Genomic DNA, 138,811 nt, shown 5'->3' on the forward strand with positions numbered 1-138,811 from the left:
TCGTCTGTTGATAAGATAGATAAAAGGAGCATCAGGTACAAGGTTTTCACAATCACACAGTCACATTGTGAAAGCTATATCATTATACAATCATCATCAAGAAACATGGCAACTGGAACACAGTTCTACATTTTCAGGCAGTTCCCTCCAGCCTCTCCATTACATCTTGGATAACAAGGTGATATCTACTTAATGCGTAAGAATAACCTCCAGGATAACCTCTCTACTCTGTTTGGAATCTCTCAGCCATTGACACTTTGTCTCATTTCACTCTTCCCCCTTTTGGTGGAGAAGGTTTTCTCAACTCCTTGAGTCTCAGCTCATTCCAGGATTTCTGACCCACGTTGCCAGGAAGGTCCACACCCCTGGGAGTCATGTGCCACGTAGACAGGGGGAGGGTGGTGAGTTTGCTTGTTGTGTTGTCTGGAGAGAGAGGGATGGCAGGATTTTTTATAAGCCCGAAACTGTGGGTCAACTATGTAGAATTTGAATAGGTTACCTGTGAATTACTGAGGTTGACCCACAGAAATCATTCTGCAACAGACAGGAAGAAGAAACAACACTGAGAAAGTAATTTCATCATTGGCCAACTTGTCCCCTCCATGTCCCACAAGAATAGTTAAGAGCCTGGAATCTGGAGTCAAGAAGACCTGGTTTGAGTCCCAACTCTATCAATACCAGCTCTGTGATCCTGGGAAAGTTATTTAACTTCTCTGAACCTAAAGATAATACTTCTAATTTTATCAGGTCAGCATAGATTAAGAGAATATTTTTTTGCACAGTAATCAAGAAAGGACCCAGCATTTAATCAAAACCAGCTGTTATCAGATGCCCTGGGCTCTGCGGACTTGACTCTGCTTCATTGCAGTGTGCTCTAAGGAGGCCATCTCACCTCACACTCAGCCGGCCTCAGCTTCTGGACCAATCACACTTTGACACCCTCCCCGCTGGCTTCATGGTACCTAAAAATATTGTTTCTTGGCCTTTCTGAGTGGAGTGTGTTGGTTTCTTTTCCTGGACTCCATAGGGAGCGAGACTGTAGTAAACACTCCAGGCATCTACTCAATAGCCATTCCCCCTTCTTCCTTACTGAAAAAGAAACTTGAACATTGTTTGTGGCAGCAAATATCCTGTGAGGCTGCAGCTCTCCAGGCCTCCCTTGCAGCTAGGGGTGGCCATGTGACACGGTCCTAAACAATAGAACATAGAGGAAGTTGCTGTGGAGGACATCTACTTCCAAATAAACAGACAAACACTGAAATGAAGAAAGCGTTGGACTCTTCCTCCTCCTTTCTACCTAGAACCCAGGGACATGATACCTAGAGGAGCGGCAGCCACTTTGCATGCTTGAGGCGGCAGGTAAGAGAGCAAAAGCCTACACGAGTTAGAAAGCTGGGAAGCCCCCACTGCATCAGTGAGATGTATACAGGACCTGAAGTACCTGCCCCAGGCTTTATTTATTCTATAAGACAGTTAGGTGCCTCATTTATTTAACCCACACTTAGGCTTTCTACCGTCACTGCCAAACACTTCACTAACTCATACAGAGACCAAGGACACTGTGCCCCCATTTTACAGATGAGTAAACTGAACCCAGAGCAATGAAGTGCCTTGCTCACATAACTAATAAGTTGGCAGGGCCAGGGCTTCACTCCACAGAGACTGGCCTGCATTTTTTGTTTGTTTGTTTGTTGTTGTTGTTGTTTTTTGGTGGGGTGGGTGCATGGCTGGGGAATCGAACCAGGATCTCCTGCCCATGAGACGAGCGTTCCACCATCGAACCATGGAGGCCGGCGTTTCTCATCACTACACATTCCATCCCTAATAAACATTTGCTGAATGAGTCGATGAATCAATGTAGGATGGATCAATGTGTTACTCAACATCTCTGCCTAGATATTTTGCAGGTACCCCAGACTCCACACTGGCAAAACTGAATTCATCATCCTTCCCCCAAAGACTTACTCCTCCTCCACTGCTGAGGCCAGAAAGCTGACTGTCAACCTCGAGTGTCCCTTTTCCTCACCCCCCGCGAGCAATCCATCAGCAAAGCCTCCTGGTTTTACCTCCTTACCATCTCCTCTCTTGGTCAGGGCCACTACCCTCTCCCATTTGGAAAGGCCCTGCCCTCTCACTCCATCCGTCAGCCAGAGAGATCCTTCTAAGTTGACCAGCAACTTCCTTGGCTCCTCCAATGAAGCCGCAAACCCTTAGCTTGTCAGCAAAGCTCATCACGTGCGGTCCCTGCCTCCCGCGCCCAGTGCCTCGTATTTCCACAGATATTCCTCGTCGTCCTGGAACCATTTTTTCTGCTACTCAGAATGTTCTTCCCCTCCCACCTTCTAGGTAACTCCTTCTCCTCCATTGGGTTTCAGCTGAAAGCCCACTTCCTCCGGGAAGCCCTCCTGGCCCCGCACTGACACCTCCACACTTAGCAGAGTCCCCGCAGCACCCTGCCCTTCCCCTTCACCAGCAGCCGTCATGCTCCATATTAATTACTTGCTCAGCTGCAGCCTTTCCTGCTGGAAAGTGAACTCCGCGGCAACAGAGATGTGTCTGTTCTGTTGACCACAGGTACTCAATAAATATTTCATATCAGTTGTTGATTTATAACTTATAAACTCACTTTTTTATCAAGAAAAAGGAGGGGGGTCTTTAAAAAGCAAGTACCAAAAGAGCTAAGTTTTGGGTGTTGCAGGGGAGAGGAATTTGGACCCTTTAGAGTCAGAGGGTGCACTTCCCCTTGCTGCCACCGGGCGGCGGCAGTGTCTCCCTTAGAGAGTGGTTCCTAAGGCTGAAAGAAAGGTGTGTGGTCCCAGAGAGAAGCAACATTGCTCGCCCTTTTAAGAGGTCAGAGGGTCAAATAAAGGGCAGGGTGGGATGGATAGATCTCCAGGGAGTGAGGGAGGGGGTCACCCTGGAAGGTTCTGGAAAGTGGCATACGAAAAAATGCTATTTGTTGATTTCTTTAGAGCTGTGGGCAACATTGAAACAGCAGTCAGGAGCCAAGGAAACGAAAGATCTGTGTGCTTTTAGACCAGTTGTTTTGGTCTCTGGTTTTCAAAGCATCTCAGCACCATAATCAATGTAGACTTCAAAAATACCCAAGCCTGTGACTCTCTTTATGTATTTTTTTAATTTAAGAAAATAAGCAATACACATAGAAGCACCAAAAATGGATATCTTAGTTAGCTTACTGTATTAGTTTGCTAGCTGCCGGAATGCAGTATACCAGAAACGGAACGGCTTTTAAATGGGGGAATTTATTAAGTGGCAAGTTTACAGTTCTAAGACCATAAAAATGTCCCAATTAAGGCACCAGCAAGAGGTTACCTTCACTTAAGAAAGGCCGATGAAGTTCGAGGTTTCTCTCTCAGCTGGGAGGGCACATGACAAAGTCTGCTAGCTTTTTCTTCTGGCTTCTTGTTTCATGAAGCTCCCCCAGGGGCGTTTTCCCTCTTCGCCTCCAAAGGTCTCTGGCCGCATGGACTCAAAAGCCTCTTGCAAAATGGTTTCCTTTTAAAGGGCTCCAGTAAGCAACCGCACCTTGAATGGGTGGAGATACGTCTCCATGGAAACCATCTAATCAACAGTTACCACCCACAACTGAGTGGGCCATATCTCCATGGAAACAATAAAAAAGATCCCATCCAGTAATAGTGAAGGAGGATTAAAGGACGTGGCTTTTCTGGGGTACATAATAGCTTCAAACCAGCACACTTATCCATAGGCATACTTAAATAATGTATCCAAATAATCATTATAAAGCCTGTGACTGTACAGTAAGTTTCACAAACCAATTTAAAATTATGGCAAAGGAAAAAATCTACAAATATAGATATCAGAATTTATTAAATTCTAAGTATTAAATGCTAACTTAAATGCCATTTGATTAGCTGTCAAAAATGTGAATGTTCTACAAATATCAAGTAGAAAGTTATTACAAATATCAACGTTGTAATAATGACCTATGTTACTGAACATTTTCAAGTTCTCGATTTCAGAAGTATTTAAAAATAGAAATATTTTTACAAGTAACATGAAAATCTTAACCATCAAAAATGGATATCTTAGCTAGTTTATCCATAGGAATATTTATATAAAATATCTAAATAATCATTAGAAAGTCTATTTGTTCAATATGTTTCATAAACCAGTTTAAATTAAAGCAAACAAGGGGGGGGGTGCAAGGGTAGTTCAGTGGTAGCATTCCCGCCTGCCATGAGGGAGACCCGGGTTCAATTCCCAGCTATGCACCTCCCAAACGAGCAAGAAAACAAACAAAAATCCAAAACAAATAAAAATTCAACAAATAGTGCAGAAATAAGGGAATAATAACATGGAAAAGAAATGAAATGTGACCCCGACATACAGCATACAAAAAAATTTTAAGCAAACAAGGAAAAAAATCTATAGTATAGATATCAGAGTTTCTTAAATTCTAAATATTAAACACTATCTTAAACACCAGAATTAGCTACCAAAACTGTGCACATTTTCAAAATATCAAGTAGAAAGTTATTACAAATATCAACTTTCCTATAGTAATGACCTATGTTACTAAACATTTTCAAGTTTTTAATTTCAGTAATCTATTTTACCTAATATTAGTATAGCTGCCAATAGTTTTTGTCAGATCTATATATTCTTTTCCCTCTCTTACTTCTTATCCGTTCAGTTATCCTTGCTAATACTCGTCAATTCTGTCAAGCCTGTGACTTTCTTAGGGTAGCTACCATCATCCTTATTTTATTTATTTATTGCTCTGAACAGCTGAGGCTCAGAGAGGTGAAGCAACTTGCCCAACATCACACAGTAACATCTGAGCTATTGAAGCCAAACTCTTTGTAGCACCGAGCTCTTTTCCATTACACTCTTATAACCTTATTAAATACTACTATTTTTATTTATAGTATTTCTATTATTGTCCTTGTCAGAGCTGCCAGTCATTGAGTTGTTACTCTGGCGGGCACTTGTACAAAGCCCTTTACAGAGATCGTATCATTTAATCCTCACTGGAATGCCATGACGCTGGGCTGAGAAAGAGAACAGCAGCCCCTGACTTGGGGAGCGGAGCTGGCACTCTCCCTTGGAACGTGGACAATTCCATAGAACATAAGCACTGGGCAAGTCCCCTCTGTGTGCATGACAGAGCGAGACAAAAAACATGACCACTCTGTAATCGTGTTTGAACACAGACAAAACATGAAAGTTGTCCAAGCCACAAAAATGAGCAAGCATTCTCCTAGGCCGGCTGACATGAGTGACTGCTGTGGCTTTGCCAACCGCAGTTCTAACCCCTACTTCATGTTTCCTTCTTATTTCAGATTTATCAAGATAGTCAGTAATAGAACTGCTGACAGGATCCAATCCAGAGCAAAATTCTGCCTCATTCAACCTTCCTCCAAATCGCCTAACGCAAGCCGAAATCCAGTAAGTCCTTTCTCACCTTCTCTTACTGAGACTTCAGTTCTCCCAAGAAGCCGTGTTCTGCTTTGCACCGTGAGTAACAAACCTGTCTTATTCAACGAGGAGTTGTCCTCGTTGTCCTCCCCCTTCGAAGGGGGACACTGCTGGTATTATCACTGTCCTTACTTTATAAATAAGGAAACCGAAGCTCAGAGAAGTTGAGAAATTTGCCCAAGGTCACAAGGCTGTGAGGGGCAGAACCGGCTTTATCTAACGCCGATGCTCTTGTTTGTTGGACAACTCCTGCAACTTGAGTACTTTGTGCCTCAGTTTCCCCATCTGTTGCGGGGCATTTAAACTCTCTGCTCTCCCAAGGTCCTTTCAGCCCCCATCTCTCCAGAGGCAGGGGCATGGACACACTGTCAAAGGAGCCCACGTGGGACAGCTGGAGAGGACCTCCCTTTGGCTGGGGTCCTACTGGGTTCTCAACAAGTCACTCCCACAAGGCTTTGCAGCTGGAAGGCCCGCAGTGGATTGAAAGGATGCATCTTAGCACACAGCACGGCAAGCTGGGCGTTCCTGCCCCCTACCCCAGCCAGCCTCTCCCAGCTGTTCCTATTTTTGCATTGTCTGATTGACCCCCTAGGGGAGGCAATGGGGAAGGTGACCTGGAGCTCTTCTCCTACTAACCATCCTTCTATGACCTGCCCCTCTCCTTCTGCCCCAGTAAGGGGCACCTTGGAAGGTGGCTACCAGCTCTGCAGCCTCAGAGGAACTTGTAGGAGCTGAAAAAGAGGGACTCCCCACCTCTGAGGCTGGACAATCTGCAAGTCGGTGGAGGGGACTTAGCAAAATGTTGCAAAAGCAGCCGAAGTACACTTTCAGGCGGGAGGTGGGGGGCCTGCTTGACTGCCATCTCCCACCCTCTAAGAAATGTCAGAGGACACAGGGAGCAGACCTGGTTTCTTGGAGCCCAGTGGGACCAAGGTGGGAAGGCAGGGCCAGGGCTGAGAGGGGCGTGCACTGGTTCAAAGGAGAAAGTTCTAGCGATGCGTTCACCAGCTTGTCCTGCTGCCAAAGGCAGGGAGCGAGGAACGTGCAAGCTTCAGGAAATTCCAGGCTTTAATTTTTCAGACTCAATTTTCCTTCCTCTGATGGATGAGCCTCTCAGAGGGAAGAGAGGCAGCCGGCTCCCTCCTCTTGGGAGCCGGGATTAGCAGGAAGGAGCAGGAAAGGGGGGCGGCAGGTGGAAGTGGGTGGCCTCTGGCACAGGGAGCTGACTCCTGGGGACCTGCCATCTCTGCTGTCCGCGTTCAGAGCTTTGAGGTGGGCTCTGGGGACCAGCTCGGGATCTCCTGGCGATGCTGAACCTGGGAGCCAATACAGGCCTTACCTTGTGGGAAGGTGGGAAATGGATGGAATTTGAATCTTCTTTCTCATCCCCACAGATTTTCAGATGCTCAGAGCTCCTGTTTTCCCTTTCCTTGTCCTGGCCCTGTAGCCTCCTAAGAGGAGTGCGCTGGGGTGCAGGTAGAAAATATTAGAAACTCTGTATGTTTCTAGCTCGCCCTTTATTAAAATTTCTGTTGCATGTGTAGGTATGTGCGTACAGGCCAGAGTGTCCAAGCCCCTGGGCCACATGGTCAGTAAGGCTGTGTGACCTTAGGCAAAATAATTAACCTCTCTGAGCCACAGCAGCCCCATTGGTAAATAAGATTAATAATAATTAATAATAATTCCAACCTCATGGACTTGGTAAAAGAATTAGAGATGTTGTCTGTAAAGTCACTGGCAATTAATCTGTGCTCAACAAATGGCAATTATTAGAGTAGTTACTAGATAACCTCATTAAATTATAACTTAATTTAGAAATGTAAATTAAAAATTAAAATAAATTAAATTAAATTCTGCTTTAATAAGGACATCGGATTCCAGGTCAGTATCCAAGCTGTAAATCGCCTGTGGACAAAATCGCCCATGAAATGCCCTTTAACCCCCAAAGCACAATAAGCAGGGCCCCTCTGCCCCTCAGCCTGAGATCAACTAGCATCTCTCGGCAGCTCTAACTTCAGCACAGCCAGATTTTCCAACATTAGGACTAACGGGTGGTATTGAGGGCACCAGATCAAGTACAGGGCTTGCTTTTTTCTTTTTTGGCACGCGCAGGTACCGGGAATCGAACCCAGGTCTCCGGCACGGCCTGTGAGAACTCTGCCACTGAGCCACCATTGCCCGCCTGAGGGCCTGCTTTTAACAGCTGTAGTACACCAAAACATGTCCCTTATTCTGCCTAAAGTTTTAAAATGTGTATTGCCCAGTAATCAGAAAAATAATCATATACTTTAGCTATAAGTTGTCAAACTGTAAAATATCTTGACTATTTTAAGAACTTTTAAGTTTCTGCAATTATTCAATGTGCTTATTCAGCCACCTGCCTCTTAGCCTTGTCAATAAACCACTAAGTACATGGGAAAAAAAACAGCCACAGGCTAAAAATATCATCTAACTACATAGAAAGCAGGGTTAAGCTTCTCATTTATGAGAAAACCTTTGCATCGATTTGTAAATTGCTTTCTCACACAGAAGGAATTATAATTCCCTGTTTTAAAGAAAGGTTTTCCTTTGTGGAATGAGAGATCACATTCTGATGGGCAATATTGTAAACTGAATTCGAAATCTGGGACAACTTGAATTCGGAGCTGAGCCACAACTAGGTTAGGGAGAAGGAGGGCCCTGCAAATGCAGGTCGGACGCCGTCTTCATTTAAAATTTTGATATTTTGTCCGTCCTGGACTTTATGCATCCAATTTGAATTTTTAAGCTATGGCCTTGGTTAGAAAGTGCTTTGGCACCCCTGACTCGGGGCCCCTGCGGCCAGTGCCTCACACGCCTCGCCCTGGCCCAGCCCTGCTGGAGGGGCCGCACCTGCCTCACCCCTGGCCGGGCGAGCTGGATCTTTCCTTGGGAACAGATTGTTGGGGACCCAGCCGGAGGAGGCCCCTGGGTCTGGTATCCTCATTTCAGCCCCGGGACCAGGAAGCCAGAAGGGGTCTCCTAAACTCAGCACACCTGGGAGGGGCTCTGTGTGCTCAACCAACCTGAAACGGTCCCAAGAGGATAATCAGAGTCAAGACAGCAACGGACGGGCCTGGGGCTCTTACTAACACTCAGTGGCCTGGGTGCAGCGGGGCTTCAGCCTCGAGCGGACCCCCAGCCAACTCTGGACGCGCTGAGCTCCCCACTCTCGGCCTGCCCTTGCCTCCCGGAGCAGAAGCTCTGCTCCATTGTTCCAGGCCTTTGTTATAAACTTCTATAATGGGGAAATAAAATTATTATTTGACACCTGAATATTTTGCTCTCGGGAGGGCGGAGCTAGGTGGACAGAGCCTCTCTGAATAAGACGTCTTAGGGGGAAATGAGCCTGGGGGGCCACAAATATGATAAAACTCATATTCATTATCTGAGATCCTCCCAACAATGTGTGCGGCAGGTCCCCCCCACCCCTTCACAGACGGGGAAAACTGAGGACAAGCGGCTTGTCCGAGGTCAGGCAGCTTGTAAGCCGCACAGGCGCGACCCACCTCCACTAGCCACAGCCCAATCCGTAAGCATCTGGCTCCGCGGGGAACTTTAAATACAGGTAACCGGGAAGCATCTCTGCAGCCCCGGCCCCCACTCGCTTCTCCCCTGCCCCTGAGCCTCAGCCCAGCCGCCAGAGTTCGGGGATGGATGAAGGTGGGGGTGGGGGTGGGGGTGGGGGCAGGGGCTGGCCAAGACCAGGAGCAGAGAGAACCTCAGGAGTGGGGGTGCGGGGGCAAGGTCTGGCAGAGCTGGCCCATCAGCACTGGACATGACAACCTGTTTTTAAAGCTGAAAGCATAATGATTTGCTTTTTTAGAGTCATGCAATGTGTCTGGAATTAAAACTTGCTAACATCCTGCAAAAAACACAGAGAAATAGGTTTAGCTCCACCAGCCCCCCGGCTGGCCCTGCAGCCCCATCTGCAGACGCTGCCCTCAGGCTCTACCCCTATCAGAGAGGACATGGGAGCCAGGACTCAGCTCGGCTCCAGGAGGGCTGCTGGTCCTCTGCCACTGGGTGCTGGCCACCAGGGTCCCCAGGGGGATGAAAAGAGTGGCAGGAATAAGTGCACCCATGCGCTGGGGGGAATGTAAACTGGTGCTGCTGCTGTGTAAGGCAGCTGGGCAGTTCCTCAGAAAGCTTAGTCTAGATCTGCCATATGACCCAGAAATCCTATTTCTAGGTACATACCCCAAAGAATTGAAAGCAGGGACTCAGACACTTGCACACATAGCAGCATTATTCACAACTGCTGAAAGATGGAAACAATCCGAGTATTCATCAACTGGTGAATGGATAAATAAGCTGGCTGGAATTTTACTAGAATTGCATCAAATACAGCTTATTGGAGGGGAGGGATTGAAATTTCGTGAATCTTTACTCTTCCAATCTATGGACATAGTGCAGATCCCCAATTTGAGTTTCTTTTTATTTTAGCAAAGTTATGTCGTTTTCAGCGTAGATATTTTGAACATATAATTTTAAGTTTATTGCCAAACATTTTATATGTTTATCTCATCTTAAGTGGAATTGTTTTATTTTCCAATTTGCTGCCTGTATTTAAAAATAAAATTGTCTTTTATGTAGTTATCATGCTAAATTTACAAAAAAGATCGGCGGAAAGGCAGAGCGGAGGCACCTGGGGGCACCACGGGGCCGAGGGAGCTTTCGCAGGGACTGGGGTGACCGGCGGGAGACGCCCGGCTGGCCCGCCAGTGACCCTCTCACCTCCCCTGGCCTCCCCGGAGTCCTGTGTCCTGCGAATCACCTGGGCAGCTTGAGGAGAGGCAGGTCCCGATTCTGCAGGTGTGGGGTGAGGGGAGCTGTCCGCCGGCCAATGGGCTGGCCCAGGTTCTCTCCCAGAACCAGTTTCCTCCCGCGGGAAGTGACCCCAAGAACCACACTTTAAGGAGTAAAGCTTCAGCTGGGCAGGACAAAGGACAAGGCGGGGAAGTGTGGACTCTGGAGGAGCAGAGGGAGAGAAAGCCACGCAGGAGACAAGAAGAGGAAGAGGCGGGTCCCAGAGGACCCCGGACGCCTACTCCCACCAGTCTGCCACGCGGCCTGAACCGCTGCCATCGAGCCCCTTTTGGGAACCATCGCAGTGGCCGGTCCGCGCTCAGCGGGGTCGCGTGGCTTCTCCGAGGACGTCTGTAGTTTGCAGGAATGCGGAGCGCCTCTCCCCGCCTCCTCGCGGCTAAGTGGGAGGGGACTTCACGGTGGGTAGCCCCGGGGCTGAGCGCACCCGCTCCCGAGGATGGTCGTGGCGGCGCCCCGCTCCCCCCACCCCCCATTCCTACCGCAGAGAGCCCCTTTGCGTCTGACACGCTCGAACCGCCAGCACCCTAACAAGTTGCAAATGCCCTTGGGAGGGGAGACCCCTTAACTGCCGTCTCGCTCTGGGCTCGGGGGCGTTCAGGCGTCAGACAAACCCCCGGTGTCCCTGGGCCTGCTTCCCTCTCCGTGCAACGGGGCGGATAAAGCCAATCCCCTTTCCAGGCTTGCTGTAGGGGGCATTTGAGATTAATGAATGTGGAGTGCTCATCTCAGTGCAATGGGAGTAGAAATTCCGCTCAAAGGGTCACGCCTCCTACTGTCCCCTCCTGGTACTGCCAGGACCAGGACAGGCCCCTGGGGGTCGGTCCCCGGCTCGTCCCCGGAGCGCGTCCCCGGAGCGCGCGCCCGGCGTCAGAGGTTGCCATTCTCGGCCCGGCCACGCGGGGGCGGCAGAGGACGCCGAGAGCACGGCCGGCGGCAAAATGCCCCTGCGCTCGAGTGAGCCCCTGATGCACGCTTGGCCGCCGGGCGGGGGGCAGGGGACGCGCTGAAAGCACGTTTCTCAGGGGCCAGGATGGTGACACCAGAAGAGGTGCAGGGGAAGGGGGAAATAAAACAAGCTACAAGCATGCAGTTACCACAGCTGCCTACCTAGCCCGACCGTGAATTTAGTGGCATAAAATAAGAACCACTTTACTGAGCTCGTGGGTTGTGCAGGTCAGGAAATCAGGTGGGGCCGGGCAATGGCCTTGGCCCTCGCGGCATTGCCCGGGGGCCCTCAGTGGTACTTCGCTGGTGGCTGGGCTGGGTTGGGGCGCCCCAGATGGCCTCACTCACATGTCCAGTGCCGCAGTGGGTGGGCAAGGCCTGGGCAGCTGCTCCTGTTGGCTGCAACATCTAATGCGGGTGTGCTGGCCTGCCTCTTGGTTCCAGGGTGGTTGACCTGTCACCTGGAAGCCAGGCCCCACCGCCCCCGCCCCCACCCCCCACCCCGTGAGCATCCCAAGGGATCAAGAAGGAAGCTGCATGGCCTTTTTTTTTTTTTTTTTTTAATTTTTTATTGTGAAAAATAACATATATACAAAAAGCAATAAATTTCAAAGCACACCACAACAATTAGTTATAGAACAGATTTTAGAGTTTAATATGGAATACAGTTCCACAGTTTTAGGTTTTTCTTTTTAGCTCTCTGAGACACTGGAGACTTAAAGACATATCGATCTAATATTTCAGCAGTCATACTCATTTGTTAAGTTCTATTTTCTGTGTTATACTTCCACCTTCTCCTTTGATCTTTTTCCCAATCATTAGGGGTATTTGGGCTATGCCTATTCTAACTTGTTCATTTGTTGGAAAGGGCTGTCCATACTATGGGATGGGGGATGGAACTATTGATTTTCCTGGAGAGGCTGGCTCCTCTGGATTTGAGGAATTTCTGGTCTAGGAACCATCTGGAGGTTGCAGGTTTCTGGAAAGTAACCCTAGTGCATGGAGCCTTTGTAGAATCTCAGCTAAAGCCCTAGGTGTTCTTCAGGGTTGCCAGGAAGAGTTTCGCTTGGGTTTTGGTAAATCATGATAAATAGCAATATCCACCTAAAGCTTGCACAAGAGCAGCCTCCAAAATAGCCTCTCAACTCTATTTTGAACTCTTTTAGCCACAGATACTTTATTTTGTTACATTGCTTTTCCCCCTTTAGGTCAGGATGGCATTGTCGATCCCATGGTGCCAGGGCCAGGCTCATCCCTAGCAGTCATATCCCACGCAGCCAGGGAGACTTTCACCTGGATGTCATGTCCCACGTACTGGGGAAGGGCAGTGATTTTACTTGCAGAGCTGAGCTTAGAGAGAGGCCACATCTGAGCAACAAAAGCCTATCTATAGGTAGGCTTAGCTTCTCTGCTGTATAAATAAGCTTCACAAGAGCAAGACATAAGATCAAGGGCTTGGCCTTTTGACTTGGGAGTTCCTAATGTTTACGACAGTATCAGGGGTTTCCCTGGTGGTAAAGTTTAATAGTTCCATATTTTTTCTCCCATCCCTCGAGGTACTTTGTCAAGGTAGTTTTAAATTATCTGCTCAACATACTCTGGGCTGTATCTGGGCTTTACATTAAGCTATACAGAATTACAAGCCCTCATTCTCATTCTGGGCTCTCACAGCGTTTTTGACCTCGTATCATAAGTCACGTAGTGGGACATGACTCCCAGGGGTATAAATCTCCCCGGCAAAGTGGGACATGACTCCGGGATGAGCCAGGACCTGACATCATGGGACTGAGAAAGCCTTCTTGACCAAAAGGGAGAAGAGAGGAATCAGACATAATAAGGTTTCAGTGGCTAAGAGATTTCAAACAGTCAAGAGGTTATCCTAGAGGTTATTTGTATGCATTATATAAGAGCCCTTCTTAGTTTATGGTGTATTAGAAGAGCCAGAGGGAAGTACCTGAAACTGTTGAACTGTGTTCCAATAGACTTGAGTCTTGAAGAAGATTGTGCAATTACATAGCATTTATAATGTAACTGTGTGATTGTGAAAACTTGGCTGACGCTCCCTTTACCCAGGGTATGGACAGATGAGTAAAAAATAAATAAGGACAAAAATAAATAAATAAATAATAGGCAGGGTATTTAAGGGGTAAAAAAAAAATTAGGTGGATTGCAATTCTAGTGGTAAATGAAAGGGGGAGTAAGGGGTATGGGATATATGGGTTTTTTCTTTTTATTTTTTTTTCTGGAGTAATGCAATGTTCTAAAAATGATCATGATGATGAACATACAACTATGTGATGATATTGTGAGCTACTGATTATACTTTGGATGGACTGTGTGGTGCATGAAGATATCCTAATAAAAATATTTTTTTAAAAAGAACTAGTTGAAACTGTGCTACTTACCAAACTTCAAATAGTATGTTAAACCACTGGGATAGTGCATTTTTTGGAATTTCCCAGGAAAATAAATTCTTGCCATGAAAAAAAAAAGCAGTCACATAGCACCCTTCCATTGTGTTCCACTGATAATGATGCAGTCAGCAAGCCCCGCCCAGATTCAAGGGAGGGGACAGAGACCCCGATCCTCAGTGGAATGAGTGTCAAAGGATTTGCAAACATGTTTTTAAACTGCTACTATGAGTCAAAATTTTCCTACATGCGCTTACAGTCATGTCCTTCCACGCCCTCCCCCCAGTCCCATCCTACTGTGGCATAGACTCTGGCTCCAGGTCCAGGATTTCCTCATGTAAATCAGGTCTGTGTGTAGATGGCTCCTTGGGTTCTGTTCCGTGGCAAACTTCCTCTTGATGTGGGGACCTGTAAGCTAAAGGGATGTGCCGTCCACCTCCCACACACCCAACCTGCGATGGAGGGACAGCACAGGAGACCAGTGACCCTCTGTTTAAAAGAGGAGACGGGATGCCGGGAGCCCCTGTCACCACCTTCTGAGTCAGCCTTCCTTTCCCATAAAAAATACCTGAGTTTTAACTGAGCAGCCTTCTTTTCCTGCTTTCTGCCCCTTTTTGATTGGGAGTCCAGTCTTTTTATTTTATTTTGTGCTGTCCCTGTTCCATTTGGCCCATGCTTCAGTTTGCTAAAGCTGCTGGAGTGCAATATACCAGAAATGGTTGGCTTTTCCCATGGGGATTTATTAGCTTACAAATGTACAGTTTTAAGGCCATGAACAGATCCACATAAAAGGATACCTCCTCTGAAGAAAGGCTGCTGGCATCGGGACACCTCTGTCACATGGGAAGGCACATGGCTGGCGTCTGCGGGGTTTTTTCTCCCAGGTGTTGGTGTTTTCAGCTTCTGGCTCCGGTGGCTTCCTCTCTGAGCATCTGTGGGTCCTCTCTGAGCTTCTCCAGGGCTTTTCTCTAATTTCATCTCTTTTCAAGGAATTCCAGTCAAAGGATTTTCATAGATCCCTAATACATCTCAATTGAAATAACCTAATCAAAAGGTCCCACCCACAATAGGTCTGTACCCACAGGAGTGGATGAAAATAATACGGGCTATTCTGGGGTAGATAAAAGCTTCAAAGTAACACAGTCCAAGCTGGTAGTACTTCCATGGATACAATTCTTTACAAAAACTTTGTGGGTTTTTTATGAACCTTATTGGGGCTTATCCCATTAGACAAAAGCCACAAATCTCTCTGAGACAGGCCCTTCTCTATCTTGGGCCCTCTGTGAGTGCCAAGGGACTCTTAGGGTTCTTCCTGCCCTCTTGTTTAACAGTCAGAGTCTACAAAACATGCCCTGGAGAGTCTTAGAAGGCGCTTTCTTTGCCCAGAGCTTCTGCAGTCTCCGAGCCTCAGGGAAGTCAGGCTTCCTTCAGGTCAGCCAGCCTGGGGCTCCAAGCACAACTGCTGAAACAGTGCAATGCCTCAGCCTGAACGCTCCTAAGCCAGAGAGACATATGGATCCACTATATGCATGCAGAAAGGCAAGGCAAAGCTCTGGAAAATTCCAGCCCTAGTTGCCACCCAAGCTCTCAGACGCTCAGCAAAGATAGAAAGACCATAGAGGCTTGCCATTACCCAAGACTCAATGTTCAAAAAATGTTTATGGTGGTGACATATATATAGAGCACCAAAGCTCACATTGTAACATCTCTTCAGTAGATAATTCAGGGCTGTTAATGACAGTCACCATGCTGTGCCACCATCCCCAGCATCCGTCACCCAAACAGAAACTCTGAACCCATCAACCAAGGCTCAAAACTCGAATTGATGAGCTGATCCAAAGCTCCAGGGAAACTCCCATGAAAACAGGACAACCAACAGCTAGTGACATGAACTGTGGTGTTAGGAATTTATGGAAATCTCCAGAGGGCAGAGCCCAGGCGGCCCATCACGGTCAACTCCAGCGAGTCCCCTCCTCCTTCTACCCCACACTGCAGGCTGCAGGAGAGAGCAAGGAAGCAAACTTCAGATCCCAGTTTGGGGCTGGGAGTAACAACAGATCTCAAATATGATGAGAAGAAAATCAAAGAGGATGTCCTGACTTGACATCATTGTGAGTAAAAGGACAAGCCAGGGCTGCCACACTGAGCATGTGCAGGATGGGAGAACCCAGAGTAGCTTTGCAGCACACTACAATTAGAAGTGTGGGGAGAGGAAAGAAAGGGGGGAGGAAAGTGGGAGGGAGGGAGGGAGGAAGGGAGGGGGGATAGCGGAAGGAAGGGAGAGAAAATAAAGCAAGAGAGAGATGCTTTAAGTGCAAAATACATACCAGATTTCCAAGATTTTGTGCGTAAAAGGAATGTAAAATAGCACACTAATTTTTATTATATGTTGATTACATGTTGAAACGACGATATTTTGGATAATTGAGTTGAATCAGCCATTTTATTAAAATTAGGTTTGCCTGCTTCTTTTTACTTTTTTAGTGTGGCTACTAGAAAATTTTAAATTATATTTGTAGCTTGCGTTATGTGTTCATTGCACAGCACCGCAATAGAACCTGAGGAGAGATTTTTCTTCTTGTTTGTATTCAGTATAGCTTAATCTTTTTAAATGAGTATGATTGTTTATGTAAAACAATAAACTCATTATTCCAAAATTAAACAAATATGCCGATGAACAAAGAGGTCTCTTTTCTTTCCTGGGATGTTGAGACAACTACATAGGAGGCTCTGGAGGGGAACCAGTAATAGTAGAATGGAGAGCAGCTGTGCTGGGCCCTCAGCGACCATCTGATCCAGGCCACTCATTTTACATTCAGGGAAACAGAAGCCCCCAGGGGTCGCTTATGGCCCAAGGTCACAGGGACGCAAGTCTGCAGCGACGCGACTGGGTCTGGCATTCTAGAGGTGACAGAAGCTCTGACTTAGGGGATTTACTCGGTAGCTCCCGTGAGTCCCTCGAAGGCAAGTGCTACTGCCTCCAGGGAAGAAGGCCAGCTGCTCTGTGCCCATGCCCTGTGTCCAGGGTGCTTCCTCTTCTAGGACCCTTTTCCCAGCCCACGGGAACAATCTCCATCTCCTTGAGCTGCAGGTATAAAGTGCCAGCCACAGTCACGGCCTGGACCTCTCAGATGTGGCACCACAAGGCGCTGCAGCCTCCTTGCCCTCTACCTGTTGGGCTTGGCCAGCTTGGGGAAGACCTCAGGTGAGCTGAGGGGCTGGGGAGGGGGAATCCCTGATACCCAATAGGAGAGAGGCTGTTCCAACAGGCTACCTGGCGTCATCTCCTCAAGAGGAAGGTCTGGTGTGGCAAGAGGCTCACCTGTAGTCACCCTCCAACCTGTGGCAGGTCTGCAGCCAGGACCACTGGTGTCTATTTGGTTTAATTAAATCTTCACCAAATTTTGATTCTAATGACAACAGCAATACCTGGCTTTTGTTTTAAAAAGGCGCACAATGCCTAACAGTGTGTTAACTTAAGAAGTGGGTGCCCTGAATAAAAAAGTATTTGCAAAGTCCCCTTCGGGAAATGGTGAGAAAGGGGGAAAATTCAACTTCCCCAAGTTGAATTCTTGATATTCTCAGAAGCAGTGGGGACAACCAAAGCTATAGGCTGAACCCCCAGTCTTGGGATTTGTTCATATGAAACTTAACCCCACAAAGGATAGGTCAAGCCTACTTAAAATTAGGCCTAAGAGTCACCCCCAAGAGAACCTCTTTTGTTGCTCAGATGTGGCCTCTCTCTCCAGCCAACACAACAAGCAAACTCACCACCCTCCCCCTGTCTATGTGGGACATGACTCCCAGGGGTGTGGACCTTCCTGGCAATGTGGGACAGAAATCCTAGAATGAGCTGAGACTCAGCATCAAGGGATTGAGAAAACCTTCTCCACCAAAAGGGGGAAGAGTGAAATGAGACAAAGTGTCAACGGCTGAGAGATTCCAAACAGAGTCAAGAGGTTATCCTGGAGGTTATTCTTACGCATTAAATAGATATCACCTTTTTAGTTAAGGCGTAACAGAGAGGCTGGAGGGAACTGCCTGAAAATGTAGAGCTGTGTTCCAGTAGCCATGTTTCTTGAAGATGATTGTATAATGATATAGCTTTCACAGTGTGACTGTGTGATTGTGAAAACCTTGTGTCTGATGCTCCTTTTATCTACCTTGTCAACAGATGAGTAGAACATATGGAATAAAAACAATAGGGGGAACAAATGTTAAAATAAATTTAGTTTGAAATGCTAGTGATCAATGAAAGGGAGGGGTAAGGGGTATAGTATGTATAAATCTTTTTTCTGTTTTCATTTTATTTCTTTTTCTGAATAGATGCAAATGTTCCAAGAAATGATCATGATGATGAATATGCAACTATGTGATGCTACTGTAAATTACTGATTCTATATGTAGAACGGAATGATCAAAATAGGAATGTTTGCATTTCTTTGGTGTTTTTTGGTATTTAAAAAAAATAAAAATAATAAACAACAAAAAAAGAAGTGGGTGCCCTGTTTTACACACCTCCCACAGTCCAACTCCCCAGATGCAGCCATGTCAGCAAAATTCTCATGAGAGAAAATAAATCGTCATAATGCTTTAAAAAAATGAGACCAAGTTCTCAAACTCGGGTGCCCACTGGAGTTACCTGGGAACTCTCAGTCCCGCCCTTGGAGATTCTGATTTAATCGGTCTGGGGTGAAGCCTGGGCATCAGGGTTTTTTTCTTTTCAAGTTCCCCAGGAGATTCTAACGTGCCACCAAGGTTGAGAACTGCTGCTCAAACAGAAGGGCTTGAATTCCCTTCCTGAGATGACCTCTTATTTCTTCTAGAATCGGGGTGTCCCAGTAGATCCAGCATGGCGAAGGACGTGTGCACTGGGGGTTCCCAGAAGGGGGAGAGGAGCTGTGTGACCCCCTGTCTTTGTGTACCTGAGAGATGCTGTCCTCGCGGAACGCGGATGTGTCAAAACGGTGAGTGCTGCGACCCACGAAGGAACGCACCGGGCCCCCGCGTGTCCGCGGCTGGAGGTGGAAGCGCGCGCACCCACACACCGTCAGCAGCCACCTCCGGCGATGAGCAGGTCCCAGCATGAGGAATTACAGTAATTCAGTGAAAGAGTTCGGTTTCCTTGTAAACCGATAGTAAAGATTTTTAAAAATGTAAAGACCTTATTACCCAGCTGTAAAAACCATACTTGATCATGGTCGTTCAAACAATACTAAAAAGAATTTTTAGAAAATTGAAATCACCTGCAATTCTACTACCCAGAGATGACTACTCTAAACACTTACCTTCAAGCCATCTCTCTACGGAGTCATACGCTTGATTCCACATCTATGGGACCACAGTATAGCTCCTATGCTGTACTTCACTTATTGTTTTTTAATTTTTTAATTTTATTTTTTTAATACCAAAAAACATGTAACAAACACAAACATTCCTATTTTGATCATTCCGTTCTACATATATAATCAGTAATTCACAATATCATCACATAGTTCCATATTCATCCTCATGATCGTTTCTTGGAATATTTGCATCTATTCAGAAAAAGAAATAAAATGAAAACAGAAAAAAAATTCATATGTACCATACTCCTTTCATTGATCACTAGCATTTCAAACTAATTTTTTTTTTTTTTTTTTTTTTACATGGGCAGGCACCAGGAACCGAACCCGGGTCCTCTGGCATGGCAGGCAAGCATTCTTGCCTGATGAGCCACCATGGCCCACCCTCAAACTAAATTTATTTTAATATTTGTTCCCCTATTATTTTTTTATTCCATATGTTCTACTCATCTGTTGATAAGGTAGATAAAAGGAGCATCAGACACAAGGTTTTCACAATCACAGTCACATTGTGAAAGCTGTATCATTATACAATCATCCTCAAGAAACATGGCTACTGGAACACAGCTCTACATTTTCAGGCAGTTCCCTCCAGCCTCTCCATGTAATTCACTTTTGTAATAAACTGAACGTATGGACGTCTCTGCACATTGATGTGTCCAGAACAACACTGTGCTCCTTAGGGACAGCCTGCAAGCCCAGGGATCCCTGTTGGCAAACATGTATGTTTTTCCAATGTTTTTTGGAATTGTAAACAAGCCAACCACAAACATCTTGATGTTAGGTTATGAGAGAAAGTGAGATGCAGAGCTTGAGTTTTGAGGTCTGATCTGGGTTTAAACCCCATCTTGAGGGTTTTATGACTCCTGAAGAATTAGAGAGCCTCTCTGAGCTTCAGTTTCCTCGTATGTGGAATGGGGATGGTCATTCTCTCTTCATGGAGTCATTTAATACAGGAAAGGACAGCAAAAACCCAGCACGGTGCCTGGTGAAGAATAGGTGCCCAGAAAAAAATAATCATGAGTTAATAAAAATAACACACATGGAAGTGGTTAAAATGGGAAATGTTATGTTGTATGAGTGCATATATATATATATATACTACAAGAAAAATGAAAAACAAACAAAAACCCTGTGGTTTGAAAAAACAAAACAAAATTTCTTGGGAAAAGAATGGACACATAAATTATAGCCCTTGTCCTTTCTGGACTCTGCAGCTGAATCCAAGCTGACCCCGGAGATGTCTCAAAGTAGCCTTGCCCTGTGCCCACTCTCCAGCAGGCCTGCAGGGGCTAGGGCGGCCAGCACTTCTGCCACTCACCAGCCAGTGGGTGTGACACTGCACCTGTGTGGGTGGAGGGGCAGTGCTGAGACCTGCTTGAGGGTCTGCACACACCCCTCCCACGAGCCCCTCATGGACGCCACCTCCCTCCCATCTGCTCACTCCACACCCTGTCCAGTCACCTCCTGCCACTGACGGGAAACCGTGCCCAAGACCAAACACAAAAACTAAATGCAGAACTCAGCACCTGGGGCCCGGACTGGTGCCATTTGCACTGCAGCCCTGTCCTTAGCATGCTTTCCTGCACCCCAGGAGAACACTTCTGTTTTTCCACTCTATCCGTGGGGCAGGGGGCTGTTCTCAGGCAGGGGGTGACTCATTTTCACAGTCACAGATAGTGCATCTTACATCAACACTGGGGCTTTTTCCCAGTCAAACCCAGGGAGTTTGGGGAATTACAGTCAGATGAGGATGCTGGGGGTGCAGGGGATAAGAAGGAATTTCTGGCAGGTGAGGAGGAGGTAAGGCTTTTTTGGGGGTGTATGTAGGTGAGAAGGGGGAGAGATACTTCTGGCACCCAGAAAAGAAGCCTGAGTTCCCAGACTTCCCAGGCCCCAGGGACAAGAAGCAAGGAGACAAGGAAGCAGCCACTTTATTCCACAACCAGTAAGCGCCACCTATCACACACACCCCACTCTCGAGACTAGTGCTGGCCAACAGAACCTCCAGTGGCAGAAATGCTTTTCTGTGCTGTCCCATACAACAGCCACTGACCACGTGTGGCTTGAAACACAGCTACCGTGGCTTGAGGAACTGACCTTTCACATTAAGTGAACTGAAATCCAAACGGCCACGCGTGGCGCCAGGACTGGCCCCTGGCCTGGTCCACGGATAGTTCGGCTCAAAAGCCAGCTCCAGGTTCTGTTGGGGAGGGCAAGCAGGGGAAGCCGCCCCTGGGGACGTGCCTACCTCCCACCCCCGCCCCCAGGCCAGGCGAACCGGCAGCAAGAGCTGCTAGAGGGGGGCCGCTCTCAGAGCGGGGGGACGCCGCGGACTCGCCGGACGAGGTTGGCCAGGCGCCGGGCCAGGCCGCTGGGGCGGGGCTCCTCGACGTGGAAGGCGCGTGTGAGCAGGTTGTAGAAGGAGCCGTAGCACACGGCCACCACGGTGCACGTGAGGCAGATGACGTTGTAGGGCATGCTGAAGTCCGGCGTGGGCAGGCTCACCAGCAGCGGCTCCGTGTACAGGCGCACGAAGTAGCTCGAGCCATCAGAGGCGGGGAAGCTGGGGGCCAGGGGGGAGGGTGAGGCAGGGCCTGGCTGCCCCCCAGCATCTCACCCCCCCCGCCACACGGCTGCCCGGGGAACCCTACATCAAAGTCTAGTACATGAGCCCGAGAAGGGCAGGCGCGCTCGGCTGACGCGGAGGAGCGGGGCCCTGCCGCTCTCTGCCTCCTGCTATCAGCTTAAACCCTCAAAAAGCCCTCGCAAACAGCCCACTAGAATACCCCCCAACGCCCCCCAGCACCCCACTATTCTCTGGACAAAACACTCCTCTAGACTGCGAGCATCAGGACAGGTGGGACCAGCCTGCTCTGTTTACTGCTGTACCCCCAGTGCTGCCTCGGGTACCCGGGGTCGGCCAAGTGCCCGCTTAAATATTTGTTAAGAGCATCAAGGAATAAATGTAAGCTATAAATACTGCTGGTCTCATATATTTTTTCTTCTAGATGGACTTTAGAATCATTCAATCAATCAAAGTCTTCAGAAATAGTGTAGGTCACTAGAACTTTTATTGGGATTGAGGTGAACCCACGCATTATTTTCGAAGCGGCAGCCTGCCCTGTAGGGGCCAGCCCATCCGTGTAGGCACCCCCCTGAAGGACGTGTCGGCACCCCCCTGAAGGACGCAGCGAAGGGCGCGGTGGGGGAGGGCGAGGAGGGCGCGGTGAGGAGAGCGCAGTCGCACTTACAGTGTATTGAACAGGGGGCTCTCTTCCGGGTTGACGGGCTTGGCTGCCACCATGCTGGGCACGAGGGCACTGAGGACAGAAGGGCTGCAGAGAAGCAGACAGAGGGCTCGTGGACCTAGCTGACTCCCCCACCAAGGAGTCAGCGGCAGAGGCGGTGGGGGCAGGGGGTATGGGGTGGGTCAGGCGGGCAGGGACAGCACGTGGGGAGGGCCACACCTGACATAGAAGCCGTGGTTCGGGTCTGGGGTGTACTCGGTCCACTTGAGCAGCGCCCGCTCAAACTGGATGGAGACTTTAGTAACTGAACTGGCCGGCAGCTGAATGAGCATCTCCAGGAGGTGGGGCTGCAGCCGATCCTGGGCAGGCTGGTAGTGAATGTAACCTGGGGAGACAGGCAAGGGTCACCCATGGGGTCAGACCACCCACACCTCCTGTCTCTACTACCTGCCTAGAAGGGAGGCTATGGAACACAGGGGTCAGAAGGACCAGGAAGGGAGCAGGGCATCACACTGTTCTGGAACAGCCTTCCCGGAGCGTGTTCACAAATTTCACATCACCAAAACTGGGGCACCACAGAGCAGGGGTCCTGATGGAATGTAATCGGAAGTTCACAGAGCCCCTGTTAAGTTTACCTGCTAAAAACATGGGCTCTGAATCTCATCAAGTCTCAAACTCTAACCACCAATATACAAGAATTATAGGGGATCAATCTTGGGGTTTGTTCATATGAAACTTAACCTCACAAAGGGTAGGCTAAGCCTACTTAAAATTAGGCCTAAGAGTCACCCCCAAGAGAGCCTCTTTTGTTGCTCAGATGTGGCCTCTCTCTCCAGCCAACATGACAAGCAAACTCACCGCCCTTCCCCTGTCTACGTGGGATGTGACTCCCAGGGGTGTGGACTTTCATGGCAACATGGGACAGAAATCCTAGAATGAGCTGAGACTCAGCATCAAGGGATTGAGAAAACCTTCTCGACCAAAAGGGGGAAGAGAGAAATGAGACAAAATAAAGTATCAATGGCTGAGAGATTCCAAACAGAATTGAGAGGTTATCCTGGAAGTTATTCTCATACATTATATAGATATTATCTTTTTAGTTAAGGTATATTGGAGAGGCTGGAGGGAACTGCCTGAAAATGTAGAGCTGTGTTCCAGTAGCCATGTTCCTTGAAGATGATTGTATGCTATAGCTTTCACAATGTGACTGTGTGATTGTGAAAACTTTGTGTCTGATGCTATTTTTATCTACAGTACGAACAGATGAGTAAAACATATGGATTAAAAATAAATAAATAATAGGGGGAACAAATGTTAAAGTACATTTAGTAGATTGAAACGAAATGAATTTTTTTTCTTTTTATTTCTTTTTCTGAACTGATGTAAATGTTCTCAGGAATTATCATGATGATGAACATACAACTATGTGATACTGTGAGTTACTGATTATATACCAAGAATGGAATGATCATATGGTAAGAATGTTCATATTTGTATGTTGTTATATTTTTTAAAAAAGTTTTTAAATTAAACAAAATTAAAAAAAGAATTATAGGGGATGGAACAACATGTTAAATATAGCATTAGGACAAATCCAGAATGTAGGACATCCCATACACCAAACGACCCAGTTTCTCCAACAAATAAATGGCATTAAAAAAAAAGAAAAGAGTGGAAACTGTTACTGATTAAAAGAGACTTAAGAGGCATATCAAGCAAATGTAATATGAGGACGTGTTTAGATCCCAATTCAAACAAACCAAGAGTAAAAAGTTATTTGTAAGACCACCAGGGAAAACAGAAGTGATAATAGATGATCATTTTTCTTAAAGGCCTTTATCTGTTAGAGATATATACTGAAGTACTTAAAGATGAGGTGATATAATGTCTGGGATTTGCTTTAAAAATAAAGCAAAAAAGTAAAGGAGCGAATGGAAACGAGAACAGCCAGAAGTTGGACACTACTGAGGCTGGGTGATGAGTACATGGAGTTCGCTATACTAGCCTATTTGGGTCTGTGTCCGAACCTTTCCAGAGTAAAAGGTTAAAAAAAGACAGAAAACTCCACAGAACACACAGGTAGGCTATTTGCAGTAGAGATTCTTAAGGTGGTACAAATACGGGTGTTGAAAATAAGTAAAACTACTAACCACAGACTTGAAAATATGGGAAATTACAGGGGTATTTAAAGATGTTTAAGTGTGGCTGTTTGGGATGTGATAAAACCTCTTCTTAAGAAGTCTTCTTCTTTATCACTAGTCCCCTTCTACTCCAGAGAAAAATGGGGGCTTTAGTGCTATGCCTGGAACCTAACAGGAAACACTTTCTAAATATTAACTCTCCCTAAAAAAAAGCTGTGCCTCCACCTCTCTCGAGGCAGCAAACCCCCCTATCCCAGCTCTGTTACCTTCTTTGCCTTCAAAGCCCTATTTTCTTGCCAACGCTTTCTCTACCGCAAAAGATTCACAAATCTTCACAAAACACCAAGATCTGTCCATGGTTCCAGAAAGAAGGAGAAAGTGAGAAGACAGGGAGGCTGCTGCCCTCCCACAGTCCTATTAATAATCCCCAGCACTGTGTGTTCTAGTTGCTTTTGCTTTATAAGTTACTGCCAAATCTGGCACAGGAAGACCACCTCTTCCCACTTATTGAAGCCTTCCTAACTCTTTATAAAGCCTGCATCTCTCTGCAGATGCCCTCCCAGGGTTGGGGGTCAGTGAGCGCACAGGGCTGGGGCCATCTGGGTGCAGAGGCTCACTCGGTGTGTTGGCCTTGCCCTTGGAGGTGATGCTGAGGGTGTGCACGTAGAGCCGCAGGTACCAGGGCACGGTGTCCAGCAGCAGCACGGGGAAGGCCCGGGACGGGTGGGTGTTGTAGAGCAGCGTGCTCAGCTCCCCCTTCTGCAGCCCGTAGCCGCTCACGTAGCGCTGGGCGTGCAGGAAGGGCGCCGGGGGGGCCTCTGTGGGAGGAAAGTCAGCAGTCAACAGCTCCTCTCCACCCCCTCCCCACACCACGCTGAGTCCCAGAGTCAGGGGGTGGATGGGGAAAAGCCCGGCCACCAGAACTGGGGGACTGGTTCCAGAACGATCCCCGTCTCCCCCAACCCACAAGCAATGAGAATAGAGTTATGATCATTCACTATGTAGTCAGCATATGCCAAGCACCGCGCCCCTTCTAATGCAAGCCAGGGGCTCTCAGGGTGTTCTGGACTGTTCCTTGGTAACTCTGAACACAATCGTAATTAATTAACTTTCTGATGCTTGCCTCAACTAATAGGCATTACATATTTATTTTTTTAACAGCTCAAAACTTGAATGTGTAGTGAAAGGGCATTACATTTCATGGATGCAGGGTGTCCTCTGTCTTTCTCACCCCTCTATGCCAGACACATAGTACAAATTCCAAAAATATTTGTTGATTAAATGAATGCATGAACAAATTCCATGTTCCATACTAATTCTCTCCTCCAGTCCACTAGGAATTACGGTCCCTGTTTCCCAGCTGAGGGCACTAAGACTCAGAGGGCGAAAGCCCTGCCCAAGGTCGCAGGGCTTGGCAGAGGCGGAGGCAGAGGCAGGCCGAGGAGCATCTGGTTCCAGACACAGCCCTATTACCTTACGGCAAAGAGACGGGACTACGGGACGTCCCCAAGAGAAGAACCCTCTCCAGCCCCGTGTGGCCAGTGCACCGACTCACCGTTCTCCAGGGGCTTCTTCCACTTGAGCTGGAGGTTGAGGTTGCGGGAGTTGTTGAGCGTGGCCGTGTCCAGCAAGTCATAGACGGCGTAGGTCTTCCGGCTGCCCAGGATGACGTCCTGGTATGTGCTGGTGGGGGGCGGAGTCACCTCTACCGTCTCACTGTCCTGGGAACACAGGGCCAGGCTGACAGGTGAGCAGAGGGACTGGCCGGTTGGGGGAATGGAGAGGAGGACATGCGGCCGGAGACCTCTGGTACCTTGCTGTAGTTGGTGACGTCCACGTAGACGCGGCTCTCCGAAGCCAAAGGGCAAGGCTCCGTAAGGGTGCGGGAGAACGTCCGGAAGAGGGACCAGTCTGAGGAGGTAGAGAGCCCGGGTGAGTGGGGGCCGGGGCTAGGTGGCTGGGCGGGTAGAGACAGGAACCAGGGCAGCTTACCTTTCTTCCCCTGCCCCGTGATGAAGGCGTCAAACACGACCGTCAGGGTCTGCCGCAGCTCCCAGGAGACGCAGGTGCAGGCGGCATTCTAGCACGCGGCCACAGGCAGCAGTGAGGGGCGCTCCCCCCCAACCACGCGGCCTCGAGGGCTCCTGCCGGGACCCCAGCCCTCACTATTATCTTCCCATCCACTGATGTGCTACATTTACCACTGAGCACTTAACTCTGTGCCAGACCCCGTGCCAAAAGCTTTACGTGTGTGCATCAGTTCACTGAACCTTCACAACCGCCTAGGAGCTGCTACCCTTACTCTCAGTTGCCAGACGAGGAACCCAAGCCTCAGGGAAATGAGTGACTTGCTCAGAGTTATGCCAGCGGGTGAGTGACTGAGCCAGCAGCTGCACTGCATGGCCACAGCTCTTAACCGCTATGCCCCATGACACCTATTTATTGAGTGGCCACCAGGTGACCACTTGGTGTCCTCGGTGTGTGGCCAGTGCCCCTCCCGCTTACCACGTGCTCAGCCTGCCACCCGGAACCTGGGCTCCATGCTTTACCTGCACCTTTTCTCAGAGCCCCTGACAGCACCTGCCCCCCAATGCCGATGACTCACTCTGCAAACAGGGCGAATGTGCACAGCCTGGGAGTGGTAGCTGGTGTGGAACAACCGATCAGCCTTCAGGAGCACCGAGAGGCCTGCCTGGAGGAAGTGGGAAATGGTGAAAATTCAGTACTCTGAGTAGGGCAACAGGCATAGGGCAGCGGTCACCTCCAAACACACCCCGGAAACCCAGCGGTGAAGGAGCATCTACTGGCTCCCCCCACCCCAGGGGCCTCACCCTGGAACTGCAGGGCAGGAGCTTCTTCCATGGAGTGAGGTTCTCGGTGCAGACAACCTCCCGTGGCAGCACCGAGTAGCGCAGGAAGTAGTGGTCAGTGCCTGGGGGCAGAGGACTATGTGGGGTGGGCAAGGCCCCTCCTCTCAGGACCCACACACCCCTAAATGGGGGCGACCCCCTCCCACTTCCCACACAGCCTTCCGGCACCCTGACAGTCCCAGCCAGGGGTGGGGCTCCCTCACTCTCCCGGGAGAAGGCGATGCAGAGAGAGCACAGTCTGCTTGAGTCTCTTCTGGGGCCTACAAAACAGGGGGTTCTGACCCGGCCTACACGAAGGGAGGAGGAAGCTGAGGGGAAAGGAGGCGAAGTCAGGGCAGGGGGTGACAGGGAGGAGAGCGGGGTCGCAGGGCGGTCTCACCATTGGCCAGCCCCAGGGGTTTGAAGGAAGCAGTGGGAGTGACCGTGTTGGTGGAGTCGATGAAGTTGAGGGAGGCGCAGAAGATCCCTGAGAGGACGTTACTGAGCTCCTTCCAGGACTTATCCACACTGGATGGAGACACAAACCCACTCGCTGTCCCGAGGCCACCTCAGGGCTCTCCCGCCAAGCCTGCAGCTGGCTGCAAACCCACAGCGGGGCGAGGCTGGGCTCTCTGCCACTGGACAGACCAGGTGACAGGGTGGGGTAGGGCAGGCATCCTCACCCTCCCAGCCTACCCCTGGGTCCCACTGTCCTGTGAACATCCCCGCATCCCCACATCTTTGATCAGCTGCTCCTCCTGCCCAGGGATGCTCCACTTGTTCCTCTCTGCCGACCTCCAAGGTCCAGCTGCAGTCCTGGGCCCCTCCTCCTACAGCCCTTCCCACTCTCCTCAAACACACCTGCTTGGTCTGAGCCTCTCACTGGCCCCTCGGACAATGCTAGGGACAGCGGCATCTTGTCCTCTGCCTCTTTTCTCTCCAGTGAGGCAGAGAGCACCTTGAGGACTAGGACTAAGTCCAGATCATATGTGTATATCTCCCACAACCCCATGTAAAGTGTCTGGAAAACCCAAGTGAACCCTCTGGGCATGAGGGTAAGACCAGTTTCTACCCTCAAGGTGGGAGGTCTCGCATCCATCAAAGCTCACCGAACAAGGGAAAACAAACATTCTAGGACCTCACAAAGCATCAAGTTAAATTAGGTGCTCTTTTCTTGGAGAAGTATCAAAACAGATTTGCTCTCTAATCACAGGAAGCAGCCAATTTAATTTAATGAGCACCTGAATTCTAAACATCAGCTCTACATTATAGCCAATTATGGGTATTAGTGACAGCAGGGCGGGTGGGGGGGGAAGGCAAGTGAGTCAGAGTTCAGACAAGAGAGGAAGGCTTGGCAAGGCCACCGCTTGCTCCTCACCTGATAGCACCTCTTAAGGCTGTCCTGGGTTTTTGTTTTGTTTTGTTTTTGATAATTCACTGTTCACAAGTCTCCAAAATAAAGATTGCACACCTGAAGCCTGAAAGTTCTAGCCAAAACATCACCATGTTTCATTTGGTTAGTACTACCCAGCATTTCTTAAATTTTAAATTATTTGCTTATATTACAAATTTGCCAATTCTCACAATATAATCCAGATTTCTGGTGTCTCTTAAAAACTGAAAATATTTTATGACACTAGCCCTCTATTCTCACATGGCAACAATCTGTAAGAGCTGAGTGACAGCTTTCTCTTTAGATTGGTGCTCAAGCTTGCCAGAGTTCCCATTACTCCCTACGACACCCCAAAATGTTCTTATCACACTTGTGCTGTTGATTGTTTATAGTAGGATTAAAAAGATAATTGGATATGCTTCTCATACCTGTGTCTTAGCAATACGTTTACACCTTCAGTCACTAAGTTACTTGTCTGGTCCTTGAAGACATGAGTTTGCAAGCTCTGCATAAAGAGATTTTACTCTAAATAGGATAGCTACAGCAACTACTGGGAAATAGATTTCTAGTGACTAGACCTTCTCCCTACCTCAAAAAGCAATTCCTCTGATATGATCATAAGCTGGTACCCTGTAGGACAGCTGCAGTACACTAATATATTTTGTTTGGCCCTCATGCTATTTATTATTATTATTATTACTACTACTAAATTTGAATACCTTTTAAATGGTTCTCCAGTTTGCCAGTTTTCTACTACCTTATGCCCAAGTAACTGGCACCCCATTTCTGGGAGTATAGGGCAAAGAAGTACATTCAGCAAAGTAAAGAATGCCACTCAGTGGTAACATAATATTTTTTTTTAATTTCTATCGTCAGTCTAACCCCCATGGAATTGCTGCCTGCTGGAACTGCTACCCAATGCTCCCTACATGCCCTGTAACAAGACCCAAGGTGGGCACTCACTCAGTGACTGTGTCTTGGAACCAGGCCCAGAGCTCTGCACCTGACGGAGCCTGCAGGAAGGGTGTTCCCCAGTATCGGGTCCTCCAGAAGCCTTGCGTGAGAGAAAGGTGCAGCTCCCGTAGAGAATACTTGGAGATCAGCTGCCCCAGGGCTTTGGGGAAGAGCCTGTAATGAGACACTGAGGGAGAGGGAACAGGTGAGTTATAATTCTGAAGGGAGGGCTCTCAGTTCCCCTGCTCCACACCCAAAACAGCAGTATATCCCTTTGAGGCCAGAGATATCTGGATCCCAGTCTCTGTCACTGTTACTAGCAATGTAATCTTGCCTCTCTATATATCTCAATTTCTTTCTTGTCACCTTTTACAGCGCTTAGCATTGTGCTTAGCACCCATGATAAAGGGTGACGGCCAATAGCATCATCATCATTACTGCTGCCGACAGTGGGCTCTAACTAAAAGTTCAGAGTGTCTGCCTGGAGCTGCGGCAAGAGCGCCAGACAAGGATATGGGAGTCATTGCCCCCCTCCAGGCCTGTTTATCGTCGGTAAAACGGGATTCTTCAATAACTAACTACCCCATCCTTCCCCAGTGACCCAGCTCGCGGGGCCTCAAGCCCGGGGAGCAGAACCCCACTCTGGGATCAGGCTCCGCGCCCAAGGCTTCCCTCCACTCCACGCCCAGCAGATGCCGCCGAAATCTTTCCAAGATCAGGTTCGAGACCTCTTACCTCCTTCCCGCTGAAGCTCCGAATCCCAGCGCGTTCGGAATTGAAATGTGGCAGCTACGTCCCCGGAAGGCAGGGGGGTGATGACGAGCTCCTCCCGCAGACTGTCGCGTGGGGGCTCAGCACGGCCCCAGCCGCCTGGCCCCAGGAGAAGCAGCAGCAAAAGCAGGGTACCGAGCGGCACGGCCGCCGCCATGCCTGCGGCTGCTTCCGCCTCCCAGCGACGCCCGCCCTCGCGTAAGGCCGACAGCCAATAGGAAGTGTGGATGAGAAGTGGTTTCCGGTGCCATCCCGGAAACCCGGGTGCAGGTGCTAGAGCCGTGGCCTGGACAGGTGCGCGGGTTGGTGGGGAAACGGTCGGGAGGTTCCTTTCAGGCCTGGTGGGTCTGTGCAGGCGCCAAGGGGGCATGAAGGGGAGTGGGCGACTGGTGTGGCGCGGGGCTGGACTGCGGATCCACTCACTTCGAGATATCGCCACCCACCAGGAAGTGTTTAAATTAGGCCACTCTCATTGTGCTCGTTTGATACTGGAAGAAACAGAGACTGAAAAGTTAATTACTTTTGAGAGATCACACAGCTAGGCTCCTGCCTCCTAATTCTCCTGTCTCCATTTGCTGGGTCCTAAGCCCAGCCAGCTCCTCCGGTGGCAGAGCTTTGCTGCAAAAGTCCCAAATCACTGGCCCTTTTATTATGAAAAATGTTAAACGTACAGCAGAATTGAAAGAACCTTACCGTCAACATTTGTTTTCCCACCACCTAGGTTCCACTATTTGCTTTTGTCACGTTTGTCTGTACATCCGTCAATTCATATTTTGTTGCAAATTCAAAGTAAATTGCTGACATTAGCCACTTCTCCCCAAATATTCAAGCACACATATCAACTAGAGCTTATATATGTTAATATTTTTAATACTGATGTAAAATTTACAATGAAATACACGAATCTGAAGTGTATGTTCACCAACTTTTTACAAATGCATTCACCTTTGTAACCCAAACCCTTAACAAGATAGAGAACATTACTAAAACCCCAGAAAATTCACTGATGCTCCCTCCTAGCGGATTCATGCCTCCATCCCACCTTCCAGAGGCAACCACCATTCAGATTTTTTCCCACCATATGTTAGTTTAGCCTGTTGTATAACTTCATATAAATGAAATCATAAATACATACACTTTCAGTATTATACTTCTTTCACTGAGCAAAATGTGTTTGAGAATCATCTATGTTCTTGCATTTCTCAGTAGTTCGTTTTTATTGCTGCATAGTATAGATATACTATAGTCTATCCATTCTCCTGTTGATGGCCACCCCAGTTCTTTCAAGTTTTGGGTTATGAACAAAATTGTCATACAATTTATTTTGTAGACCTACAGTTTTCATCTCTCCTGTATAAATATTGAGAAGTAAAATGGTTGGGTCAGAGAGTAGGTATATGTGTAATTTTATAAGAAACTTCCTGACCTTTCTCCAAAATGTGTCATTTTATACTCTCACCAACAATGTATGAGAGTTCTGGTTGCTCCACATTGTCAACATTTGGCATTGTTAGTCTTTACTTTTTTGCCATTTAGGTGTGTATGTACTGGGGTCTCTGTGCTTTTAATTTGCATTCTCTCGTGACTAGTGATGTTAAGCATCTTTTCATGTGCTTATTGGCCATCTGTATATTTTCTTTTATGAATGGTCTGTTCAAATCGTTTGCCTCCCTTCTCCCCGCCACTTTTTTTATTGGCTTGCTTTTTATTTGAGTTGTAGGAGTTCCCATGTCAAATCCCTGCTTCCGTTTTCCCACCTGTCCTATGGGGAAGACATTCATAAAGAATTTTGTGGACAGTCTTTTGGTAAAACTTAGAGCCATACTTCTAAGAAGAGCTAAATTTGGTTACAGGCAGGTGTGCCAAGACCAACCAGAGAGGAAGTGCCTAAAAGATGTGTTTCATTATGCCCTCACTCCACCTCCAGTGGTCTACCTCTTTACACATGGAATGGTAAAGAAGGCCCAGAGCTTAGATACCAGAGAGATCTGAGTTCAAATCCCCACTTCAGCCTTTAATCTGTATGAGCATGAACAACCTGAGTGTCACTTTTCCTCACCTATAAACTGGAGAGAGCTATTTGCAGCCTTCTTGTAAGGATTGGAATTTATGTATATATAGGATCTAGAATGTAGTAAGTGCTGATACATAACATTTACCAACATGATACTCAAATGACTCTATGAGGTAGTTATTCCATTACATTCTCTCCACTTTCCAGATGAAGAGACTGAGGTACATGCCTAAGAGCACAGTGAGTAATGGGTCCAGAACTAGAGTCCATGCTTTAATCTCAAAATAAAGCAAAGCAAACGGTAGCTTACATCATCAAGACCTAGCTTAACAGCCACTTTCAATGAAGACTTACCTTCTCTCACTCCAGCGTGTTACAGTCCTTTATGCACTGCTGTTACAACTCTTATATTTATTCCATTTATCTGTGGCCATGTCTGCTCTTGGAAGAGCTCCTGGTCATCTTTAGTATCTCTCTTGTCTAAGCAAGAGGCTAACATATAGTAGGTGCTCCATAATGTTTGAATGAATGAACAAATAAAACATCACAGCAGTTCCATGTTGTCCCCATACTATCATGTAAGTTCTGTGCACTCCTGGAGATTGCTATGGCTGTGAGCCTTCCAGGAACCCTTCCGCCCAGCTATGGTCCCTTCTGTTTCCTCCAGAGCATAAGGTTCTACAAGGATGAGTCTTGTCTTCTTCCCCTTCTCTCCACAGTCTGTCAGGATGTCCATCCTATGACAGATCTATGCAACAGACAGAAGTCATACTGTGGCTTGGTCACTGGAAGCTGGGCTCCTTGCCAAGGAGTTGGCTACAAACCATCCTTCCATCTCCAAGAGCACTGTGTGGCCTCAAAAACCAGTCAGCTGGAGATGCTGGCTCTGAAGGGCAGCCAAGCTCCTGTGGTTTGGCAGGAGAAGAGGTCATTGTCCCAGCAAGGAAGTGGTCCTGGGGTGTGGGCTGACCCTAGACTTTTCTAGGCAGGAATTGAGGCTCATGTCTGCTGAACTGAAGGCCCCCCATAGGCCCACAAACAATTCTACATCTTGAAAGGGCTATAGATCCCTCTCCCCGCCCCCAACACCCTGCTCTTAGCACTGTGTGCCTGGGGTACTAAAAGATTTAGAATAATAAGTTGATGACAACTATCTAGTCCAGCTTCCTATCATTCACCCAGGACGGAAGGGGGGTAGACTCAGGAGCTGAGAAGCCTTGCAAAACAGAGCTGCAGGGAGTCAAGGTCTTCAGCCCAGAAGGCTCAGCCACAATCAGACAAGAGATACAGGGTTGCTACTCCAAAGAAGTGAAGGGTATGGCAAAGGCAGAAGGAACCCCCAAAAGTCCCAGAGGTCAGAGCCCTGGCCCAACTTAGTGGATGATCTCAGCTTGGATGCAGACGCTCAGGGACAAGAGGTATTCACTGCACAGCTTCCTGGAGACAGGGAAAGGCTGTGGGCTCTGCTGAAGAATGCTTGCACTTCCCTGGAGGTTCTAACAGTAGGAAGAGCATTTAGGAGCAGTCACTTACAATGGCCTCCCAAAACGGTGAAAGCAGATGGAACCATGGGAAGACCACAGCCCTGCCACTCAGCCTGGGTGGCACAAAGAGCTTTGGGGTTTAGGCTTAAGTTCATGATCCCAAGGGTGGAGTTTGATGTATAAAGGGAGGTGGGATGACTTTTTTTTTCCTAATGTGAGAATTAGTTGATGTTCCTTAAGCTCATTCTTTCACTGAACACTCCCTCCCTGGGCAAGCTCATTCACACTCATGGCTTCAGTTACCATCTATTCATGGATGACTCACTATTTTCCAGCCCATTCTTCTCATCTAAATTCCACACCCATGGGTTGAAGTGCCTACATGCCACATCCTCTTGGATGTCTCAAAGGCACCTCGCACTCAAGTCCAAAACCAAAGTTTTGACCTTCTCAAGCCCGGTTCTCTCCTAGCAGTCCCTGCCTGGGAAAAGAGCCCCCCAAATCACCCTGTTGCCCATGGCAGAAAAAATGGTGGCACCTTCGACCCCTTCCTCTCTCATATCTACCCATCCCATTTTGGGGAATCTGCCTCCTAAGTATCTCTTCAACTCCTTTCACTTTTCTCCATTTCCCCTCCCTCTACCCTGGTCCATTTTTTTATTATCCATGTTGCTGCAGTCATCTGGTTGCCAGGCAGCCATGGTGGTTTCTTCCTGCCAGAACTCCACCGGGAGCCTTCTAGCCATTCTTCTGGTTTACTCATCCTTCAGGTCACAGCTCGAATGCCACTTGCTCAAGGGTAACACCCTGTGACCCAAGAAGTCTATTAACTCTTTTTTACCACTTGTCATAGTTACAATTTTGCATTTGGATCAGTAAACTTTGTAAGAGCAGGAACATGTTTGTTTGTTTTTCCTACAACTGCAGCCCCAAGGCCACTTTCAGTATGTTGAATATCAGACCCTGATATTTAACATTTAATTGTTTATACCCTCCCCTCCTTTGACCCAGTTAAGCTCATCATTACCACTATCTTCTAGGCTACTATTACCTCTTGCATGGATTGCTGTGCTATTTGGCTGTCTTCAGTCTGTCTTCCTCCAGTGTATTCTCCTCACTGAGGCCAGACATAGCTTCTTAACAAGCAAATTCAATCACTTGTAACCCTTCATTACTCCTTAATGTGGCCTCTAACCTGCCAACTGCTGGTTACCTACCCAATGACTACTGTCCTCTTCTTCCTTAGAAACAGAACCTTGAGTCTATTCCAGACAGCAGTGTGCCCTACTAAAGGACTTTAGTAGGCTCCCTGTGCTAGGGCATTCCTGAGAGGCTTGATTGGGTAGAAATCAGATGTATTGGTAATTCTAAGATTTAAAAGGGCTATCTTTCCAAAGGCCAGAATTTCTTTTTTTCTTTATGTCTAGAAAATGTCTGCAAATAAAACATTTGCTGTGTTACTAAGTTCTGGCCAATGAGATGAAAGTGGATGTTATTGGTTAGAACAACAACAAAAAAAAAACTATTTTGTGAGAACAGACCGGTTCGGTGACCTTTTTGCCCATTCCCCAGTCTCTTCTCCTGCTTTCTGCCAGGTTCAAAGATGATGGTTGAGCAAAAGGTGCCAAAAAGAAGCCCAGGTGCCATTAATGATGGAGCTGCCACACAGCCCTATCCTGTCTGGACTTCGGCTATAAGAGAAAATACGTTTTTATTTTAAGTCACTGTTATTTCTAATCCCTCTTACTAGCAGTCAAATGGAAACCTGATGCAGGCTTCAAAGCATTTCACAGCCTGACTTATGTTCATTGTACTTCTCCCTTCACCCGTAACTACTCTCCTCAGATGCAACAATACAGCTATACTATAATGTTTTCTGGTTCTTTAGGGCTAGGTTCTTTCCATTTAAGGTCTTTCCACAAGCAGCTCCTTCTGCCTAACCTCACTCATTCTTCAGATCTCACCTTAAAAATCAGCCCTTCCATGACTATACAGACCGAGTTAAGAAGTCCCTATTCTCTGGTTCCAGAGTAGTTTCTCTCTGTGCTACTGACTGCACCAGGGATTGTGGCATTTACTTGGTTTTCCCTCCATACACGGTAAACTGCTTGAAGGCAGGGCTACAGCCTGTCTTGTTCAAAACTGTTTTCCAAATGCCTAGTGCACAGTGTCTGTGCAACAAGTATTTCTTGAATAAACTGAGTAAACACATGATGAGAATATCTTTGCAACGTAAAAATATGAAGTGGAATGGTTGATGTGCTGGCTTGAAACTCTCATGTAGCCCCCTAAAAAGCCACGTTCTTGATCCTAATCCAATTTTGTAGGAGCAGACCTATTGTTTGGGTGGGATCTTTTTTATTAAGATGTTTCCATGGACATGTGATCCACCCATTTTCAAGGTGGCAGTCTTAATCCACTTACTGGAGCCCTTTAAGAAGGAATCATTTTGGAAAAAGCTCAGAGCCAACACACAGACGTTCGGAGATGCAGAAAGAAAATACCCGTGGGGACAGCTGTTTGAAATCAGAAGTTAAAGAACCAGGAGATGCCATTTACATGCCTTCCCAGCAGACAGGTGTTCTAGACGCCATCAGCCCTTCTTCAGTCAAGGTATCTTTATCTGGATGCCTTAGTTTGGACATTTTTATGACCTTAGAACTGTAAACTTGTAACTTAATAAATCCCCTTTAGAAAAGCCAACCCATTTCTGGCATATTGCATTCCAGCAGCATTAGCAAACTAAAACAGATGGTATATTATTATTGGTTTATTATTTTTATCGTATCCTGTTCCAAAAAGGATGTAAGGATTCAGGATGGCTGGAGGACCATCTCACTGGGAATGCTAAGGAGTTTATGTCCATTTAGAGACAATACATTAAGAGAGTCTATTAGAAGACAGCAGGATAGTTTGGGGGAGAGATGAGTGCTAAGAAAAGCAGTAGCATTTTGTCCTATCTCATCTTCCATCTCTTTGCTTGCAAGCCCTAACTCAGGAGTAAGCAAAAACTGGTAGGAAGGTTATAGCAGGAAAAGGTTAGCAATAAAGTAGGAGAGGATGAGTTTCCAGAGAGGAACTATCCCACCATCCCTCCCTCCTTCTGGTGACTACTAAAAGTAACAAGTCTGGGGTCTCCCCAAGGGCCCCGGCTGAGCCAAGGGTCTCCATGTGCAGAATGGCCAGCTCCACCCAATCAGTCTGTAAATAGGGGCCCACTGTTAGCTGCCAGTCATGGGCTCTGCCTCTCCATCAGCCCCACCCTCCTCCTCATCAGACTGTGCCAAAGGTGTGTCTGCTCCACCGTCACTTGGATTTGGGCTGTGCAGGCTGACAGAAGAGTCAGAAGATGAAGAGGATGTCCGGGACGTGGTCCTGTCCGATGTGAGCACTGGCAGGCTCAGCTCCTCTGGATGGTCATCTATTCCTGCCCGGAAGAGAAGAGCTGATCAGGGCCACAGTCAGGGTTTCAGAGAGCAACCTAGCTCAGAGAACTCTTAGTAACTGTCTGGCCAGCATCCTCATTTTGCACGTGGGGAATATGAGGTCGAGAGAGGGTACGGTTTAAAGTCACTTAGCCAGTCCAACAAAGAGCCAGCTGTGAAGGTGAGAAAATGCAGTGGGGACCTGGGCTTGGGGAGCCCCAATATGGTCTCCTGACTCCCAGCTCCTTCCACTTCCATATACCATGTCGGGACTGAAGTCAGACCAATCAGTCCAAAAGTAAAAGTTCTACCAAATCATTTACTTGCTGCTGAGTAGATTGGGAAAGACTTTCCCTCTCAAGGACTCTGTTCCTCTGTAAAAAAAAAAAAAGGCATACCTACACTTTGGAGTTTTGGAGATGAAATCTAAGAATGCTTATGAAATGTCTGCAATACAGCAGTTCATCAGTAAACAATAGCTGTTTTAGATGAGAGAATATCTATTCTCACAGGTTAAGCATATGGGCTTTGGAATCAGACAGACATGGCCTGAATCGCAGCTTTTCTACTTCCTGAGTCAAAATATCCTTGTTTATAAAATGGGAAAATTTCCAGCTACCCTGATAGGACACTGTTAGGATGGAGCTAATATATGTAAAATACTTTAGCACAGTATTAAGAACCTTATAAGTACCCAATAAATATTACTATTACTATGAAAGCTAGAACTGCTTAAGCTGTCGAGTGTAAAAATTACATTTTTACATTATTTTATCTACATTAATTTTTTTTTTTTTTTTTTTTTTTTTTTTTAAAGAGAGAGGGAGGAAAGGAAGGAAAGACAGAGAAGGAAGGAAGGATGGAAGGAAGGAAGGGAGGAAGAAAGGGAAACATTTTTAAACATTTTCTTGTTTTATTATATTTTGTTTGTTTGTTTGTTTTTTACATGGGCTGGGGCCGGGAATCGAACCGGGGTCCTCCGGCACGGCAGGCAAGCACTCTTGCCCGCTGAGCCACCGCGGCCCGCCCTACATTAATTTTTACAACTGTATAATTGGCAAAGGCTAAAGGGGCTGGCCATTCCTAGAATTTGAGACTGGGAATCTACAACCCAGTTCCTCTTAAGGTCAACTTCCCTTAAAATCAGAACAGGCAGCTGTTTTGCTGGTGGAAACACCCACTTCCAGCACCTACTTGTACATTTCCCCAGCCTTGCAGCCTCACTTCAGAGGCCCCAATATCCAGCTCTGGCTGACTAGTACCCAAGTCCCCAAAGTAGAGGGGCATACCAGACGTCTGGGGGGTCGGGGGAGGATCTTCACAAGGCAGGAACACATCTGCACCATCCTGATCCCCAAGGTCAATAAGTTCCACCTGCTCCAACGTGTCCACGTTCACTTCCATGGACGAGATGCTACCTATGGGGGCTGCAGATCAAGAAGAGAGCAAGTTAGGGGGTCCCAGGCTGGAGACTGGATGATCAAAGACACCCACCAGATCCTGAGATGGCAGTTTAGAGGACCAAAAAAGTAGGAGCAGAGGGGGTCCCTGAGATTCAGGATCTATAGGACTTCCCCTTTACCCATCCCAGTCCCAGTCCTTCCCTCCCCCAGGACTTGGGACTTACGTCTCTGTGACTCAAGATGCAGGTGGGACAGGGGGAAGACAAACTCTGTCTCTGGCTGTAAAATGTCCTCAAAGAATTTCTGCCGCTCCCGAATGCGGAGCTGCTGGCGCTCCAGGGCTGCCCGAGGATTTGGGTCCATGTCAGCTTCTGGAGGACAGAGGAATGAGACAAGTATGCTGTGAAGCTGAGAGAATGCAGTGGGGACCTGGGCTTGGGGATACAGCCAGCATCCAAGCAGTAGGGCCCCTATTTCAGCCTGGACACCTCTTTCCCCTCCCTGAAACCAAGCCCATCCCACAAACTTCAAAATACAGGGCTGGCTGTATCGCCACAAAGGGGATGCCAGTTCCAGTCACAGCAAAAGAGGCTCCTCTGTATTCAGGGAACACAGCCAATGGCCGAGTCTCAATATCATGCCCTTCTGAGAAGAGATGGCCCAGCCCCCATGGGGGAATATACTCTCCCTGCTTAATGTTTCCAGCCTTCCCTGGGAAGGCTGGGGAAGAGGGTAGGATGGAGATTTCCAGGTGGAGGCTGCTGCTCCTCCAGTGTGGCAACTCCAGATCCTGCCCATCCTCTAAAAAATAGAGACTAAAGCCACCCCTTCCCCTCTTAGCTCTCTCTCCACACACATCCTACGGCCACCATGCCCCTCCCATCCCTTCTTCAAGTCACAAAAGCTGACTTCCAGACTTGGCTCTACCCTAGGGAAATCATCTTCCTAACCACAGTCTCCCTCCTGAAATCTCCATAATCATCCCACAGACTTCAAACACAGGACAATGCTTGTGAAAGCGCTGTGTAAACTGTAAAGCTTTGACACATGTGCTACTTAGGGGTCCACTATCTTTTCTCTAAACCCCTGCACCTCCTTACTTATTCCTCTCTGACACATGTCACGGGATCTTATCTCCTCCACTAGTAGATGAACATGTAGGTGAGGTTCGGGGTCCAATTCAGGGCAGGCCTCCTGACCCCCAGTGCTGAGAGCTTTCCAGAATGCCTGAGCTTTGGGCCAGCCCAGGCCCTGCGCTCACTCCCATCCAGGCAGCCTCGCTCCTGGCGTTCTTCTCCAACCCCATGGGGCGGGGGGGGGGGGGGGGGGGGGGGGGGGGGGGGGGGGGGGGGGGGGGGGAGTTCCTCGTTGAGGACCAGCTCGTCATCCTTGGCAGACTTCCTTCCCCATCCCACCTGGGCTCCACCTAGCCGAGACCCTGGCGGGCTCCACGGGCGTCGGGGCTGCGGAGAGGGACCCAAACCCGGGCAGGCCCAACAGGGCTTAGGAGAGCTTGGGAAGTGTAGGGAGACCGCGCGGCCGCAGCGGCCGGGCCGCGGAGGAGGAGGGAGGCGCTGGCGCTGATTCCTGGGAAAAGCTCTTAGAGCTGCCGCCCAGGTCACGCCGCTAAAAATACCCCGGGACGCCGAGGCTGAGCGCTCCCGCCGCGGGGCGGGGGAGGGTGGGAGTGGGGCAGGGGTTGACTGGGTCTAGGGGCTCAGGGACGCCCCCTCTCTTTTCCCTCCCCCTAACCCCAAGGACTCACAAGACTGAAGGGGCTGCCCCCTGGGGGGCCGCGGAGCCAAGTAGTGGAGAAGGGAGTTGTTTACGCGGCTGAAGGTGCTGGGGAGGGGGTGACGAGACCTGGGGGCAGGAGGCTGTCGCGGGCCCGACGGGGAGTCAGGGACATGGAGAGCTCCCTCTCGAGTTCAGCCCCACCCAAACTGGAGTAAGCGAGAAGGAAAGAATTCCCTAAAAAGGGACACGCCGCGTCCGGGGGGGGGGGGGGAAGGGAGGAGAGGCGGGGTCTCGCCACCCCCACCGCGCCCTCTGCCCGCTTCGCCCCCACCCTCCGGCCACTCCTGCGGCACCTGTGCCCGCCGCCGCCCCTACCTGCAGCGCCCGGCGGCCCCGCTGACCCGGTCTACGGGCTTGGGCGAGACGGCGGCGGGGACGTGGGAGTGAGCCGCGCCGGCCGGGGTGGGGCCGTGCCGCCGGGTCTCCCCCGGGACGGACCGGCCCTGGGAGCCAGGAACGAGGAAGAGGCGGGAGGCGGAAGTGGGGGAGGGGCGGCGGCGGGCACGCTCGCTTCTCGCCCGGCGGCCAGAGGGAGCCCCCGCGGGCGCGGCCACCCGCACCTCCCAAGCCGCCAAAAAGTTGCCGGCACGCATCCTGCCTCCCTGGGCAGCCGGACTCCTTCCTCCGCAGCCCGCCTGGCCGCGGGCGCCGTGCGCTCAGCCCCGCGCGCTCCCTACACTTGCCGCACCCCGCCCGCGCCGCCCCGCTGCGGGGACCCGCGCGGGCTCTGCCCACGCACCCTTGACGCGACTCCTCGCAGCCGAGCGCAACCAGTACGCACCCGCACCCTGACTCCCCGGCACCCTCGGCCACACGGGCCACGCTTACGCGCGCACATCTCGAGAAGGCGCACTCCGGGGCGGGGAAGGTGAGGAGCCGTGGGCGGAGGGGTGGGGCCCGGGCCGGGGGCCGCCCAGCAAGGCAGGTGCACCGTGGCGGGGCTCCCTGACGCTGGGACTCAGCCCGCCGCCCCTGCTTCCCGACCCCGGCACTGTACGGAGCCGACGCCCAGGCTTCCAGCGTCTTGGGCGTAGTGGGCATCGGGACGGGTGAGGCCTGGAGGGCTGAGCGCTGCGCCGCACCCCGCGACACCTCTCCACGGTAACACAGGGGCCCGGTAGGTCCCGGACGGCGGGGCTGGAGGGGCGAGGCGAAACTACCCGCCGAGAGGCGAAACGTTTGCCCCCTTCCCAGGGCCTTGGGCTCAGACCCGTGCCAGAGTGTCTAATAACTCCTGGGGCGAGACTTGGTGCCCATTTCTTCCTTTTCCCTTCTACGGGTACCCTTGTGCTCCTAACTCTGGGATTCGCGTGAGGGTGGGGGCGGGGATGGGGTGGTCCATTCGAGATACTTCGGCCTGAGGTCACTCTGTCAGTCTTTCATTCAACAAACATTCGTAAGCAAGCCAAGCTCTTTGAGTCATCTTTGGCACCTCCCTCTCGGCTTACATTAAAATACATCTTCACTAGCTGTCGCTTCTCTTTTCTGAGTATCTTCTCAATCCACTTTCCTCTTCATATCCACAGCCACCGCTCTGTCTTGGGCCCCTGCGGTAGCCTTCCTTATTATATCTGTTTCCTGTTCTCACCCGGGCCCTCTACACGCCTTTTCCACACAGTGGTCAGTCATCACTTCAAAACCCAAGTCGGATGTGTCACCTCCTGCGTAAATCTCTTCACAGTAATAAATCCAGGCGAGGCTTCAGTTCTTCGGTCTCGCTCTATTGGTGAGGATGTTTACATGCTTGCTACCCTCTAATATTTCGCTAGAGACTATAGGAAGCCCATTTCTCAATGCCTCAAATAAAGAAGTTGTTGGTGCGTGTCTTTGCTGCCATTCATCCCAGGTGCGAAAGAGAGAAGCAGGTTCAGGAGACAGGCATAAAAGCCTCACTTCTGATCCCCTCCTTGGATACAAATTGAGTCAATGAAAGAGACCTTGAGAAATAAATGTGGGCAAAATCACTGAATAAAACAGACTGCTGAAACCCACCCCCACTCCCCACCCCATAAAATCCAAGTGGGGATATCTGAGCTAAGTCTTGGGGCAATGAATTCAACAAGCAGGGAAGAGGGGCAACAGCTTGTGGACTAAGATGTAAAAGCTCATGAGGTGCCCAGGCTCCCTGCCAGGGGACCCAACGCTCTGCGCGTACCCAAAGCAGTGCCTCTGCCGTTACAGGACCCAGGTCCCCAAATGCCCTTGAGATAAGCACAGCAGGCAGCTTTCCCACTAATTACAAGCGTGGAAGCTGGTTTGGGGGTGCAGGCATTGCAGTGAGACCCCACCCCAGGCTTGTAGACCTAGCTACCTCCCACCAGCTGGTGAAACACTTCTCTGATCTTTCATTTCTTTGTCTATTAAATAGGAATAATTAATCCCTATCTCTTATGAGATAATTTTTATAAGAGAATGCTTAGCACAGGACTGGGGCACTTTAAAGAAGCTCAGTAAACATTCGTGTTTTGATTGTTCTCTTTCACAAATTTTTGAAATTAAAGGACGTGCACCTTAATTATGAACATTTCTACAGAGCTTATCCAGTGCCAGTCACTATTGTAGGAGTTTTACATCCTATTCTTTTAATCTTTTAACCATCCTGTGAAGTAAGTACTATTACTATTTCCATTTTATAGCTACAGAAACTGAGGTACAGAAAAGTGGAGGAAGCAGTGGTGAGCCAGAATTTGAACCCAGGTGGTCTGCCTCCAGACTGTAAATATTGCTCCCAGCCTGTTCCCCTTTTATGCTGTCTCAGTTTTCATCTTCTAAGAAGTGTTCTAGGCACTCTGATTCTTACTCCTAAGGGATGAAGTAGATACTCAGCCCCATTTCATAGTATAGAGGACAGAAGCCAAGCCAGGAGTGCTTTAAGCAGCCTAAGAAACTAGAACACATGTATAAGACTAAAATGTATAATAAGAGCAAAAAGAATGGGAGGGAGAAAATGGAAATAAACTGTTAAAGGGACCTTACACTATATGAGAAGTGAAATACTATTATGTGAAGATACACTGTGGTTAATTAAAAACATATTATAAGTGCAAAGGCAACTGCTAAATATTTCTTTAAAACAGGTATAAATTACAAGTCAGTAATGAGATAAAATGAGTGATAAAAATATTCGGAGGAATCTCCTAGGCCTTTTATGTTCAACACGTGTCGCTGAATATATCAAGATGGCAAGGCCCTGGCCTCTCTTCCACCTGGGCCCCTGACTGGGATCATTCATACAAACTGGTAATTTTGAGAGAGGAGGTAAAATGTTTTTCTCCAGGCAAAGGCAGGCTTGCTTACTGTTTGCCAAAAAGGGCAGAGCCCGGGTTCCTCAGGCACAACACAAACCCACTTTGTGTATAGCATGCATCTGGGCTCACCGCACCTTAGGGTCAGGGGAAACAAACAACTATGCTGATGCTCACGCTGTTTGTTGTGCCATGAATATTAAACTGTTTTACTCTGATGCAGTACATCTCATTGTCTACTTTTATCAACTGTAGGATAGTAATAGGTTACTCCTTGTCCCAGTGGAATATGAGATTGGGGGTTTTCTCTGGTAAAACATAATCGATGAATTCAAATGAAGGCATAAAGGAACAAAGCACAGGTTATTTAAAACAGAAAATAATTAGCAAGATAGAAAAATTTAATCCAACAATATCAATAACAAGACAGCCATTAAAAGACAGAGACTGGCAGGTTGGGGGAAATAAGCAAGATACAATAATATGCTGTCTATCCAGGGATGAGCCAGGACCCTGCATCAAGGGAGTGAGACAGCCTTCTTGACCAGAAGGGGGAAGAGAGAAATGAGACAGAATAAAGTTTCAGTGGCTGAGAGATTCCAAACAGAGTCGAGAGGTTATCCTGGAAGTTATTCTTATGCATTATATAGATATCCTTTTTTAGTTTATGGTGTATTGGAGTGGCTGGAGGGAAGTACCTGAAAGTGTTGAGCTGCGTTCCAGTAGCTTTGATTCTTGAAGACCACCATATAACTAGCTTTTTATAGTGTGACCATGTGACTGTGAAAACCTTGTGTCTGATGCTCCTTTTATCCAGGGTATGGACAGATGAATTAAAAAAAAAAAAAAAAGGACAAAAATAAATAAATAATGGGGGAGGGGATAAGGGTAAAAAAAAAAATGGGTAGACTGCAATAGTAGAGGTCAATGAGAGGGAGGGATAAGAGATATGGGATGTATGTTTTTTTCCTTTTTATTTCTTTTTCTGGAGTCATGCAAATGTTCTAAAAATGATCATGGTGATGAATAAACAACTATATGATGATATTGTGAACCAGTGACTGTATACTTTGGATGGACTGTATGGTATGTGAAGAGATCTCAGTGAAAATATTTAAAAACAAATATCATCAAAGAAAATGAGCCTGTAAATCATCATTACACCCAGTTAAATTTGCAAAACAAACTACATATTTTTCAGACCAATTAATCTGTCATAGAAATGATGTTATGTTGGAAGATTATTAATACAGCCTGTGTTTACAGATTCTGTGAACATTTTTACAAGTAAATATTTCTTTTCAATAAAAAAAATACGCTGTCTATAAGAAACCTACTTTAAATACAAAGATGTAGATAGATTAAAAGTAAACATATGGAATAAGATACCATATAAACACTAATCAAAGAAAGTTGGAGTGGCAATATTAATATTTTTTTTTAAGTCTAGCAAAAGTAGACTTTAAACAAGGAATATTAGCAGGAATGAAGAGAGGAACAAAATATAATGGTAAAAGGTTTAATTCACCAAGAAGACATAACAGTCCTAAGTGTGTACAAATGTAATACCAGAGCTGTAAAATATAAGACATAAAAACCAAAGGAATGTCAATAATGCAGGATGTTGAAAATATATGGTAATTAATATTTAAAAACTTTATGTGTGAGACTAAAGCAAAAAAGGTTTATTTGGTACAAAATTTATATTTCGACTAGTGCATTTCCTAATATAACTTCTGTGGACAGCTTAGCTGAACACCCTAAGTACATGGAACCTTGAGTAGGGTATGAGATTTTGTAGGTTTGTCCAGAGTGATGCCTTGATAAATCCCAGAAGGATTTGAACAGTGAATAAAAAAGTTTTTGCAAAGCCCCCTTGGGGGAATAGTGAGAAAGAGGGAAAATTCAACTTCTCCAAGTGAGAATTCTTGATATTCTCACAAGTACTGGGGAAAACCAAAGCAATAGGCTGAGCCCCCAATCTTGGGGTTTGTTCATATGAAACTTAACCCCACAACAGATAGGCTAAGCCTACTTAAAATTACGCCTAAGCGTCACCCCCAAGAGAACCTCTTTTGTTGCTCAAATGTGGTCTCTCTCTCTCTCTCTCTCTCTCTCAGCCAACATGACAAGCAAACTCACTGCCTCCCCCTGTCTACGTGGGACATGACTCCCAGGGGTATGGACCTTCCTGGCAACGTGGGACAGAAATCCTAGAATGAGCTGAGATATTCAGCACCAAGGGATTGAGAAAACCTTCTCAACCGAAAAGGGGGAAGAGTGAAATGAAACAAAATAAAGTGTCAATCGGCAGATGATTCGGTCATCTATCCCTTCACATTCATGATCACTTTCTATGTGCAAGGTAAAAAGCAGTGAGGAAAGAAAGGGTTGAGAAAGAAAGGATAGTATTTTGGTGAAAGATCAAAATTCAGGGGCCTAGGAGTCCAGGAAGATGATTCTCCTCCCAGCTCTGAGGCTACTGGTCTCTTTGACCTTGCCTCATATTTCCCCACCTGCACTACAATAAAGAGGTTGGACTAAAATAAATAATAGGGGGAACAAATGTTAAAATAAATTTAGTAGATTGAAGTGCTAGTGATCAATGAAAAGGAGGGCTAAGGGAGATGGTATGTATGATTTTTTTCTGTTTTCTTTATTTCTTTTTCTGAATTGATGCAAATGTTCTAAGAAATGATGATGATGATGAATATACAACTATGTGATGATATTGTGAGTTATTGATTATATATCAAGAATGGAATGACCATATGCTAAGAATGTTTGTGTTTGTATATTGTTATGTTGAATAAAAAAAAAAAGAGGTTGGAATAGATGAAAAAAAAATAAAATAAAGTGTCAATGACTGAGAGATTCCAAACAGAGTGAAGAGGTTATCTTGGAGGTTATTCTTATGCGTTAAATAGATATCACCTTTTAAGTTAAGGTATATTGGAGAGGCTGGAGGGAAGTGCCTGAAAATGTAGAGCTGTGTTCCAGTAGCCTTGTTTCTTGAAGATGATTGTATAATGATATAGCTTACACAACGTGACTGTGTGACTGTGAAAACCTTGTGTCTGATGCTTCTTTTATGTACTTATGGACAGATGAGTAAAACATATGAATTAAAAATAAATAAATAATAGGGGGAACAAATGTTAAAATAAATTGAGTAGATTGAAATGCTAGTGATCAATGAAAGGGAGGGGTAAGGGGTATGGTATGTATGAAATTTTTTCTGTTTTCTTTTTCTTTCTCTGAATTGATGCAAATGTTCTAAGAAATGATCATGCTGAAGAATATACAACTATGTGATAAAAAAGAATGTTCATATTGTATATTGATTGGTTTTATTAATACAAATTTAAAAAAAAAGAAGTAAAAACCAATACACACTACTGGGTAAATACTCAGAAGAATTAAAAGCAGGCACAAGAAGAAACATTTACACATCAGTGTTTGTAGTGGCATTATTCACAATTGCCAAAAGATGGAAATAATCCAAGTGCCCATCGGCCGATGAATGGGTATACACAATGTGGCATACACATGTGATGGAACGTAATTCAGCAGGAGGAAGGAATGAGGTCCTGAAGCATGTGACAACCTTGAAGAGAGTATGTTGAGTGAAATAAGTGAGATGCAAAAATACAAACACTGCATAATCTCACTTATATGAGTTAATTGTAATAAGTAAATTCATAGAGTTGAAATCTAGTATATAGGTTACCAGGAGATAGAATGAGGGTAGAGAATGGGGAGCAGATGGTTAATGGTGCAAAATTTTTAACTAAGTTTAATTTAAATATGTGGAAATGGATAGTGGAGTATACTTAACAGTGCTGAACTGTGTGTAAATGTGGTTGACAGGGGAAGTGCAGAGTCGTATCTGTAACCAGAAGGAAAGGCAGAGGTTTAAACATGGGACTGTATAAAGCAGTAAATCTTGTGGTGGACAATGACTGTGATTAACAGTACAAATATTTAAAATTTCCTCCATGAACTAGAATAAATGTATGAAACTATTACGAGTTAATAGAATTATGTGGGGGAAAATGCACCTATTGCAAACTTTGGATTGTACTTGACAGTAATATCTTCATATTCTTTCATTGACAGTAACACACACCACACCAATGCTAGGGATCAATGATGGGGTAGTGGAGGATGGGGGTATGGGATGTTCTGTTTTTTATTAATGAAAACGTCCACTGATTGTGGTGATGAATGCACAACTGCGTGATGGTACTGTGAACCTCTGACTGCATACTTCAGCTGGACTGTATGGTATGTGACTATAGCGCAATAAAACTGCTAAAAGAAAGAAAGAAAGAAAAATAAGCCTGAAAGGAGAAATAGAAAAATCTATATTATACCTGGAGAATTCAACACTTCTTTCTCAGAAATCAGTATAACAAGTGGGCAGAAAAAAAGTGAGGATACAGCAAACTAACTTGTCCTAATTGACATTTTTCTAACACCCCCCCAACAACAGCAGTATACAGATTCTTCTCAATGACACATGGAATATTCACCAAAATACACCATCTTCTTGGTCATAAAACATACATTAACAAATTTAAAAGAATTAGAATTGCACAAAAAATATGTTTTATGACCTAATAGAACTAAACTAGAAATCATAACAGACAGATACCTGGAAAACACCCCAATACTTGGAAATTAAACACAACATTTCAAAAATAAGCCATGGGTCAAAAAGGAAGTCCAAAGGGAAAATTTTAAAAATTCTGAATTGAATAAAATTGGAACGCAGCAGCTAGCTCCAGACAGCCTGCAAGGTTCAGGACCTTCTGTCCCACCTGTGCAGTCCCCTCCACCCTGCTTCAGGGCTCATCTATGGGACCAACAGCAATTGGCAGAAATGAGGGCATGTCACGTCCAGTATAGGGTTTCTTAAAAAACTGCAGCTTCTGTTTGGGTGTGAGCTCCCTCTTTTGCTTGATCACTGGCTCTGCGGGCAGCAGGTTGCAAAGAGGGCAGAGAGGTCCATGGGGCAAGGCACTGAGGCTTCCAGCCACCAGTGGGTGAGGAACCGAGGCCCACAGCAGCCCCGAGTGAGGGGAAGTGCCCACGCCAGCCCTGGTTGGCCCACAGATGAAGGCAGCCCTGGCCGCCTGCTTGCCTGCAGCCATGTGGGAGACTGAGGCAGAACCGCTCAGCTAAGCCACCCTTGGATATCTAACCCACACAAACTTTGAGATAAGTTTCTTTTTTTAAACTGCTAAATTTGGAAAGAAAATAAATAATAAACTGCTAAATGTGGGGTAATTTGTTACACAGCAATGGATAACATACAGAGATTTTGGTGCAAAGGTCGAGTGCGGCTGGGACAGGAGAGCAGAGTGGCTGTAGGCAGGATAGTGGGCTTTGGGAAGACCCTGTGAAAGCCTACGGTGTCTGGAAGGAGCTTTTAACAGAAGCCTATGGCCACGGGCAGGGGAAGCCATGCAGGAAAGTAAGGTAAGTGTTACCACAAACTGGAGGATTAGAGATCCCTGTTAACGCCGTGGCACAAAATTCAGCAACCCTGTTGCCTACAGTAAAATGGAAAATAGAAAATGTCCCTAATGATTTGACACACTGCATGTATATTTCCAAGGAAGTGTTAACCTGCCTTCTTTTTGCTGCTTATAGTGAAATGTATGTTGAGGGAGAAAGGAAAGCACTGGTTGTCAAACGACAGGTTTACTGCCTCCAGGGATGACTGGCAACGTCTGGAGACATTTTTGGTTGACAAAATTGGGGAGATTGCTCCTGATATCTATTGAGTACAGGTCAGAGATGCTGCTAAACATCCTATAATGACAGGACATACGTCCACCCCCCAGCCCCAAAATAATTATCCAAAATGTCAACAAAGCTGAGGTTGAGAAATCCTGAGCTAATGAAAGGACTGTTCAGCAAGAAAGAGTCAGCTCAATCCAGAAATTCTCAGCCTATCCAAGTGACAAATGATGCTAAAAGTAAGAAATGGCTTCTGAGAAAAGCTCAAATCCAGGGCACTGCCAGTAAAATATGGTTTAAAAATGGATCTGAGGGCGGGTCATGGTGGCTCAGCACTGCGGTGCCAGAGAGACTGGGGTTTGATGCTCAGTGCCTGCCCATGCAAAAACAAACAAACAAACAAAAAAACGTGGATCTGAGAGTAACTGTACAATCTTTTGTTAACATGTTAGAAAGATTTAAGGCAAGCATCAGAGCTTATTTAGTCAGATAAAAGACCTCTAAGGAGATTGTGGATGTACCTCATAGAGCCTCTGAATCATACAAAAGTGAGTCTAGAAAGCTTAAGGGTGTGGTTCCTTAGCCATCTCAGCAGAAGGCAAAAGTAAAGAAGGGCTTATCTCAGAGAAAATTGTGGGTGCAGCTTTTGTCTAATAGAGTTTTGTTTGTTTGTTTAAGTTAACTTCATTTATTTAAGAGCAGTTGTAAATTCACTAACCCACAAATTTTAAAAGTTTATATAACCAGAAACATGACCTGCTTGGCCCTAGGGGGATAAAAGAGAGGACAGAATTAAAAGAGGATTTCTAGTTCTGGACAAGATGAAGTGTATGCATTCTCTTTATTCTTCATGGGGTTCTGAAAGGTAGAAAGAGGGTGGACCTCTTAGGGACTCTGGTACTTAGGGAATGATAGCGCAGTGAGGTCCCTGGTTTTCTTTTCTCCAGGGTGAGAGAGAAACACATAACCTGAAAATGCTGAGGAGGTGTAGACAAAAATTGTCCCCAAATGATGTCTATTCTCTCTTGCCAAAGAGGAAAGGGGCACCATTAGCAAGTCAGAAATCTTTTTGACATTTAACACTCCGCTGCAGCAAAATGCAAGCAGCCATGAGCAAGGGCAAAGCGGAAAGCCTAGACTTCAACTTTTGCCTGGCAGCCACCAGGTACCCCTTCCTTTAACCACCAGCATGGTGTCAGAGGAAGCCATGTGGGAAGCATGGGCTTCCACCCCCATCCGGCAGTAACAAGGCACCCCTTCCCTCCCTACAATGGAAAGGAGGCCAAGTGCAGTGCCAGATTTTCACCCCTGCCCAGTAGTGATGAAGCAACCCTTCCTCTCCCAGCAGAGAGGTGTCAGTGGAGAACACATGGGAAGCCTGGACTCTAACTCCCACCTGACTGTAAAGAGTTAGCACAAATTTAGCCATCCTGCTTGCCCCCTACCCAACCATGTCACTGGCTCAATTTCAGCAGAGCCCTACTAAAAGAGAAGACTGAAATGGGATCCAGATTCTCATATCAAAAATTCCAGGTTACAAATAAAAAATAACTCTCCATACCAAGAACCAGGAAAATTTCAACTTGAACAATCAATAGATGCCAACATTGATCACAGTGATGTTGGAATTATCTGACAAAGATTTTAACACAAGCATTAAAAAAATGCTTCAACAAGCAACTACATTTGTGAACTAAATGAAATAAAAGGAAAATTCGGTGAAGAGATTAAAGATATAAAGAAGAAGCAAATGAAAATCTTAGAGTTGAAAATTAAAGTAACCAAAATTTTTTTCAAACTCACTGGATGGGCTCAATATAAGAATGGAGATAACAGAGGAAAAGAATTGGTGAACTTGAAGACAGAACAATAGAAACTGCCTCATCTTAACAACAAAGAGAAATTAGCCTAAAACAACAACAAAGCAAGCAAACAAAAATAGACTATCAGGAAGCTGCAAGACAATAAAAAGTGATCTAATATTTGTGTCATTGGAGTCCCAAGTGGAAAGAAAAAGAGATGAAACTGAAAAAATATTCAAAGAAATAATGGCTGAAATTTCCCCAAATTTGGAGAAAGACATAAACCTACAGATCCAAGAAGGTGACCCAAAACATGATAAACCCAAGGAAATCCATGATAAGACATATTGTGGTCAAATTCTTGAAACTAAAGCCAAAGAAAAAATTGTGAGAAATTATACCTTACCTATAGGGGAACAACAATTCAAATTACATATATTTTTTTATTAGAATGCACAGTGGCCAGAAGGAAGTGGCACAATATTTTTAAGAACCAAAAGAAAAAACTGTCAATCCAAAATATTATACCCAACAAAAGGATCCTCCAGGATGAAGGTGAAATCAATAGGTTCTCAGATGAAAGAAAAACTTAGAGAATCTGTTGCCAGCAGACCTACCCTAAAAGAATGGCTAAATGAAGTTACTCAAACATAAAATAAATGTTAAAAGAAGGAAGCCTGAAAGTCATCAAGAATGAGGAAAGAACAAGGAAAAGAATAAAAATATAGCTAAATATAAGACTATTTTTCCCCTCCTAAGGTTTCTAAATTATGTTTGATGGTGAAAAGAAAAACTTATAACATGGTTTGATGTGATATACCCAAAGTATAGTGAGGAAATATTTAAAACAATTCCATTATAACAGGGGAGGATAAAGGGACCTAAATAGATGGAAGGTTTCTAATCTTCAATCAAAGTGGCAAAATGTCAATACCAATAGACTGATAATTGGCAAAATGTCAATACCAATAGACTGATAATATATGTTTGTATACTCTAATACCTAGAGTAAACACTAAAAAAACTATGCATTTGAAAGTGGTTAAAAGGGGTTATAGGTTGTATACGTCATGAAAATAATTTTTTTAAATACACACACATAGAACTGAACAACACAAACAGTGAACCTTATTGTAAATGATGGGCCTCAGTTAACACAATTATAAAACTGAGCTTTCATGCATTGTAACAAATGCACCTCACTAATGCAAGATATTAATAATAGGGTGGTGTTTTAGTTTGCTAATGCTACCAGAATGCAATACACCAGAAATAGGATAAAGGGGATTTATAAAGTTACAAGTTTACAGTTCTAAGGCCATAAAAATGTCCAAACTAAGGTATCCAGAAAAAAGACACCTTGACTCAGGAAAGGCTGATGGCGTGGAATGCCTCTGTCAGCTGGAAAGGCACTTGGCTGGTGTCTGCTAGTCCTTTGGATTCTGGCTTCATACAGCTTTCCTTGGGGCATTTTCTTTCCACATCTCCAAACGTCTTTGTCTGTGTCAGCCCTGAAGTTTTTTCCAAAAGTTTAAGTTCCAAAAACTTATAGGACTCCAGTAAGCAGATTAAGACCCACCTTGAATGGGCAGACACATCTCCATGGAAACCACCTAATCAAAAGGTTGCACCCACAATTGGGTGGGCCACATCTCCATGGAAACAACTTACTCAAAGAGATCCCACCCAAACAATAAGTCTGCCCTCACAAGATATTAGATTAGGATAAAGAACATTGCTTTCTGGGGTACATAACAGTTTCAAACAGCACAGCTGATATATGGGAACTCTGTGGTTTATGCATGATTTTTCTGTAAACCTACAACTCCTATAATAATAATTTTAAAAAAACTATACAAAGAGAAACATTTAAAAATACCATAAATTAATCCAGATGGAATTCTAAAAAATGTTCAAGTGGTCCACAGGAAGGTTGGAAAAATGAAACAGAAGACTGGGAAATGGAGGGAACAAGCAAATTTAAGCCTTAACATATTAATAATTACATTAATATAAATGGTCTAAATGTATCAATTAAAAGTTGGAGACTTGCAGAATGGGTTTTAAAAAAAACAAAAATATGCTGTCTACAAGAATTCATTTTAGATATATAATGATATAGGTAAATTTAAGGTAAAAGGATGGAAATTGATATGCCATCTAATCAATTCAAATTAAGCAGAGTTGACTATATTAACATCAGATAAAGTAGACTTTAGAGCAAAATAAATAAGGACAAAAAGGGATATTATATGAAGATGAGAGAGTCAAACCAAGAGGAAGACATAGCAACCCTAAATGTGCATGTATCAAACAACAGATCTTCAAGATCAAATCACTGATGGAACTGAAATGAGAAATAGATAAATCTACAATTATAGTTGGAGACGTCAACATATCTCTCTCAACAACTGCTAGAAATACTAGGCAGAAAATCAGCAAAGACGTGAGAACTTAACAATATCAACAAAAACCATCTATTTAGAGAATACACCTAACAATACCTAGATATACATTATTTTCAAGTACCCATGAAACATTCACCAAGACAGACCATATCCCAGGGACGTTCCAAAAGGTTAAAGTGACCTGACCTCAGTCCCAGAGCTGGCAGTGGGTGGCAGTACTGGGATCCAAACCAGGTCTGTTTGAGTCCAAAGCTTATGCTTTCTACTTGACCATTTTGCCCTTAATTGTAAAGCATGGTCGACTGGCCTGTTAATTTGTTTAGCATCCTTTGGAATGCTTTTTTATTACAGTCCTAGTTTACCTTCTGCACCATATAAAGAACATTTACAAGATTGATAATTTCCATGAGAATGAATACCATGAACTGCAGGACATACATACAGTCCATTCCTAACTAAAAAACCTCAAGCAGGATAGTTAGTTGTAAAACATAAAAGAAAAATGGATAAATATCCTCGTCTAATGATAGAACCACAGATAAAAATTTAAAATAACAGCCAGCAAACAACAAAACATTAGCCTTTGTCCTTCTTGAGGTATGGGCATGATGAAAAAGTCATCAGGGATATTAATGAGGGAATTAAAGGGCATCAGGAATGCTGCACTACTGAAGGAAATTACATCTTATCATTTCAAGATTCCATATCACTTGGAGTTTAAAGTCTAATCTGGTAATTTTTACTCTAAATTTTATTCAGTCATTTTTATTCATGATAAATGGTAAATATAAAAATAAAAGGCATTATAGTATAAAAAAAAATAAACCGAAGGAATTGAAAAGAATCAAAACCATACATAGTGTATTCCCTGACCACAATGGAATCAAACTAGAAACCTGTACACTAACATTTTTAGCAACTTTATTCATAATTGCCAAAACTGGAAACCAATCTAGATGTCCCTAGAATGATGATTAAATAAACAAACAGTAGAATATTTACATAATGAAATACTACTTACAATGAAAAAACCAAATCTCAAATGCATTTGTTAAGCGAAAGAAAACCAGAGTCAAACGCCCTTGTACTGTAGGAGTACATTCTCAAAAACGCAAAGCCAAAGGGAGAGAAAATCCACGAGCTGTTACCAGGGGCTGGGGGGGAGGGGCGGCGAGGAGGGGCTGACGAGAAAGAAGTGCGAGGGGACTTGGGTTATGATATCTGTTCTATATTTTGATTGTGATGGTTACACAGTAGTATGTGTTGGCAAGCATGTAAAATTATACACCAAAAGGGTGAATTTTTGTATAAAAATATACCTCAGTAAACCTGACTTTAAAACAAATTAAAATATAATATGAACGCTGGGTTTTCCTCTGTGTAAGTGGAGGACCTAACGAGATGGAATATGGAAACTTGCTCTGTGAGCCTCTGCTGGTGTACTAACTACGGTCGTGGAGATTCCCTAGGTCATGGGGGATGAACTGCTTGGGGGGGGTGCAGCTTCCGTGAACAGTGACAAGTACCGACTAGAACGAGTGGCAGTACCAGCCAGGCAGGCACTCAGCTCAGAACGCAGCCCCCCTGCCTTAGTTGACTGAGTCCTTCTAGAGATCCCCAGAACCTTCAGGACAAACCCCAAGCTTCTCAGCTGGCTTCCCAGCCCTTGGTGACCTAAATCACTTCTCCAGCTTCAACTCCTGCCACAATTGGCTCCTACTTTCTGCTCCAGCAACATACGACTATCCATAATTCCCTCCCACAACCATATTCTTTGATCCTCTCTTTTGGGAATGCCCTGCCCCCTCACGCCCCTTTGCCTGCCCTCATTCTTCCTCATCATCTCCAGGAAGACCTCCTTTACCTCCTTAGCCTGGGTTGAGGGCTCCTTCTCTGTGCTCCATGGTCCCTAGAATTATCCTTATCATAGATGATGCTATTCATTTCATCTTTCAACAAATATGTGCTGGTTGCCAGTTACGTGCCAGATTCTTTTATTCCAGCACTTAGGACAGCGGCCCCTCATAGGAACCAGGCAGTCAACAAGTGACATGAATGAACAGAGAAACATAGCTTGGGGACCCCTGAATTTTGGAATATCAGGCCTGGGCTAGGTTTCCAGCTCTACCATTATCCAGCTGTGTGGCCTTGGATAAATTATTTAACTGCTTTGAGGCTTGGCTTACTCATTTTAAAAAGAGGGGACAATTTTCTTACCTCATAGAGAGATTATGACAATGTGTGCCACTGCTTGGCCCCTACAAGGTTTCTCCACCAGTGGGAGTTTCCTCCTCACCCATCACCCTGCCACACATCTTCCTTGGAGACCCAGCCCTGCTGCTGTCACACATTTCAGTGATGTCACAGCTCCCCTCTCTGGGAGCTTTGGCACAACCATCCTGATGCCCAGCCTGAGTGCTGGCTGAACTGAGACAGGGAGGGCGCAGATAGTGCCTGGAACCAGTCTTGCTCCATCTGCCACTGAGGCCTCACAATCCAGCATGAGTCCATCAGCAAAGAAGAGGCCCAAGAGTCGAGTGGTTTCCAAGGTTAGACTTCGGACTGGACCCTAGGGTCAAACCACACCAAAGTCAGGGGCCTTTCAGCCTGGGGATGGGGGAAGGGAGTGGTGAAGGGTGAAGGGGGGACCCAGAAAGTTAGAATGATCTCCCCATTTCTGCCCGAGGTGCCAAGAACTCCCCTATCTAGAGTTGGTCAAAACATGCTCAGTCAAATGGAGAGGCACATGGAGGTGTTCAGGGGGCTTCCTCCTGCATTAGCGCTCTCTCTGTCCCACAGATGCAATATGAGGAACCACAGGACATAGTACATCACTCCATCAACAAAGCAATTGAGCGGAACCGACTTAAATTGGTGAGATGCGCCATGTGGGTCCAAATTAGGGGAGCCTGAGCACGCACACAGTGCTGATCCTGGTCACCAGGTTGAGTGAGCTAGAAGGAGTCACCAGGCCCAGGCCTGAGCTGAGCAGAGTCAGAGGCACGGTGGGGAGTGGGAGGCTATCCCAGGAGAGCCAAACCTTTTCTCAGGTGTCTCCACCCCGGCAGGTGTTAAAAAACTTGTCACTCTTGAAGTTATTCAAGAGCTCGAACCCCCGGATCCAAGAACTGCATAGCCTGGCCAGAAAGTGTTGGAATTCACTGCTCAGATTTCCAAAGATCCTCCACATCTCCTCTAGGTGAGCTCAGTCCAATGGGCCCCTACCACGGACCCAATGATGACCACGATATCTTCTTTACTGGGACAGGCACTGTGCTAAAGGATTGAGAAAACAGGTCTAATTTTCTAGAGGCTTTGTGAGGAACATAGTTACTGACCCCATTTTATCAACGAGGAGGCTGAGGCTCAAAGAAGTAAAATGAACTTGTCTTAGCAAACCAACTAGTCAATGGCAGAGCTAGGATTCGAAGCCATTGCTGTATGACACCATGGTCATAATCATCCCACAACCTGGGGCACTGAGCAAGAGGGGTCTCTCCAGCTCCCCCACTCACAGCCACACAACCTGCAGACTGGCTCCCAAGGTCTGAGTACTAGTTGACCTTGTGAGGCTCAGTTCCTCATAAGTCATATCAGAACAATGAGAAAGCTAACCTTTATTAGGCACCTCGTAGGTGTCAAGTACTGTGCTAAGCAATTGACAACTATTTCCTGTTTCATTTATTCCCCCACAGCAATCCTATTAGGTAGACAGAGTTATCCCAAATTTATAGGTAAGGAAATTAAGGTTCTGAGGTTGTATTTTCTGCCCCAGATCAGACAGATGTAAGCAGAATGTGAACCCCACTTTGTCTCCAAAGCCTTTGAGCTAAGAGCCACTCTGCCGCTGCACTGCCTCCCACTTTGCAGAACTGCTATGAGGACACTGGGTCTGACATATAGGGGGCACCCGAGCAATGTTGGCATTTTCATCATCAGTATCATCTCTGAGTCTCAGGCCTCACCTCACTCAGTACACACTCGGCTAGGCCAGTGCTGTCACTGGGCGCTCTGCAGGGGAACCAATGTCTTGCAGACACCCTTTGGAAAGTCTCCTCCTTGCACTGAATATTTCTGGTTAACTCTATCTCGTGGGCTTCAGACTCAGGCCATTAGGAAACACTGAGCGGGAAGAATCAGGGTCATCTGTCCCACGCTTTTCCAATTTTTAAAAAACAGCCAAACCTCTTCAAATACCTGTCCCCAAACTTCAATTGTGTTGTTGAGGGAGGGAGGTACCCTGCTGTCATTCTCCTTCCCCTGGGGGTGGAGGTGGGGATTTGAGGCACCTCCTCAGAACCCCTAAGCTTTCTCAGAACACATTTTTGAAACAAAACAAACCACTGGAGTAATTCACCCTCTCAAACTGACCTTTAGAGAGCCAGCACCCTGACCTAGTGGCACACAGGTCACTGAGTAGTGGAGAATTTTCTTTTCAGCACTCTCTAGCATTCTTAACAGGCTCCTCTGAGCAACTGTCTCAGAGTTAGAGGACAAGGACTTTAGTTCTGTTCTGCTGACTGCCTTTCCTCTCCCTGCTAGGGATGATGTCTGCAATAAAGGAAAACAAAATGAAAAGCTCCAGGAGGCTGAGTGTCCCAAGGAGAAACTCGAGTCCAATAAGTTAGAGCTCACAGGGGAACCTAAGGAGGTGAAGCCCAAGAACTTGAAGCTCGAGGAGTCGGGGGTAGGGGACAAGGCACAGACGTTGCCCAAAGAGGTGCCACTACAAGAAGAGCAGGTGGAACCTGAGGTCCCAAGGACATCAACGAATCATAGCCTGACCAATTACTCTGACGCCTCAGGGAGCCAACTACCCACTGGGGAGCCCCGGATCATCCTCCTGAAGACCCAACATCACAGAACCCCCATGGGGAACATGATGCAGCTAGATGCGCCTGTCTACTGGATCTGGTTTGAGGGTCTGCCCACACGAGTCCATCTTCCAGGGCCCCGGGTGATGTGCAGAGCCTCTGCCCTGCGCTGGGTCAAGCGCTGTTGCACCCGGTTCTGCTCTGCCTCACTGGAGCTGCCTATGTGCCATCCATACAGGGTGTGACTACAGCTGCTCTCAATCCAGGGTGAGATGCTGGCCCCAAGCTGGGCCTTAGAGTCTGGGGGCTCAGGATCCCTGAGTCTTGGGGCAATGGCTGGCAGTGCTGGGAAGCCCCATCTTCAAGCCCAGAAAGGGAAGCTCAGAAAGGAGGAAGTCACTGACCAAGGCCATGCAGCAGGGCAGTGGCTGGGCTGGGGTCTCTCAGATCCAACCTAGAGCTACGGGAAAGGCTACGAGTGTGGCCAAAAGTGGGTCATCCCATTGCTTGGAAGCTTCAGGAGGAGCCCCAACTGCAAAGACTCATAGACTCAAAGTAGGAGGTTCAGCAATTCCCAAATTGGGGGGTGGGGGGATGAGAGTGGTCAGTAAGGAGTCCCATTCCCTCTTAGACCAAATCCACCCTCCATTTGTGTTGTATTTATTCATGCTTTTCAAATAGCATTTCTCTAAACAAAAGTGCCTTAGCAAACCAAACAAAAGAGGAAGAAAATACTCAAACTGCCTTATGGGAGAAGTGAGATCCAAAAAAAGAAGGGGTGGTGGGCTTGGGCGGACCTGCTGTAAGGGAGGCTTCCCTTCGGCAGGTGCTCCTCCTCTGCCCTCGCTAGCGCCCCCTGGGGGCGGCCGTGGCGCCTAACACCGAGGTCTCTGCTCGCAGGTGGTGTGACCCTAGACCCGGGCAAGAGGTGCGAGTAGAGGGCAAAGATCATCGCGCAAACAGTTGAAAGGGAGGGATGGGCGGGAAAACTCCAGAGTTCAAATTAAATCTCCCATACGGCACTGAAGAATACCATCGTGGCTCTGCCTGTTTGTCCGGGGCTGGGACACAGGGGAAAAGGAGGTCCGCACCCCCAGGTCCTGAGGGTCAGCCTAGAATTCCGAAAGAAGAAGCCCCTGAACTGTACCTGCTCCCCGACCTCCCGAGCTGGTACCCCGAGCGGCTCACGCTCCCCTATGACGTCAGAGAAGGGGAAGGTTTGTCGTGTGCCTCCTGGGTGTCAGGCGCCTCACAAGTCCCTGTGAGCCAAGGGAACAAGGAAAATGCTACGCAGAGATGGAAGTGATTTGCCCAGGGCCACACAATTAGGTAGTAGCGGGGCCTGAAAAAGGGGGGAAGGTGCAATAAGAGCTTGCCCAGAAGTCGCCTGGCCGAGCGGCCGAGTGGCCGAGCATCCCACCGTCACGCCTATCGATTGCTCCCCGATTACGGCGGCTTCAGGTGCTAATTAACGGGGGTCAGCTGGGCCTCCAAATGGGCCCCGCCTGGGTCCCAGATCACCGTCAGCACCTTGTCAGGCGGGGAGTGGGTCTTGCGCCCCTGCTGCCCCAGTGTAACTCACCCTCCAAGCCCTGCTCGACCCCTCCTGCCCTCCAGGGCCGCGGGGTGGGGTGGAGGGCGTCATTCCTTCGGAGACCCGGGTCTTCCTCTGTGGACAGCAGCCATAGGCCCTGCACACGCGGTGGGGAAGAAAGAGGCCGAGGAGCCCCGGGTTTCTCCCGAGGCAGACTATAATTCCCCACACTCCTCCTCGAGGCAGGCAGCGCCGGGTGGGCGCATCTGGAGAGCAGCGGAGCCCCTGCCGGACGCGGAGCTCTCCAGGTGGGAGTCACAGCAGTGACGACGAGAGAACAACAGATTGGGAGGGAGGGGAATGCAGGGACAGGCTCCCCCTTAACCCGCCCGCTCGCACAGCTCCTCCCCACTGGTGCTCAGCACCCTGGCTGAGCATTCGCCCGGAGGGTACCAGCAGAAAACGAAAAGCACGGGGGCATGGGGCCACGCAGAGCAGTCGGACCGAACAGCTTGCGGAGACTGCTCTGCGCGGTACAGCAGCCGCTGGGTCTCCAAGGCAACTGGGGCCCCCCACCGCCCCCTCCTTTGAGGACCCGAGTTCTTGGGAGTCATGTCCGCGCCGCGCTCTCTTTCGGTGTGCGCCTCCCCCCGCCCCACCTCGCCCCAGGAACCTCCACTTCAAGCTGTCTCCCGCTCAGCTTGCACTCCAGCCCATTTCCCGGGCAGACGCCATTTCTGCCCCCCTCCTGGGCATCACTGTTCTCATCAGCCTTCGTAAATAACCTCTACGCGATCTTCCTTTCCGGGCATTTTCTACTCCATCTGCCTCCGCGTGAGCTTCTGTTCTGCGCGAACTATCAGAGCAGCGCGCCCCCAGTCAAAAAGCCAAACTCTTTCTGGTGGCTCTCCCACACACTACTCTCCCACAGTAGTCCTCGTGGGAAACCTCCCAGGGAGCGGCGAGTAGGGGCCGGAGAGGCGTGGGCCTGAGCTGAGATTGGCACCTCTCGGCTTTGCCCCATGTTTCCGGGCTATCTAGGGGCCACTCTGCCTGTGCCCTGAGGCTGAGATACAATGTGATCAGGGTGCAGCCTGGCCAGTGAGGGCTATGGGCAGCCGGCAGCCTATGGGTGAGCAACCTCCAGCAGTGCACTCCTCCTAGCCTTACCCCACATGCTCTGGCTCTTGTGACTCAGGAGACCTGGGCCCACACAAACCCACAATTGGGGTCTCTTCACCACACTACCCTCCACTTTTTTAACCTCTTCAATCAGAGGCTCCTCCTCTGGGGTCACTAAGAACCTCGCTTGGGGAGAAGGCTGCAGCAGATCTAACAGCTCAGAGGAGACTGTCCCAAGGAAGGATCCCCTAACAGTTAACTGGAGGGGGAGGGATGCGGGGGGTGGGGGGGCATTGATTAAAGTTTTGGGATTTGAGCTTAGAGTTGAATGCATGATACACGCTCTCTGAGCCTACGTCCATTTTCTGTTTATAAAATGGGGATAATATACTACAGAGCTGTGAGCAAACAGGCTTGATGTAGGCGAAGCATTTGTATGGTACTGAATAAATGTTTGGCCTTTTGCATGCCTCCTCCCTGGGTCTGTGCCATAATAAAGTCCCAAGGCCAGGGCTGCTCCCTAATGAGTAGCCACCCACCTTTAGGGACTAGCTACTTGCTAACAAGCCAGGATTATGTTCACATTCACGACCTTTTGCTTAAATGCATCTGGATTCCCGAGACTGTCCCCCTCAAACTTGGCTGGAACATGAAGAGTATGAGGCTTCTGAGCCAGACAGGCCCAGTTTATCAGCTGTGGGATGTTGGGGAAAGTTTACGCTCCAATTTTCAATTTCTCTGTCTGCAAAATGAGGAAAATAAGGGTGTCTATCTCACTGGATTAATGAGTATATATATTATATATATATATATGTTACTTTGTGGTGCATGGCACATAGAAGCTCAACACCTGATATTAGATCACAGGCGAGCATATTTCCCCATTTAACAGTTGAAAACACTGAGGCTTAGAGGACAGGTCTCCTCTTCCATAAAAGGGGGGTGGCATAATAGCTGTAACTGCTTAGATTTATAAAACACTTCCTGTGCGCCAGGCACAATGCTAAAGCATCTCAGTAAATCCTCATAATGACGCAGGGAAATAAGTACTGTCATTACTCTCAGTTTATAAATGAGGAAACTGAGGTCCCAGGAGGTTAAGTAACTTACCCGATGTCTCACAGCCTGGACTCAACCCCCTCTCCAAGCCTTCCAGCACTGGACCTTTATAATTCTCACTAACCTGTCTAGGCATGGCAGGACAGGGATTAAAAATCAGTTCTGCTTAGTGGGTACAGTTTCTGTTTGAAGCGATAAGAAACTGGGGTAATGGATTTTGGTGATGGTAGCCCAAACTCTGAATATAATTAATACCACTAAATTGTACACTTGAAGGTGGTTAATGTGGGAAATTTTGAGTTGTATATATCTTTCTACAATAAGAAGTTAAAAAGAAACTAAAAATACTCAAGTCCTCTTACCTCCCACCTGGCTCAGTACTGTTTTCACCACTCTCTATTATTTTCCTACAGAAAACCCCAAGCAAGACAGGGGCTGTAACTCCCTCTCCACAGAGGGCCTCTTCTGTGCCTTGATTTTACCCCTCAGCCCTCTGTCGCAGATCCCCAGATGCCTACCCCTGAAGCACGGCAGCCTGGGCTATAGACGTGGGAGATGTTCCACACTTGTGCACTGATAGCCCTCAGGGGTTGCCAGAAGGAAGATCTACGGATCACTGAAGAAGGAGTCCAGGAAACCCCACTTCCAGAACTGTGTACCTCCCAAGACTCAGGGGAGCTTTCCACTTCACCCCCTGGTGTCTGCTGGATGCCATACTTGCCTCATTTGGCTCTGACCAGAACTGGGCTGCCTAGGACGGGAGTAAGAAGCACCATCTGAGCCAGGCATCCTCCTCCTTTCCTGTTCTCCTTCAGGATTATAAACTATTTTAAGCTACACACTGGTCTCCACTCCTTTAACTAAATGGCCCCAGTTCAGAAGGTGGGAGGGATGAGGGGACATCCAAATTTTAGACCCCTGGGAAAGCCAGCTCAGTAGCAGGCTGGAAGTAGCTTTCTGATCTAGGCACCATCCTCTACCCTTTGGAAATAAAGACATTTCCTACACTCTCACCTTTACTTGGAAACCTGTGACCATATTTAATGTCCTGAAGATCAGCTTTTCTTAGGCCAGTAATGCTCATAAAGTGCTATATATCCTCAGTATATAAAACAATACCAGAGGGTAAAGGGATGTTATAAAAGATTGTTTAACCAATCAGACCTTATACATTCCCCGTCTTCTTCATAATAATGAACTTATTAATGTAATGACGAAAGCCCATATCCCAGCTCTGCCGCATTCTAAGGTAATGTTTCCTCATCTGTAAAATATGGATATTTTCTACTTCAAAAGGCTGTTGTGAGGATTAAATGAGAAAGGAGACATAAAATACTCTGCCCAGTGCTGGATGCCTACTAAACACTCAATAACTTTATTTATTATTCATACTAAAATGACAAACATATGTCACTGCTTTTGCCCAGTCATCTTTGGAACTCTCCTCTAGAAACTGTTTTGTCACTTTAGAAGTCATAAAAATTTCATGAAGGTCACATTTTTTATGCCCAAGTTTCACTTACTCAGTCACTATATTGTTGAGGGAAAAATGGCTCTCCCTAACTTTTGGCAGTATCCAAAATAAAAATAACACTCAAAGGACAAAGATTTGCCATCACAGAAGATATGCAGAAGAATGGGCAAAACCTTTGAAGCAAACTCCCAAAGGTGTTCCAGCCACAACTGGAGCAACCATCACAGCTTATCAAGGGAAGCATCAACCACAAGATGGGAATGTTCTGATGCCTTTTTAAAAATAAAGTTGGTCACATCCCTTTAGATTCTGTGGTGTCTGGGAGGAAATCCGCTGACCTAGGGGATTACCCAGCTGGTCTTACCTCCTGAGTCCTGCAACCAGAATTAGAGCTCCATTAACAAGCGCCCTGAATTACTAAGGTACCTCCTGCTAGCATTTCCCCAGCCTCTGCCCAGCCATGTTCATTCTCAAACCTTTCCATCACCCTCAACTCCCTAATCTGCAGTGCTGAGAGCCAGGAGGCTAGAAACACTCATCTGAGAAGTCATAATGAAACCGAAAGCTGAAAGCTGTCAGTTCTCCTTGGCAGGTTCTAGAGGAAACAGAGAGGAACACTGATGGTTTCAATGAAGAAGTGGGTCTGGACCGGAGCGTTCCATGGACACGTGTTCAGAAGAAACCCTGAGGGTCACAGCAGTTCACCCAAAGGGCAGCAGAGAAGGTGCAGGTGGAAGGCATGTGAACTGAAGAGTTTCTGCATTTAAAGTATTTTAACCAAATGGAGGTCTAACTCTAGGGCCCAAGCAAGGAAAATGTGGCCTAATAATTCTTATCAGCTCCCTTACCTGGCTATTCTGATCTTTCACAGTCCCAACCATGACATTAAAAAGTGAGTATAGACAAAACCGTGGAAAATACTGTATTTATGTACATAGGAAGGAGAGCTGCAAGCCCTCACAGAGTAAACTCCACCTCAAAGGAAAAATTTAGTGGCAAATTCCTTTGTGCCTCGGCATATCAGCACAGCCCGGACTAGAAGGTTTGGGATTCTTGTCTTTGGATCCCCATCATACCTTTCCCACTGCAGAACTGCAAATACGAGAAGGAAACTGATGCCAGAACTGAGATCCAGTGGGAGCCAGGGTGCCTGGTCATTCCCAGAGAACCGGAAGTGACACTTGGTTAAATTGTGACAATGTTGGGATTCTTCTCTGGGGCCTATGGCCTGCTAGGATGAGCTGGCAGCAGGGTGGGGAGTCAAGGAAACTAGAAGAAAATTAGTCCCAGGTTCATGGGTGTGCACACACGCATGTGGCAGGGCACAGGTTATGCATTTTCCTTGTGCTTAATGCATCCATCTGCCATCCTCTCCCTGGCAGCAGTCTGTTACTTTGCACCTACATCACTTTCTGTGGCTATGGATCCAGAAACCAAGTATTTCTCCAAACAGAATAGTTGTGGTTCAGCCACATGGCGAAGGTAATAGCTGTCCCAGGGAGGTAAGATAGATGACTAGGAGAATGATTTGTTCCAATCAGAAATCCTTGATTTTTTCTTTTTTAAATAACAAGCTGGTGGCAGGTTCAGTGGCTCAAGAGCGACACAGTTCCAATTCTGCTATTACCTTCAAAGAGGACCCCTTCCTGGCGTCCCAGACACCAAGGGCTTCAGCAGACAGAGGCCATTCTTGCAGCTGTGATCCTGGCTGCATCCTATCTTCTTGCTGGGACCTCATTACCTCTCCCATACCAACAGAGACTTCATATTTCCAGGGTTCCTCTCAGACCTGGGCTGGACCTCATCTGGAGGGTATGAGCAAAATGGCCCAATTCTAGACATTGGATTTAGGGGCTGAGTTGAGGGGGATCTCCTTGAGCTCCGTCCGCATGCACAGGTACTCCCCGATGACTGCCATGAGTGCAATGCACACAGCCTGGACCAGCCACCAGGTTAGCGCCGAGGGGAAACGGGAGCTATAGAACCAGCAGCCCAGGAGGTGAAAGAAATGGACAGTGACAGTGAAATCCAGACACTGCTTCCCTCGCCGGATGAAGTACAGCAAGCCCAGGGCACTGTGGGGAGAGGACAGCAGCGAGTTGTCACTGGGTTGTCCTGGTCTTAGTGTACATTATTTGGGGGAGGGGATAATAACAACGATGGCACAGCAGTCATAAGCCAGCAAGGAAAAATGAGAAGCAATGGTTATAATATTAGGTGCCTAGAGGAACCTGGCAGGGAATATTGAAAGTGCATCAGGCTGAGTAGAAGAAAAACAAAAGTACAAGCTTGATGATAAAGGATAATTGTCACAGGGATCCTAGGGATCTGAGGGGATTGTAGCACCCTGAAGCATACATGTTTCATTGAAAGGAAGGGAATAACAGCTATTTGCTTCTAGGCAAATACTGTCATGCTGGAAGGTTGGCCTGGAATCAATAGATCTTCCCACTTTTCAAAAGAAGCCCAAAGTCTGGATTTTTATATGAGATATCCTGATTTTCAACTAAGTGAAAAAATGTTTTAAACATCACGTGTGGGCTGACATCTGTGTAAGCCAAAAAGAACATATTTAGGAGCCAAATTTAAGTCAAAGTTAGTCCACCAGTTTTCAACCTCCTGTGGAGATCAGAATTAGTAATGATGTGTGAGACATTGTTCTAAGTAGTCACTGTGTTTTAATGCATTTAATCCTTGCAACTACGAGGTAGGTAATATTATTAGCCCATTTTACTGATGAGGAAACGGGGGCTTAGGCATTAAGTAACTTGCCCAAGGTGACCAGACTAATGGTAAAGCAGAGATTCAAAGCCAGGTGAGCTTCCCTCCAGAGCCCTAGATCTTAATCACTGTGCTAAACTGTCTCTCAAGAGACAGGCAGTGATTGTGAGTGATCTCAGAGGTGACCTGGTTCAACCCTTCAATGTACAGATGAGGAGTGTGAAGTCCAGAGAGGAGGGAAGTAACCTGGCCACTGACATAAGAAGCAAGAATAACACCCTGTTCTCCTGACTACCGGTGCAATTCCCTTTCAAGGCAGCAATCTGAGATGGATGCTGACCCATAGGCAGCAACCACATAATGATAAGAACTTTCCAGCAAAGTCAAAACAGCTATGGAAGGAGCCCCAAGATGAGGCTGGTTCCAGAATCGGCCTCTGCTACCCACTTTAGTCCACCACTCCTCAAGAACAGATGCCCAGCCATGTCCAGATTTTGGAAATCAGTCCCAGTGCTAAGACTCAAAAAGCTGGATAGCAAAACTGGTGATACTCACCAAGTGAGAGCATTGAGGATGAAGGACATCATGGAGAGCCGGCCTGGAGGGGTGGAGAAGCCCAGGATCTGAGGGAGAATCACAAATGGAAATATGCTGGAGAAGTGATTTGGCAGAGCTCCAGGATCCCAGCAGGCCTCCTAAGGAACAAGCATTCTTCCCAAAGCACAGAAGACAATGGCCCCTCCATCTATTGTCAATAAGGCGTTTTCACAGGCATCCATTATGGAACTCATTTGACCCTCATAGCAGGTGGGAAGGATTATCATCCTCACTTACAGAGGAGGAAACAAGAGCTCAGAGAAGTGTAGTAACCTGCCCAAAGTGATAAAGTAACAAGAGTAAGATCTAGAATAGGGGTCAGGAAACTACAGCCCCGCAGGGCATGCATCTGTTTTTGTAAATAAAGTTTATCAAAACACAGCCATACTCATTTGTTTATAGATTGTCTACAGCTCATTTTGTGCTACAAAAGCACAGTTAAATAGTTGTGACCTAAAATCTTTACTATTTTGCCCTTTCAGAAAAGATTTATAAGAAATCAGGTTGTGTGCATCAGCTGGCTCTCAACAATGCCCTAAATTCCCACATGCCCTTCCCAACAGGACAGAGATTGCTAGGAGGCCACTACTGGGCACCTGGTGGTGCACAATTTCATAGTACCCTTGACATGATACTACTGAATGTCAAACATAGGCACAACATTTTCAGCTACACAACTCTCTGACTTCCATTATCTCATTTTATCCTTACAACCTTGCAAAACCATTTTTATTGTTGCTATTGTTATCCTTTTTTTGACAATAACTTACCCAAGAGCTACACAAAAGAATAAGTAGCAGAAGCAAGGACTCCACCCCAGAGCTCCTGACTCCCACAACTCTGTTAATCACCATACACCACAGTTGTCCCTCAGAGGCAACAACTTCTTAGGCTTGCATTACTGTATAATATGCTTTAATATTTCTAGGATGCTCTTGGTCTTATAACACAGCAGGACTGTTCTGCCAATATTCAGAAGAGGAAACAGGCTCAGAAAGGTAAAGCAACTTGCCCAAGGTCCCAAAGCTTGTATGTTTAAGCCTAGATAGGACCCCAAGCCTTTGTGAATCCAAAGCACAAGCTATTTGTACTGCAGCCCATGACCCCTCTGCTACCACTCTTTGATGATTCTGCAGATGGGAACACAGGTTCAGAGAGGTGACAACACCTACCCCAGGTCACACAGCTAGTAACTGAAACTAAAACGTAGGCCTACCCCACATCAAAGACCAGGCTGTTTTCACGTCCCCCCATGAAATCTCTTGTATATGCCCCTCCCCAATTTGGCAGCCAAGAATCTGAGGCTCAGGGGAGTGAAGTCACTGTATCAGAGTTGCCTGGAAGCAGGCCTGTTTTATAACATCCTGGCCCTTTTTTTTTTGTACTAACCTGCCTCTCTGTTATCAGTTAACCCATTTTATGGATAGGGCAGCTGAGCCTCAGAAAAGTGAAATCACATTCCCAGGGCCACAAAGCAAGAAGGGGGCCCAACGGGGAGGGAAGCCCAGTAATGCCGGACCACAAAATCCACTCTGTGAAGGCGAGCTCCGCTCGCGCCATCCCGGGGACCCTACCTCAGCGTCGAACATCTGGTCCAGCGAAGGGCTGCTGCGCACCAGCCCGTCCACCAGCGCCAGCCATAGGCCCAGAGAGCCGTAATAGACGGTCTGCATGAGGACGATCTGCGACAGGATCAGCGACGGATCCCACACGTAGCTACGGAACTGGCCCGCCATGCCGTCCCGCAGGGCCCAGCCGCCGCCCGGGCCTCCGTCAGCGCCGCCGCGCCATAAGCCCTGGGACGTCCCGGCACCTGCGGGGACAAGTGCCGGGCCACGGCCACCGGCCGTCACCATGACAACGTCGCCCCGCCCGGGAGGAGGAACTGCAACGGAGGGGACGAACCCATTCCGGGGGGAGGGGGAGGGGCGGGACGGACAGAACCATTCCGGGGAGGGGAAATCCTGTGTGTTCCAACTGCTCGGCCTCCGCCGGCACTCAGACTCCTCTGGGGTTCACTCACCAGTGACGGGCTCGAGGATAGACGTGACCGAGCACCGCCGGGACACCCCCGTTGGTCCCCGAGACAGTGCTGACAGACAGGACCATGAAGGAGAGGCCGTATCGGCCTAGAGAGGCAAAGCGCCAGCGACCGCGGCGGCAGTAGCAGATGCGTAGGAAGGAAGCGTTTCCGGGGACAGAAGTTGGGGTAGGGGCGGGGGCGGGACTAATATTGCGCAGGCGTAGTGGGGTACAACTTTTAGCTAAGCTGTCTCAACACTGCCTGGAAATGAAGTGTGCCTGGAAACGAAGTGTGCCTGGAAACGAAGTGTGCACATGCGCAGAACAAGGAGTGAAGACGAGCGGAAGTGAGGCAGGAAAGCTGTAGAACTTGTATGCCCTCTAGAGGGAAATCTTGAGGAAAAGGACGATGGCTGGAGAAGAGGGAAGGAGAGCAGCCGTGCGAGAGCAAGCGGTGTTTGGGAATTAGCTAGGTGATAAACGTTGGCTTTACTTGCAGCCTAGATCCCCATTGTTTTATTCTCCTAGTTAGATTCCGGGGTTACTTGAACCTACAATCTCTTTCACAGACACGACTCGCTACTGTACCCCGTTTAAATGATTAAACTAAGGGCTAGAGGAAGAAAGCCATGTATTCCTTCAAAGACATAAAGTTGGTGGCAGTGTTGGAATTGGAATTAAGGTTGTTTCCAACACCGCAGTAGTTTACTCAGCATTGATTTGGGCCAGGAAGGTTAGGACACATAAAATGGAATAAAATGAAACCTTGCCCCCAAACACCTCCAGTCTACATCAGGAAGGCAGCTTGGTGGGTCTTGTAACGTGGGTATCCAGTGGAAAAAGCACAGGTTATGAAGTCAAGGGTGCAAATCATCACTCCATGAAGTCGTGACTGGTTTATCTCTGCCTTATTCTGAGTCTGAATAGTGTGGCCAGTCAGTAAATATTTGCTGAATGAATCAAGAACAGGAAAAGGAAAAAGGGAACAGTAAATTAATGAGTCACTTTCATTCGTGCCCCAGCAAACCAAAACCTCTCGACTTCGTTGATCCTAGGTTCTCCCTCTCTTGAATAGAGAGGAAGTAGCTGGTTCTACAAAAAGAACCTAGGTTTTGGAATCTGCTTTTATCATTCACTGGCTGGATTATAAGCACACCACTTCCTTCTTTCAGCCTCTACTTCCCTGTTTAAGAAGTGAGGAGTTGGACAAGTGTAGCATATTCCAACATTTAATCCACTCTCCACTAATTATTTTCCCATTAAAAAAAAAAACTTAGCAAAGACATGTAACTGCCAATCAGAACTTCTGAATAGCATGCGTTGATACAATTCTGGCCAAAAATAAAGAAATTGTGATGCCCCAATAAATCCCAGAGTGATTTGAACAGCGAGTAAAAAAAAGTATTTGCAAAGTCCCGTTGGGGGATTGGTGAAAAGGGGGGAAAATTCAACTTCCCCAAGTGGAGAATTTTTGATATTCTCACAAGCAGAGGGGACAACCAAAGCAATAGGCTGAGTCCCCAATCTTGGGGTTTGTTCATATGAAACTTAACCCCACAAAGGGTAGGTCAAGCCTACTTAAAATTAGGCCTAAGAGTCACCCCCAAGAGAACCTCTTCTGTGGCTCAGATGTGGCCTCTCTCTCCAGCCAACACAATAAGCAAATTCACTGCCCTCCCCTGTCTACATGGGACATGACTCCCAGGGGTGTGGACCTTCCTGGCAAAGAGGGACAGAAATCCTAGAATGAGTTGGGACTCAGCATCAGGGGATTGAGAAAACCTTCTCGACCAAAAGGGAGAAGAGTGAAAGGAGACAAAACAGTGTCAATGACTGAGAGATTCCAGACAGAGTTGAGAGGTTATCCTGGAGGTTATTCTTATGCATTAAATAGATATCACCTTGTTAGCCAAGATGTAATGGAGAGGCTGGAGGAAACTGCCTGAAAATGTAGAGCTGTGTTCCCGTAGCCCTGTTTCTTGAAGATGATTGTATAATGATAGAGCTTTCACAATGTGACTGTGTGAGTGTGAAAACCTTGTGTCTGATGCTCCTTTTATCTACCTTATCAACAGATGAGTAAAACATATGAATAAAAATAAATAATAAGGGGAACAAATGTTAAAATAAATTTAGATTGAAATGCTAGTGATCAATGAAAGGGAGGGGTAAGGGGTATGGTATGTATGAATTTTTTTCTGTTTTCTTTTTATTTCTTTTTCTGATTTGATGCAAATGTTCTAAGAAATGATCATGATGAATATGCAACTATGTGATGATATTGTGAATTACTGATTATATATGTAGAACGGAATGATTGTAAGTTAAGAATGTTTGTGTTTGTTTGTTATATATTTTTTAATTAAAAGTTAATTAAAAAATAAAGAAATTTGAGACTTCATCAAGGAAAGTATGTGATTTCTCTTAACATTTGGAAATACTGTAAACAGTTTGCTTGGATTCCAGTTTGGAAATTATGAGGGTTCAAAGATTTCTGAGGTGCTTTCCAGTTCAACAGTTCTTTTGGCCTTCTCAAGTCAGTTCAACAAATAGATATCCAAATCCCTCTGGTCCACTGATTGCTCACTTGCTATAGTGTTTCTGAGAAAACAGCTGTTATTTAATAAGTGCCTACATGATCTTGTTAAATCCTCACAATCCCAGAAAGTAGACATTATCCCCTTTTTAAAAGTGTGAAAACAAAGGTTCATAGAGGGATATGTGACTCTCCCTAGGTCAGAGAGCTCATAAGAAGCTGAGCTGGGATAAGAAGCTGAGCTGGGATTCCAACTGAGGACATCACACTCCAAAAATCAAGATGCCCTTACAGGAGGAAAAGGAAAGAAAGGAAGGAAGGCGACAATGAATTAGTCAGGTGGTAGGGTAGCGGGAAGTGGAATCAGAGCAGTGAGTCCCTATGCTAGGGTAGCCCTGGAGCGAGGGATTAGGGAGAGGTGGGGGAAGTGACTCCAGTGCTTAAGAGATCTGACTTAATTTCTGCAAGCTGCTCTGCCTTCCTGCTCTGTGCTGGAACAAGTGGCTCTTCCTGGAGTCTGCGCTCCATCTCCTCCGCCACAAGAAAGGCTATCTCTCCCCATCCCCCCCCCCCCCCCAAAATGGAAAACTAAGGGAGCATGAAGCCAACAGGCTCCGGGGCCGGCCGGTTAGCTGCTGTCTGATGTCATGCCTGGAGCCTGGAGCTCACCTCTGGGAAACCCCCGTCAGGCCAGCAGATCAGCCTCCTGGTGTTTCCTTTACCCTTTGGGTTTTTAGCTCTTGCATTCCTATCATGCTGAGCCCCGGAAATGGACGCCATCCTATGTCTCAATTTGGGTCGAACAAGGAGACCAAGAGTTGGGGAAAACCACAGCAACTCTGCCAGCCCTTTTAATGCTTTTTGGAAATTTGACTGTGGGAAGTCTGGAGAATGATAATGAATTTTAGGTTCAGACCACAAAGCCAGGGATAGAGAGTCTCACTGGCTTGCCATGTGACCTGGGACAAGTCACGTAGCTTTAGTGCTCCTAACTATAAAATGAAAGAAGGGCCTTGAATGCCGATTTCCAAATGCAAATGGCCCTGTGCCATCTTAATCGTCCCAGGGACATTTATATATTCGAATTCCGAGGCGTTATTGCAAACCAAAGTTTCCAGAAGCTGCATGCAGAAATCTGTGTATTTAAAGAGCTCCCCAAGTAATTCAGAGATGCAGCTACAGTTGGTAACTGTGGAACAAGATGATCTGTAATTGACCCCAAACCAACTCCTCTGTCTAACAGAAAACTGCTGTGTGACCTTGGCATGTCTATGGCCCTCTTTGGGCCTCAGGGATTTTTCCATCTGTAATATGAGGGGGTTGGACTAGAATAGCTGGTCTCCAAGGGCCCTTCTCACACTGCCAAGTCTGTAGTTCCAAACTTATGAATGAAATTTTAAACTTTAGGTCAAAGGCAGAATGAGGAACAGCCACAGGCTGGGACAAACTGTCTTCTGCCTGAAGGGGAGGGTTGTGCCTCTGCTCACTGGGTTATTCACGTCACTCCTACACTGGGCCCCTGCTGTGAGCACGTAAGGATAACCCCTGCTGTGGCCACTTTCCAGATCTACCCCCCCACACCCCGATAAGTCCCTTGAGAAATGTCCTAGCACAGGTCCATGGTCTTTGGAGCCCTGCTTGCCTCCAAATCCTTTCTCTATCACTGCCTTGCTGAGTGACCTTGTGGAAATCGCTTCTCTCTGAACCTCAGTCTCCTCCTCTATAAAATGGGGGTCAGAATAGAACCCAGGTCGGGGCTGTCTCAAGGAGTGATGTACTTTGCTCACTGCTTGATAAGCAGTCACTGCTATGTAAACTTTAGCAATATTTATTATTATTATTTCTTCCCTTGGAATGTAGGAGTGGTAATACTTGATCTCTCAGAGTTAGGGCAAGGATCTAACTAGGTGTCAGAACGGACCCAGTTTGTGGCCTGGCACACAGTAGGAGCTCAGGGATGTCCTGCCTTCTTTTTCCAAACCCACTTCCCCACTTTCATAGTTTCTCAGCACCCTCCCTTCTTCCTTTCTTCCTACCCTCCCACCCCCCCAAGGCTCCCCGCCCCCCCGCTTGCCTGCTCACATACTTCCCGCAGGGGAATGTTTGGTGAAAACATTGGACAGGTTATGCAACTCCGTGATTGCATTTTATGGAAACTCCATGTGGGAGGTTAGCATTTGGCTGCCTGTCTTGCCTACTGGTGACCATCCAGGGCTCTGGCCAGTGAGTTCCTCTCTTAGAAGGAAACTGGAGAGAGAGCTCATGGGCTGCCTGTTTACTCTCCCAGACTGGGATCCCTTTATTACCCAGCCTGTTGTATGCGCTCTATGTGCATCTGTGTTTTGAGAAGAAGATCTACTTAATACCTTGTGGATGGATACTTACATTCCCTCATTTAATCCTTATTTAATTTCTACCGCAAGCCTGTGAGCTATAGATACAATGAACAGCCAAGGAAACTGAGGCTTACAAAGGGACACAATTTACCCAAGTTCACACTGTCAGCGCGTTTAGGGCTAGAACTTGAACCCAGGTCAGTCGGGCTCCACACCTCCTCCCAATGTACAGTAAAAAGCGCACAGGGCAGAGGGGGCCACAGTGTCTCAGTGGCAGAATTCTTGCCTGCCATGCCAGAGACCTGGGTTCGATTCCCGGAGCCTGCCCATGCCAAAAAAAAAAATGCACACAGGACATTACAGTTTATATGCAGCTCACATCTACTTGATGTCATTTTAACCTCCCAGTGGTCCTGGGTAGGTCTGAACGTTTTCCCCATTTTCAGATGAAGAAACTAAGGCTCAGGGAAGGAAGTGACTCACACTCATTACGAGATGTTGGGTGGTGGGTTGAGCCTCTGAGCAGTGTATCTTTGCTCTTAAATAAAGATCTCTTTTCCAGGGGTTGCTTACTCAGGTCTAAGACTCCCTGGAGAGGAAGGAGAATGGCGAGATTTTCTGAAACAATTGCTTCACCCCTTCAGATTATCTTTCCTTGATTCTAGATCCTATCACGTACCATACCGGAACCCCTTCCCCTACCTAGAATTCATTCCTTACTCTGACCTTGAAAGACTTAGAGTTTTGTTTTCAGAAGAGAAGCTTGTCCCCTTCATCTTTCTTTTCCCCTTCATTCATTCATTGGTTCATTGGGTAAATATTCATTGTGTGTTTGCTGTGTGCCAGGAACTGGTCTGGATGGTGCAGATATAAATGAGTAAAGTAAATAAAAAGAAAAATTCTGACTTCATGGAACTTACATCCTCTTGGAAGAGACTGATAAATAAACAAGTCACTTCAACAATGTAGAATTTAATTCAAGTAATGAGAAGTTCTAGGAAGAAGAATGAAACTGGGTAAGGGGATGGAGGATGGAGGACGAGAGGAAGTCCTTCAGAAATGGCACTCAGCAAAGACCTCCCTGAAGAGGTGGCGTTTAAGGAGAGATCTTGTGGAAGTGAAGGATTGCACCGACTGTTTATCTGGGGAGAACATTCTAGATAGAACAGCAAGTGTAAAGGCCCTGCGGTAGGAATGAGATTGGCATATTCATGGAATAGCAAAAAGGCAAGTGTGGCAGGAATGAGCAAAGGGAGGGAGGAGTGAAGCCTACAGCCATCAACTCTGGTGCAAGAATTTCCAACTTACAGTTCATTATCCCCTTACAAAGCCCCCCGGGAGTTGAGCAGGATAGATTCATTTGTTCATTCATTCATTCGGTCAGTAAACATTTATCTGTAGGAGGCACTGTGATAGGCTCTGAGCATTCAGTGATGAAAAACCAGAGGGCTGCTCAGGGAGCTCATGATCTAGAGGGGAGATGCACAATAAGCAAGAAAAGAAGGAAATAATTGTAAACATGAAAGTGTAGTGGATGCTATGAAGAGCTATGGAAAAGAATTTGGGCAGGAACATAGTGTAGCCTCTGAGAAAGGTGTCTCCGAGGAAAAACCATGTACACTGAAACCTACAGGATGAGTGGAATTAGCCAGGGGAAGTGTGTACCAGGCAGAGTGGACATAGAGTATTTGTGACCACTCTTATGCCATCACATAATGATTCTCATTTATTTAATGAGAAAACAAGCGCGCTCCAGAGACGTGGGAAGTGAAATGCTCATGGACACGTGTAAACCAAACGCTGAGCCAGGCTCTGACCTCGGTCCTTTACCTCCCTACCCTGTTGACTTTCTGCTGTGCCAAAAGCGTTTGTTGTTTGCAAAGAGCAGACTCTGATTTCTGCGGCATCTGGAAAGCATCTGCACTGTCTCCACCTGGCCCAGATGCTGGTGTATGGCTGGGGAAAGGGACCTCAGGGAAGCAGGGAAAGTTAGGGGGAAAAGCAAAGCTCAGTAGAGGGCCTGGTAGAGTGGAGTGATGAGCACAGACTCAAAGCATCCTACCTGCTGTTCTCCAGCCCCCAGGAGCACCGGCATGTAATGCACATGGCACTGTGCAGGCCATACCATGAGTGCGAGGTGAAGGTCTTCATCCAGCAGTCGAGCCAGGGGGAAAGACTAGAAAACCAGGGCATCTGTTTCAGATGAAGCTTTGTAAGCCAGACACGTCATGTCAACCTCTCTGAGTCTGCCACCTCAACTGTAAAGCAGCCCCAGCCCTAACTACCCTCTGGACTGTGTGGGGTGTGCAGATGCCATAACCGAGATGAAACCTCTTTGAAGAACCATACAGCATCCTGTGAACAGTGGGGATTTTTATTACCTATGCCTTTCTCCAGCTGCCAGCATGGGGGACTGGAGGAGAAGAGAAAGGGGGGCCTAAGTGTGCGAGAGGCTCTCAGGGACAGATCTCTCATCCTCTTCTCCAAAGGCTTCCTCTCTGGAGAGAGCACTTACGGAATGTTTTGGTGAAGAGAGTAGGAATCAGGCCTGTAAGCTCAGTGGGACAGCATAGTGATGCAGACAGAATTAATGAAGCCTGAGTTGGAATCCTGTATCAGTCAGCTTTTTTGGGGGGGTGGGGGGGGTGGGGAGTGGGTGGGGAGTATCAGCTTTTACTTCACGACAAACAAACCCAAAAATCTCAGTGGCAAACAGCAATAGCTTTTGGTTCAGCTGAGGCAGCCTTGTTACCATTTTGCTATCATTCCTCCTTGTGAGCCTCAGTTGTCTCATCTGTGAAATGGGGATAATATTAGCAACTTCACAGGGCCAGAGTGAGGCCAACGATCAACTTTCCCTTCTAACCACATGTTACCTTCTGCTCAGCATATGTTAAAAACTAGAAGGGCCTCACTCTCTGGGTCAACTAGTACTGCAAGGAGTCTGGCCTGAAGGCTCTCACTCCACTCCAGGAGATAACAAAAGCCATTAACCAAACCAATCGGACTGGCGTCTCCCAGATTTAGACTAGAACATAAAGCCAGTAAATCAATAAAAGAGAGAGACACACACATCCAGGAAGAAGCTGAGACAGCGTCAAACAAAGACCATGCAGGCCTCAAGAGATAGAGGTAAGTCTGCCAGCCCCTGGCTCTGTCTTTAACCTTTCTGAGCACCCCCTCCCCCACCCCCAATCTCTGAACAACCCCTTAAGGAGTCCTAAGTGAGACCTGGTTCCTTGCAATCGCAAGAGCTGTTCTAAAACAGAGAAGATGCCTGCAGTGCCTGCCCACAGGCTGGCATTTACGAGGCCCGTAGCCACTGGCAGCTATTATACTTTTCCCCACTAATCAAGGAGCTGCTCTGAGAGCAAAGACAACGTCTTCGTCACCAGGATTTATCAAAAGTTCTGTCACGTAGAAGGTGTTCATCAAATGCTTATTGGGTAAAGGACCAAAAAAGCAAATTGCTAAGTCTGAGCCTCTAAGGAAAAACATCCAAACGGCCTTCCTCTATTTATCCATACAGCAAATATTTACTAAATATCTACTTGAGCCAGACCTTGGGCCGAATGCCAGGCATATTCATCCATGAACAAGACTGTGCCCCAGCCCTGGTGGAGCTTACATCTGGGAGGAGAAACAGACGATAAGCAATAAATAAATAGATGATGTCAGGCAAGGAAAGCGTTATACGAAAATTAAAGCAAAGCAAGAGGAAAGAGTGATTGGAGTGGGTGGGACTATTTTTAGCAGTCTTTAACATAGCTCTGGTGGAAGCTGACTCACCCCTTGGGCTAGGGTTTGCCTATCTTGCAATAGGGGTGCGGAGAGGTTCTTGCAGAGCCGAGTGTGTTGTCAGCCCCTACAGTTATGTAAGGCAGCGGCTAGGTGTTCCCAGGGCCTCTGGAAACTCTGGGCCATCCTTTCCTGGAACTGGAGAGAGATTTGCATAGAGCAAGGAAGAACAGAGAGTTAATGCCATCCTGGAAGAGAAAGCCCCACATCCCAATCCATCAGCCGTTCTGAGCATAGTGGCATTGGACCCGGCATGTACCGTGTGTGAGGAGCTGCCGGGGATGGGAATAATTCAAGATTCTTATAGAGGACACCTGTGGGATGATAATAATGGCTAACATTTACGTGCCAGGTGGGTGCAACAGTCTTCCGATATAAGAACTGTAAAGACCTTCCTCACCCCCCAAGTTAAAACTGAGGAAACTGAGGCTCTGAGAGACTAAAGTGCCTTGCCCCCAGTCACACGGCCAGGACAACAGCCCTAATCTCTGTGATCTTGGAGTCTGTGGTTTTAATCTCCATGTCTAACATAAAGAAGAAGGGGATGCTATCCAAAGAAAGGCAGATGGAGCACTGGGAGCCCCTCGAAAGGAAGAGATGAGAGCTAGAAGAAGAGAGTGAGAGATTCAGGAAGGCTTCCAGGAGGAGGAGGCATTTGAGCTGGATGGGACTGGTTATAGCACCACAGGCTTGACATCCGGATGTTTCAGGTGTGCACCTAGCCTTGGTCAGCTCTGGCCGAGGAAGGCCGAGAGTGGGGAGAGGGGCAGCTTCACCCTTCATTGTAGGCTGGGCTTCAGGTTTCTTTTTGAGCTTTGGGGTGGCACTGCCTGTTGACTCTGTGAATCACTTCCCTTTGCTTGAAAGGAAGCTAGAGGGAGGATATAAAGTGTTTGGCCCATGACATCCCCCAGACTTACTCCATCTCAGGGGAAGAGAGTACTGAAGAGGTGGGAGAGCCAACACAGGTGAGTGTACACTGTGTGCCCACCACGTCACCTCATTTTATTCTCCTAATTACCCCAAGATGTAGGCATTTGCCACTATGTACAGAGGAGGACAGCAGTTGCAAAATTTCCTGCACTTAAGCGCTGGGACCAGGACTTGAACCAAGAACTCCTGACCTTAAAACTTGTATTTTTTTGTTTTCTTTCTTTTTTTTTTTTACATTTCAACCCTATGCAGAGAATTGGGGACCCCAGTTCAGGTCTACAAACCTTTGACTACTACTACTACAATTTGCTTTCTGGGAGCCAAAGATGAACCCATTAAAACTCAAAGAGTCTTGGAGATCTCGTCCAATTACTTATAACCATTTTGTGGTCGGTCAGGACTTCTTTGAGGATCTAAAGAGAGAATCCAAAGTTTTCCTGCCCCAGAAAAATATACATAGAGTCACATTTCTTACAGAGGAACCCTCTGTCGTGCATAAAATTTCATGTGGTTCATAGACCCTGCTCCTACCCACCCTGGCCACCTCCAACCCCTCAGTGCCCAGCCCAAGGCTGGTTCAAAGCCCAGGTTCAAAGCCCACAAATCCACACATAACCACATTGAAGCTGTTATATCCCTTCAGAAAGATCCTTAGAACTTGGAAAGGAAGAAATTAAATCCCTAAATTCCAGGGGGTTGGGATCAGTTTAGAGAAGAGCTTCCACAAACTGTTCGAAACCAGCAGTCTTCAATCTTTTTTGCCAGTGTGCTCGCTAAAGGATTATTAAAACACGATGTACTCTCTTGAACCCTTTTAGGTGACATCTAACATTCTTCATCAAAAGTTTAAATAGTTGCAGAGGCTGTAATTTCCTGCATATTGGAAGCGCATGCACTTAAAAATAAAACAGTTACATCATTCTTTTAAATGGATCCAGTTGAATTAAACACCCTAGGAATTTGATACCCACAACCATCCATTTAAAAAATACATGAACAGGCTCTTCTTTTACAGCCAGAAATTTTACTTCTTTCTTTTCTCTTTTTTCAATTTTGCATGTTGTGCTTCACCACAAAATATTATCATAATGTATCATATCTTTATGCCTTAAAGACTTAACAATGATCCTTTTATATTTATCTGCATATATATATACACATATATAATGATTATTTTAGTTTCTATGGCCGTACGACTGGTATTACAATTTTCTATCATTACAATTATCGTTATAATCCATCCAGTCAATCAAAATAGCGTAATTATACTACAATTTTTAAACAGGCTGTACAAAAAAAGGTTAAACAACTTATCAAGTTATCACTGACATGAAATAAATTACACATAAAAGTGTACAATTTGATAATTTTGACATTGGAGTCTATACACCTGTGAAAGCAGTCCTACAATCTTTGATATATTTTTGAACAGAAAATGTAGAATTTTGTTGGAAGTACCTGCTTTAATGAAGTGGACAGGGTAATTTTTCTTCCCCAATGAGTTCACCTAACCCCTGATGAATACTGTTTTTGCTAGAATGAGATAAGTTTTAGCAATAATTTTATCCCTGTTTTTCATTTTTGTAGCTGTCAGCAGTGGCATGCTAATGGCAGTTTCTACTGGCTCATGATAGTCAGTTTTTAGATGAGTTTTGTGAGCCAATTGTTAAACATGACTACTACTAAAAATTACATTATATCAACTTACAATTAAATAAATTATATTAAAAGCAAAGAAAATAAATATTCAAAACACTGCACTTCTTAGTTATTTCACATTTTACTGTAATCAGTTCCTCTTGAATTTATCTACACCTCTCGTATCTGTGTGGTAGAAATACTGCCCATTTCTTCCCAATTCCACGTTCAGTGACATCACCTTGGGAGCTTGAAATCAGTTATGGTGGGATTAGTTACACCAAGGAAGCTGGCAAAAAGCTACAGGAGAGCCCTCCCCACCCACCTGCCCTGGGACAGTTGAAGCCTACCACTGGCTGTCAGTGTACAAATCTGCCCAAGGTGACCCATCATCAAAAGTGCTCTCTAATGATCTAGGCACTGACAACTACATTGGATCTTTCCCCCATTCTCTGGAATGCAAAGCTGGCACATCATCTGACTTGCAAAAGGATTTGTTATCCTGATATGACATTTATTCATTTTCTCCATTTCTGTTTTCTTTCTTTTTTTCTTTCTGAATCCTAGGGATGTGTACTGAGAATAGCTGAAAATACCACATACCTTTAAATCTGTGGTGAAACTAAGATCAGCGGTTGAATCTTGCTTTGTCAAGTCTCTGTGCCTAAGGAGACTTCATTCTCCGATGGTAATCAGGGGTTGGAAGAGGGAAACTCACTCCCACCTCTACACTCTGCAAAGTATGTGATTTCAGGATATGCTGAGGCCAGGACACCTTGGCTCCAAAGCAGCTTCACTCAACCAGTTAGGGACAGGCCAGGCTAGGAAGCTTTGGTGCTTTGTTTATCAGAGGATGTTGCCCCCTCATTTCAACCTATATGCGGAGCCCCAAAGGATTTTACCCCACCCCTACCCCCAATTGCAGCATAGGGAGATGAAGGATTGGGTAAGAAGGACACACCTCTTTCTTCTGGAGACAACGCAGAAGCCAACTAGCCCACCAGTTCTCGGAAAGATAAAACTTTTTAATAAACTCAAAGTCTAGAAATTGAATCCCTTAAAACAGGAGTCAGCCACCAGAAAGCCAAGTCCCTCCTGTCACCTGTTCTGGTACCACCCACAGTTAAGAATTTGTGTGTGTTTTACGTTTTTAGACGGTAAAATCAAAAGAATATTTTGCGATATGTGAAAATTATATGAAATTCGGAGTCAGTGCCCATAAAAACTGTTCCATTGGAACACAGCCTCCCTCATTTAAGTATTGTCTCTGTCCTTCTGAGCTACAATGGGAGAGTTTGGGCAGTTTCGACAGAGCCCCTATGCCCACAAAAGCCCAAATAAACGGCGGGCCCTTTAGAGAAAAAGTGTGCCGCCCCTGCCTTAAAACCTCCCGCGTTCACGTCCCACTTGGAGGGGGGCGCGCCCGGTTTAAAGAGCGCTGCTCCCCACGGAAGACGCTGGGCCTCAGTTTCCCCCACTCTAAAATGGAGCTGGACGCAGCGATCTCCGGGGCCCTGCCGGGCAGCGACTGAAATGAGTGAAGGGCGCAGGGGCCGCGAGCCGGCGGCCAGGCACGAGGGGCTGGGTGGGAGCCGGCCGGGGCGCGCGCGGCGGGCCTCTCGGGGTTTCCAGCTCCGCGGGCGGGGGCAGCGCCCCGAGGCCCGGCTTTCGCCGGGGAATTCCGGGCGGGGGGCGGGCCGGGCCGGGGCGGGGCCGGCCACCGCCTATAAGAGGCGCCGCGCGCCCTCCCGGGCCACTCGCCACCGCCCGCGCGCCCCATCCGGACTGTCCTAGGATGGCCCCCGCCCGCCAGCTCGCGCTCCTGCTGCTGCTCCTCGTGGGCGTCCCTGTCGCCGCCGCCGAGTCGGTAGGTGCGGGGAGATCCCCGGGGGACCGGGGCGGGGGGCCACGGAGCGGCGCCGCGGCGCCTCCTTTGTTCCTGGGAGCCCGGGAGGGGGGCTGCTCGGAGCGCTGCGCTCCCCGCCGAGGCCCGGGAAACTTTGTTGGAAACTTTGCTCCGGGGTCCCAGGGAGGATCCGGGGCTCGGCGTGCGCCCCGGATCTGCTGCCCCTCCCGCCGCACCCCCGGCCGCAGTCCCGCCGCGGGCTCCAGGCTCGGACGTGACGAAGCCGGTGTCAGCTCCCCCACCCACGCTGCGGTGCCCTGAATCAGCCCCGTCGCCGTCTGCGGGCTCCCAGAGCGGGCACCTCCAGAATCAGATGGCCTGAGAATGAGGGGGGCGTCGCGTGTCCTAGGAAGGCAGTTGGGGTGGGGGGGACTCTGCGGGGCCCTGCTTCCCACCCGCGGCGTGGAGGACCGAGCTCTGCCTCAGCCCCCGCCCCGGCCCAGCATTTGACTTGTGATTTAGACCAAGCCCTATCCCGTCTGGGTCTCAGTTTCCCCACCTGTAAAAAAGATATTGGGGATGGGGGCGGAGGTGACTAGTCCCTCCCAGCAACTAGTTGAAACTCGAATCCTCCCAGGTGGGATGGGAGGAGTGGCTTTAGGCTCAGCACTTGCCCGGCGGTATCCAGTCTCTGCATTTTTTGCAAGGAGAGTGTTTTCTTTTTGCTGAACACAGATGGGGAAATTAAAATGTCAACTTTGTGTAGCGTCAAGGGGGCTGGGGGAGAGAAGCCCTTCCTTCTCACCACCCACTGGAGCTGATGGCATTCAAAGACCTGGCCCCGGCAGGAGCCCCCCGTGTCCTCTGGGGAGCACGGAGGTGACCTCATTTGGGAAGCTGAGGGTGCAGGAATTTCTGGGAGACATGACCTGCCTGCCAAGAGCCTGGGCTTTGTGCCCCCTTCGTGCCCTTTAGCCCCAGCTTTTGGGGGAGCAAGTCCCTGGAGTTTAGTCATTAATGTTAATTCCTCTAAAAGCCCTGGGGCTCCTACACCCCAGAGTTTACTTAGAGAAAAGTGAGTTCTGCTCGTCAGACTCCTGTTGAGGAATGAGCCATACACTGGGCCTGTTCTAGGGGCTTTAAATCTGTCACCTTGCTTAATTCCCACAACAACCTTACCGATTACCGTTCCTAAACTGAACGTGATCCTAGGGCACAAGAGGTTAAGTAACTCACCCAAGGTCACACAGCTAGAGAGGGGCAGAGTCAGATTCAAACATAAGCAGCCAGGCTTCCCAAGTCTCACCTCCTAACTGCTAGCCTCTCTCCTGCTGTGCGTGTGGCTGCCGTTATCTCCCTCCCCCGCGGGACCTCCAGGCTGGTTTAGAATCTGCTGAGATTTGGGCCTGGAAGGTCACAAGGAATTCCAAGGTGGAAGGAAGCACAGACCCTGAGCCGGGAGACTTCCCTAAGCCCAGGGCAATCCTGCTGAAAGGCTGGTAGCTGAGCCGGCACTAGAACAAAATCCTCTATCCCCCTGCTGCGGCGCCCTCACCCAGTGCCGAGGGGGCCGTGAGGTTCCAGCAGACAGCCCAGACAGCGTGAGAAAAGAGGAAAGGACCCAAGCAGGTGACTGAGTTCACCGCATGGGCAGTCACATGCCAGCTTCAGCTCAGGACCTGGTTCTGGGTGAGGAGCAGACAGCTGTGCCCTGGGGGCAGTCAGAGGGGTGTGGTTCTGGGGGCTCGGGGCTTTATCAGTCCCACCTTTGGTGATAAGCCACGGGCAAAGTCAGCCCTGGCCAGCTGCTTCCCTGGAAATGTTCTCTCTCCCTCTTCCTGACCTCAGCACCGCCCCCCCCCCCCCACTACTGTCACAGACCTCTACCTCTAATTGGTTCACTGGGCTTCCCTTTCAGTCCCCTTCCCCCTTCCTGCCTGGGTTGTGGCCTAGTTACAGCTGGCATCCACGATCGAAATGATCTAGTTTGCCCTTTGCATTTTGCAGGCCCAGGGAGCAGGGCTTTCCTACTCGCAGTTGCAACTGAGTGAGTGCTTCTGTGTGGCAGGGGTGCTGCATTCATCCTCCCCCAAACTCGAGCTTGTGGGGACTGTATTAAAACTCACTTTACAGATGGGGGGAAACAAGAGGTAAAACGGCACCTTGGGGAAGCAGGGAGCATCTTTGCCATCTGATCACCGTCCAAAAGGGTTGTTGGGGCACCTCCCCAATTTTTAGATGTCATCCACAGGCCTGCCCTCTCCTTGGGTGGTGTCCCTTCATCTCCACTTTGGTGCCACAGGTTTTGGGAAGGGAGCCCAGGCTCCCGGCCCAGCTGCACTCCTGCCTTGTGGGGAGTTGCCACCCTAAACCAGTTCTTCCTGTCCAGCTGGGAGCATTCCCCTACTCTGCCTTCCTGCCACTCCCTCACTGGCCAATTAAAGGCAGCCTTGTTTGGGGAGCTGGGTGCCCCCACCCCCACCCAAAGTGCTGCCCAGGGCACAGCCCACCGATTTGGCACCAGGCCCAGGCAGTTCCGGAGAAGTGTCTCCTGCCCACTGGGTGTACTTAAAGCTTAAAGATGTTTCTGGTCTGCTTGAGAGCTCTCTCCTTGACTGCACAAAATTGGAGTGGGAGCGGAAGACCAGGGGAGATCTAGAATCCTTGAGTGGCCCATGAGAGCTCTTGGAACCTCTGAGAGCGGGGAGAGTTAACAACCCCCTGGGGAATATTTGGATTGCTCTTTGGAGGGCTCTCCGAGATGGGAGAATGGGAGAAGGTCTCGTTCCTTCTCTCATCTGTAAAATGGATGGCCTCCAGAGACCTTTCCTGCTCTGATAGTCTATTAATAATTAATAATTAAGAACTTACTATGCACATGAGACTATGGAAACAGTGAAGAAATCTAAAGCATTCCCTCCCTTGCAGAAATCTAAGGTTGATGATGAAATTCATATACCACCCCCCCCACACACGCGCTGGGTGCCCCTCCCACTCACTCACTCAGGGCAGGAACTCTGCTCTGTTTTTTAGTGAAATACCTGTCCTGTAATTAGGACTCAGGATATGTTTGTAAGAATGGGAAATCCATGCATGTAACTTCATCCTAAAGGTGCATTGGGGTTATTTATTACTAGTGGGCGTGTCTCCCAATGATGCTGTAAGGTGGGTATTATCTCCATTTCATAGAAAACTGCTGCACGAGGAATGTAGCCCCTTGCCCAAGGTCAGAACCAGGTCATACTGATAGAGCAAGGTGTGTCTGGTTTGAGCATCCTCAGGGAATATTCCAGATGAGGAAATTTGCTGGGGTGGAAGGTCGATGCCCTGGATACTACTTCTGAATTGCTGAGTGACCTTGAGCAATCATGCTGTGTCTCTGGGTCTCAATGTCCCCAACTCTGAAATGCCCTCTAAGGGTACTTCCTGCTCTGAGAGCTCATTGATGGGAGGAGAGCTTTCTTGGCCTCCTTGGTAAAGACTCTAAACAAGTCCCAGTCTCAGAAGAGAAGGGGGCAGGGGCATTCAGCTCCTGCCATCCCGAGCTCCTAGAAACAGAGGGCTTTTCCAAGGACGTGGAGTACAGAGCTGGGCCTGAATGAGGAGTTGGGAACCCAGCCCCAGCTCCCTCTTGGGAGGGGTTGGACTGGACAGGGGTGGGAGAAGGAGGGAGGGGTGTGATTTCCAAATGGATGCTTGGAATTGGGGAGAGAGGCTGGACAGAGCTCTGTGAGTCACTGGAGGAGAAATGGGTGACTCAGGCACCCGTTTCCTTTCGACCCCTTGGTCAGTAGGCTGGCTTTGTGGTAGGGGAGTTGGAATAGGCTTCTCTTGTGAGCTAGTGTCAGCGTCTCGGTGTCCAGAGGCATTGAGGGAACATTTGTAGCAGGCCCCATACCCCGCACGGCCCTGAGCCTGGCTGGGTATGGAACTTTGACAATGGAGAGTTCAGTCAGTCCTCAAAATTGGGCTTCATCCCTCCATAGAGCAAGTGGCACTTGCTTTGCTTTTCTTTTTAAGCAAAACTGAGGCTGCAGCTGGTCTGAGTTCTTAGGACAAAGTCAGAAAAGGCCTGACTTGAGTCGACCCCAGGATTCTCTGATATTCTGATGTGACCCCCACCCCACCCGCCTCCTGGGGCTGGCACACATGCTGGCTCATTATTCGAGCTGCCTGACTCTGGACATGGTACTCGAGCTCTTGGGGTCTCACCTTCCTTGTCTATAAGGTCATAAACCCCCTGTAGTGAGGCTTAAAGGGGTAACAGGGCTGCACAAAAGGACACCCGGTACCGTGCTTGGTGGGAAGGAGATGTCCCTTGGTGGCAGTGCCCCTGCCCAGACCGCCGTGATGCCAGGTGGTCCCACACCTTTGAAGGTCCCACCCCCAGGGCACCCGGGAAACTTTCTCCCCTCCCGCCTTGTGAGTCCGGAAGGCAGGAGTATAGGGTGGGGCCCTTGGTGCCCAGATCTCCTATTTGTTGATCTTAGAAGTGGGTTGTTGGCTAATTATCTGATGGGTTTGTATTTAAACAAGAACCAGTTCCCTAAAGCCCCACCCCTCACCTGGATCACCAGGAAACCCTTGCTGACCAGCTGCAGCTTGGAGAAGAGGGGCCCAGACAGCTGCACAGGGCACAGGGATACCCAGGACATAGCCTGGGACTCGGGGGTCACCGCTGTGAGCTTGGGGACAGCATTCAGTAGGAGTTGGGGCAGTTTGCAGTGTTAAAGAGGTAGAATGAATTACACATACCACCCGGGGCTTCGGGGAAGGGGGCTGATGGTGGACAGAAAAGGCAGGGTGTTCTGAAAAGCCAGTTTTCCTTTGTCACGGGTGCCTTAGCTTGGGGGGAGGAGAGGGAGGTGAATGTCAACAGTTGGGGCCTGATTTAACCCTAAGTGCACAAGAAGCCTGGCTTCTTTGTTGAGCTGGTTTGTGATTAACTCTCTGGTGACCTTTGGTTGCGTTCCCGCACCTTACCTAGCCTTTCCTTGTCTGCTGGAAACTGGGTAACTGGAAAGCCTTTACCCGGCTTCTCCCCCTCCCCCGGCCCTCAGCCCGGCCTGCTCGGCTGCCCCAGTTTTCTCTGGCACAGAGTGGAAGAGGCTGCTAGTCAGGTGACACCTGGGGTAATGGAAAGGGGAGGCAGGGAGCAGCTGGTATGTGTGGAAACAGTGACTCGGGGGCCCCAGTGGGTCGGTGGCAGGGCCTGTGAGGACCGGTTGTCCCACCCCCCTGCAGGCGTGGGGGCAGGGCAGCGAGTGGCTGGAGCCGTCACTCAGCGTGAGGACATTCCTGGCACCGGGCAGGCCCAGCCGGGAGACGTCTGTGGGACAGACAGACTGGGCCTGGAGCAGAGGCTTCCCAGGTGGTGGAGGGGTGCTGGGGTGGGGCAGGAAGCCAGCAGCCAGGGCTGATCTAATCGGCCGAGTCAGGGCCGCGGCGCAGGCTATCCACTCCGCTCTTGAGAACACAGGAGGCTTGTTTGCGACTTGAGAGCCTCCCCGGCCACAGATCCAGCAGGGATTTCGGATCCGCTGCCTAGATTACGAGCCCCAGCTTCAATGCACCTCTGTCTCTGCGGCCCCCAGGGAGCCGGCCCCCTCCCAGCTGTCTCCATCGGTAATCAGAGCACTTACCAATGCCCTGCTTGGCTCACAGGCCTCCAGACAGAGGGAGGCTTGTCTTTTCAGAACCATCTTTTACAGGTGGGGAAACTGAGGACCAGAGAGGGACTGTCCCAAGGTCACATGGGGAGTTAGTGACACGGGTCCTGGATTACTCCTCGCAGGGGAATGTTCAGAGGCTCCAGAAGCCCCCACCCCACATTCCCAGCTGGCACCCCAGGATCCTGGAGCCCTTGCTCTGGGAATGGGCTGCCCTGGGGGATGGTGAAAGGCTGGTTTCTGGCAGTGCCAGGCCTGGCTCTCTCTGGAGTAATTGTGTTCAAAGTAACCTGACCTCGAAGGGGCAGAACTGGCCATTTGAACCCCCAGACCTGGCTTAACTCTTCAGGTACCAGAGCACCAGGCCATGGAATGATGTGCGGCTCCCTTTCGTTTTCTAGATTTTTCTTTTGTTCCCAAGGCAGACCAGGAAGTATGCTGGGGATACAGGTCCCTAAGCAGACTTCAGGTTTCTGTAGTCACTGCTGTTGGCTCCTTCTGTAAAACTACAAATGACCTTTCCCCTACCTCTAACTGCTTAAGAAAGGTGCTCAAAGCTGTGTGACCTTGGACAGCTCTCTGCCCATCTCTGAGTCTGTCTCTCTTGCACGGTCTGTAAATAATAGCCCATTAATACTATCTGTTCCTGTGGGGTTGGCAGGACACCTGCCCTCTACCGCCTAGCTTCTTTCCAGCAGTGGAACTGCTTCCGCCACTTTTCCCATGTCTCCCGCCCTTTGAGCATTACTCCCTCAGCAAGGAAGCAGAGGCAAGGCAGGTGAATGGTAATAGCCACGACCCACTGAGCACCTGCTATGTGCCAGGCGGCTCGTGCACGCACTCAGGCATTTCATTTAATCCTCACGACCCTGCCAGATGCTACCAGCACTGGTTACAGAAGAGGAAACTGAGGCTTCAAGGCAAGAATTACACTGCCAGGCTCATATAGTTAGCAGGACTGCAACTTGTGTGTAGAAGTGGTTTTACATGTACCCCCTAAAGTGGAAGCTTCATACCCCCCAAAGTGGGGAGCCCTGATGGAGGCCCCAGGTTTTGCTTATTCTAGAGGGAGTCTGACGCTTTAGTAGAGGGATGGTTGAGGCCGATGGCCTCTGCTGGGACCTCCTCGGATCACGCTAGTGGGTTCAGCAGCTGGAACCCAGGGGCTCACTGTCTCCCCTTGCCACCCAACTTTGTCTTAACCAGTTACCGTTTGGGTCACGCCTCCTGAAAGAAGCCAGTGTCAAGTGTGTCCCTGGGGGAAGAGCCAGGTGGGGGGCGGGGGGGAGGAGGCTCTCCTGCCCTCTCCTTTCTATCCTCCCACCAGTTCACAGTTAACCAAGCCCTGACCCTGAACTCCTCCCCACCGAGCCACCGCCAAGTTTCTGTTCCTTTGTTTAAGCAATACTCCCTTTCACCTTTGTTTACTCCTGGGCCCCGGGAAGGGGTGCCCTGGAGCCCTGGTGAGGGAAGGTGGGTGCTGTGGACTGTGGGGCGAGGGTGGAGAGGTGAAGAGGATTAGGGTGGAGAGGTAAAGAGCAGGCGGCAGTGAGAAGCCCCCTTGTGGTTATGGGGTATGGACTTGAGAAAGATCTAGGTTTGATCGAATCCCAGATCTGCTGCTTTCTAGCTCTGTGACCTTGGATAAGGGACTCAACTCAGCCTCAACTTTCTCATCTGCAAAATGGGGAGAGCACCTGACCGGGGTTGTGCTGTTTAGAGAAGGGACCCCGTATGGCACCTGGCATGTAGTGGGGGCTCCTGACAGTCACCCCAGCCCCCATGCTTTGCCTGGGATGACCAAAGATGTTGGACTTACAGGGTGGATGACGTCTTCCTAGCCCCATACCCACATCTGAGGACCAGCCGGGTGGGTAGACCTGGAGCGAGGGCTGCTGCCTTTGGATTTGCTAAGGCTCTTGAGGAGGAGGGACAATGACTCTGGCCTGGAAACAGGGAGAACTAGGTTCTAAGTCCAGCTCTGCCGCCAGCTGCCTGGGTGACCTTGGCAAAGTCCCTCCCATCTTCTGTTCTGTTTGCCGGGTCATAAAATGAGAGGGTTGGTCTCTGTGGCCTCAGATGTACCTTCTGCTGGCAGCTGTTAGTGCCTGTGGAACAAAACAACACCAACCCTCTCTTCTTTTCCCTAACTAGTCTGAGGAAGCATCCAGAATCTCTTTAACCCCCAGGCACCAATCTCACGGGTCCACCAGGCACGGGGCCAGCGGGGTCAGAGCCCCCAGCCCTTGCCTTATTCAGTGGGTGATTTCTGTCGCGTGTCTGTGAAAGGAGCAAAGATGCATGGAGACCTGAGGGCCCGGAGAGGGTACCTGAGCGTGCTCACACATGCACACACGTGTGAACACACGTGCCCGGGCAGGAATGGGGTGAGCTGAGGAGAGCAGACCACGTCTTCAGCCAAGAGCAGGGCGGGGTCCCTCTCTGGTCAGCATTGAGCCTGACTGCTGGGTGGCCTTTCTCTTCAAAGTCGCCCCACGCTGAATGGGCCTTGTCTGAAAAGAAGGCGGGAGGAGGGAGGGCCGTTGCTTACCCCTACAGAAAAAAAAAAAGAGGGAGCTTGCTCACAATCCCATAGAGCTTGGCCCTGTCTTGCTGGCCTGGTCTTAAAGGGCCCCCACGCTCTTGGGAGGTCCCCTCGGCACGACCTCGGGGAAAATTTCATCTCCTTGTCTGCTCCCATCAGCTCCATCTCGGAAAGCTCCTTCCAAGCCCCGTGACTTGCGGTAGGAGGGAAAGCTTCTAGGTTCGCCTAGTGCCGCCTTTGAAGATCCTGTCCAATCAGAGCCCGGGAACAGGTGTCTGAGGGGGTTCTGACCCCGATGTGGCCTTATCCTCTCCGGTGAACCCTCCATAAGAACACAGGGCAGGAATGACGAGGCTGCTGCCCTGCGAGAAGAGCCTGGCTTCAGCCCACTGGCTGCAAGTTCTCCACGGCCCCTTTCCTCTCTCCATTTGTCTGATGTAAAACAGGGTAATGATCATCAGCCAATCCACATGCTAATCCCATGGGTGTTTCAGAACTGGTTAGCACTTTCACGCATGGAAAGAAGGCGGGATGGGTCAACAGGAGGGCCGGGGAGGGTCTCTCTACCTGAGAGGCGCCCAGGGCTGGAGTCCCTGGCCCCTGCCTTGAGGACTTTGAATCCTGACCGCTCCCAGCCTGGTGTCCAGGCCTGACCAAAGTCCCTTCTTTCCCTCCCTGGACACCCCCACTTAGCAGGGCTCCCTCCTGGCTGCAGCTGTGTGTACACAGTACGCTCATGCACGCATTGGTGTGCATGCAGTTAAAAGCATGGGTTAAGAGCACCTTAGCTCCAGGTCCGTTCTCCCTGTGCGATCTCGGACAAGTGACTTTTACCTCTCTGAACCCCCTTTTCCACTTCTGCAACGGGGTGGAGTCTTTCAAGAGGACCCATTCTGCTAAGCGTTCAGCCAGGGTCTAGCATTTGCTGAGCCGCCGCTGAGGTCCCCTCTGGGCCCTGCGGGGATTTGCAGCAGATGATGCGGGTGGGAGCCCGGGACCCCGCCCTCGGCACAAGCAGATCGTGCCAGCGGGAGCCTTCCCTCTGTGCTGCAGGCAGGGCCGTGTGCGGGGGCTGGAATTCCTCCGCCAGCAGCTCCCCGGCTCCTGATTCCCGAGTCGTGAAGTCATTCCCAATCAGGCTTAACCCGGCTGGCTCCCCTCCCCCACGCGTGCCGAGCGGTCAGCAGAGATTCCCCCGCCCCAGGGGAAGGGGCCTGCCCGCTGCCTGCCTCCAGGCCTGACCCTGCTCCCTGCGGGACTCGAGGATCGCCCTTGTGCGGGTGGAAACGGGCCCGTGATAGGTTGCGCTGGTCGCCGGGGGGGGGGGGGGGGGGGGGGGGGGTGGCGAGGACAGGAGGGGGCTTCCTGGTTCTCTCCAGCGATGGCGATGCCTAACCTTGTCTTGAGAACAGGTATTCCTTCTCAGACTGCTCTCCCCTTCCCCGTTTCCCTGACCGAGGCAGCTGGGTGGGGGCAGCCTGGGGCAGTCAGAGACCCAGGTTCCTTCCTAGTTAGGATGGAGAAGTCCCTGCCAGGTGTCTGAAATTGTGGGAGTCCGGAGGGCAGGTCCAGCTGTTCTCGGGTCTCTCCAGCTGTGCCCCACCATCCGCAGCTGAGTCCCGCACTCATGGGGTCTGAGGGAGAAGAAGAGAATGTCTTGGGACATTCAATGTATTGAATTGACCACAAACCCCAGCTCTTCCGGTAACAGTAGGGACATCAAAATTGAAGTGATGGACCTTGCCAGGGGCTGCAGATCTGTGGGCAGAAGGAAGCTGGAGCGCAGGAGCCAGAGGCAGGGCGGAGGGCACTTTGAAGTTCTCCTACTCTCTGAGTATTGGAGGAGCTTTGTCCTCTACTCCTCTGAGCTAGAGGATGGGAGTGGAGTCACTAATGCATGCTCGTGCCTTTGCCTCCTGAACCTTTGATACTTTACACCTAAAAGCCTCTCCTTGAGGACGAACTGGAGATCCTGCCACAACCAGCTGGGTCTCCGTGGCGTAGGGGGCTGAGCGACCATTGGCGGCTGCAGTAGCAGGTGGCCCATGAGGGCAGGGACTGTGCTCCTTTGTGCCCTGCACAGTGAGTCCTGGAATGGATCCGTGTGAGGCGGTGTGTAAACGTCTGAGTGCCGGGGTGAGATTAGGCACGGCCTGAGTCACCAGGCCTGGGCCCCGCCCTGGCCTCGGGTTGTCCTGGGGCCTCGTGAGCTGGCCCTGTGTGTCCCAGCCCAGTCTGACTCAGCTGGGAAAGCTGTCCCCAGCTGGACCAGACCAGAGGCAGCACCCGTCTCCGTGCCGGGGTGGATGCTCTGCAGCCATCATAGAACCCTCGAGTGTTGGCCCTTGCTTGAACTGGCCCGTGAGGAGGGGAGACTGCTGGCTCTGGGGCCAGGTAGCCCTGTGTCTGATCCTCACTCTAGTTGCTGGTTGTGTCACCCCCCCCAAAAAAACAATTTAATGTGCCGAATGCCGAGTTCCTCCTCAATTGTAAAATAGGGTTCGCGGCATGTCCTAGCCTGGAACTGAGTGGGTGCCCAGGATCGATATTTTTATTACAGCAGAACAGGAAGGAGACTTGTTTAAGATCACACAGAGCAAGGTAGGGGCCAAGTGGGCCCAGCCTCTCCTCCCACCACCCCAGCCTGTCTTCCTGAATATCTAATTCACCACTTCAGGGCTGTTGGCTGATGTGTTTCTTTTTTATTTTTATTTTTTTGGCATGGGCAGGCACGGGGAATCGAACCTGGGTCTCCGGCATGGCAGGTGAGAACTCTGCCTGCTGAGCCACTGTCGCACCGCCCTGATGTGTTTCCTTTTTTAACCCCTAGATCCGGGAGACAGAAGTCATCGACCCCCAGGAGCTCCTAGAGGGCCGCTACTTCTCCGGAGCCCTGCCGGATGACGAGGATGTGGGGGGCCCCGGGCCGGAGCCCGAGGACTTTGAGCTGTCCGGCTCCGGAGATCTGGGTGCGGTGGGCGTGCCAGGCAACTGCGGGTTGGAGGGGGGGGCCTCACTTCCCAGGGGGGTGGCCAGGCCTGGAGACTCGAGGTGGGGATTTTCCTGCAGTGCCCGTCCTTCCCCTCAAGGTGGGGAGCAGAAGGTGCTGGGCTAACCTTTTCTATCCCTGAGGCCTTCCCAGGGCAGCCTGTTTGTAGCTTCGGGTTTTCTGAGCCCGAGCCTGGACCTGTCCCCCTGGCTGCTCCCTTTGGCCGGAGGCACGGTGTGGGGCAGGGGGGTGACAGTCTAGGCTGGGAGTGGGGAACAAGGCTCCAGAAGAGTGTTTTTCTTCCTTTGGGAAGGAAAATGACCAGCTCAGAAGCCAGGGGGTGTGTGTGGACAGGGTGTGGGTGGGGAGCCAGGAACAGGGCCCTGCTGCAGTGGCCGGGGTGGGGAGTGGATGGAGGGATGGAGGGTTCTTGGGGCCAGTCCAAGGGCAGGTGCCTTTTGTGGTCCTCTTGTGACCACCTGGCCCTGGCTGTGGGCCAGAGAAGGCTACTGAGAAATTAGCGTTACATAGTACTGGGCTCGAGCCTTTGCTCTGGGTAACCTCTGTGCCTCAGTTTCCCAATCTGTAAAATGGGAATAATGAGACCTCTTTGGGGTTAATGCTCTCGGCACTTACCAAGCACTTCAAAAGCGTTTTAATATGAGGATTGTAATTGAGAGCCTGGCTTCTCTTTAACCAACCCTTAGGGATCTTGTTAAAATGCAGATTCTGGTTCTGTAGGCCCTGAAACTGCATTTCTGACCAGCTCCTCCAGCTAAGGCTGTTGGTCCACACTTCAGAGCGAGGGTTTGGAGTTGACAAAACATCAGCCCAGCCACAGCTCACACATCCCTGCGAAAGAGCCAGGGAGGCGGGTCTTAGAAGTCCCATTTTACAGATGGGGCCACCGAGGCTGGTTCGGGGCTGAAATGGTCACTCTGGACGCTGGGCAGTTGGGGGCTGTTTAATAAGTTCAGGGCCATTTACCCGGGGAAACCGGCCTGGCATTCACTCAGCTTTTCTGACTCTGCAGATGACTCGGAGGATCCTGATACCTTCCCCAGAGTAACCCAGCCCTTGGTAAGTGGCCACCGCCCCTGCCTGTTCCCTCTTGCTCCTCTATAGCACCCCTGATGGGAGGGGCAGAAACTACAGCCCCCTGGGCAGAGTAAGTGGGGGAGCCGACCCCAGTCTGCAAAAAGGCTTTTATCTGCGACCCGGGCACAGCTATGGGTCCCAGAGAATCCATCCTCCCCACAGGATAAAGCGCCATGTTTACTGGGCATGTCTCCATTTCCGCATTTCTGTGCATATATAGATAACTTCCAGCTTCACATCTGCTTATTATACAGTTCTTTGTACTGCTTTTTTCACTTAATGTGGCCATGAGTATTTCCCGACATTAGTAAATGTTCTTCCTATTCCTTTTCATTGACTACACATCACACTTCACCTGATTCCCCTTATTTATGGAAAAATTGTATATTGTTTATAATTTTTTGGTGTCCTAAAGTTATAACACTGCAGTAAGCACCTTTTACACGGATATATAGTATTTCTGATTAGCGCCTTAGGGCAAAGTCTCAGAAGCAGAACTGCTGCCTTAGAGGGCAAGCAGCTTTTAAGGTTTTCCAAATTGCCCACCAGAGTGGTTACTCGAAACCAGCTGCCAGCCTGCAGTGGGGCGGCCGCCTGCTGCCCTGGACCCTTGCTCACAGAATGCGTTCATTTCCTTATTTGGGGCAGATTATCCCGGGAAGGGATTAAAGAGTCAGCAGCAGTAATCTGGGGGAGATTGCTGTCGAGTTTCTGCTCCGGGACTCGGCCCGGGAGATGGCAGAAGCACAGCCTCCCCCTGACCGAAGGCCCCTTCTCCCCGTTTCTCCACCCAGGAACCCCTGGATAACCACATCCCTGAGGGAGCAGGGCCTGGGGGCCGGGTTCCCCCCGAATCCAAGGAACTGGAAGAGAACGAGGTCATCCCCAAGAGGGTGTCGCCCTTTGAAGGGGGCGAGGATGAGTCCAACAAGGTGGCCATGTCCAGCACGGGCCAGGGCGGCAGCCTATTCGAGAGGATGGAGGTCCTGGCAGGTAAGCTCACCTGCTCCTCGGCGAAGCCTGCAGAGATGGGAAAAGCTATCTTGGAGAGGGAAGAGGGCTCTGGGAAGGGGATGTGCCAGCCGGCAGGGGCGCCTCCAGCCCGTAAGGCATCCTGTTGCGCCTTCTCAGCTACTCTGAGCGTGGAGGGCTGCATTTCAGCCCCACTCTGGCTGCCCTGGGGCACTGACCAGTGCCCACCAGGGCTTGCTCTGGCCCTGTGCTGCCCCGTGGGTGAAGGGGTTGGGAATTGCAGATCAGAGGCTTCTAAACAATAGGAAGGGAGTCATTCACTTGCCTCAGAGCCTTTATTTTTCAAAGCACTTTCACAATCTGGGTTTGGCATCAAGGGAGTTAATCATTAAAAGTTAACTTTCCTTGCAAGCTAGGGCTAGCATTCTCCCCACCCCACCCCGCCCTGGCTCTGTCAATTGGCCACCTTATATCCTTGACCAATAATCTTTTGAACTTGTTGGGCTCCTGTCTTCTCACCTGTAAAATGGATACAGTCATTTCTTACTGGTTTAGTGGGTATAATGATTCCACAAAAATATAAAATATAAGGCAACCTTGCCAACTGTAAAGGGCCATTCCAGATTGCAACATTATTTGTCACTTAAGCCTCACTGACACTTTGAGGTGGGTGGGGCTCAAAGTGTGTTCGTGCAACAGATTTAGAAATGGAGAGCTAATGAGGCTACGTGTTTGGCCTCAGGCGAGAGAGCGGCAGTGCTGTGGACTTCCAGGCTGCTGTGGGGAAAGCTCTGTCTGCAAGTGGGCTTCAGGAGGGGTTGCATCAAGCCGCCTGTGGGCCCTTTCACTGGGGTGGAGAGCGGCTTCCTCTCTTCTTCCCAGCAGCCTGGGATTTGGTTTGGTCTCCAAAGTTGGGGGTGGCCAGAGAACCACAGCTGATGGCCAGTCTGGATGGCTTGAGTGCCTTGTTCCGTCTTTGGGAACCAGCTGGGCCAGCAGCTCTGAGAAGGCTCCAGAGGCTCAAGCTGAAAGATCCTGGGCTCAACATTAGTGACCCACCTCCACTGAAGGCAGGTGACACCTGCATCTTGCAGATTAGGCTCCCTGGGAGCACGGTTGCAGGTGACTCGGGCTGCTGAGTCCTGGGCTTCGCCTCTCTGAGCCCTTCCCTGAACTCCCTGAAGTTGTGTGGGGTGCACCTGGGGAGGGGTGCTATCAGAGCTAGAGGGGCCCCTTAGAAACCTTCTAGTCCTAACAGGTTTTCACAGCATTTCGTGGAAGTATTCTAGGGGTACTCCTCCCCCATCTTAATTTAACCACAGAGTTTCACTTTTAGCTGGCATATTTGGGATTTGCATGAGGCTTTGTTGCAACAAGAAAGAGTTCTGCTACATCTAAAGAAAAATTTAAAAACCATTGATTTAGTCCAAGCAACTGTTTCTGAGACACGGGGAGATGGAGGTCCAGAAAAAGCAAACCACCTGCTTAGGGTCACATGGCAGGAGACGTAGCAATAGACAGAACAGAAGCTGGGGCGGTTCTTCTATCTTCGGGTCACAACTGAAGATCCCCATGTGAAAATTTTGTGTTGTTGAACTAGCTGAGCTGGGGCTCTCTGTGTTACTAGTTTTTAAACAGCACTCAGGGGTCTTGCTGTACACAATAGGACTCACTTGCTCCTCACTGAGAATCCACGTCAACCCTATCAGGCAGCAATGGTTGGTTATAGATGCTCTCAGAGATAGGGAAACTGAGGCTCAGAGAAGCGAAGTAACTTGTCCAAGGTCACACATCCAAGAGGTGGCAGATCTGGCATTCCTACCCAGGCCCACGTTCATTTCCAAGCCTGTGCTTTATGTAATCTTGAGGAGCTGGGGTCGTGGGAGGGAAGGCTGACACCCAGTATTCCAGGTGCTTTTCCTGGCTACTCCAGGGGGTACTTGGGGAGCACTTTGCTGCTTTTCCATAGAAGTTTAGCTCAGAAGGACCCTTGCCTGGCTCCTCTGTGCCTGCCACTCTGCCCCCATTCTGTACATAGATTTGGAGTGTGTGCAGAGATGGGAAATTAATCTTCTTAGCCTAAGACCGAATTAGAGGACTCAGTCTGCCACAGAAAGGATCTGGCGAGACACCCCTGCCCCCTCAACAAGCAAGAATGAGCCATTCAGGCTGCCTATCTCAGTGGAGAGAACATGGGGGCTGGAAGTGCTAGCCGGCTGCCCTCTCTGAGATTTATAAACCATCCCTGTTGTGCCAGGCCCTATTCAGGATGCTTGGGACACAGGTAATCACAAAGGTTACTCAATGGATGTTAAACATTTCTGTGCACCAGGCCCTGTCCTCAGCACATTCTTTAATGCTCACGACAAACCGAGATGGCTCCGCTTTCCGCTCTGTCATGGGAGAGACAAGGAACGTGGCCAAGACCACATAGTGATTGAGTGGGGAGAAGGGAAGGGAACTTTGGCTTCAGCCACCAAGCTGTACATGGGACGTGAACCACTCTGTGTGGCTGTATACAGCATAGCAGATGGATCCTCGTGTGATCGCGTGTGGAGCGTGCATTCCTGTATACAGACGCCCAGGCCAGTAGAGGGGTGTAAACACACACAGGCGACGCTGGACGGCACCCCCCGAGCTGAGGACAGCAGGCAGATTATGTCTGGGGATTTCCACAGCTGCGATCTTCCTGGCTCAGTGCTAAGCTGTGGCTGGGAGTCCGCCTGGGGTTTGGAAAGAGCCTGAGGTTTTGGCCTCAGGCGGACGCGGGTTGGAACCGCGGTTTTCCCACCGTAGCCCCGCGGTTGTCAGCGCCTTAAACTCTCTGGGCTGGGCATTATTCTCATAAATAAGGATCGAATTAAAATACAGCCTGTCACACATTGGTGGTGCGAGGATGCCCGATTGTAAGGGGACCCGCTGAGAGGGTGGCGGGGGTGTGTGTGTCCCCTGGACCCGTGGAGCCGCCCTAACCCTGCCTCCCCTCTCCCCTCTCCCCGCAGCGCTGGTTGCAGGCGGCATCGTGGGTCTCCTGTTTGTCGTGTTCCTGGTGCTGCTGCTGGTGTACCGCATGAGAAAGAAGGATGAGGGCAGCTACGACCTGGGCAAGAAGCCCATCTACAAGAAAGCGCCCACCCACGAGTTCTACGCGTGAAGCCCCCCCACGGGCACCCCCCCCCCCCGGCCTGGACTTTGCGGGAGTGGAAGGGTGGATGCTAGGGGAGGGGGTGGGCAACCTAATACTGACCTTCCAGTATCTCCAGCTCTGATTCTAGTTTAGTGTCAGGAGAAGAGACCTCGTGTCTTCCGTGGTAACTGCCCGGCTCTTCTTGATTTCTCTGGGCCTCGATGGTCCCAGCAGAAAAATGGGGTGACACGTGGCCTTTCCAAAGGCCACCCTGGGGTTGGATCATTTCTGAATCTTCCAGCCTAGCCTGAATCCCACCCCATGCAGAGCTCGGGGTGGAGGGGTGCTGTGTGACTCCTGCCACCTCCTGCCACAGCCCTCCACCCCCCACCCGGCGGCCTTCCTCCCTCTGCGGGGAGCTGGGAGAGCAACCAGAGCCTTCTGCATACTGAGTCTCGGTGGGGTCGTGTGATCACACCACAGGTGGGAGACCTTGGGCCGTTCTGGGCTCTTTCAAGTGACTTTTGGAAACCGACCTTTTTTATTTTGGTTGAGGGGGGAGAGAAGTAACTGAAAGTACACACCGAAATGGATCTGCTCGATATTTGTAAACCTATTTTTAGTGGGCTGTTTAAAATGAAAACAAGAAGATTCATTCCTTACTGCAGAGACGCCTCCCACTCTCGCAGGCCTCCACGGCACCTGCTGAGTCTGTATTTAATGTTGTTTTGTTTTTGTGTCTCGAAAATGAGAGAAGAGCCGGAGATATGACTTTTATTAATATTTTTTATTATTTATAGCTTCAGACAGGGCCTCTTCCCTCTTCTCTTTAATCCCCGCCCCCCCCCCCCCTTTTTTTATACTTCACACTCCCCTGCTCATGAACTTGGCCCTTTCTGAGGCTCCTTCCTCTAAGAAGTAGCTTTTGCTGAAATATAGTTTTCTAGCAGATCCCAAAATATAATGTTGGGGACGGTGGGATATTTGTGTCTCTTTTCTTGTAATATATTATTATTCTTCCTTGGTTTTAGAACAATAGATAAATATATTTTTTCAGGAAGTAGTGTGATATTTCCCATTTGAAGTTGGCTGGTGATTGAGCGAGTGAATTCTGTGCCGCTGGTGGTTTGGCCTCTCGTCCTCTTGCCCCACTCCTGTACCTTCTTCCGATTGGGCATAGCTGGGTGGTCCTTGGTTTGCCTTCTTCAAGCTGCAGCGTTGCACTGCCTGATGTGTGCATGTGGCTGTTCGAATTTACATCAGTTAAAATGACCTGAAGTTACACCTTCATTCCCAGGCCACACTAGTGGCATTTCAGGTGCTGGGTCGTCACATGTGGTTGACCATGTGACTCTAGAATGTTCTAGAGTGTTCCATCCATGAACAGCGCTGCTCTAGAGGACTCAACTGGCCTCAAGGTCATAGCTCCAGCATTGCTGGAATGACACTTGTCTCCTTGTGTGTGTGTGTGTTTGGGGGCTGATTTAGGCCCCAACTGGAGACAGCTCCCTGGGAGACCTTCCTCCTCGCCGGAGAGGAGAGGCCTGGTGGCTTATTCTGTACAGGCCGTGAGCTCCTGGCCCCACTGGCTGGAGTGGGGGCTCACCTGTCTTGCACCCCGGTGGTCGTCAGCTCCCTTCGCTATCCCTAACTTCGGGTCCCAGCTGGCTGGGTCCTTTTCTGCCCCCCAAAGCCCTTTTTCTCAGGCTGTGTTGAGAGCAAACCGTCTCTTCTGTAGCCACCTCTCACACTTTTCTATTACCAATTTTTTGATAAAAAGATAATAAAAACCTGGTACTTTCTAGATCGCCTGTCTGTGTCATTTACATTTGTAACATGTCATCCTCTGATTTTGTACTCCTTGTATCAAAGTGGAGGAGAGCGTTCCCCCAACCCAACCCCTTTGGGGTAATAGACACGGGACAGATGTGAGGCATATGGGTTTTGTTTCGCCTGCCGCATGTTTAAAGCATAAACGCACATAAATCCCTAATTTTATAACATATTGGTCACCAACTGTAAAACTCAGGATGTTTCCCATAAAAATCCAGATTCTCTTGCTTCTCTTGGAGAGAAGGAAAAAAATCAAGATCTGACAATTCTTGGCCCACGTGGCGGTCCCCGGGAGTTGCGAAGTGGCAGAGGCCCACCGAGATGCGGGCTCACTGCCCGGCACCGTCCATGGCCCACGTGACGCATGTCACCTGCTGGGCCTTCGCAGGTGTTGTACTGGGCAGGCGTCTCTTGTTCGATCCTCATAAAACCTGTGTGCTGGGTAAGATTCTTTACCCACCTGCCCTCCACCTCTCTGTAAAGTTGAAGCTTACTTCCACATCACGGGTTTTTGGCTGGCTTCCCTTGCGACCCAGTGCTTTGCTGGGGTGGCGAGAAGGATGCAAAGAGGAACCGGTAGTGGTCACAGCAAACCCTGCTGGTGCATATCAGGAAATCATTCTCAGTGCTTTGCACATTAGTCCATTTGAATGCCACATCAACTCTACAGAGCAGGTACTGCTGGTATCCCCGTTTCACAGTTGGGAAAACGTCAGCTTAAAGGTTGAATGGGGGCCCAAAGCAATGGAGTTTACAAGTGTTGGAGGTTGTGGTAGTTAGATTCAGTTGTCAACTGGGCCAGGTAAAGGCACCTGTTTCTGTTGCTGTGGACATGAGTCAATGGTACGTGAACCTCCTCTGTTGCTGATTACATCTGCAGTTGGCTAGGAGGCATGCCTGCTGCAATGAATGACGTTTGACTTAATTGGCTGGTGCTTAAATGAGAGAGCACAACGTAGTACAGCCCAAGCAGCTCAGCATACCTCATCTCAGCACTTGCAGCTCAGCCCAGGCCTTTGGAGATGCAGAAAGAAATTACCCCGGGGAAAGTTGTTGGAACCCAGGGGCCTGGAGAGAAGGCCAGCAGAGATCACCCTGTGCCTTCCCACATAAGAAAGAACTTCAGTGTAAAGTTAGCTGCCTTTCCTCTGAAGAACTAACAAAATAAATCCCCTTTCATTAAAAGCCAATCTGTCTCTGGTGTGTTGCATTCCAGCAGCTAGCAAACTAGAACAGAGGTGGAATCTGAATCCCAGCAGCAGTCAGGCTCCAGAGTCTGCCAGAAAGGGTTTATGTTGCCTCGGGCCCCTTCACTGGAGGTTTCTTAGCCCCTTCAGCCTTCAAGAGGTGAGTCTGCTCTCCGTGCCCACTCAAACACCTCCAGACACCCCTGTTGCACTTTATTTTCCTGTGTCTCATGAGTCTCGAGTGGGTCTCTGTTCCTTGTAACTCGCATCTTGCAAAAGAGTGTCACATTTCTTAGACCTGTGCTGTCCCAGGCAGTAGCTGCTAGCCACGTGTGGCTATTTAAATTTAAATCAATTAAAATCAAATAAAAATTCCGGTCTTCAGTCTTACGAACCACATTTCAAGTGTTCAGTGCCCACACGTGCCTAGTGGGAGAGAACATTTCCAGTATTGCTGAAGCTCCTGTGGGACAGGCTGTGTGGGCTGGGATGAGACCAAGGGTTCTGTTTTCACTTTCCACCAGCCCCACCAGCCTACGGGGAAGTAGATCAGCGCCCTGCCCGCAGTAAGGGCTCCGCAAGGGGTACTGCACCATCTTTTGGTTAAGAGGGGCTAGGAGACCCCTGAGTTAGTTATCTGTTGCTGTGTAACATTACCTCCAAATTTAGGGTCTGATAACAACATAAATAATATCCCACGAAGCTTCTCTGGATTAGGAATTTGGGAGCAGCTCAGCTGGGTGGTTCTGAGTCGGGGTCTCATGAGGTTGCAGTGAAGATGTGAGTTGGAGCTGAGGGCATCTGAAAGCTTGGGTGGGGTTGGACGATCCTCTTCTAAGTTTCCCTCAACATGTCTCAAGCTGGTGCTGCTGTTGGCAGGAAGCCTCAGTTCAGGCTATGTGGATCCCCAAAGGGCTGTCGAGTCTCTTCATGATATGGCAGCTGGCTTCTCCCACGGTAAATGAGCCAAGAGAACAAGGTGGAAGCTGCAAAGCTTGGAAGCCATACATCAGCCACTTCCAAAGTACCTACTGGCCACACAGAGGTCCACGAGGGGACAACACGGGGCAGGAATGTCAGGAGGTCAGGCTCACTGCGAGTCACCTTGGGGACTGGTCGTGGACGTGGGTTAATTAACGCTGGACATGGGTTAATTTATTTGGTGAGCTGAGTTGAACTTGGCACACTTGGGATTATTTCTGAGAAGGGGCAGAAATAATGTGAAAAGTTTTTTGTCCAGTGGGTTCTGGACAAAATTGGGCCATTTTTGTCAAGACCCTGCAATCTTCTGAGGCCTCAGAGGTGGTGATTTTTGCATGGGGCGAGTCTGCCTGGGACATGGTCCGGCCCACAGGCCAAATAGATGGCCCCCTACCAGTAAGAGATTTTGAGGAGCAGCAGAGGCAGAATTTTAAGATGGTCTCCAAGATTTTTATCACCCACTGTGCACACCCCACATAATCCCCTTAAGTCTGAGCAGGACCTTATAAATATGATGTCATTCTCCTGATTAGATTCAGCTGATGTTGAAAAAAAGGGCGTTTATCCTGGGAGGACCTGATTTAATCAGGTGAAAGCTGATTAAAAGAGGGCCTGGAACGTTCCTGATAAGAGTGATGCCCTCCGAGTTGGCCTTCAAGAAACAAGCTGCCATGAATTTTACAGCTGCAAGGAAACGGATTTTACCGATGAGCTTGGAAGAGGATCTGGGGTCTCAGATGAAACTGCAGCCCTGGCCGACACCTCGATTATGGCTTCCCAGGTCCGGAACAGAGGGCCCTGTGTCTGCAAACTGATAAATGTGTGTCGTTTTAAGCTGCTGCCTTTGTGATCATTTGTTAGCAAACAAATACAGGGTGGTTCCTTCCCCCTCCAGGAGCTGTCAGCCCTCCATCTGTGACCTGGAAGAGAGGCCAGACATCAGTGCTGGGGGAGCACGACACAAAGGCAGTTGGCGGCCCTTTAAATGGTGCTGTGGACCGGGCTCTTCGGAAAGTGCCTTATTAATTATTTTAATCTTCAGAACACCCTGTGAAACAAGTATGAACAGGATGCCCATTTACGAAAGAGGAGACTGAGGTACAGGGAAGCCGGGTGACTTGCCAAGCTCACCCCGCCGGTACATGCAGCTTTGCTTCCAAAATGATTGTCTGAAAAGCCCTTATTAGCTCATCTAAAGGTGACCCCTCTGAAAGTATAGATGGATAGGGAGTGCGAGCAGAGGAATCCTTAAGTAGTATTGTTATGCTAAGGCAGGGTTTAGAGGCAGGGGAACTGAGGCTCCTAGAGATAATGTCACTTGCCTAAGGGCAAACAGGCGGTTAGTTGACAAAACAGGCCCCCAGGTCCCCAGGCTGGGTGAGCGCTAACCATGGAATTTCAGACACCAGCCAGCGGCAGGGGGTAGGATGTTTGGGAGGAGGCCGGGGCTTGGGGCTTGAGCTTGGTGGGGTGCCCCCCACTTCAACACTCTTTAACCAGGGCCAGCGCATTCCCCAGGGCTTGCCCGCCCTTCGCGTACCCCCGCGGTGGGGGGCAGCCAGCTGTGGCAGTTTGTTTCCCACCTCACCCACGAGCGCCCCGCCAGCCTCCATCCTCTGGGGCCAAGTCTGATGGGGGGACTTTTTACTTTTTTTGTGGTGAGTATGCTCACGGGCCACTGAACTTTGATCTGGTCTGGTTAGCTTTGTTCCCCTTAACCCACCGCCTCTCCCACCACCCTCACAGGCGTGAGAAACAAAAGAGAGAGAGAGAGAGAGAGAGAGAGAGAGAGAGAGAGAGAGAGAGAGAGAGAGAGAATCCCAAAGGTCAACGCCCAGACCTGGAGACTAGCTTATTAAGGGTGGAACTTCAGGCAGCAGGAGAGCTGGTAGGTCTGGAGATTTGGAAACAGAAATTTTGCCCATATCCTCACTCCACCGGCCCCCTATTCCCCCACACAAACAAACTAACAAACAAAACAAAGCCACGAGCATGCTTCAGCTACCTGTATGGTAGAGTGAGAACTTGAAACACCGGCAGAGCCCTGGACTTGACACCAGGAGCAGAGGACCCGCAGTGAGCTCTGCCATCAACCTGTTGACGGACCCAAACCTAGTCCCCTCCACTCTCTGAGCCTCAGTTTCGCCATCTGTAAAATGAGGAGGAACCATGTACTGCAGCAAGGACTGTCGACCCTGGGAGAGGCTGCACATCACGCAGATGCCTGGGCTGTACCCTCAGAGATTCCAATTCAGTGGAGGATTGGATCAGTATCTGTGGCATGGCCTGGACACTGATCCTTTTTACAGCTCTGTGGGTGATTCTCACGTGAAGACGGCTGACTCAATCCATAAATGAGCCTTTGGGTGTTTGATAATTCCCTGGAAATATTCAAACTTGTGGGTGCCAAGCTCCAAAGGGTCCTGAGACCATGGAAAAGGTTAGGATTATCTCTAAGGGCCCTAACAGGCTGGTCTTTCAAGTGGTAATAATCATTAGGTGGGGAATGGGGCCGCCCGCTGGTGCCACTTTGCAATTGCAATATCCAAACACCTGCCAAGGCAATGCACTAGGCTATCTGAGTGCCAACCCCACATGCAGGGCATTGGGCCCTCCAGGACACCCAGCGACCCACGTGGGCCCAGGGTCTGGACGGGACAATGGACATGTACGGAAAGCCCTTTGATCCAAGGGCTTTGATCCAAGGGCAGTGGCATGGTCCCAGTGAGGTTCTGTGGGAAGACAAGGCGGCACCGGGGCCCGGCTGGCTTCAGGGGCGGGTTTACTGCTCTGCCGTCGCTATTTTAAAGAACTTAATCATTTTTGAACAAGGGGCCCTGCCTTCTCATTTTGTTCTGGGTCCCACAGATTGTGTAGCCGGTCCTGCCTGGGCAGTCAGGGAAGTGAGCTCAATCTGGGTCTGCAAGGCAGGACGGAGGTGGAGGTGGAGGTTGGAGGGAAGGCAGAAGCATAGCCCCGTGGGAGAAGAAGAGGTGGAGCGCTGAGCACGTGGTGATTGGAGCGGAGTGGAGGAAGGAGACAGACGGTCAGGGTTACATGGGGGTGGGGAGAAGATGAGTCTGAGGTCAGATGGACTCAGTTCTTTGAAGAGGAACTCCAAGAACAGTCCAGCAGCTGGAGCTAAGAAAGCAGGCCAGGCCTGAGGCTTTGGGGTCACAGACTCCAAGTGAGAGTGGAGGTGGGACCAAGGGTCACAGGGAGGCCTGAGGGTTGTGTGGAAGCAGGTAAAGCTGCATGGCTGGGTTCAGGCAGAGCTAGGTTCTTGGCTTCTGGAAAGAACTTGCCTGCCCTGGGGAGTAGCAGAGGCTACTTCTTGCAGGCAGTGCTGGATGGACCACCCCCCCACCCCCAACTCTCCATGCACTATGCTATGAAAACCCTCTTTAGCCTCTCTGGAAGTAGCTTCCTGCTGGAACATGGCCAGGGACAGTGAGCTCGTACCCTCCCAAGGCAGTCATTTAGGTCACATTTCTCATTCAATTTGTTTCCTGCATTCCTCAGCCATGATTCACCCTCAGGGGCCAGAACGGGCTTTGAACAGGCCCCTTCCTCAACCCTCATGGTGGGTTCCAGCCTGCTGACGGCAGGGCTTCGCCAAGACTTTGGAGCCTCGTGAGCAAACCCCATTTCCTCCCCTCTGGGAAACAGCTTCCTCTTTCTCATGGGGCTTTCCGTGTTCTGGGAGTGAGGGGTGGAGTGTTACAGGAAATGAGCCTCTCCGCAGACGTCAAAAAGGTCCCAGGTGGTTAGAGGCCTGAACCCACGTTTCAGATCAGGCCTTCCCATTCAGCACCTTCAGGAGCTCGCCCAGAAAGCTGGCACCCACGGTGCCAGGGCATCCTTGGTTCCAACGGCCCAAGGCAGAGCCCTGCCTCTTCTTCCGCCTGCATGTAAAGCACAGCCTAGGCAGGTGGGCAGGTCCATAGGGAAAGGACTTTGTTTTGACTCCTGGGCCCAAAGCAGGGAAGCTGCTGTCAGCCAGGGGAGCATACAGGCAGGCCGGCCGTCCTCCCCCACGCTGCCCTGGGAACGTCTGTGTGGAGGGCTCCTGCCCTGGCCTCTGCCTTGGGGTGCAGCCCTGTTTGGGATGGAGGGGACGCTGTAGGGTCAGTCATTCCCAGGCCTGTTAGGTGGGTTGAAAAGATGCTTTTTCTGCTCCACCAGATTTGTGGTTCCTTTTTCTCCGTGGGGTGGGGTGGAGGGGACTGGGGAACGTTCCTGCTTGAGGACTGGGCCATACAGACCAGACTCTGCCTCGGGCAGAAGTTGATTCTAACCCAGCCCAGGAATCCCATCCTCAGGACCAGCCTCTTGCTGGGCTTGGGTGGACAGTTTGACAGCAATGCCTGGCTGCTGTCCCGGCAACCTGCCCAACGTTCACAGATCAAACCGGGGCAGGGGCATGGTGCTGCCTCCAGGCAGGGAGCACACAGGGAGGGGCAGCTCTGAGTGTTGCAGGGTGGGACCCAGTACTCCAGGGCCGGAGGGACAGGTGCCCCTGGAGAGATCCAAGGCCCCAGGCGGGACTCGATGCTCCAGGTAGGCCCCGTGTTCCAGGCTGGACCTGGCCTCACCAACCTGTGCCGCGTGACTGAGTGTGCACAACTGTATTTTCCGTTCACGACAGACACAGACGGGTACACGCCCCAGGCTGGGCGCCTCAGATCTGTGAAACGGCATGTGAGACGCAGGGAGAGGCTCAGAGAGACCAAGAGGAATACTGAGCCTTTAGCCGAGAGACAGATGTGCAGACTAACGAGTGATGGAGAAGGGGAATCATTTAGAGATGGAAACAAAGGCGGGGAGCACCACACACGGGACGCAGAACGCAGCACTCGGGTTGTGTCCTCGAGTGGCTAAGGCCAAATGAGCCGCGCAGGGCCGGGTGGGCAGGGCAGGTGGGCCTTCCGTGGCCCAGGCCGCGGGCGTCACCCGCGCGGCGGAGGGGTGGGCAGGCGGGCCCCGGGCGCAGAGGAGCAGCCCCGCGACAGTCCCGGAGCAGGCAGGGGACGGCGGGGACACCGGGCCGCGCCTACGTCTGGATGAAGAGGTGGAAGTTGGTGCGCGTGAACTCGTGGTGGATGCTCTCCAGGAGCGCGTCGGCGTCGGCGGCGGGCTCGGGGACGCCCGGGGGCCCGGGCCGCGCGCCGTACTCGGGGGTGAAGGTGAAGGAGAAGGCGCTGGCGTAGAAGAGCCCGTCGGCGCGCACGAGGCTCAGGGGCACCGTGATGGGCGCGCGCAGCCAGCGCCAGTCGCTGCCGAAGGCGGCCACGTCGGGCACCACGCACACGAGGGACCGCGGGCTCCTGCGGGCAGAGGGCCGGGGTCGGGGCTGCCGTGACGCTGGCCACCCGCCGCCCCCGCACGCCCGCTGCCTGGGGGCACCCCCACACCTGTACAGGGTTTCCGCCTCCACGTCTCCGAACCACACCTTGAGCCCCGCGTGGAAGTTCTCACCGTGGAGCTCCAGCGTGGCCACGTCGCCCCCGCCGCTCAGCTGGAGAGTGGGGCAAGCTGGGGCTGGGCTGGGGTGGGGGGCCAGAAGTCTGCAACCCTCCCACGCCAGCACTCCGCCCCCTCCCCCCACCCCACCCCCAGATCTGGCAGGGCCGACGCCCGCCGGTGCCCCTCTGAGCCTCCCAGCGTCCCGATTTCACCTCGAGGGTGCTGATGAGGGGCACGGGGGTGACGGGCTCCCGCGTGCACGATGCCAGGCTGGTGCTGAAGGAGAATTCCACCGACTCCGTGCCGATGATGGTCCAGCAAGAGCTGTCGTTGAGCAGCGCCCTGTGCGCCTCCTTGGGGCAGGGGGAGGCCTGGGAGGAGACCCCAGAGGGAGGGGCAGCAGCTCCGGCCGCGGCCACCAGGGGGCGCGGGGGCCAGCACGGGGCCTGGGCGTAGCATTAGGCCCAGCAGGGGCCCAGTCCTTGGCTCTAGGTTGAACTGTCCTGTGAGCTCGGATAAAACCCTGAACTTTTCTGATTCAGAGTCAGATAAGCTCCTTAGACAACTGTTTTCCAAAGGTCTTGTTTTCTTAGGGTTCTAGAATTCTATTTTTTTTTTTTAACATTGTGCAAGCCTATGTCCTAACGTTCTACAACTTTATTATTCTTTGGAACTAATATTGTGCAATAATAATGACAGTTATTTTCTACATGTCATGATTCTATGACTTAATATTCCCTTGGGAGTAATACTGTCCAATAATACTATTTTGGGGAAGAAGTATTGCTTAACCATATTAATTATTCATATTTTTCCTCCATTGTTTGCTGGTGTCCCAACAGTGAATGCTTCTATCAGTCCATGGGAGACGGCATTGCCCAATAAGGAGCAGCTAAGATGATGATGGTGACCTTATGCTCTCTGGTTCTCCGTGTTCTGATTTTCTAGGAAGCTCGGTGCCGATATCCTCTACCTCTCACCTGGAATTGCACCACCTTCTCTGTGGCGAGGCATAAGTAGGTGCCACACCCTCCTGGAGGACCCCCTGGAAACTGGAACGCACACTTATGCAGCTGGGAGATGGGCTCATCCACATCGAGCAGTGCACATTGCTTGGCTACTTTGCGTATGATCTGCAGAAGAAGGGTGCCAGAAGATTGGCACCAAGGAGCCCAGACACCCAGAGGCTGCCCTCCCGGCCAGCCCTCTGCCCTCCCGGAGCTGTGCAGGCTCTGGGAGATTTTCCCTGAGCTCCCTCATTGCACAGCTCCACAAAGCAGAGAATCCCCAGAATAAAAATAGGTTTCTTTCCACCTTGGTCCCCCACCCTCCAGTCCTGCTCATGTGGGTCGGACCCTCTGCATGGAGGGCCTCCCACCCCAGGTGTGACCTCTCTCCCTTTCTGTACCATAGGAGGGAGGGTGACGCCGGTGACAGTGCAGACGAGCTGCACAAGGGAGCCATAGCGGATGTAGCCCTCTCGAGGTGGGAAGTCCCCTTGGGAACAGCGCTCATCAGCTGGAAATAGAAGGAAGGAAGGAAAGAGGGTTCCAGGGGCCACAGGCTTCTGCCCCAAACTCTGCCCTTCCTGCCTCTGACACCTACCCTTCTGGGTAGGTTTGGCACGCAAGAGAAGCAGCTAAGGCTCAAGGGTCTGAGCCTGGAGAGGCCACTTGTGGTTGTCCCCACAAATGTCTGCCCCTTGGGGTGGGAGTTTGGGACAGGCAGCTTAATCAAGATTAGGGGAAAGGCATGGGTGTTGGAGTCTGAATAGCGTGAACTGTCACTAACTCCCTGGGACCTCTGGCATGTCATTTTGCATTTCTGAGCTTCAGTTACAGAAGCTCAGTTCTGAGCTTCCTCCTTGAGGAAGGAGTTGGGGTGAGCAGTAAGGCAGCAGATGTGTGGACAGCGCCCAGCCCCGTGCGTGCGGGCGTCATTACCCAGGTGGAGCGTGAAGGCTGCCCACTGGCGTGCACTGGCTACAAAGGCTCCGTCCTCCACGGAGAGGTAGCGCGTGGAGACTGTCTGGGAGCGCAGGCGGTTGAAGAGGGAGACCTTTGAGCCCGAGGATATGCACACTGTGAGGGGACGCGGAATCAGTGCCCCGGCCTGGCTTGGTCCCTTGGATTTGCTGGACAATTTCCAATCCTCTGCCCCCACTGCCAGCCTGGCTACTGTTCCCACTTGACGTTCATTTACAACAGCTAGTTATTCAATACCTGCTCCAGCGCTGCTTCCCTATCTTTCTTTGAGTATGCCTTTTTGCTGCCCAAGTATTCTTTGGTTCAACAAACAGAATTTTATCATGTAATCACCGAGAGCCCACTTTCTTTAGGCAATGAAGAGTGAATATAGACCCAGATTTATTCTGGATGAGTTCACGGTCTTGAGACAAGGACACAAATATAAAATTTCAGTATGTTGTGAAAGGGCTGGTGACCAGGGAGAGCTTCCTGTAGGAGGTCATACTTTCAAATGAGTCATGAAATAGGCAGAAGTTGCAGAGGGGACTGCATAAGCAAAGATGGTGCAGCGCTTGATATTTATCTCTTCCAGCCTCTCGGGCATACTCAGAGTCACAGTTTGATGATTTCTGATTGAACTGTGATCACCAGAGAGAAAGCACAGGATCATCTACCCTATTCCCTCATACGGCAAGGCACACAGTAGGTGCTCAATTTATCCTTAGTGCAAGGTTTGAACCATTGAATCATAATGATAGCTAAGATTTATTGTGTGCTGGTATTGTTCTAAATACTTTATATGTCATAGCTCATTTGATTCCCTCAACAGCCCTGTGAGGTGGATAATATTCTCTCCACTTAACAGAGAGCAACATGTTCATGGTCACAGCCAGCAAGTGGCAGAGCCAGTATTGCCACCCAGGGTCCAGAACTTGCACTAGCTATGGCACTCTCCCGCTTACCACCTCCTTGGCTCTTTCCTGATCCTGCCTGGATCTGAGGCACTACCCGGGTGTTTAATAGAAGAAGGCAAGTGTGGTTTAGTAGTAGGAACTGACTTTTGGAGTCACACCCACCCAAGTTCAAATCCCAGCTGGGCCACTTCCTACTGGGCAGTCTTAGGCAAGCACCCGGAATGTGATGGGCACTTGATAAATGTTACTTGAATGAATGGATGAACATTCCAAACCTTTGTCTTCCTCATCTATGAAATACCTACCTGACAAGGACACGCTGAGCATCAACTCAGGTGATATATGGAAGGGCCTGCCAGGAAAGCCTCTCCTCCGTCTCCCCCCACCCCTCAGGGATGCCACTGTATAATAAATATACAGATTCTGAAAGCCCCCAGCCCTGGGATTTGTCACTTGACATCTAGGGCAGTGTTTATCTCAAACTGGCGTCTTTGATCAGCGTCTCTCCGGCTAGACTGTGCTTTCCTCCACTACAGACACCTGCCCTCATTTTATATAGATCCAATACCTAGCAGCGCCAGGCACACGATAGGTACTTAATAAATATTTCAAACTGAATTTCCTCTGCTGTTTTTTCGTCATTTCTAAATCTGCCCCCGGGCCATCACCTGCCTGCCATTTTTGTCAGCTCTGGGCCCCCACCTCCCACCCCTTCGCTCCCTCTCCGCCCATCGCCAGGCCTAAGCCACACCCACTCACCCAGGCCCCGCCCCTCAGACCCCGCCTTGCTCCCGCGGACCCCGCCCCGGGGCCCAGCCTTCCCGCCCCCCCCCCCGCCAATCCCTGCGGCTCCTGGCCTGACTCAGCTCCCGGCTCCCCCGCGCCCCGTCCGGCGGCCCGGCTGCGCCCCCGCTCACGGTCGGTGTTTTTCAGCGACTGCTTCTTCTGCGAGGGCTTGGAGATGACCTTGATGAGGCGGCTGTGGAAAGTGCCCAGCTCGCGGCCACCACGTAGCACCAGCCGCAGCACCAGCCGGAAGTGCTTCCTCTTGTCCACGTCCGAGATGTACAGGGTCTTGGCGCAACCGAATTCCTAGCGGGCTCGGGGACAGGAGGCCGTCTCATTCCAGCCTCGGCGGCGCGAGGCGTCAGCCTCCCCGCGACAGCGACCCGCAGTCCACCGCACCAGAAGCTCCACGGGCGGTGGAGCTCGCCCCCAGGGCGGCACCTCGGCCCCCCGGCTTCGCTCACCTCCTCCTTCCTAGCTCTTGGCTGTCCCGAGGGGAGTAAATGCAGCACCCCTCTCCAAGCCGAGGCAGGGATGGGAGCAGGAGTCGGACCCTCTCCCGTGAGCGCTCACCCTGGAGTCCGGCTGCTCCTCGAAATTCAGCTTCTGCGTCTCGGCGGCGCTGCCGGACGCTCCGTCCAGCCCCATGTAACCGCACACCGTGGGCCCCGTCTCCCCGGCCTGGTGGGCTGCAAAGGAACGCGGGCGGGCTCAGGGCGCACCCAGGTGCCACGCAAGCTCGGCTCTCGCCGCCAGAGGGCGCGGCCGGGCTGAGTCTGAGAGCCACCCCGTCCCGGGCCCTGCTGCGAGCTCGTCCCCACTGGGCAGGCGGCCGGCAGGCACCCCGCGGGGCTCAGTCCGCCCTCACCTTTCCCCTGCACGGCCTTCACCCTCCAGCCGGGACCTGCCAGGTAGACACAGGGCGGGGGGCAGAAGAACCTGCGGAGACGCGTGAGCGCTGCAATCGGATACCCAGCTCAGCCCTGGCAGACTTGAAGGCATCTCCAAGTACCGTGGACTCGTCAGAACCCTTGATTCCCCCGCCACTTTACCACCCCATTTAAACTCATTCGTGACAGTGAACCCCATTAACATCCAGATGTGCCCCCCAACACACACACCTCTCGTTTAGCCCATTAGTAGGTCCTGTTCACTCTCAAAACATATCCGGAATCCATTGGCTTCTTACCATGTCCACCGAAGTCTCAACCACCTTCCCAGATTGCCTTCTTGGGCCACTGCATCAGCCATCCAACTTGTCTCTCTGCTCCCATTCCCCTCCCCCCTAGAGTTTCTTTTTCACACAACAGCCAGAGTGGTTTTATAAAGGCACAAATCAAATCTTGTTACTTCCCTTCTTCAAATCCTCCCCTGGCTTAAAATGCAAAGTCCGCCCGTGATCTGGCCCCAGCTTACCTCTCCAACTTTTTAAGCTCACCCTCTTGTTCCCTAGTGGTTTCTTTTGTTCCTCAAACAGGCCAAATTGGTACCACCTCAAGGTCTTTGCATTTTCCCATCCTTCTAGTTGGAACACTCTTCGCCCAGATTTTCCCATGTCCGGCTCCATTTTAACATTCAAGTTTCCGTTTAAGTGTCACCCCCTAACAAGGGTCTTCCTTGACTTTTGCAGCTGAAGTACCCCTCCCCCCATCCGTTTCCTTCGCATCACCCTGCTCTATTTCCCTCCCTAGCCCGCATCATAATCTGGAAGTATCTTCCCTACTGATTTGTGTGGAGTTTTTCTGTCTCTCCCACACTGGCATGAAAGTGCCACGAGAGCAGGGACCGTATCATCTGCCGTGTTCTCCTGTATCCCCAGTGGGCACGCGGCGCATGATAAGTGCTCAGAAAGTAGGTGAATGAATGAGTAAGTAGTTGTTGAAGGAATGGACTGGAGATTCATAGGGATGTTCCGCTAGAGACCAAACCGCCGCCTAGCGGTGGCTGCGGGGAAAGGCCCCAGGTCCCCCAATAGCTGACTCCTCGGCCCCTGGACACCCCCCCACCACGCCCGGCGTCTAAACGCCACTAAGCCGGTCAGGGGCGCCCAGCGCTGAGGGCTGCCGGGACCTGGGGGAGGCACCCACCGCTTCTCGTTTCCGTACGATTTCTGGGCCACCTTGGCGTGCAGGATCCGCACCGTCTGCTCGCACTGCTGCTGCAGGCACCGGCGCACTCCTTCTCGCAGGACCGTGGCGCGCTCTGGGGATGCCCTGGGAGCGGGGCGGGCCCGACGCGCGCAGGGTGAATGAAATGAACCCGGGGACGGGGGAGGCTCTCGGTTGTGCCCCGCAGGGTCAGGGACAGGAAGTGTTAGGGAACGGAGGAGACACAGGCGGCATGTCGTGGTCTAAATATTTGGGCTGCGCGGGGCTCGAGGCGGCCTGGATGGAGCCCACGAAGACCACCCAGACTCGGCTCCACGCGTCTGGCTCCGCGCCGGTTGCAGCCTGGCGCGCTGGGGAGCCCTGGCCGCGACACAAAGGCCGCACTTGTGCCGGCCCTGGGATGGGGGCGGCCAAATGTGAGGCGCACGGTTTCCTTTGAGGGGAAGGAGTTGGTCGATTTAAGCATCCACACCCCAGCAAGGTCTGGACACCCGACAGGGAAGCGCCTTTGCTGGGCTTTGGGCCCGGCGCCTTCTCGCCTCCTGCCGGCAGGTGTCTCCAAACCCGGAGAGGCGCCGGAACCCGGGTCCCAGGTCCCCTGGGGGGGGGGGGGGAGGGTTGCGTTTGAGCCCTTTTGGGGTTAAATCAACACTCACTCCCTCCTTCCCCGTGAGAAGGGGCCAGTTGCCATCCCATCCCGGCTTCTTTCCCTCGGCTTGGGGGTGATGGAGGAGTGAGCCACGTCAGAGCCTAGAGGCCCAGTGGCTTCTCAGCCTGGGGTTTTGATGGGTGGGGTGGGTAGGCCCAAGGCCTAAGTAACTGCAGGGGACGTGTAAGTCGTCCCTGATGGGAGAGATTTGGGGGACTGGCTTAGGTGGAGCCCGCGGAGAGCTGTGAACCCTGAGGCTGCGGGTCTGATCCCTTGGCAGGCTCCGGGTCCGGAGCCTCTCGCTCACTGCTGGAGGGGGGCAGCGGCGGGCTGGAGCCGGGCGGCGCCCTCGCAAGTGGGGCCAGGCAGCGGGCGGCCGCAGCCGGCCCCGCTCCACCCCTTCGGGTTCTCCTCAGGGTCCCAAGGCATTCCGGCCACCGCGCCTATCGCCACCCCAGCCGCCCGCGGCACCCGAATTCCGGCTCCGCAGCTCGCGTCGGCGGCGGGGAGGGTGGCGGAGCAGGGGCGCTTGCCCCGCCCCAGCCCACGGAAGAAGAGGAGTGGGTCGCTCCCTGCCAGTGGGAGGGGTCGCAGCCCAAGATCCCCCTCCCCACCCGCCAACCCTGGGTTAAATGCGGCCGTCGCCCCCGCTCGCTCCAGCTGCCCGCCACTTCCCACCCAGCGCGCGTCGCCCCCGCGCCTTTACCTGGTCCAACCGCCCGGGAGGCTCGGCCCGTCGGCTCCGCTGTGCAGCCGCGCCTCGGAGCTGTCCGGCAGGCTCAGGTGAGTCAGAGGGCCCGGGGGCCCTGGGGATCCTGCGGGGGGTTGGGGGTCAGGCGTCCAGCCAGATCCGGCAGCTATATTCAACCTCTGGGCTGCACCCACCTGACCTGCCGTCGCGTCCACCTTGGTCGGGGCCCTTCCAACTAAGTAAGGCCGCCAAAGTGGGGAGCGCTTCCCTAACCTTGTCCCTCCAGGAGCCCCAAGAAAAGTCCTCAGGGAGCTCATTCCTCAGCTAACTCTTGAGGAATTTACTTATGGACCTCCCCTTCTTGGCGAGTCCACATTTCCCACCCTAAGGGCAATTCTGAATCTTTCTCTTTAACACAAATATTCACTATCAAGAGGAGTTGCAGGTTCTAGCCTCAGTCCAGCTACCAAGTAGCTGTGTGACCTTGGGTGAGACACTACCCTCTCTGGACCTAGTTCCTTTCTCTGTAGAAAGAAGGGTTTGGGAAAGTGATGAACTCTGATGCAGTTGCTATACTGATTTTCAAGGATCCCTGGGTTGGGGGTGGGATGCCAGGTGAGATGTTGCTTTGGGTCAAGAGCAGGATAAATGTAGGTTTAAGATTTGGGACCTCAGAGGCTTCTGCAGATTGGAAAGGACTGGGGCCACTGTGCCATTACCTGTGCGCTCCCCAGGAGTGCTGGTCTCTGTTCTGGCCTAAGCTAGAGAAAGCATTCCTCCAGCCCCCACCCCCACCCCAGCGCTGACACATCTGGCTTCAGCCATCCTCCCACCTTTTGGCCCTCAGCCTGCCCAAAGGTATTTTTGTTCCTAGACTAGGGGAACCAGGCCTGGAAGGCGAGGGAAGTGGAGTAGAATCCGGGATGAGAGGCCCCCAGAGTGAGGGGCAGCCACCCGACCTTGCTCAGAATAGGCCCATTCACGGAATTGGGTGGGGGGAGGCGGGGCTGCGGTTGGGTTAGGGGCGGCTGGCCCCTCTGCCATGAAATGGCAACAGGAAAATGGCTAAAAGCCTCAGAGTGGGGCGCGGGGGTGGAGGAGGGAGGGAGGGAATGGAAGAAAAAGAGGTTTTGTGACTTCGAGGCCCTGGGCTGCAAGGCAGCTCGGGAGGGGGGCAGCGGAGCCAGGAGGCGGGGATCCATTCCTGCCTAGGCAGCTGGGCGGGCCATCTTCTTGACTTTCAATCTCCTATCCGGGGTCCTTCGTGATTTTTAGAGGGGGTTGCCGGGGGATACGGGAGGGTAAGCCCTCACCTGCTGCCAGCACGGGGTCCATGGCTGCGCTCCCTGACCCCTCCGCTCTCTCGCAGTCCTCCGGCCGCGCGCGTCCAACGCCGCTGTTCCCGGGCCCTTGGGCACCCTTGCGTCCCGGGGCGCTCGCGCTGGATATATCCCGCCTGGGCCTTATCTCCAAGGCCCCTGCCAGCCCCTTATTTGTTCTAGGCAAGGGCACCTGCTGGGCAGCTGTGGGCTTCCCACAGCCACCCCAGCCGTGGCAGCAGGCCCGGGCGGGCTCCCCCTGGCGGCCGCTGGTGAGAGCGCCGCCCTCCCTCGCGGGCTGTGGCCCGGCGCGGTGTTTCTGTGTGGGTGGGGCAGGCGGTCAGAAGGACAGAAGGCGCCCTGTGCGCGGGGCCCAGAGAGCCGAAGCAAGGAATGGGTCCTCTCCGCACAGGTTTACCTCGGAAGAGAAGAGGGCGCGGGGTCTGGCCCTCAGGATCCCATAGGCGTGGAGTCGGAACGCGTGGCACCGTCAGGTCCTCGTGGTTTAGCTCCGGGCACCGGCGTGTACCTTCTCTGAACTTCAGTTTCCTTATGTGTACGATGCGTGTACTCCTGAGCACTGCAGCTGTTCCCAGAACTGCCAAGAGGATTAAATGCTCCCGTGCGGCAAAACATTTAACCCCGTGCCTGGCATTTAGGAAAGGCTTTTTTTTCTTTTTATAATTTGCATATTTTAATCAATTTGCTTGTGTATTCACTGTTCTGAGGTCCCACAAGGTGGATTCCTTGTGTTTTCCAGCAATCCCACTGTGAATTTCTTATTATCATGGAAAATGTTGGACATACGCAAAAGCAGAGAGATTAATAAAATAAACCCATGACACCACCTCCTTCCAAGTGTCCGTCATCTAGAATTGGAGTTCTTTAAACACTAAACACGATGATCTTACTATTCTCCTTCCTCCCTCCAGGCTGACACCCCTTTCTTCCTCCCCCCAGCGCCATGAGGGGCGTCCTATGCTTGCCACTTTCCACGTTGCTGCTCCTTCTCGGGCCCTGGGAAGCCCAGCTCCAGGCGGCAGGTGAGCGCCCCGCCCCCAGCAGGAGGAGGGAAGCCGCAGTACGTCCTCCCTCTGCAGCCAGCCAGGCCTGCTGGGGAGAGAAAAGCAAGGGCTTTGGACCCACATACGGGGCTGGGCTGGAGTTCGCCAATTCACGTCTTTAGCCTCAGTTTTCTCATCTGCAGGATGTGGCTTTTAGAGGTAACAAGGTTGGGCTCACAGAGAACTGCAATTCGGTTTCTAATTTTTAAAAATTAATTAAAGGGCGGGCCACGGTGGCTCAGCAGCAGAGTTCTCACCTGCCAAGCTGGAGACCCGGTTCGATTCCCGGTGCCTGTCCATGCAAAAGTAAAAGAAAAGGAAAATTAATGTAAAACATTGGAAAATCAGGAGATTCTACAGAAAAATCCCGATTTGGTTCTCTTGAAAAGTCCAAGGATCCGTTCATAGCAGTCGCTTGCCCACAGGGAAATTTTGTCTGGAACCGCCCGCGTTAGGAGGGAGTGGGCTCTCCAGGTGTCCACCTAACCAGTTCACCCAGTGATGCTGCCCGCCTGGCCGCTGCAGGCATCTGAGTTTGCCCCACAGTGGTTAGAGATTCTGCGAAATCCGCTAGCCTGGGTGCTCAGCAAATGCTGGATCAATGAACGACCCTAACCTGCATTTGCTAGGTTAATCCTGTGGTGGGCGCTGTAACGCCGGGATCGCCGCTTCCCCCAGAGTTTCCCTCGGGTGGGGCTTTGCAGACCCAGGAACACATCTGCCCGGGTCTCCCTGCAGGTCCCAGGTGCCGAACTGGGCCCCTGGATTTGGTGTTCGTGATTGACAGCTCCCGCAGCGTGCGCCCCTTCGAGTTCGAGACCATGCGGCAGTTCCTCGTGGGCCTTCTCCGTGGCCTGGACGTCGGACCCAATGCCACGCGCGTCGGGGTGATCCAGTACTCGAGCCAAGTGCAGCGCGTCTTCCCGCTGGGCGCCTTCTCGCGCCGCGAGGACATGGAGAGCGCCATCCGCGCCCTGGTGCCGCTGGCGCAGGGCACCATGACCGGGCTGGCCATCCAGTACGCCATGAATGTGGCCTTCAGCGTGGCCGAGGGCGCGCGCCCGCTCGAGGCGCGCGTGCCGCGTGTCGCCGTCATCGTGACCGACGGGCGGCCGCAGGACCGCGTGGACGAGGTGGCGGCGCAGGCGCGCGCCCGCGGCATCGAGATCTACGCCGTGGGGGTGCAGCGCGCCGACGTGGGCTCCCTGCGCACCATGGCGTCGCCCCCGCTGGACGAGCACGTCTTCCTCGTCGAGTCCTTCGACCTGATCCGGGAGTTCGGCCAGCAGTTCCGGGGCCGGCTGTGTGGTGAGTGAGGAGCTTTGGAATCATATGTGGGGCTGGCCTCAACCTCGCCAGCGCCCCGGATTCCCGCTTGCGAGCCGAAATCCCCTCCCACCAGGGTGTGGCCCCGCCTAGTCCAGTTTAGCCAGGTGCAGTTGAGAATCCCGGACCTAGGCGCTCCCCTTAAATGCCAGCTCTGTCCACTTTAGCTTGCTTTACCCATGGGGTGGCGGGGTGGCGGGGTGGGGGCGGGGGGGGAGGAGAGGGGGCAACAGGACGAGCTCTCCGGGTTTACCATGGGCGTAGAGTCAGACTCCCACACCACCCAGGCCCCACCCACCTGAAGCTCTGCTCCTCAAAGCCGAGAACAAAAGAAAGGGCCAAGCCCCGCCCACATGGACATGGCCCCACCCACTCGACTGTTAGCTCCTCCCACGCGGGCTGCAGAACCTGCCCTAGTGACATTTGCACCCGCTTTGGTTTAGCACCCCTCCATTCCTCCACCCTACCCCTATCCCATTGGCACATCTAGCCTCGGATACCCCTGCTCTTATCCTCTACCCTGGAGCTACTGGACCCTATTCTCTCCCTAAGTCCTCCTACCTGAATCTGTCCCTAAGCCCTCCGTCCCCCAAATGATTCCTGTCCCACCTAAGGCTGTGCTTGAGGCCAGGACCTGCCTCTGACCCCTTTCCCACCCAGTACTTTTCTGGTGGAGGGTCCTGTCTATCTCTGTCCTGGTGATTCTAGTAAGTGTGTTTGCAGGGAAGGACCTTTGTGCTGAGGGGCGACACAGCTGCCAGCACCAGTGTGTCAGCGCTTGGGGCACATTCCACTGTGCCTGCAACCCTGGGTACCAACTAGCGGCAGATAACAAGAGCTGTTTGGGTGAGAGCTTCCCTTGCCCTGCAATCCTGACCCTTTTATGGCTCCCCATTGCCTGGACCTCAGTCCAGAAAGTCTCTGGAAGGGCCTTTAGAGGCAAAAATCTAGCTCCCTTACTTTACTGGCCTAAGAAAGGGAAGGTTTAGCCAAGGTTAATTCAAAACTCCTTAGTGGGACCAGGGCTAAAAATCTTCACCCTCTCCTCCCCCCAGTTAAGTGGGTGGGTGGGGTTGGTCTCTCACTTGCCTCCAATCTACCTCTCAGACCTGTTTCTGTCTTCTCACAGGCATGTTCCTACAGTTTCTGTTCCAGAGACGTTGTTGGGATCTTCAGTTAGGGTGGGCTCCATACAGCTCCCCCCCTTCTCCCCACCCCAAAATTCACGCTGCTCATTCCTGCCTCTGCACCCCAGCTCTTTCTCTGCCCCTCACCTGAGCTGCCCTTGCCACTCCTCTTTGTCTCTCCAAATCTTCCAAGGCCTAGTTTTCATTTTTGCTTTCTGAAAAGCTATGGCATGCAATGCCTTGCTTATACAATTGGGTTTTTCTTTTTCATGCATATGTGTTTCCACTCTGTGATCATAACAGCAGCTACCATTTACTGAGTCCGAGTTAGGAGCAGACACTGTCTAGAAGCATTACATACAGAATCTCTCAACCTCCCTACAACCTGTGAACAGGGTATTGCTGTCCCAGTAAGTCAGATGCCAACTGGGGGCTTGTTGTTTCTAGAAACTTAGGAAAGGTTGGCTTGAACCCCCACGGATGACCTGTGGGCATTCCAGGCCTTCCCAAAGATTTCTGGGAGCTCCTCAAGGGCTTACATACTAGTTGGTCGCCTCTGGCTCTGAGCTTCTGCTGAATTCTTTGGATTTACGATGTTGGTTTGATCTCACACGTGCTGTTCTTGTTCCATGCCTGTAAATCAGCCCCTTCCTCGGTTTACACACTTGTCTGTGTGTGTGTATGTAAGTGCGCACATGTCCATTTTACTAAAGTTGTGTTTTTTACTAAAGAAGGCATGACTTACACACTACAAAGAAAGAAAAACCTGTCATTTATAATTGCCTATCAGACACTCTCCGAATTAGTTTCTTAGGGCTACTGTATCAAACTGCCACAAACTTGGTGGGTTAAAACAATGCACATTTATTCGGTCACAATTCTGGAGGCCAAAAGTTAGAAATCAAGGTGTCGTCAGGGCCACTCTCCTTCTGAAGGTTCTGGGGAAAACCCCCTTCTCTGTGTGTGTCTCTGGGTGTCCTCTCCTCTTCTTATAAGGACACCAGTGATTGGATTTAGGACCCATCTTTATCCCAAATGACCTCATCTTTTTTTATATAGTATTTTCTTGTTCTTTTTTTAATAGTATTTTTAAAATGTTTACTTTTTTTTATTATTATCAAACCAACACACAGTGGCTCACGATATCATCACACTGTAGTGTATTCATCACCACGATCATTCTTTAGAGCATTTACATCACTCCAGAAAAAGAAATAAAATGAAAAAAGAAAAAACTCACACATACCATACCCCTTACCCCTCCCTCTCGTTGACCACCAGTATTTCCCTCTACCCAATATATTTTAACCTTTGTTTCCCTTATTTTTTTCAGTACCCCCTCCCACTCCCTTTCATTGATCACTAGTATTTCAATCTACTCAATTTAAAATGACCTCATCTTACTTTAACTAATAACATCTGCAAAGATCTTATTTCCCAATAAAGTCACACTCTGGGGTTCCGGGTGGGCGTGGATTGGGGGAGGAGAGCACCAGCCGACCCAGTACGCCCTGTTCCCTAAGTCTCCAGCCGCCCCACTGCGGGGATTTTTCCCTGGCAGCCTCAATCCACAAAGCTATCCATCCTCAAACAACTTCGATCTTTTTTTTTTTTCCTCTCCCTACTCCGCCATTTTTCTGCCAAATCCCTCTCACTTCCTTATGGGAGACAATTCCCCTCTCTCCAGTCCCTACTTCCGACTCAGCTTCAGGCCATTTTGCACATCCAGACCGTCAAGATGCTCAGGAGGGCAGTAGGTCTCCGCCCTTTTCAGAAGGGAGATGTGAATAACTATTCTCTCTCTTCTGTTACACTTTCATTTGTGACTAGGGACAGGGACAGAGTCGGGGCCTCCCCTATGTCATGAGTACCAGGAGGGCAGCGGGTTCGTCTTACACCATCACAAATTCTCCTTCTTAGGCCTGGCTCAGTAGTGGCCTCGCCGCCCTGGGATGCACCCAGGGCTGGAGCTGGGGGGTCAGCAGGCCCAGCAGGGAGGAGCCTGTGCGTACTGCAAGTACAGATGCCTGGGTACTACCCTAGACCAATTAAACCAGGATCTGGGGTTGGCACCCAGACATACGTATTTTTTAAAAGCTGCCAGGTGGCCGAGCTCTCAGGGCTGACAAATGTAGCCCCAGGGCATATGCTGACCCCACCTCTTCCTCAGCAATTGACCCGTGCGCTGAGGGGACCCTTGGCTGTGACCACTACTGCCTCAGCTCTCCGGGCTCCTATTCCTGTCGCTGCCGAGCTGGCTTTGTGCTCCAGAGGGACCAGAGGAGCTGCAGAGGTGAGTGAGCCCCTGCCACCAGCCCCTTTACCCCTGGACGGCACCGATCAGAAGCAGCATCTCGCTGTCTCTTCCTTTCCACCAGCCATTGATCACTGCAGCTTTGGGAACCACAGCTGCCAGCACAAATGCGTCAGCACCCTCGGCGGGCCGCGCTGCCACTGCAGAGAGGGCCACGACTTGCTGCCGGATGGGAGGAGCTGTCAGCGTGAGGAGGGGTCTCCTGCGTTTGTGCAGAGGCGCGAGGGACCTTGGTGGATGGGTCTCCCCTGCCTCGTCCCGACCTCTTTCTCTCCTTTTAGTCCGGGACCTTTGCAATCGTGTGGACCATGGCTGCGAGTTCCAGTGCGTGAGCGAGGGGCTGTCCTACCGCTGCCTGTGCCCCTCGGGGCAGCAGCTCCAGGCAGACGGCAAGAGCTGCACGCGTGAGTGGCGGGCGGGAGGTCCTGTGTCTGTCCCTGCACCTCTGCCTGCGTTCTGAGCATCCGTGGCTCTGTCCTTGTGGCCCGAGTTGTGTCGTCAATGTCTGTGTGTGCGTTAGAGCCGGGGTTGGAGAATGTGCCCCGCCCTCCCTCCGTCTCTTTCCCTTCAGTCCTCTATCCTGCTGCCACGGTTAATTTCAAAAATACATATTTGACCATATTCCTCCCTTGCTGAAAAGCCTTCTGTGGCTCACCAGTGCCTGCAGAATGAAGATTAAATGCTAAGGCATTTGGGTTTTTCAGACTGTGGGTTGCAACCACACCAGTGGATAAAGAAATCAAATTAGTAGGTTACAGCCAGAATTAAATGGAAGAGAAAATAGGGTTTAGTGAGTGTAGAAAGAGTAAGAACGGTTTCATGCAGCTTTACTTTTATTTATGTGGGTGCAGTAAGTGAATCATGACATGTTGTTTGTATAATTAATATTTTTACTGAGGGCTGTGGTCAAAAGTTTGAAAGCACCATCTTAGCTCATCTCAGTCTAGCTATAAAGCCGACCTTACCATCCTGTCTCCTGCCACCATGTTTTACTGTTTTAGCCATACTGGGCTCCATTCCGGAATAGGTCAGTAGCTTTCCAGCTTCCTTGCCTCTGCACAGGCTGCTTGCCATGATCTAGAAGGGCTCTCCCTGCCTTGCAGAATTCCTGCTCATCCTTTAAGAACAAATTGAAGCCCCCACTTCCATGCAGTCTCCCCAACTTCTCCAGGAATGATGAGTCTTTCATACGTTGGGATCCCATGGATATCTGCAGGCCTTTTTTTTCCTTAATATTTTTATTGAGAACTTTTCACACATACACAGTCCATCCATAGTGTGTAATCAGTGGCTCACAGTATCCTCACATACTTGTGCGTTCACAACCAGGATCATTTTTAGAACATTTGCATCACTACAGAAAAAGAAATAAAAAATAAAAAACTCATATAGTCCATACCTTTTATTTACCCCTCCTTCTTATTGACCATAGTATTTCATCTACCCAATTTGTTCTGTTTTGTTTTGTTTTTTCACTCATCTGTCCATACCCTGGATAAAAGGAACATCAGACACAAGGTTTTCACAATCACACATTCACACTGTAAAAGCTATATAGTTATACAATCCTTTTCAAGAATCAAGGCTACTGGAACACAGTTCAACAGTTTCAGGTACTTCTGTCCAGCCACGACAATACACAACAAACTAAAGAGGGACATCTGTATAATGCATAAGGATAACTTCCAGGATACCCTCTCAACTCTGTTTGAAATCTCTTAGCCACTGAAACTTTATTTTGTCTCATTTTTCTCTTTCTCCTTTTGGTCAAGAAGGATTTCTCAATCCCATGATGCTAGGTCCCAGCTCATCTTGGGAGTCATGTCCCACATAGGGAGGAGGGCAGTGAGTTCACCTGCCAAGTTGGTTTAGAGAGAGAAGCCACATCTGAGCAGCAATAGAGGTTCTCTGGGGGTGATTCTTATGCACATTTATAAGTAGGTTTAACCTTCCCTTTGTAGGAAAAAATTTCATAGGGGCGAACCCCAGGATTGAGGGCTCAGCTTACTGAATTGGTTGCCCCCACTCTGCAGACCTTTTTGTTCTAGCACTTTCCTCAAATGTAGCAGTGGCATGTCTGACTGCTCTGCTCTATCCTGAGTTCCTCATGGAGCATGGATTTTGAGTTCAGACAGACCTGTCTAGAGATGTGGGCTCAGCACAACTAGCCGTGGAATCTGGAACAAATCACCTTCCCCTTCAGAATCTCGGCTTATATAAAATGGGGATAATACCCAAGGTTATTGGCAGGCTTAAGAAACTACTTATAAAGCACCTAGCCCAGTGGCTGGCACATGGTAAATGGTCAGTAAGCAGTGCTGTTATTATTGTTAATATCAGTAATACCAGAGAACTGTGCTGGATACATAGTAAATGATTAATAAATGGTAGCTATTGTGGTTAGGTTATTGTGATAGGTGATTGTGGTCCCCTGCCGCCCGGGCCTCCAAGCCCTTCTCCGCCCCGTGCAGGGTGCAGGGAGGGCCACGTGGACCTGGTTCTGCTCATTGACGGCTCCAAGAGCGTGCGCCCGCAGAACTTCGAGCTGGTGAAGCGCTTCGTGAACCAGATCGTGGACTTCCTGGACGTGTCCCCCGAGGGCGCGCGCGTGGGGCTGGTGCAGTTCTCGAGCCGCGTGCGCACCGAGTTCCCGCTGGGCCGCTACGGGACGGCCGCCGAGGTGAAGCAGGCGGTGCTGGCCGTGGAGTACATGGAGCGCGGCACCATGACCGGGCTGGCGCTGCGGCACCTGGTGGAGCACAGCTTCTCCGAGGCGCAGGGTGCGCGGCCCCGCGCTCTCAACGTGCCACGCGTGGGTCTCGTCTTCACCGACGGCCGCTCCCAGGACGACGTCTCGGTGTGGGCGGCGCGGGCCAAGGAGGAAGGTGGGCTTGGCGCGCGGGCCGGGCCGGACTGGGCTGGACGGGGCTGGGGTTGGGCCGGACGCGGGGACACGGGTTTCCCGAGGTGCAGGGCGCCTCCTGACTCCCCCGGCCCGGTAGGCATCGTCATGTTCGCCGTGGGCGTGGGCAGGGCCGTGGAGGAGGAGCTCCGGGAGATCGCCTCGCAGCCCTCTGAGCTGCACGTGTCCTACTCCCCGGACTTCAGTACCATGACGCACCTGCTGGAGAACCTCAAAGGCAGCATCTGCCCAGGTGAGCACATCTGTCTCGGGACCCCTCCCCTTCTCTCCATGCCCGACCACCGATATTTCCCCTACCTTGTTCGCCCCTAACCCGCTTCGTGGTGTTAGGAGCTTCGCTACTCAAAGTGTGATCCGCGGAACAGCAGCACGTGGTCACCTGAGAGCTCCTAAGAACTGCCGTGTCTGGAGGGCTCCAGACCTGATGACATAGAATTTGCACTGTAACAATTGCCCTCGGGCAATTCGTGCGCGTGTTAATGTCAAGAAGCATTCAACTAGCCATCCACCCCCCAAGTTAGTGGGTGTTCAGAATTATCTGGAGGAACTTTTCGAAAGCACTCCCCCCCACAGCATCATCTGCCCTTTGAAGTTGTTTGAATTCAACTTGAAAACCTGACAAGGTGGCAGGATTGAGGGTATTCGAGTCCACAATGACATGCATTTTTTTTTCCTGACCCACATAGCCCATAAATGCAATCCACCCACTTCATCTAGTGCCCACCTGAGGAAAGAGGGCTCATCTCTGTCTGCGGAGGAGTAACAGGCTGTTCAATTATGCGTACTGAGCATTTTAGGTGAGATAGGTGATTTCTTGAGGGTAATTTTTACCACAGTCTTCCTGTTTTTTTTTTGTTTTTTTTTTTTTCATTTTTGCATGGGCAGGCACGGGGAATCGAACCCAGGTCTCTGGCACGGCAGGCGAGAATTCTGCCTGCTGAGCCACCGTGGCCCGCCTTTACCACAGTCTTTAGACTATCCAGGTTTAAGATGTGACTCTTCTTTCAGATTACCAGGCCCCACCTCCGAAGATAGGTTCATCAAGGCAGGGGCTGGGACCTGGGGAATCTGTAGATAAATATGTAGATCTGTGTGTGCTAATATAATAATTAGCCAGGGTATTATGGAAGCACTAGATTGGCTGCTCTTTCACTGTGTCCCCTGCAGTGTGACTGTGGACAATAGCTTACTTCCACCTGCACCTTAACCTTTCTTTTCTATAATGAAAGGGTGCAGGCGCTAGAATATTCTCAGAGTATTGTGGGCTCGGTGGTTGCAGCTCTTCCCCAATTGGCTGTATGACCTTGGGCAGGTCCATCTCTCCTCTGGCCTTGGTTTCCCCAACTGTAGAGTTAAGGGTCTCTGCAAGACTTGGCTCATCAATACCATTACTGCAGCCGTACATACAGCCGTTTGCCAAGGGTACATACAAGATGAAAAAACAACTTTTCAATCATAGCAGTAACTCTGTTGAAGGCTGAGGGCCATGCATGCTGCTTACCACTTCTCTGCCTGTAATAGCGAGAAGGACACATGTCTCCAGAGTTGCAGTGAAGCCAAGGTGCCATCCAATGCAAGAGTCACCACTTGGGGGGGGGGGGAGCTGACATTTCATTTTAAGGCACTTATTTTGATTTCAGAGATGTTGAAATGTGGGTGGGTGGGGGAGTAGACTTGCATCAGTGGTTCTTAAATATTAGTTAAAACAGTTGGCTGGGCGTCAATCCCAGAGTTTATGACCTAGTACACCTGGGGGCATAAACTGATATGATAACTTGCATTTCTAATGAATTTCCACATAATGTTGGTCCAAGAAGCAGACTTTGAGAACCATTGGAAATAGACTTGATGGTATTTTCCTGTGCCAGGGCAGTGCTCTAGAGCTGTGTAGCTGTTAGCCACATGTAGCTATTTAAATCTAAATTCATTAAAATAAAAAACTACCTCTTCAGGCATACTAAATTCAAGTGTTAAATAGCCACATATGGCGAGTGGCTTCCGCATTAGACATTAGAGATGCAGAACATTCCACCATGGCAGAACGTTTCATTTGCAGAGGGCTTCTCTGTACTCTTGGAACTCAAAAGTGTGGCCCACAGACCAGTGGCATCAGCCTCCCTTGGGGACTTACTAGAAATGCAGACTCAGCCCCCTCTCCATTCTGAATCGGAGTCTTCATTTTAACCATGTCTCCCAGTGGTTCCAATGAGCGTTAATGCTTGAGAAACTCTTCTAAGATGTAAACGCAATAAAATCAGTGAGTGCTCGCCACAGCCCTGTGAATAGGCACTCTCATTATATCCACTTTACAAATGAGGAAACTGAGGTGCAGGACGGTTGAGCGCGTTTCCCCCTGTCTCACAGTCACAGAGCTGGGGCTAAGGCCAGGTCTGCCTGAATCTGAAGGGCAGAGGTTCTGCCACATGTCGGGGGTGGGGTGGGGGGGCTCCTGCCGTTTCTCAATCCCACGACTCTGCAGAGGAGGGCCTCGGCGCCGGGACCGAGCTGCGGAGCCCCTGCGAGTGCGAAAGCCTCGTGGAGTTCCAGGGCCGCACCCTGGGGAGGCTCGAGAGCCTGGCCCAGAACCATATCCTTTGGGGCCGGGGGCGCGGGCTGGAGGGAAGGTGAGGGGCCCGCCTCCCCCCAGGGCTTTCCTTAACGGCGCACTGGCCCAGCTGACGGCGCGCCTGGAGGGTCTGGAGCAGCAACTGGGCCGCCGCAAGTGAGCGCCGTCGGGAGCCCGGGCCGGGGCTGACGCGTCCCCACGGGACCGTGTCCCCTCGCGCGCCGTCGGGGCGTTCAGGCCCGGCAGAGCTCGAGCCCCTCGGGCTTGGGTGGTCGGGAAGGAGGCGCTGGCGGGCTCACAGCGCTGCGCTCGAGCTGGCCTCGCCTGGACCAGAAGCGGGACAGCGGGGAGCTGGGGGTGGGGTGGGGTGGGGGCGCACGGCGGGGCGTGGGTCACGGGTGCGGGCGACGCGCTACATCCGCACTGCCGCGCCGCGTGCTGCCCTCGGTTCTTTGTGCGATTTCTTTTTTGTTTTCTTTTTCTTATTAAAAAAAAATCTGTTTTCTCCGGGGTCTTATTTGTGGATCTTATTGCGCCGCCAAGGGAAGGGGAGGCCAGATCCGGCGCGCGGCAGCGGCGCCCGGGCGGCGTCTCCGCGGAGAAAGGCGCATTGTGCGGGGTCGGGCTGGGGGGCCGGGGCGCGGGAGCGGCTCCCCACTGCTTGTTTATTTAGCGGAGAACAGATGGCTCCTTATGCAGACCGAGGAAGGGAGGGGGCTCAACGGGATCTCTTGGGGTCTAGCAGGTCTGCGGCCCCTCATCTTCCGGCGGATTGCACACGCTTTCTGGCGGGTTGCACACTCGTATCTCCAGCCGGTCCCGGCTGGCGGCTCGCGCTGAGCGGGGGGAAGTGGAGGAGGGAGAAGGTGGTAATTCGACCCACAAATGGACGGCGGCGGGGGCCGGGGCGGTGAGTTTTCGCCTGGATTTTATCTCCTTCCTGCACTTGGTGGGAAAAGAGGAGGTGCCAGCCAGGACCCCCGCCCCAGTGCCCAGCCTGTGACCCCGCCCCCTCGAACCTTAGAACACAAACACGTTCCATTTCCCAGGCCAGTGCGAGAAAGCGCAAAGATGGAAATGGTTACAGTCCTAGGGTAACTTCAGGCAAATAACTCAAGCCTGTTTCCTCACCTGTAAAATGGGATGATGTTCTCTCTCTGGTGCTGTAATGAGAATCGAGATTATTCTAAGGCATCTGACACTGCGCCTGTACACAGTAGGCCCTGAATCAATGGTAGCTATTAATCATTCCTATAATAGCTAAACTAGAGTTAGTTTTGGGGATTATTCTAAAGTGGTTTAGAGGGATTTTCATTTTATCCCCACAATTTTATCCTTGTGAGGTAGGAATTATTGCCTTTGGCATCCCCATTTTAATGATGAGGAAACTGAGTCATACGTTTCCCAAAGTCACATAAATAGTACATGGTTGAACCATGTTTCAGTTTCCCATGACTGCTGTGCCAGATTTCCACATGCAGAGAGGCTTAGAGCAATGCTAAATTACTACCTTACAGTCTGGAGGTCAGGAGTTTAAAAGGGGCCGGCTGGGTGCAATCTTTCTAGGGGCCCTGGGGAGTCGGTGGCTTTGCCTGTTCTGGCTTCTCGAAGGTGTGGGAATTCCTTGGTTTGTGGCACCACATCACCCCGACCTCTGCCTCCATTGTCATCGCTCCCTCTTGGACTCGGACCCTCCTCTGACTTTTTTCTGGCTGACCAGATAATCCAGGATAATCTTCCATCTCAAGAACCTTAACTCAGTCAGGCGGCAAAGGCCCTCTGTGGTAGAAGGGAACAGAGTCACAGGTTCGGGTGGGGGGATTCAGGTGTGGACATCCCTGCTCTGCCTGTCAGAGCTCTGCGTGGCGAGGAGGGAGACACGACTAACAAAAAGAGGAGAGAGGGTGGAGCAGACGGCAGGTAAGGAGGAAGATATCTCAGAGGATCCCTTGAGCCAAGCCTTAAAAGATGGCTGGACTTTCTGCAGGTGGCAGTGAAGGGTTGAACAGGTGAGCGATGTAAGGACAAGAGTGACTGGAGCTCGGGGGTAAGGATGATCGAGCTAAAGTGCTACGCAGAGTCCCCATATTGGTCTAGGACCCCACCTCGGCCAACCCCTTTCACAGTCTGGGAAACTGAGACCTAGAGGACAGAGTTGTCTGCCCAAGATCATACGGTCGGAGAATACCTGGTAGACCAGGCAGCAGCCTGGGGTGTCTGACTGGAGTAGGGTCCTCACGTGGAGAAGGCACTGAGGGCAGAGGCAAACCTCCCCCATTCACTCCTCCCAGCACCACCTTCTCGGGCTGGTTTCTCACCTCCTCTCTTCTCACCTGCACTCTCCCAACTTGCCACTGGATGGCGTCTGGAGCTCTGATTTGAGGAGGGTCCTGGAGAGCCCTTGCAGGCACTGGGCACTGACGCTGGGACTGATGTGCCAGCCTGTCCTCCATAAGACCCCCCCCACCCCACCCCCGGCCTAGGAGCTGCTGGTGCCCCTGGTGCCCCTTTGGATTTGAAGACCAGCCCTGCTACCTACCAGCGGGTGCAGTGTTGACAAGGTGCTGGTTCCCTGCCATCTCCTGCTTCTCGCCCACATTTCCCTTTCCTCTTCTCTCCTTTGCCCTTGGTATGAGACAGAATTCCTGATCCCTAGTTATGTCTTGCATAGGGGGAGCTAGCCCTTGCTTCTTTGTTTACCCCCCTTCTACTCCAGAGGACAGGAGGAGACTTACAAAGGACTCATCAAGTCAGGAAAAGAAACCCACCGATCATCCCAGCACAGAGGGTAAGAAGCCAGGTAGCAGTGGGAGTAAAGTGACATCGCCGAGAAAGCTGAGGCCCAGAGAGGGTGCAGGGGCTGAGCACAGGGGCCCAGGCAAGCGGGGAGGTTGCAGGACTTTCAGAGCCAAAGACCTGGCACAGGAGACCTTTAGTTTGGGGAGTCTTGAGCCCAGGTACCCTGAAGGCAACTAAGGGGGCAAGGAGGGCAGGAAACTCAGTGCCTTCGGCTCCGTGGAGATGGTGAGTAACTAAAGGACAGTATCTGCAGCAGAGGTTGGCATCAAGCGGTTTCGTATACTGGCTGACCAGCGCTAGACACAGACCATTCGAGACAGTGAAAGGCAGGGAGGGCCTGCAACCCCCGCCGCCGGCCCCCGCTCCCGTCTGCGTTTTCACCTCTTTCTATATTCCCTGGTTCTCTGTGTCCCCCTGCCCCCCCCCCCCCACATTCTCCTGTCCTAGCTCACAGGCCTTCCCGGTTCTCCAGCAGGCATAGCTGCCACCTCCAAGGGGCATTTCCATCCCTAAGCATGTCCATTTTAAACTCCTGCCCTTCGGTTCATCAGGGACAAATTTGGACTTTTCAAGAGCCTTTTACTGGAGGAAACTTAAGGGACAGACAAAAGCAAGACACAAGGTATAGAAACAGACGCTGTGGCAGCGTACCTTCATTTCAGGCTCATTTAAAACTCCCTGGTTCCACAAGCTACTGTTTTGTTTTGTTTTTTTCTTTCCTTTCCTCCCCTCCCCTCCCCTTCCCTTCCCTTCCTTTCTTTTTCTTGATTTCACAGGTTTATTCACATCCCATACAGTCAATCCTAAGTGTACAATCAGTGGCTCCTGCTGTAATCACATTATGTATTCACCGCTATACATGTATTCAGTCTATAGGAGAACATTTCCATTTCATCCAAAAAGAAGAGAAAAAAATCCCATACTCCTCTTTTATGTCCCCTCTTATTGACATTAGCTTTGGTATACTGCCTTTGTCACAGTTAATGAAAGAATTAAAATGATACTGTTGATGTAGACCTTAGTTTGCATTACTTGTATTTTTTGATTTACCAACCTATTTTTAATACCTTATAAGAGTGACATACATTTGTTCTCATCCGTGTAAAAACTTTCCTGTATTTGTACAATTAATCACTAGTAACATGCACGCTAACTCTCTCTAAGATACACAGTCCCAGGTTTTATCTTCTAACTTTCCTTCTGCTGATGTGTGCATGGCACCAGCCTTCCTCCTTCGGTAGTACTCACGCTTTGCTTTGTTAATTACACTTACAGTTTTGTGCTAACATCACACAGTATTGTGATACCCATTTCTGAACATTTAAAATCAACATTATTAAATAATCTGTACTCTTTAAGCTCAATTGCCAAATCTATACCTTCTTCCTATCTCCTAATACTGATGCTCTAGCATTTCACTCTCAGAGTTTGCTTATTTTAGTTAGTTCATATTACTGAGACCCTACAATATTTGTCCTTTTGTTTCTGGCTAATTTTGCTCAAAATAACATCCTCAAGGTTTATCTACACTGTTGTTTACATCATGACTTTATTCTGTCTTAAAGCTGCATAATATTCCATCGTATGCATATATCACAGTTTATCCATGCAACAGTTGATGGATATTTGGGCTATTTCTCTCTATTGAACAATGATGCTATAAACATTGGCTTGGAAATCTCTATTTGTGCCCCTGCTATCAGTTCTTGTGAGTACATACCTAGTAATGGTTTTGCTGGATCATATGGTAATTCTATACTTAGCTTCCTGAGGATCTGCCAAACTGCCTTCCACAGTGGCTACACCATCTACATTTCTACCACCAGTGAATAAGTGTAACTATTTTACCACATCCATTCCAGCACTTGTCGTTTTCTGTTTTTTTAATAATGGCCTTTCTAGTAAATGTGAGATGGTATCTCATTGTGGTTTTGATTTGCATTTCCCTAATGGCTAGTGAGGTTGAGCAACTTTTCATATGCTTTTGAGCCATTTGTACTTCCTCTTTGAAAACCTGTCTATTCATGTCTTTTGCCCATTTTTAAACTGGGTTCTTTGTCTTTTTGTTGTTGAGTTGTAGGATCTGTTTATCTATTCTGAATATTAAACCCTTATCAGATAGGTAGTTTCTGAATATTTTCTCTCATTGAGAGGCTAAAAAAAAAAAAAAAAAAAGAAAACCGAAACAACAAAAAACCTTTCCAACAGCCAAAATGTCCATCAACAGACAGTTGACTAAACGAACTGTGACATTTACGTAAGATGGAATATTATGCAGCTGTAAGACAGAATAAAGTTATGAAGTATGTAACAACATGAATGGACCTTAAGGACATTATGCTGAGTGTGATTAGCCAGAAACAAAAGGACAAATACTGTATGGTCTCACTGATATGAACTGACATTAGTGAATAAACTTGGAATATTTCCTTGGTAACAAAGACCATCAGGAGATAGAAATAGGGTAAGATATTGGGTAATTGGAGCTGAAGGTCCAATCAGACCTGATTGTGCAACAGGATTGAATATAAAAACTCAGAAATGGGCAGCAGAATATTACCTAACTAATGTAATTATGTTAAAACACTGAATGAAGCTGCATGTGAGAATGATAGAGGGAGGAGGGCTGGGGACATAAATGAAATCAGAAAGAAAGATAGATGGTAAAGATGGAGATGGTATAATCTAGGAATGCCTAGAGTGTATAATAATAGTGAAATGTACAATGTACAAATTTTAAAAATGTTTTTGCATGAGGAAGAACAAAGGATTGTCATTATTGCAGGGTGCTGAAAATAGATGATAATTAATACTTTAAAATGTCACCTTATGTGTGAGACTAAAGCAAAAAATGTTTGTTACAAAATTTATATTTTGACTAGAGCATTTCCTAATATAACTCATGTAGCTAGTTTGATTGAATGTCATAAGTACTTGGAATCTCAGGTAGGACATGAGATTTTGTTGGTTTGTCCAGAGTGATGCCCCGATGAATCCCAGAGTGATTTGATCAGTGACTGGAAAAGTATTTGCAAGCCCCCTTCGACGAATGGTGAGAGTGGGGAGAAATTCAACTTCCCCAAGTTGAATTCTTGATATTCTCACAAGCAGTGTGGACAACCAAAGCTACAGGCTAAGCCCCCAGTCTTGGGGTTTGTTCATATGAAACTTAACCCCACAAAGGATAGGTCAAGTTTACTTAAAATTTAGGCTTAAGAATCACCCCCAAGAGAGCTTCTTTTGTTGCTCAGATGTGGCCTCTCTCTCCAGCCAACATGATGATCAGTCTCACCACCCTCCCCCTCTCTGCGTGGGACATGACTCCCAGGGGTGTGGACCATCCTGGCAACGTGGGATAGAGATCCTGGAATGAGCTGAGACTCAGCATCAAAGGACTGAGAAAAACCCTAGAATGAGCTGAGAATTAACATCAAGGGATTGAGAGAACCTTCTCGACCAAAGGGGGAAGAGTGAAATGAGACTAAGTGTCAATGGCTGAGAGATTCCAAACAGAGTCGAGAGGTTATCCTGGAGGTTATTCTTATGCATTAAGTAGATATCACCTTGTTGTTCAAGATGTAGTGGCGAGGCTGGAGGGAATTGCCTGAAAATGTAGAGCTGTGTTCCAGTAGCCATGTTTCTTGATGATGATTGAACAATGATATAGCTTTCACAATGAGACTCTGTGAATGTGAAAACCTTGTGTCTGATGCTCCTTTTAGCTACTATATCAACAGAAGAGTAGAACATATGGAATAAAAATAAATAATAGGGGGAACAAATGTTAAAATAAATTTAGTTTGAAATGCTAGTGGTAAATGAAAGCGAGGGGTAAGGGGTATGGTATGTATAATCTTTTTTTTCTCTGTTATCATTTTATTTCTTTTTCTGTTGTCTTTTTCTTTTTCTAAATTGATGCAAATGTTCTAAGAAATGATGAATATGCAACTATGTGATGATATTAAGAATTACTGATTGTATATGTAGAATGGAATGACATCTTAATGTTTTGTTTGTTAATTTTTTTTAATTAATAAAAAAAGTTAAAAAAAAAAACCTCTCCAGTGGGTATTTCTTTTTCTTTCTTTTTTTTTTTTTTTAATTTGCATAGCAGGCAAGAACTCTGCCGCTGAGCCACCATGGCGCCACCCTTCAGTGTGTATTTCTTGAATGCCTATTCCTGGGATGTGCTAAGTGCTGTGTTAGGTGCTGGTGAGAATGTTCTATGAGGAGAAGACAGTAAGTAAAATAAATGATATTTCAAATAGTGATAAGTGCTGCGAAGTTGAATAAAGTTGGGTCAGGGCCTAGAACAGTGCTGTGTGATGAAATTGCTGCGGGGATGGAATGTTCTGTAGGTGCCCTAACCAATCTGGCAGCCGCTGTCCACATGTGGACACTGAATGCTTGGGGTGTGGCCAATGTGATGAAGAACTGAATCTTTTTATTATTATTATTATTTTAAAAATTAATTAAAAAAATTTTTTTAAACATAACAACAAACACAAAAATTCTTATCATATGATCATTCCATTCCGTGTATATATCAGTAATTCATAATATCATCACATAGTTGTATATTCATTATTATGATCATTTCTTAGAACATTTGTATCAATTCAGAAAAAGAAATAAAAAGAAAACAGAAAAAGAAATTCATACATATCATACCCCTTGCCCCTCCCTTCCATTGATCATTAGCATTGAAGAACTGAATTTTAATTTAATTTAATTTAATAGCCACATGTGGTTAGGGGCTACTCTATCGGACAGCACCGGTATAGAGAGCACCTGGAGAGGGGAATGTGATTAGATGGGGTGGAGGGATGGGCTCTGAGGAGGTGATGTTGGAAGTGAGGTCCACACGACGAGAAGGAGCCAGCCTTCCCACGTCCTAGGGAGAGAGAGTGCCTTCTGCTGGGAAGAGGCGCGGTGTTCCAAGGGTGCAAAGAGAGCCTGAGTGGCTGGAATTAAGTAGGTGGGGGAGCTGATGGTGGGGAGGCAGCAGGGACCCTGGAGCACAGGCCTGAGAGGCTGCGGTAAGGGTGCAGATGTGTCCATCGCTGCCCCGCGAGCTCCGTTTGGTGCTTCTGGGGTGTGCTGGTTTGAAAGTATGCCCCCTAAGAAAAGCCATGCAAATGCTTCCATTTGGGTGGGTCTTGAATGGTTTATTGGAGTCCTATAAAAGAGGAAATATTTTGGAGAATGAGAGACTCAGAGAGAGCAGAGAATGCTGCAGCACCACAAAGCACAGAGTCCACGAGACAGCGACCTTTGGAGATGAAGAAGGAAAATGCCTCCCGGGGAGCTTCATGAAACCAGAAGCCAGGAGAGAAAGCTAGCAGATGATGCTGTGTTCACCATGTGCCCTTCCAGCTGAGAGAGAAGCCCTGACTGTGTTCGCCATGTGCCTTCTCACTTGAGAGAGAAACCCTGAACTTCATCGGCCTTCTTGAACCAAGCTATCTTTCCCTGGATGCCTTTGATTGGACATTTCTATAGACTTGTTTTAATTGGGACATTTTCTCGGCCTTAGAACTGTAAACTAGCAACTCATTAAATTCCCCTTGTTAAAAGCCATTCCGTTTCTGGTATATTGCATTCCAGCAGCTAGCAAACTAGAACATGGGGCCTCCAGGTTTCCTCAGCAATGAAGTGGGGGCATGGCCACCTGATGAGATGAGGTGTTGTGCAAATGCTTCCTAAGTTGTAAAATGCTGCCTGCAAGAGGAGGGTAGAGCCGTGGTTCTGAGTGACGTCCAGAATCGGCGTCACCTGGGAACCTGTTAGAAATGCACATTCCCAGGCTCCACCCTGGTTGAGAGCTGGGGGAGTGAGGCCCAGCAGTCTGTGTCTCCACAAGCTCTCCAGGTGATTCTGATGCCTGCTGGAGGTTGAGAACCGGGAAGAGTGATGGCAATCACCTCCCCCTCCTTCTCATTCACGGCCCCCTCCCCCAGTCCCTCTCGTGCCCTCCCCCCACTAAGCTCCTGCATGGCAGAGCCAGGAAGATGCAGTGCTCCTCTCTCCTGCCCTCCTCTTCCTTGGGATGACTCAGACACCAGCTCTACTCACACAAGTTTTATTCTTTAATTTGGTAAATAAAACGTTCGTATTAGAATTTTTTTTTTTTTATTATGAAAGCAACTCAGACTCATTGTTAAAATGAAACTTAAACAGCTCAGAGGGTATCTTTTTTCAAGTGGAAGAAAGAACACCTGGCACCCCTAATCCCATTGCCCAGTGGTAACCCAGGGACAGTGGTTTCTTGTGACTCTTTCCGGAAATTTCCCGTGCTCAGAGAGGCCGCTGCTGTTGGGCTCTGCAGTCAGCTTTGCATGGTTTCGAGTGCCAGGTTGCCTTCTGGCACCTTGCCAAATGACCTTGGACAAGTTGCCTCTGTTTCCTCATCTGTAAACTGAAGGTAAAGATGTTGCAACCATTGTTACAACAACTGTTAAAGAAACCTAAAAAGAGATCAGAAGAAAAAACAAAACAAAACAAATCAAACAAACAAACAAAAAGGGCAGGCCACGGGGACTCAGCAGGCAGAGTTCCCGCCTGACATGCCGGAGACCTGGGTTCAATTCCCGGTGCCTGCCCGTGCCAAAAAAAAAAAAGAGATCAGGCTTCAATTAGGGATGCAAACAAAGCTGATCTGGTTGGGACCAAGGTAAATCCTTAGATTTACCTTAGAATATGGGCAAAGGATGATATTGATTATAGAGCTTCACCAAAGGAGGAGAGGTTTTTTTTTGTCCCAAACTTAAATTTTCTGTAACGCCATCTAACACAACCTGCCTGAATATCTCCTTAAACAACCCAAACATATGGAGCCCAGAATGGGAACGAGGGCTTGCAATCTGTATAGACTAATGTAATACCCAGATGCGTCCCGGGGTATGTTGAGCAGATAATTAAAAGTATTAACCAAATCCCTTGAGGGACAAGAGAAAAAAAAATATGGAATTGTTAAACTCTCACCTGGTAAACCCCTGAAACTTCCTTAAACATTAGGGACTCCCAAGTTAACAGTCCAAACCCTTGATCTTGAGGCTTGCTCTTAAGAAACTTATTTCTATAGTGGAGATGCTAAGCCAAATTATAATTATGCCTGAGAGTTACATCCAGAAAGCCTCTTTTGTTGCTCAGATGTGGCTTCTCTCTCTCTTTCTCTCTCTCTAAGCCCAACTCTGCAAGGAAAATCATTGCCCTCTCCCCTATGTGGGACATGGCATCCAGGGGTAAAAGTCTCCCTGGCAACAAAAGGACATAACTCCCAGGGATGAGCCCCGCCCTAGCACTGTGGGATCAACAACAACTTCTTGACCAAAAGGGGGAAAAGAAATGTAAAAAATAAGGAATCAGTGGTGTGCTGGTTTGAAAGGAAGTATGCCCCCTAAGAAAAGCCATGTTTTGATATAAATCCCATTTCATAAAGGTAGAATAATGTCTATTCAATATTGTATGTTTGAAACTGTAATCAGATCATCTCCCTGGAGATGTGATTTAGTCAAGAGTGGTTGTTAAACTGGATTAAGGGACGACATGTCTCCACCCATTTGGGTGGGTCTTGATTGGTTTATTGGAGTCCTATAAAAGAGGAAACATTTTGGAGAATGAGAGAGTCAGAGACAGCAACACTAGGAAGTGGAGAGTCCACCAGCCAGCGACCTTTGGAGATGAAGAAGGAAAATGCCTCCCGGGGAGCTTCATGAAACCAGAAGCCAGGAGAGAAAGCTAGCAGATGACGCCATGTGCGCCACGTGCCCTTCCAGATGAGAGAGAAGCCCTGTGTTCACCATGTGCCTTTCCACTTGAGAGAAAAACCCTGAACTTCACTGGCCTTCTGGAACCAAGGTATCTTTCCCTGGATGGATGCCTAAGATTGGACATTTCTATAGACTTGTTTTAATTGGGACATTTTCTCGGCCTCAGAACTGTAAACTAGCAACTCATTAAATTCCCCTTGTTAAAAGCCATTCCGTTTCTGGTATATTGCATTCCAGCAGCTAGCAAACTAGGACAAGTGGCTAAGAGACTTCATATAGGGTCAGAGGCTATCCTGGAGGCTACTCTTATACAAGCTTCAGCTAGGTATTGCTAATTGCCATGGTTTGCCAACCCCCAACCACCATCATTCCTGCTAACCCTAAAGAACATCTAGGGCTTTGTCTGAAATTCTACAAAAGTTTCACGCACTAAGTTGACCTTCCAGAAACCTATAACCTGCAGATGGTTCCTAGGCCAGATAAGTCCTGAAA

At 49.6% G+C, this 138,811-nt stretch overlaps 7 protein-coding genes and 2 long non-coding RNA genes across 20 annotated transcripts; 5 read left to right on the top strand and 4 right to left on the bottom strand.

Moving 5' to 3' along the window:
• Window positions 1–20,928: 20,928 nt before the first annotated feature.
• Window positions 20,929–30,568, bottom strand: PIGT (phosphatidylinositol glycan anchor biosynthesis class T). The gene is made up of 12 exons (XM_077167920.1): window positions 30,336–30,568; window positions 29,610–29,787; window positions 27,654–27,781; window positions 27,236–27,336; window positions 27,010–27,096; window positions 26,397–26,484; window positions 26,218–26,315; window positions 25,960–26,125; window positions 25,022–25,222; window positions 22,483–22,648; window positions 22,267–22,350; window positions 20,929–21,578 (listed from the first exon to the last, which is right to left on the bottom strand). The coding sequence occupies exons 1-12, from the start codon at window positions 30,526–30,528 to the stop codon at window positions 21,326–21,328; spliced, it is 1,743 nt and encodes a 580-aa protein (XP_077024035.1). The 5' UTR covers window positions 30,529–30,568; the 3' UTR covers window positions 20,929–21,325.
• Window positions 30,569–36,624: 6,056 nt separating this feature from the next.
• On the bottom strand, window positions 36,625–60,117 carry DBNDD2 (dysbindin domain containing 2). 8 transcript variants are annotated; one of them, XM_077167945.1, is made up of 4 exons: window positions 60,094–60,117; window positions 38,922–39,068; window positions 38,584–38,721; window positions 36,625–37,296 (listed from the first exon to the last, which is right to left on the bottom strand). In XM_077167945.1, exons 2-4 carry the CDS (start codon window positions 39,058–39,060, stop codon window positions 37,091–37,093), a joined length of 483 nt encoding a protein of 160 aa, XP_077024060.1. In that variant the 5' UTR covers window positions 39,061–39,068; window positions 60,094–60,117; the 3' UTR covers window positions 36,625–37,090. The 8 variants fall into 8 exon arrangements, with proteins under 8 accessions (XP_077024060.1, XP_077024063.1, XP_077024057.1 ...); XM_077167948.1 differs by lacking the exon at window positions 60,094–60,117 and adding an exon at window positions 59,659–59,750; XM_077167942.1 differs by lacking the exon at window positions 60,094–60,117 and adding an exon at window positions 55,915–56,257.
• Window positions 41,218–47,896, top strand: LOC143689886 (uncharacterized). The gene is made up of 3 exons (XR_013178955.1): window positions 41,218–41,362; window positions 42,113–42,220; window positions 45,860–47,896. It is a non-coding gene; the product is annotated as an uncharacterized LOC143689886 (long non-coding RNA).
• On the top strand, window positions 55,959–59,540 carry TP53TG5 (TP53 target 5). 2 transcript variants are annotated; one of them, XM_077167927.1, is made up of 5 exons: window positions 55,959–56,246; window positions 56,497–56,571; window positions 56,766–56,896; window positions 58,240–58,778; window positions 59,338–59,463. In XM_077167927.1, exons 1-4 carry the CDS (start codon window positions 56,199–56,201, stop codon window positions 58,754–58,756), a joined length of 771 nt encoding a protein of 256 aa, XP_077024042.1. In that variant the 5' UTR covers window positions 55,959–56,198; the 3' UTR covers window positions 58,757–58,778; window positions 59,338–59,463. The 2 variants fall into 2 exon arrangements, with proteins under 2 accessions (XP_077024042.1, XP_077024039.1); XM_077167924.1 differs by having other exon boundaries at window positions 55,960–56,246; window positions 59,412–59,540.
• Window positions 59,706–63,065, top strand: LOC143689877 (uncharacterized). The gene is made up of 2 exons (XR_013178950.1): window positions 59,706–59,840; window positions 62,640–63,065. It is a non-coding gene; the product is annotated as an uncharacterized LOC143689877 (long non-coding RNA).
• A 509-nt stretch (window positions 63,066–63,574) lies between these two features.
• SYS1 (SYS1 golgi trafficking protein) lies at window positions 63,575–69,234 on the bottom strand. Its single transcript, XM_077167952.1, has 4 exons — window positions 69,042–69,234; window positions 68,593–68,831; window positions 66,977–67,044; window positions 63,575–65,775 (listed from the first exon to the last, which is right to left on the bottom strand). Exons 2-4 carry the CDS (start codon window positions 68,752–68,754, stop codon window positions 65,535–65,537), a joined length of 471 nt encoding a protein of 156 aa, XP_077024067.1. The 5' UTR covers window positions 68,755–68,831; window positions 69,042–69,234; the 3' UTR covers window positions 63,575–65,534.
• Window positions 69,235–82,042: 12,808 nt separating this feature from the next.
• On the top strand, window positions 82,043–100,331 carry SDC4 (syndecan 4). The gene is made up of 5 exons (XM_077167958.1): window positions 82,043–82,148; window positions 93,172–93,310; window positions 94,364–94,410; window positions 95,223–95,421; window positions 98,403–100,331. Exons 1-5 carry the CDS (start codon window positions 82,077–82,079, stop codon window positions 98,552–98,554), a joined length of 609 nt encoding a protein of 202 aa, XP_077024073.1. The 5' UTR covers window positions 82,043–82,076; the 3' UTR covers window positions 98,555–100,331.
• Window positions 100,332–107,309: 6,978 nt separating this feature from the next.
• RBPJL (recombination signal binding protein for immunoglobulin kappa J region like) lies at window positions 107,310–116,528 on the bottom strand. Of its 3 annotated transcripts, XM_077167954.1 has the most exons (12): window positions 116,423–116,528; window positions 115,125–115,233; window positions 113,749–113,874; window positions 112,530–112,600; window positions 112,235–112,350; window positions 111,793–111,967; window positions 109,938–110,075; window positions 109,403–109,512; window positions 108,975–109,127; window positions 108,207–108,365; window positions 107,943–108,046; window positions 107,310–107,855 (listed from the first exon to the last, which is right to left on the bottom strand). In XM_077167954.1, exons 1-12 carry the CDS (start codon window positions 116,442–116,444, stop codon window positions 107,582–107,584), a joined length of 1,557 nt encoding a protein of 518 aa, XP_077024069.1. In that variant the 5' UTR covers window positions 116,445–116,528; the 3' UTR covers window positions 107,310–107,581. The 3 variants fall into 3 exon arrangements, with proteins under 3 accessions (XP_077024069.1, XP_077024070.1, XP_077024071.1); XM_077167955.1 differs by lacking the exon at window positions 109,938–110,075; XM_077167956.1 differs by lacking the exon at window positions 108,207–108,365.
• Window positions 116,529–117,392: 864 nt separating this feature from the next.
• MATN4 (matrilin 4) lies at window positions 117,393–127,810 on the top strand. 2 transcript variants are annotated; one of them, XM_077159446.1, is made up of 9 exons: window positions 117,393–117,471; window positions 118,231–118,800; window positions 119,542–119,664; window positions 122,116–122,238; window positions 122,324–122,446; window positions 122,541–122,663; window positions 124,731–125,144; window positions 125,262–125,414; window positions 127,662–127,810. In XM_077159446.1, the coding sequence occupies exons 1-9, from the start codon at window positions 117,393–117,395 to the stop codon at window positions 127,808–127,810; spliced, it is 1,857 nt and encodes a 618-aa protein (XP_077015561.1). The 2 variants fall into 2 exon arrangements, with proteins under 2 accessions (XP_077015561.1, XP_077015562.1); XM_077159447.1 differs by lacking the exon at window positions 119,542–119,664.
• Window positions 127,811–138,811: the final 11,001 nt, after the last annotated feature.

This window comes from Tamandua tetradactyla, chromosome 1 (genome assembly GCF_023851605.1).
Source record: "Tamandua tetradactyla isolate mTamTet1 chromosome 1, mTamTet1.pri, whole genome shotgun sequence".
NCBI classification, from domain to species: Eukaryota; Metazoa; Chordata; class Mammalia; order Pilosa; family Myrmecophagidae; genus Tamandua; species Tamandua tetradactyla.

Coding starts and splice junctions, on each gene's coding strand:
- PIGT (XM_077167920.1), bottom strand. CDS start 30,528: ATGGCGGCGGCCGTGCCGCTCGGTACCCTGCTTTTGCTGCTGCTTCTC. Junction 26,485..27,009: donor ACATTCGCCCTGTTTGCAGA/GTGAGTCATCGG, acceptor GCCGCGTGCTAG/AATGCCGCCTGCACCTGCGT. Junction 22,351..22,482: donor AACCACGGCTTCTATGTCAG/GTGTGGCCCTCC, acceptor GCTTCTCTGCAG/CCCTTCTGTCCTCAGTGCCC.
- DBNDD2 (XM_077167929.1), bottom strand. CDS start 40,606: ATGTCCCTGACTCCCCGTCGGGCCCGCGACAGCCTCCTGCCCCCAG. Junction 38,722..38,921: donor GCATCTTGAGTCACAGAGAC/GTAAGTCCCAAG, acceptor CTTGATCTGCAG/CCCCCATAGGTAGCATCTCG. Junction 37,297..38,583: donor CCCGACCCCCCAGACGTCTG/GTATGCCCCTCT, acceptor TCTTCCGGGCAG/GAATAGATGACCATCCAGAG.
- TP53TG5 (XM_077167927.1), top strand. CDS start 56,199: ATGAGTCCATCAGCAAAGAAGAGGCCCAAGAGTCGAGTGGTTTCCAAG. Junction 56,572..56,765: donor AGCGGAACCGACTTAAATTG/GTGAGATGCGCC, acceptor CCACCCCGGCAG/GTGTTAAAAAACTTGTCACT. Junction 56,897..58,239: donor ATCCTCCACATCTCCTCTAG/GTGAGCTCAGTC, acceptor TCTCCCTGCTAG/GGATGATGTCTGCAATAAAG.
- SYS1 (XM_077167952.1), bottom strand. CDS start 68,754: ATGGCGGGCCAGTTCCGTAGCTACGTGTGGGATCCGTCGCTGATCCTG. Junction 67,045..68,592: donor ACCAGATGTTCGACGCTGAG/GTAGGGTCCCCG, acceptor ATTCTCCCTCAG/ATCCTGGGCTTCTCCACCCC. Junction 65,776..66,976: donor ATCCTCAATGCTCTCACTTG/GTGAGTATCACC, acceptor CTCTCCCCACAG/TGCCCTGGGCTTGCTGTACT.
- SDC4 (XM_077167958.1), top strand. CDS start 82,077: ATGGCCCCCGCCCGCCAGCTCGCGCTCCTGCTGCTGCTCCTCGTGGGC. Junction 93,311..94,363: donor GTCCGGCTCCGGAGATCTGG/GTGCGGTGGGCG, acceptor CTGACTCTGCAG/ATGACTCGGAGGATCCTGAT. Junction 94,411..95,222: donor CCAGAGTAACCCAGCCCTTG/GTAAGTGGCCAC, acceptor TTCTCCACCCAG/GAACCCCTGGATAACCACAT.
- RBPJL (XM_077167954.1), bottom strand. CDS start 116,444: ATGGACCCCGTGCTGGCAGCAG. Junction 111,968..112,234: donor AGGAGCAGCCGGACTCCAGG/GTGAGCGCTCAC, acceptor CGAGCCCGCTAG/GAATTCGGTTGCGCCAAGAC. Junction 109,513..109,937: donor AGCCTTCACGCTCCACCTGG/GTAATGACGCCC, acceptor TTCTATTTCCAG/CTGATGAGCGCTGTTCCCAA.
- MATN4 (XM_077159446.1), top strand. CDS start 117,393: ATGAGGGGCGTCCTATGCTTGCCACTTTCCACGTTGCTGCTCCTTCTC. Junction 117,472..118,230: donor AGCCCAGCTCCAGGCGGCAG/GTGAGCGCCCCG, acceptor GTCTCCCTGCAG/GTCCCAGGTGCCGAACTGGG. Junction 125,145..125,261: donor GGCGCGGGCCAAGGAGGAAG/GTGGGCTTGGCG, acceptor CCGGCCCGGTAG/GCATCGTCATGTTCGCCGTG.